The sequence below is a fragment of the Podarcis liolepis genome, assembly GCF_965112155.1.
Source record: "Podarcis liolepis genome assembly, chromosome: 7".
NCBI lineage: Eukaryota > Metazoa > Chordata > Lepidosauria > Squamata > Lacertidae > Podarcis > Podarcis liolepis.
In genome coordinates, this window is record NC_139561.1 from 58,309,347 (window position 1) to 58,415,936 (window position 106,590).

A 106,590-nucleotide genomic window follows, 5' to 3' on the forward strand; every position below is an offset into this window, starting at 1 on the left:
GAGTGAAATGTCAGCTGCCACCCAGGCACCCTCCTCTCCTCAAGAAAGTACTTGTCAAATTGTGATTGTGTAGAGTATGGGGGAGCACAAATGTGTGTGTATTGGGTGTGTGTGATTATGCACTCCCAACTTAACAACTTTTAACCATCAGCTACAGGAAAATTAATCTAGATTCATGCTTGCTATCCTAAATGCAACTAGCCCACAACTCTTCTCTGACACTTTGCTGGGCCCATGGAGCAAAGGTGGGGAGCTAGCAGCCCAAGTGTGGCTTGTGGGATCTCCTCCCCCCAGCACTACATTTAATTGATGGATCGATTAAGACATGTATAGATCCCCCTTTCTCAGAAGGCTACTGGGCACTTTACATTGCAACATAATAGCCGTGCAACATGAGCATTTACATGCAATAATTCATATATGTATATGTATATGTATATGCGTATATATATATGTGTGTGTGTGTGTGTGTGTCAAACTGTCCACAGATCACTACACTTGCCTTTCCCCTCACCTCAAAGCTCCCAAATGCCTTCATTTGGAGGTACCAAGCCCCTAACCCCAATGGCTTGCTCTCTCTGCAGTGATTGTAGACAGATGCAGGAGAGGGTGGGGGAGAAGGAGGCTTCTCTTGCTTGGGCTTCTGCCTTCTTTAAGGTAAGGAAGAGCAGGGCAGGTTCGCATCTGGCTGACTTCTGGGAACCTGACCTCCTCAACAACTTGGAAATTCTGCAACTTTTGTTTGGTGAAAGTAGGAAAAATAAAGTGGCTTATGTGAATTAGAGCTTTGGAATCACACAGAAAACTTTGTCAGACTGGTTAGGGTTTCTTTTCATTTTGTTTAAAGTGAAGGAATGGGAGGAAGACCTTGGAGGAGCCTACGACTCCAGGAAATTATTATTTATTCATTTGTTGCATTTACACCCTCCTCTCCCACCCTCAAGAAGCTCAAGCTGGTGTATGTGGATCTCTGTCTCCCCATTTAATCCCTACAACAACCCTGTGAAGTAGGTTAGGGCAAAAGGCAGAGACTGGCCCAAGGTTACCCAGTGAGCTTCATGGCTGAGTGGAATTTTCAACCCTGGTCTCCCAGGTCCTAGTCTGACACTCTAACCACTGCACCACACTGCCCACCCCCCCAAATGCCTCCACTCCTTTGCCATCTTTCATTCTCTGCAGGCTGGACTGCCCCACCTGATAGGGATGGAATAAAAGGCTGTGGGCAAGCAAAGTGGGCTGTGTGGATCGCTTGTTGTGCTTCCAGGGACTGCTGGTGTCTGTGGGGTCCAGATTCTGTAAGCAAGCAGCTGGGTGCAGCTCAAGGAAGGAGGAGTAATCCTGGGAATCACTTTGCTTTGATCCCATGCAATGGCAGGGATGGAGTGCCTTGAGGCTGGAGGCAGAGGCGGCTCTGCTCCCTTTGGAAATGACTCCTCTTAACTAAGCTGGCTGCTCAGCCATCCCGCTGTCAGCATCAATCTGAGGTTAATTGTCAGGAGGCACCTCCAAGGTGGCCTTTGCTAGTTAGTGCAGGACAGGAAAGGAGATCACATTGATGGTCGCTGGAGAGAAACCAGCACTTCCCTGCTCATTTTCTCTTTTCTGTGGAGGGAAAGAGAAGCCAAGGCAACTTAGCAGCATTTACATTTTAATGGGAAATGTCTTGCCTGCCTGCTTCTCGAGGGCTCACAAATTGCTTTCCAATCCTGGGCAGCTGCCTCATATGACATCAAAGAGCCCCCCCCCCCATTGTAGCTCAGCTACAGTAGGGGGGGGACATTTTCCCACTTATGGTGGGAGTGCCGCCTGGCATCCAAATTTTGGACTGATGTTTTTGAAGCGCTCTTTAAATGCTCCATCCAAGCCTGCCCCACAACTTGCCCTTCTGAACTTCAATTCCAGTCTCAACCCTTGATCAGCATATAGACAAAATCCTGAAAGGTTCGGTACAATAAAACCACGCAATCAAAACCTGCATTTAACAATTGAAATACTGTTGTACTGTATATAACATTCACAAATCCTCATTGTGTGTTGTAGAAACCTAGCTACTATCCTCATCTTATCCCCATCCTGGTTAAACATTAGAAAGGCCACCTTACATTCACCTGACTGTCACTCCCTGCTAACAATGAACCGATCAATGAGCTTAATCGAATTGTCTGATACAAGGGGCAGTGCAAAAGAACCTGCTAGAGTCAGACTGATTCTATATGGCTCTCTCCACAGGGGCATAGTCTCTCTGCGAATGGAATCTTCCCTGTAGTATCGCCAATGGTAGCTTGCTAAGAAGAATCCACACTAAAATGCTGAATAATTTTCATGAGGATCTTTTTTTAAACTGCAAATACTTGCTGAATTTAAGAGATCCGCAAATGACAGATCCTTACCTCCCTAGTGTGGACCTCTGTCTCTAGTCTAAAGGTAAAGGTACCCCTGACCGTTAGGTCCAGTCGCAGACGACTCTGGGGTTGCGCGCTCATCTTGCTCTATAGGCCGAGGGAGCCGTAGTTTGTCCGCAGACAGCTTCCGAGTCATGTGGCCAGCATGACTAAGCCACTTCTGGTGAACCAGAGCAGTGCACGGAAACGCCGTTTACCTTCCCACTGGAGCGGTACCTATTTATCTACTTGCACTTTGACGTGCTTTCAAACTGCTAGGTTGGCAGGAGCAGGGACTGAACAATGGGAGCTTACCCCATCGCGGGGATTCGAACCACCAACCTTCTGACCGGCAAGCCCTAGGCTGTGTGGTTTAGATCACAGTGCCACCCACATCCCTGCCTCTCTAGTCTAGAGGGCTCCTAAGAGGGAAGGGACCAGCCACCCAGCTGGGGCTGCTCCTGCATTGAACAGTGAGCTGCATTGCTCTCTATCTGGCCTACAAGGTACCCTCTAGCTCTGTGTGGGACTGATCCAGGAGTGATGTTGTGGCAAAGGCCACATCACCAGAGGAGGAGGGTATGGAATATCTTTTTCTCTGTGTGCTGCTTCCCCCTCCCTGAATTTGGCCAGGCTGCTTCCCCCTCCTCTCTCTGCTCAGTGGCTCAAACAAGCTCTCTAAGGATGCTCACTTCCAACATGGGGATCAAAGCTATTAGCCAAGTGATAAGAATGAGCACAGGCACAATGGAAGTGTAATTACACTGAAGTTAATTGAGTTTCATTTGTCAGATGTTCTTCTAAAGGCACATCAGAGATGAATGAAGCTTTCCGCTGTGATCTATATTAAGAACATAAGAAACAGGCCAAAGGGGCCCATCTAGTCCAGCCTCCTGGTCTCACAGTGGCCAGACAGATGCACCAAAGGGAAGCCTGTGAGCAGGACGTCAGTGCATCTCTTAGAGCTCCCAGCAACTGAAATTTAATAAATAACTGATATTCAGAGGCACCATGACAATGGAGGAAGAATGTAGCCATCCTGGCTAGTGGCCTTCACGAATTTGTCTAATCCTCTTTTAAAGCCACCCAAGTTGGTGGCCATCACTGCCTCGTGTGGGAGAGAGTTCCAGTGTTGTGTGAATAAGTTCTTTCTTGTGTCCTACATCTGCCAACATACAGCTTCATTGCATGGTCCCAAGTTCCAGCATTATGAAAAGACTAGGGAAAACTTTTCTCGGTCCAGTGTCTTCACATAATCTATATTTTAATATGCCTCCATCATGTTCTCTAACTTCTCATTCCCTTTTCCCCGCTAAACTAAAAACTCCCCCAAATGTTGTTCCTCTCCTTTTAAGGGGACTTGCACCAACTACCTGATCATTTTAGTTGCTGAACCTTTTCCAGCTCTTTCAGAGGCAACCAGAACCATACACAATATTCCATGTGTGGTCACACCACAGATTTCTATAATGCCATTAGATGTTGTTGTTTAGTCGTTTAGTTGTGTCAGACTCTTTGTGACCCCATGGATCAGAGCATGCCAGGCACTCCTGTCTTCCACTGCCTCCTGCAGTTTGGTCAAACTCATGCTGGTAGCTTCGAGAACACTATCCAACCATCTCGTTCTCTGTCGTCCCCTTCTCCTTGTGCCCTCCATCTTTCCCAACATCAGGGTCTTTTCCAGGGAGTCTTCTCTTCTCATGAGGTGCCCTCTCTTCTCATGAGGTGCCCTCATGAGAATGAAAGTATTGGAGTCTCAGCTTCAGGATCTGTCCTTCCAGTGACTACTCAGGGCTGATTTCCTTCATAATGGATAGGTTTGATCTTCTTGCAGTCCATGGGATTCTCAAGAGTCTCCTCCAGCACCATAATTCAAAAGCATCAATTTTTCGGCGATCAGCCTTCTTTATGGTCCAGCTTTCACTTCCATACATCACCACTGGGAAAACCATAGCTTTTACTATAGGGACCTTAGCTTTACTATATGGCATTAGATACCAGCAGTTTAATTTTCAACCCCTTTCCTAATGATCCCTAGCATGGAATCTGCCTTTGCCAGAGCTGCTGCACACTGGCTCAACATCTTTTATCAAGCTACCCGCTACAGCCCCAATGCCTTGTTTCTGATCTACCACCACCAGTTCAGATTTCATGAGGGTATATGGGAAATTATTATTATTATTATTATTATTATTATTATTATTATTATTATTATTACTTGCCCCAACATGCATCACCTTCACACTTGTTTCTGTTGAGGCTCATTTGCCATTTTACCACCCATTCACTCAGTTCAGAGAGGCCACAGCCAAAGGCCTTATGAAAACCCCTTCCTGGGTTCCTGGGCCCACATTTTGGCATGTTGCATGGTTGGAAGCATCACTTCCCATGCAGCGGAGGCCTCTGTCTTCATCTACCTATCACAGCCTGTAACTAATTGACTGTTGACCACGTGAGGCCCTTGTGAGCTCCAGGCTAAGTTGCCGCAGGAACTTTCTTCCAAAAGAAACTTGGAGAAATTGCTTGATTAGCAATTAGTAGTGCAAAACCAGCAGGTTGGGACTTTCTCCAAAGGTGGACAAGCATCAAAACGGGCTCGTGGCCTCGGCTGCTGCTGATTGTGCCTGGCAGGTCTGTCATCTAATTTTTAGAAGCTGGTGGGGGGTAGGCGCACCTAATCTAATTGTGTTGGTCATATTTTGCATCTTTTAATTACTTGCCCTAGAATTAATTAATGTTTATACGCCTGGTTCAACAGAGGACAGTTCTGGAAATCTCAGTTTGGAGATGCTAGGAACAGGCATTTTTGCCCAGGTGGCTCTTCAGAGCCGTGCAAGGTTTGCACTCCCAGGTAAAGGAAAATGGGGTTTCTTTTTCACAGCACCTAGAGCTCACATCTGAAGGAGGCCTGCTCTGGGGCCAAGGTGAGGGCTGCTTCATGGCTTCTAGTCCCCACATCTGTTCATGCAGGTTAGGGCTCTCAACAGCCATGACCCATAAGGACCGCATGGGACCCCTTGTTCAGAGGCACTTCTGATTTTGCATCTCTGGAGGCAAGCACCAGAGAATGGCTCTGCTCTTCTTGGAGACTCCACAGGAGCACCTGGCAGCCCATTACAGTGGTACCTTGGTTCTCAAACTTAATCCATTCCTGAAGTCCGTTCCCAAACCAAAGTGTTCCCAATCCAAGGCTTGCTTTCCCATAGAAAGTAATGCAAAAGCTAACCTGTTCCGAAACACCCACCCACCTCACTCACACACGAAAACAAAGATCACCACAGCCAATCACAAGCAAACAATCACACCCTAGGCCAACCCCAACCTCTCTCACCACCAATGGAACACAAGTGAACAACACAAGCAATGCCGACACCAAACTCTACATACATTAAGCATAATAGAAACACCGCCACCCGACCCCACCCCTATCCATCTTCCCTCTCTCCCCCCTTTTCTTTTTTCTTTTTTCTTTTCTTCTCCCCCTAATGCCTCAACAAATGAAATGGATTTGTAAAAATGTTACATAAAAAAAAATACGAGGCACTACACTTCTGTAAAACAAGAAAATCCTTAATAAAATATATATTAAAAAAACACACACAAAAAGAAAGTAACGCAAAATGGATTAATCCGTTCCAAACTTTTAAAAACAACCCCTAAAACAGCAATTTAACATGAATTTTAGTAACGAGACCAATGATCCATAAAATCAAAGCAATAAACAATGTACTGCAGTCATACAATCAAGCAATCAGTAGCTGAACTGGGTTCCACACAATGACAAAAACAAAACAAGCCGCAAAAACAAAAACGCAAGATAAATAGCAAAAATAGACAGACCTCAGTGTAACACTCAAAATGGAGCATGTTCAGTTTCTCAAAAAAGTTCGCAAACTGGAACACTTACTTCCAGGTTTGCAGCGTTTGGGTTTGAGTACCAAGACGTTTGAGAATCAAGGTACCAATGTACTGACAAAGGACTCAGTTTAATGCAGCATGAAGGCATAATTTATGCCCTCACTATAACCCTGGAGTTCCAGATACAGTTGGACAGTAGGCCAGAGGGCTGTTAAGCTCTACTCCCAAGCCTTGGACACCTCTAAAAGCAACCTGGAGATGGAGAATCAGTATTGGGCTTTTCAGCTTGTTCATAAACCATTTGGAGTAAGGAATGAGCAATGAGGCAGCCAAGTTTGCTGGTGGTAGTAAATTGCCCAGCCTGGCAGCTGTTGTGTCCTTTTGAGGTGGCAGGTAGTGGGGTCTGCTGGTGCTGGGAGGTGGGCTGCGAGCCCACCATTTGTCTCTGTGCTCTGCACTGTGCCTAGTTTCCTCAGCCTCCATATGAATCCAGAAGTCTGCTGCAATCCTCTGAGGGCTGTTGATCATTCTTAAAAGTCTGTCAGCATCGCAGAGATGTGATTTATACTTGGCAATTTAGATCATGAATTGCTTCTGAAACATCAAGCTGTTCTTATCCCAAGCCCGTTGCACAGTTTTCAAGGTATTAGGAATTAACGATTCATATAATACTCCCAACCAGTCAGGAGAGATGATGAGTCTAAAGGAGGGTAAGGGGGCTTCTCCTTCTCCCTTATGGAGCCCCTGAAAACTGAAGGCTCTTGTCCCACGTATGGGAGTGAGTGATTGCATGCTTGCCCCATGTTTTCTAGGCATGGATCTGAGCAGTTTTGCCTTGGCTCTCAATGCTTTCCTCTGGAAAAGCCATTATTTAGTAATAAATAGGAGCAAACATAAATCCAGAGAAAACCCAACTGATGTTTGCTCTGATTCAGTGAAAAACAGTGTGTTTTCTTGGGTGAAAGTGATGGGGCAACACAGGAGGCCGTGCTCACCAGTTCTCAGGCTGTGCATGGTTAAACTATGGAACTTGTTCCCAGAGGAGGCCATGATGGCCACCAACCTGGGTGGCTTGCAATGACAAATTCATGGAGAAGAGGGCTGTCGATGGCTGCTAGCCATTATGGTGGTGCTCTGCCTCCACAGTTACAAGCAGCAATGCTTCTGAATACCAGCTGATGGAAATTCTGCTGGTGGACATCCCTTTGGGGCAGGATGCTGGTCTAGATGGGTCATTGGCCTGTCCCAGCAGACTCTTCCTCTGTTCTTATGTAATGCACTGTATAGGTTGCGACTGTGTCTCTTACGTCTGGGTGGTGAAGACATAGGGCAGGCATTGTGCTGGCAAGTGGATTAGTCAGACTTCCAGAGGAGACATGCAGCAAAACGGCAACAGCTGCCGAACGGACAAAGCAGGTTTTGCATAGCTTCATGAATGAATCATGAAGTCCTCAGCGAAGATCTTCAAAGGTCTACATCCGACTGACCCAGTTGTCCAAATTGCCTGCTCAGCACATTTCCAGGGCTTCCTGTTGCTATCAGAATTATCGCATGAGTGTGTGCGAGCAATAGCACTTTTTGCAGAAGCACAGAGCAACCACATCACCTGTATAAGCCTGCCCAAGTGCTAAGATAAGCCACAGAAGTTCTACTTGAATGACCACCAGGTGGGATTATTATACATCAACTATAAGTAAAGAAGTTACATAGTTTGAAGAGTTCCTTTTGGAGTTCCTCACAATCTCCTTTTGTGTTTACCACTCTGAATATATCCCAAATATTAGCTAGATTATGACATTCATTAATTTATTGGGTTCAAAACAGTAAGATCTTTGTGGTGCAGCAATAAAACTGCTAGCGCATTTAAACTAGCTAGGGTTTCAAATTGAGTGGGGAAGGTTGGACTTGGGGTCCCTTCCAACTCTGTGATTCTAAGGAAGAGATGGCTCTTCCAATTGGCTGCAGCATTTCTGTTTAAATGTAACAGAAAAGCAGAATGTACTGTGCGGCATTATTGTCTCTGGGAAGCAATTATATCCCCTAATGGAAATTAATTGAAATCTAAAGCGATCAGCTGAGCAGTTAATTGTAGCTCTCTTTAATAAAAGTGGAACAAGTGTGTGTGTGTGTGTGTGTGTGTGTGTGAGAGAGAGAGAGAGAGAGAGAGAGAGAGAGAGAGAGAGAGAGTGTCATCATGGAGGCATTCCAGATCCAGTTTGGCATATCAGGTGGGATATTGTCAGTCAATACCCCATTAAAATTCCTGCTCCCCGAAGCCCCTTTTGGAGCTGTTCTTGCACAACAATAATTCTTGCCAGCCTCACTTTTAGCTGTTGCCTGTTAATGGATTATTGCAGAAGGGAAGTCAATTCATTAGTAACACAAGGCAGGCATTAGAGGGGTGAAGGAAGAGGATGTGTGAAGCACCAAGGGACCAATCCTGCTGAGCCTTCATGCCTTTGGGCAGAGGGTGTTTGAGCTCTGAACTGTCATGATCTGGAGCACAGGAATCAGGATCAGGGCCTTGAATGCTGGGCCTAGCACCTCCTGAGATCAGGTTGGCTTCTTCCCATGCATTGCCAAAAAAAGAGGACATAAATTTACATAACATTTGCATATGCTGAATAAAATAGTATAGCTGCAGATTTAGGCAGAAATGCCAGGGAGACAAGGAACATCTCCAAATGCTACGGTCTGGAACTGACGCTACAGGTAGGACTGGAACCACTGTAAAACAGGACCCGACATCTGAAAATGAGCCATTCCTGGAGGACTCCCTGACCATGGAGAGATCAAGCAGAAGCAGCAAAGTCACCCCTCCTCCTGCCCCTCTCCCAATAAAGATCCCCCAAAGGCTGATTTAGTCCACAAACTACATCTGAACCCAAACTGAAATGGGTCTATGTAATGTTTTATTAGGCTGAGTTGTTTTCTATAATGACTAGATGTTGTTGTTGCTGCAGGTGTGTGTGAGTATGTGTGTTTTAATGGTAACCTGTCAGAATAGTCCTCTGGGTTGAAAACGCAGTGTGAAAAAATAATTTAAAGAAAATCTGAGTGATGATAATAAAAAGAGAAGCAGGAATTCCACAGTGGCTGTTTCCTCCTCTTTCTGCATCTCATAAAATCATAGAATTGTATAGTTGGAAAGGACCTTCAAGATTCATCTAGCCCAATTCCTTGCAGTACAGGAATTGCAGCTGAAGAATCCCTGGCCAATAGCCATTCAAACACTGCTTAAAAACCTCCATTCTCGCAATGAGGGAACTGCCAGAAGGCCCTCAGCGCTGGATCTCAGTGTCCAGTATGACAATGGCTCTCATATCATATTGGCATGTGTGGAAAAGCTTTCCTCACTGGATTTGGCTATATTCTGCTTCTGATGATGCCCCCCTCCCGGGTCCCCTGCAAAAGCTGGCTATGAAGGGCCTTCCCTCTCTCCCTCTCTCTCTTCCTCTCCCTTTTGCTTCAGCTCCCCTATCTGGCAGCTGCTCTGAAGTGGGGATCACGAGGCAGAGGCTGCCTGATGTCTCCTTCAGCAGAAGGGAAAGGACCGGCGGACTCTCCCTGTCCGGGCTGGTGCTGGTGCTGCTGGGTTTGCCAGCTTCAGTCTGGAAGGATATCCAAAGGGCCTGGTGAGCCATTGCATCTAATCCCCTCCAAGTGGCAGGAGATTCAAAGGGCAAAGCAACCAGTGCTGGCTTAGTCAGGGGGATCCCAAGAGGGGAGTGACTTTCCATCATCTTGGCATCTTGAGCAGCTATCAGAGGTAGCAGAGCCAGGGAGGGGATTAAGAGCTTAGCAAAGGAAAGGGAGCAGAGCAAAATGGATTAACATGCCCCCACCCCATGCCACAACCTGGTCCTATTGCCCTGTGCCAAGAAGAAGAGCCCCCTGGGTCACGGCTGTTTCTCCAAGCCTTCAATGAGCAGAGAAGGGCCGCAGGACAAATTAGTTAAACCCACATTTTGGCATGAATTTGGGGTGTTCTGGCACCCCAAAGGCTGCCTGGAATAAAGCCATTCCTTCTTATTTGCTTTCTCATTTGGGGGAGGAGAATGATGATGCTCTTTTTTTGGCACCACAAAATAATGTTCCGTGTTATGGTGAGAGAAAGAGACAGAGAAGGATCTAAGTGCAAGGCTTTCAGTTTTGTCTTTCCCCTGGCAGCCCCTCTTTTCCTTTGCATATGTTTTTTCCTCTGTTGCTACTGAGAGGGAGGAACTTTGTCTGCCATAAGTGAAATATGGGCTAGGTGTGGGAATGTTAAGGAAGGTAGGAGAGGATATATTGTTTTGATATTATCCCTCCTCACTCATGCCAGTGAGTAAACAGCAGAGCACATTCCCTTTGCAACTTATTGGAAGCAAGTTGATGATTTGTAATTAAAGCAATCCAGTCTGGCTTGTCCAGTCTGGCTTGTTCCTGGTAAGTTTCCCCTTTATTTCCCTCTGAAAATAATACAGTGGTACCTCGGGTTAAGTACTTGATTCGTTCCAAGGGTCCATTCTTAACCTGAAACTGTTCTTAACCTGAAGCACCACTTTAGCTAATGGGGCTTCCAGCTGCCGCCCTGCCGCCGGAGCAGGATTTCTGTTCTCATCCTGAAGCAAAGTTCCTAACCCGAGGTACTATTTCTGGGTTAGCGGAGTCTGTAACCTGAAGTGTCTGTAACCTGAAGCATATGTAACCCGAGGTACCACTGTAACAGCACAACACAGTCTTCTTTAAAAGTAAGAATAAAGTTATAAAATTTTTACTCGCATTCAATTCACAGCAGTAATCTGAAGGCCGGCTTTATCTTGTGGTTACAGTGAAAAGAAGTCTGAGCTACATCTCAGACTTTCTGCTTGTGGGCTACATCCTATGTGAAGGTTGAGCCATGCACTGGCTAAGAGCCAGGAGAGCAAGAGTCCAAGACCAAGAGAGAGATGGTTGCATGGCTAGTCCTTTTATTTGGTCAGCTATTGTCATGCCCATCTACCTGGTCCCAAAAAGGGGAGGAAGCTCCAGAGCAGGTATGACAGGAAGTTCTCCCTGTCTGGAGCCACATACCCCTGTGTGTCCATTCTAGGCAACAGGAAAATTATGTACTTGACTGCTCTAGTAATAATACATCCTCCAGTAGGAACAGATGCCAAACCCATGGGGTTGTTTAATCTCTTTCAATTCACACAATCCTTTTTGTTGTTACCTGGGTATTTGGTTAAATTGGAAATATTATTTTTTGCTGCAGTAGTTTTGCTTGCTTAGCATATGATAGAATCATTTTGCTGTTTCTTAATCCTGTTTATACAATTTTGTAATTTTTGTACATTCTCTGTTTGTTTGTTTATCTTTTTATTTTCCTCCCCACCCTGGGATTGAAAACATACAATTAAGAGTGGGCCATAAATACTGTTACTAACTAACTAACTAAATAAATGTTACAGGACCTCTTTTTATAGTAAAAATAAATAACTCAGGCATTGCTTTCCAATTCACTGCTGTAAACAACTACCGTATTTTTTGCACCATAACACTCACTTTTTTCCTCCTAGAAAGTAAGGGGAAATGTCTGTGCGTGTTATGGAGCGAATGCCTGTGGCTGGCGGGGGGGATCTGCTGCAGTCGTGTGCAGAGGATCCATGGTTCCCCTTCCTTCCCTCCTCCATGGTTACAAAGCATGGATCCACATGGATCCTCAGGATTTTTGCATTGGGCTACTCCAAACTCACTGTCAGATCACATGTCTGTGGCCACAGCATGAACCACAAAAATCATATATCCACTATTTCGTTTAGAATATTTTTTTTCTTGTTTTCCGCCTCTAAAAACTACGTGCGTGTTATGGTCTGGTGCGTGTTATAGAGCGAAAAATACGGTAAGTTTCTCAGAACTGAGTGGATTCCTGAAAAGGAAGCTGAAAGGCCAAGTCAAGAGGGTCAAATCACTCAAAAGCGCTTGGGAGTTGGTTTTTTAAAAATACACACACACACACACACACACACACACACAATATTACAATCTCAGCTGGAATGTAAATCTCAGATCAGGAAGCGGACAACCAAAGCCATGAGGATACCAGTCAAAGAAGTCATTAGAGGCAAGAAGGCTTCCTTCCAAAAACAAATAGGAGTCTGGCCCAAACAGGAAAACAAAAAGGCACACAAACAGGCAACCCCCCTCATAAAACCCCCACATGCAAACAAATAGTAAGGAATGCTTTTTTTAAAAAATGAGAAGCATGTTGCTAGAAAGATAAAGTGATTGTTTTAAGGTATGCAGCTAGTCACCTTGGGTTCCTTGAGGAAAGATAGGGCAATGAATGTTTAAATAAAGAAATCAGCTCCCAGACTTGTGGCTCCACAGCAACATTGCTCAACTCCGGAGTGTGCACAGATCAGCAAAACTTTCTCTGGATTTAATCCATTAATGTGGAGCATCTCCCTTGGCTTGGCTTTCAGATGTTGAAAGTCAAACTCAGCCTCTCATCTCTGAAGGAGAGAGCTGAGCAAATGGTTCCTCTTGGGGAGGAAGAGCTCAGCTCCCTGGCCCCGCTCCTGACCTTTGCCTTCCTGCGGAGAACATCACCGATACGCCCGCTTTTCCTCCAGCCTCCTTGACATCCTTTGCAAGTGAAGAAAGAGACTTGTTAATTACTATCTCTTTTGCAGGCTTAAAAAACTGGATCATCTCCCAGTTGGCAAAGCAGGAAGAAAGAAAAAAGCTCAGCTCTTAGATCATGTCACTTTTGCAGGAAGAGAGCTGCCTAAGCGCCTCACCGGATTTTGCCCTCCTGAGGGTTTCATCGGCCTAAAGGTGGCTGTGGGTGAGAAGAAAGGAGGAGGCAGCAGCAGCAGCTGTTCTCCGGTGAAAGTCAGGAGCTGGGGATGAAGGAGCTGGAGAGCTTCGGGTCATTGTGAGTAGTTCAGTGACGATGTCAACGCAGTGTGCAGTGGATGTGAAAAAAGCAAATTCCATGCTAGGTATCATTAGGGAAGGAATTGGAAATAAAACTGCCAATGCCATAATGCCATTCTACAAATCTATGGGGTGTGACTGTATTTGGAATAGTGTGTACAGTTCTGGTCCCCTCACCTCAAGAAGGATATTGTAGAGTTGGAGAAGATTCAGAAAGGGGCGACCAAAACGATTAAGGGGGTGGAACCACTCCCCTATGAAGAAAGGTTGCAGCATGGGAGACATTTAGAGAAAAGGTGACTAAGAAGCAGCATGATAGACGTTTATACAATTAGTCATGACATGGAGAAAGCGGAAAGAGAAAAGTCGTCCCCCCCCCCCTTTCTCATAACACTAGAACTCATGAACATCCAGTGAATTGGATGTTGGAAGATTCAGGACACATAAAAGAAAGGACTTCTTCATGCAACAGAGAGTGTGGAACTTGCTCCCGCAGGAGGCAATGACAGCCCTAAGCTCAGATGGCTTTAAAAGAGGATTTGATGAATTCATGGAGGAGAGGGATATTGATGGCTGCTAGCCATGATGGCTATTCTTTGTCTCCACAGCTGGAAGCAGCAGTGCTTCTGAATGCCAGTTGCTGGAAACTACAGGAGGGGAGAGTTGCTCTTATGTTCAGATCCCACTAGTGGGTTTTCCATAATGGGCATCTGGTTGGCCAATGTGAGGAGAGAATGCTGGACTAGATGGGTCATTGGCCTGATCCAGCAAGCTCTCCTTGCGTTCTTATGAAGGTTTCAGAGAGAGAGAGGGAGCTGCCTGTTTGCTTGGGTGCCCCGTGCCCTGTTGTCACTCCAGGCAGATGCTCCATGCTTCAGCTGCAGGTGGATGTGGTCCAGGCCTATAGGTGGTGGAGGAAAACTGTATCTCCCTAAAGTCACCCTTCTACTGTTTCTGGTGGAATTGTAGCCATAGCAAAGAAGCAAGTCCTTGCCCAGGAACAGGCTCACTTGCTGACCTGCCAAGGTCCCTCTGCTGATTCCTGGAGAGATACCTGGATGAGGACATGAGGAATCAGAGCCCTCCCCTCATTCTAGGTCTGCTGTTGTCATTTGCCTTCACCTTGGGATAAATTCTGGCATTACTGCTCTTGCCGTGATGCCTTTGATTCTTTATGTGTTTTATATGCACATATCAAATGCCCCCCTGGCCCACCCCCCTAGGCTGCTCCCATTCATTTGCCCCAACACTGACTTTTATTTCAGCCTGGGCTGTGCTCTGTCGGATACTATCAAAGCCAATGGTGCTCAGCACCCCTCTCCTGGGTCTTTTTTTGCCAATAAACACCATTCAGGCTCCAAGTGTTTACAGCTTCAGCAAGAGAGTCCTGTAGAAGGGAGCTCAGCTGGGCACAGAAGTACTGCTGCGCACTGCACTTCTCATTGCAAAATCTAGCAATTAGCATTATATTTGCAAAACCACCATTAGAACCTGCCACAGGCTTCCTAACTCACAGACATACAGGAAGGAAGATTCAAAGGAATGCAAAGGCAATGTAAATACAGCCTCTTGGAAGGGAAGGGAGGAAGGGCCATCAGACCTAGGAAGTGCGGGTGCTAATTATTTCTCTTCATTAGGCAGCCACTGGGGCTGTCTGCTGCTTAGGGACCCCCTCCCATCCCTCTAGGTTGCAATGCCTGCGCAGGCTGACTTTTCAGATGCTGAGAAAGCTTAAATGGGGAAGGGCTGTCGTATCTCACCTGTTCTGTATGCAGAAGGTCCCTCGTTTAATCCCTGGCACCCCCAGGTAGGACTGGGAATGGCTTCATCTGAAATCCTGAAGATCTGCTGCCAGTGAGAATAGATATTACTGCACTGGATGGACTAATGGCCTGGTTCAGTTTAAGGCACTGTCTGCACCCCCAGTGTTCAGTGGGGAATGCCCATCACTATCCCTTGACATATTACATCAACAGGTTAGGTTCACCTGAACTTTGGAAAGATAAATTTTTTTTGGGGGGGGAGAGAGAATCCTTACAACCATCAACTGGTAACTCCAGAAAGCAGTTGCAATTGTGCTTCGTGATCTCCCTGCCCCTTAAAATTGTTATGCCAATAAGATGTAGAACTGTAATACTGTAAGTTGCTCCTGGGGGGCCCTTAAGGTCACTAGCTGTAGGGACATGGGGCAGATTCCTCTTAAGCTATGGTCCCCACAGGTGTCTTGTATAGGCTGGCAGAGAGAGAGAGACAGACAGAGAAAGAGACAGAGAATGAGAGAGTTCAGTAGCCCAGAACCCCAGTTCCTGTCTAAATTGTGTTAGTCCTAAGAACACAAGACCAGCCTGTAGGTTCAAGCCTATGGTCCATCTAGTCCAGCACCCTCTTCTCACAGTGGCCAATCCGATGCCCTAATGGGAAACCCACAAGCAGCACCCACGCACAAGAGCCCTCTCCCCTCCTGTGCTTTCCAGCAACTGGTATTCAGAAACATTGCTGCCTCCCACTGTGGAGCCATTGATAGCCCTCCATTGATAGCCCTCTCTTCCATGAATTTGTCTAATTCTCTTTTCAAGCCATCTTGGTTGGTGCCCACCACTACCTCCTGTGGGAGGGAGTTCCATAGTTTAACTACACACACACCATGAAGAAGGACTTTATTTTGTCTGTCCTGATTATAGTCCCAAATGGCAGCAGTCAGGGTACCAGTTTCTGACAGATTACTCCCTCCTCTTGCCTTCTGCAATAGTGGGTGGGCAGGAGCTGTGTCAGGTAAGGATGGAATTCTCTCTTTGATCCATGACACAGATAATTTTGATTCCATTGTGTGTCAGCACCTAAACCCGCTTATCAGATAATTGATTCCCTTTGTTTACCCCTAATCCCTGTCAATGGTCTCTCAGATACCAATTACCTGTCTGGGGATTGCATTGTCTCATGTCTCTTAGAACAAAGAGCTCCCTAGAGAGGTTCATTCTCTTCATTTCCATCGGAGCTGATTCAACAGAAGCAGCACCAGTCAGTCATTTGCCCAGGGAGAAAAAAGTCTGAGTCTTATTTTGGGATGGATGCAGCTACAACAGGTAGAGAACAGGAGGCAACTCCCTAGCAAGTGAAAATGGGGCACAAACACCACAAATACCTAGAAAAATCTGGATCTCTCTGGAAGCTTAATCCAGACTCCATATTCACCTTGCATCTGTAGCACTGAGAGGCCTCGCAATATGTTTTGGATGCTCTCTGCCTTGTCCCAATTTAATTCATTATTCTGGTCTGAATTTGTTCTGTCAGATCTGAGGCTCTGTTTCGCCCCTGTTTATTGTAACAGGGGATCTAAAAATGCCTGCATCCTTTTTTCTTTTCAGATATGCGGGTGAAATTTGCAGGCAAGGAACCCCCAGAGTGGATTAAGCCTGTCAAATCCTGCCTCCTGGGATTGATGGGGGGGGGGATCTCTCTGAGCCTTAGAAATGGGGCTTCCCTGCCCTGCTTCAACTCTTGGTCTTATACCTAAAGGAGCGTCTCTACCCCCATCATTCAGCACGGATATTGAGGTCCAGCTCCGAGGGCCTTCTGGCGGTTCCCTCACTGCAAGAAGTGAAGTTACAGGGAACCAGGCAGAGGGCCTTCTCGGTTGTGAAGACCGCCCTGTGGAATGCCCTCCCATCAGATGTCAAGGAAAGAAACAACTATCTGACTTTTAGAAGACATCTGAAGGCAGCTCTGTTTAGGGAAGTTTTTAATGTCTGGTGTTTTATTGTATTTTTAATATTTTGTCGGAATCCGCCCACAGTGGCTGGGGAAACCCAGCCAGATGGGTGGGGTATTATTATTATTATTATTATTATTATTATTATTATTATTATTAATGCATTACTCCCTAGGGAAAGGCAGGTGCTCACCTGCCTCTATGATGATGTAGCCTAGAGGAGATTTGGGGGGGTGTCAGGCTGTCTGAGCCCCATTTTCTGCTCCTCCACAGCCCCACCATCACCAAGCTCACTTTGTACCCTTCCTCGCTTCAAGACGGGCCACTACAGCTGCTTTACCTGGCTGGCTCATTTTGCAGCTCTTACACTTGTTAGGGGAAAACTCATCTGTCAGCAAAACTAGTCAGTTTAGTTCTGTACTCCCGTGGCTTCAATTTCCCCCTTCTCCCATGGAGGCTTTCAGCTCCTGTCTGTGGAATTTATGTCCTCAAAGTCTCCTAGGGGTTGGTATTGATTTCTGAGTGTTATTTTCACAGTTGTTTCAAACACTCTTTCAGAAGCAACTCAGAAAATCTGTGCCTATGGTGGGGGTGGGGAGCAAAGGAGCTGCTCTTGGTCTCTTGGGTCTCCCTGCCACCCTCTTAAGAACACAGGAACATTACGAAGAATGTGCTGGATCCAGCCCATGACCCATCCTAGTCCAGCATCCTCTTCTCATCATGGCCGACCAGATGCCTGTGGAAAACCCTCAAGGAGGATTCAAGTACAAGAGCCCTCTCCACTCTTGTGATTTCCCAGAAGCTGGTATTCAGAAACACTGCTGCCTCCATCTTATAAGGCTATAACTATTGACAGCTTCTTATCGTGATTGATACATACATACATCATTTTATCTGTATGCCACCTTTCCATATTAAAAACCCTGCTCAAGGCACATTACAACATGAAAAAACCAACATAATTACAAACATAACCAAAGTAATCATAAACAATATATGATGGCTATGCTCCCCCTCCATGTTCAGAGGCAGCAATGCTTCTGAACAGCAGTTGCTGGAAATTACAGTAGGAGATAGTGCTCATGTGCTTGGGTCCTGCTCTCTGATTTCCCACAGGCATCTGGTCGGCTACCATAAGAACAGGATGCTGGACTAGATGGGACTTATCCCAGCAGGCCCCTTTTGTTCTCATGCAAAGAACTGACCTTAGAGAATATCAGAGCAACTGAGAGATACAAAAATCCATCCCTGCCATGCGGTTGCTGTGTTAACCCAAGGGCATCTTTTTTGCCCATCCAAAAATGAGGTTTCTGTCCAAACCACAGCATGGCGCAGACATCTGCATGGGTTTCTAGGCAGGTATCCCTCAGGTACTCAATGTTTAATCAAATGGGGCCCCAATGAAAGGAGGCATGTGAGTCATTTAATCTGGAAGTGGCAGTTCATCACAGCAGGAGGACTACATTTTTGATCCTGAAGTGAGAGTAGCAGCACCAGGGTTGCTTATTTTATAGAAATATAATCATTATTCCTGCCTCCTCAAAAAAGAAGTTGCTCAAAGAGACAAAGGAAGCCTAAAAACAAACACCATGCTCTCATAATTTAATGAAGTTAGACAAAAACCCCCCACAAGACTAAAACAGCATCAATAAAACAAAGCTCTCCAGAGAGGCAGAACGAACCACAAATAGATTCAAATGAAATTAAGATGCAGCAGAATCAAATGTTTGTTTTAAAAGATATGCTTTCAAAGGCCAGCAGAGAACAGATGGAGAGGAAGGCTTGGACCCTCATGATCTCCCAGTGCTCGCCTCCACACCGACCCCTCCCACCCCAGCTTCAGCCCCTGGAGGCAGATGGGCTGCTTTCCTTCTTTCCCCTCCCTGCTGATCTGGGAGTCCTTCCACGAAATCCCCTGGATGTGTGGAAAGTGTTTTAACTCACTCAGATGGAAATGCACTCTGTACTTGCACACACGATTATGCAGATGGTGGATGTGAAGACCAGATCCCCAAAGAGCAGGTCATGTGAGTTTACTGCAGTGGAAAAAGACGGATCAATTTGTATGTGATGACTTCAAGGGTGGATGGATTAAACGGCAACTTTTCCAAAGCTTCATCCTATTTGTGATGTTATCTCAGTACAGCTTCAGCCTGCAAAACCCACTGAACGATTCACCTCTCTTGTCACTCTGACCACATAAGCTTAATGCATCCTGCCACTGGTTTCCTGCTCACTCCTGGATCCAGCACAGTTCAAAACCCTCCTTGGCAGGGTCTCTTTATTAAGAGATTTGTTAATCCTCCTCATCAAATAATCATTGTGTGGTTTGTTTTTTTTTAAAAATATATGGATGAGTTTATTCAATTGACAGTATCTGAGTACCAAGACCAATGTTTCTCAACTAGGGGAGTGTATGTATGAAGATCGGCAGGGGAGGATGAGTGCTTCCAAAAAATATGTACAATATAAGTAAAAAAAAAAAAAACCCCATCCAAATTAAAATATGAAAGTGTGAAGTGGCATGTGAAGATCACGTGCCGCTTATTACGTGATCAGCATACCATCGTGGGTGCACAGGAGTTCAGCATTACCTCTTGGTTGGTGTGATGTACAATATATACGGCACAGTAGCGCATCACGCAGGCTGCAGTGAATTGTGAGAATTTCGCACATTCTATATATGCCATTGCTATTACCTATAAAATTATCTTTGATTTAAGGGAGATATTTTTAGTGTGTGGTTGAAACAACAATTGTGCAGCTGGAAAAGTGGGGAGGAAATTACACACACCAGGTGGATGTAGTTAGGAAGCACTTCAATGACTGGCAACAGCTGTGATTCTGGCATTTCAGGGGTTGGACTAGACGATCCTTTGGGCAACTTCCAACTCCATGATTCTATGGTTCTATAGATCAGGCACGTCCAGCTCCCAAGAGACTGTGATCTACTCCCAGTATAGAAAAACTGGCAGTGAGCTTTTTTGGGGGACCAATAACGATCACCTAGGAGATCACTAGTATAAGTTGTACCGTGATCGACCACAAACATACCCGCAATCAACTGGTAGATCGCGATTGACCTGTTGGACATGCCTGCTATAGATGATTAAATCAACTTAGTTTCCGCTGAGTTAAACTGCTGAAGCCATGCTAATATGCGTCCTTTTTCTTTGGGGCCAGAAAAACAGCCTCTGCTTCACTTACACCTTAAGGCAGGCATTTCCCCCTCATATCCTTCTCAATACTTTTCAAGTCCTCCTGTTTTTGCACTGTTGCCCTGTCTAGCACACCATGTTCCTTCTTCTGCAGACAATGCAAAACAGAGCTGGTCTACTCTAGGGTTCTTCTCAGCCAATGGTGGCCTATTATTATAGATGTAGAGTTAATAGGTTTTCTGTTTCTACAGGTAGCTGGGCCCTGAACTAAACAATTTTTTGTTTTTGTTTTCTTAGTAGAGTACTACACTCACAATTCCCTCCCCTGCCACTTCAGCTGGGCATGAGAGACAGAGAAGCTCCATTAGCAAGCCAATCCAGGAAACTCATACTAATTTATCAATCCCTTTTGGCTTCGCTCACCAAATGCCTCCATCTCCTAGTCAGGCCTCTCAGGGTCACCAGACCTGGACTGAATCTGAGTGAGACCATCTAGAAACCCTCGGGGAAAGCAGCCTAGGTTGGCAACTTGATTCTGCACACAATGGATAGCTCAGTTGGTTAGAGTGTGGCGCTAACAACACCAAGGTTGCAGGTTTGATCCCCATACGGGACAGCTGCCTATTCCTGCATTGCAGGGGGTTGGACTAGATGACCCCCTAGGTCCCTTCCAGCTGTATGGTTCTGGTAGAGGGAACTGAGCAGATCATCCTGCCAATTGCACAGCACCCTGTGAGGAAGCCTTTCATCACTACCCTTCAGTCCTTGCTAGAGCATCTCCAAGAGGAGTTTTGGGGAATCAAGTGTGATTCAGCTGTCAAAGACGTTTTGATCCAAATGTCTTTGTGAAGCTGTTCTTCCTGCTCTTATGGCTATTAAAACAAAGGCATTTGACAAGCGTGCAACATCTGTGCACAGATTGATAATAATTAAAACAGACTCTGAAAATTAAAAGTTCATGTGAAGTTTTTGATTTTTAAAAAAATTGTAAGCACTTTGACTCATTGTTATTTTTAAAACCCCAAAACATTGGAAGGCGGCGGATTCTCCTCTCTTGGAGGTTTTTCAACAGAGGCTGGATGACCCTCTGTCACGGATTCTTTCGTTACGATTCCTGCATTGCAGGTGGCGCGGCTGGGCTAGATGACCCGGGGGCGGGTCCCTTCCAACTGTGCAATTCTATTATTTGTGATTAAAACTCCCGGTATTGCAGTCATTTAACATAAGGGGAGCCAGGTTTCGAGGTGGGGCGAAGGCATGGGATTTTTATGCTAGCTAAAAGGGGGAAACACTGACGTAGACCAACTACTGACCACGCCCCCGGGCAACCCCGCCCGCCCGTCCCGCCTCTCTCCTTCGCCCGCCGACCCCTATTGGCCGGTGGGCGTGGCGGCGCGCGGAGGCAGTTGCCTGGCAGCAGCGGGCGGCTGGAGCGCGCGGCAGCATGAGGAGCCTGGCCGGCGCGCGGGGCCATGGCACTGCCGCGCCTCGTCCTCCTCGGGCTGGTCGTGCGCGCTGCCTCCGCGGAGCAAGGTAGGGGGGAGGACTACGCTTAGCCAGGGAGGCTCCACCGAGGGGGTGCCGCCCTCCGCCAGGGCCAGGCAGTCCCACTGGAGGAGAGCCACCTCTCGGAGGTAGAGTGCCCACGAGCATGGATGCTCTGCTGGGTCATCAGCCCCCTTTTCCACCAATGGAGGGGTAGGGTGCAGTGGCGTAGCGTGGGTTGTCAGCACCCGGGGCAAGGCAAGTAATTTGCGCCCTCTAATCCGTGGATTTGCGCCCCCTAACCCCCAGATGTTGCGCCCGGTGCGGCCGGCCCCCCTTGCACCCCCCACGCTACGCCACTGGTAGGGTGGGCGGGCGAGGCTTTCCAAAAGCGCACCCCCCGCCAGGGTACCCCAGGGGGCTGAGCAACCAAGAAAAACCTCATCCTCTTCCTTTCCTCTCCTCCCGCAACCCTTTCTTGGTGTTTTCGTGGGCCGGCCGAGTGCTTGCAGGGAGCGAGCCCGGACGGAACGGAGGGGTAGACTGCGGCGGCACATGGAGGCTCCCTTTGTGCTCCGAGCGCTACGCCGCCGGAAAGCCCGTCTCCTTTGGGGAACGTTGCCTCCAGCGCCTCTGAAGGGAGTTTGGGGGGCGGTGGGGGGAGTTTGAGAACGGGGAGCCCGTCGGGAGACCCACCGATCGTCGGGGGTCCTTAAGGTCGCTCGCTTGCTTCGGGAACCCTCTTCCGAGCCCTGGCAGGAAAGTGGTCGCGGAGGAGCGCCATCTCTCCTCAGTGGGCTCGGCGCGCCCCTTCTCGCCCAGTGGCCCTGGCAGGGACGCCGCTGCCCAACGTCACTCGGCGGCGGGGGTGGGGGGCACGCGACCGTGCGGCGTCAACGGGGCTCGACCTCGACGGCTTTCTGATGGACTGATTGTCGGTGGGCTAGGCTTGTCACTCCCGCAGGTGTTTAGAAAGCTTCCCTCCCGACAGCTCCCGGGCTCAGGCAGGCAGCTCTCGCTTGCTCCTTGTTCCTTCTGCCTCCGACACCCCCCTCTCCCCAATCCCAGTCTTTGCCGGCGGGCAGGGACAGTCCTGGATGCTGCATAGACCTGAACCTCCCATGCCCAAGAGAGGCCGCTTCCAGAGATGCCGGCCCTCAACTCAGGGCGGTTTCAGTGGCAGCTCCTAGCAAGAGGGTCCAGTAAGGTTTCCTTCAAGAAGTGAGAGGATGGAGCCTCCCTTGAGTCCTGCTGGGGAGGAGGAGGTTCCTCCTGCCAGGTAAACCCTTTCCTCCTTTGTTGCCTGCTGTCAGCTGTGGGTTTTGCTGCTGCCTCCAGATGAGCTTTTGACTGCAAATATGCTGCCTGCTATGGCTATCATCTGTTCCGTTTGGCTCTAGAACTGCTTTTGATAAAATGGGCTGGTGTTTTGTTTCCTTTTGTTTTTTGCCCTGAGAATTTTATTTATCAAATTTATACCCCACCCTTCCGTCACAAGATCACAGGGCGGTTTGCAGAGTAAAACACAAGATAAAAACACAAGTAAATAATTAAAACTAAAACAATAACCTCTCCCCCCCCCCCTTTCCACAGACAAATTTAAAAGACTGTGGAATATTAACCAGCCAAAGGCCTGGTTGAAATGGTTTATTATTATTATTATTTAAAGAAAGAAGTGTGTTACAAATAGGGAATGAAATAACCAGAGCACGCTGCTTCTGTTCCTGCACTAGCTGCCGTCTGGCTTGCAAAGAGCAGTGTCCCTGGCAGACGAAAGCATTCACTGCTTGAACATTGCACTGCTTTGGTCTTGTGGGAACGAACTGGCTTGGATTGGCAGGAGCGTCCTACGAAATCTTTATTATAGTCACTGTGGCAGCAGCTGCTGCTTTGCTTGTCAAGGGGAGGATGTGCCCTGAATCTCTTGGTCAAACAGCTTCTTCTGTGAGATGCCTGGGCAGGATAATGAAGCTGTCGTTGGATCGAGATGACTCTTCTCCTCTCTCCACCAGTCTCTGCCCTGCAAAACTGCCCCCGGGGGACGGAGGGAATTGAGAAAAGGAGCCTTGGTTCAAAGTGGGAGCGTCCATGTTCCGGGTCACAGAGCAGAAGCAGTTAAATCACATGACTGGCACCTCTGGGCATGTAAGGCCGTCAGGGCTTCAGGGCAATGAGCAATTGGCAGAAAGGCAGACTTAAGCCGTTTGGGGCTTCACCACAGAACCAACTCTGGGCGGCCTAGTCCTTCCAAGTTCTGGGCCTTCCCTCAAGTACTTCCCAGCTCTGAGGGGACCTTTCAGATATTAGGAACAGGCCTACTGGGAGCCAGCAGTTTTCAAAAGCTCCGGCAGGAAGCAGCTGAGCCCTCAAGCCCAGCTCTGGTAGGCAGCAGTCAGGCCATAGATTTGCTAGTTTCCTTTTGGATTCCTTCCCTAAAGATCAACCAGAGTGAACCAAGGGTGCCTGTAAGGGAGAGTTCAGGGACAGGCTCCCCTGCATAGTCTCCTTCTAACGTTTCTCTCTTTCTCTTTCAGTCATTTTGTTGGATTCTCAGGAATCGCAAGCTGAACTGGGCTGGACGTCACACCCTTCCAATGGGGTGAGTGGCTGTTCTGGTGCATTTGTGGTTCTGCAACACACTTGCTGAGCCTGGCCTGGTAGGCTGGCTTGGGAGTGGTGGTGGTGCTGCCACCAGCAAAGCCACTGAGGACACCCAGGCCCAATCTCTTCTCTTTGGCCAGCTGGTGATCTTTCCCCCCAGGTTAGTTTTGTTTACTGATTAAGAGAATGGCTGCTTTGCGTCTCCCTCAGCAAGGACCCTGCCTGCTGCCTGAAGTCACTTTGGTGGCAGAGAGAAGGGCACTCCTGGTCTCCCAGGGTAGGCAAGCTGTTTCGCTCTACTAATGGCCAGGCAGTTGCAAGAGGATGGCTCCCCATTGGCTTTAACTGTTGAAATCTGGTTTGAGAAACCCCAGGTGGCCTCAGAAGCCTGCTAGGCTTTTTCTTTTTAATTTTTAATCTTTTAAAGTTTGTTATTAGTAAGTAAAATAAACCAAAGAAAAATTGTGTGAAGAAGTACTCGTAATGTTACAGCAGGGTGAAAGCATAGAATCATTATAGTTAAATTTATTGCTCCAAAACATTACATAATATACTCTTTTCTCCCCCATAAATCTGTTAGGCTGGTTTATATGTATTCTTTTGTAATAAGTTAGCTTTAGTTACTATAGCCCAAATTTTAGCAATCCATTTGGATGTAGCAGGAAATATGTCCACCCCCACCCCCATTTTTAGCTACCATATTCCTAACAGCAGTTATAAGATTAAACACAATTCCTCAATCATTTTGTGGAATAACATCTTATAGATAACCAAGTAGAAATCTTTGAGGTTCTAAGGGTATACTAGCATATCAAGGATATTGGCCTAAATAGATTTCTAGAATATTGGTATTTGAGAACAGCTCCAAAAGATGTGTATATAATCCGCTTCATTTAATCACATATCTTCCTTTTTTCTGCCAATTCTCATGGACTATGAAACACCAGGGCACCAGTCCTATTTTTCTAGAAAAAGGAGGTGCTGGAATTCACCATGAACACCTCCCTTGTTCTCTTATATGGCAATGGAGCCTACCTGAGAGGTACCAGAACTGAGTTCCTGCAGAAAGAAAAGCCCTGATTGGCACCAATGACAGACGGGCTGCTTTGCAGGGAGGACCCCAAGCATTGCGAAGTAGCCATTTCCACGGAATAACAGGTGTGTCTCCTTTCATATCCTCTGCAGTGGGAAGAGATCAGTGGGGTGGACGAAAAGGACCGGCCAATCCGCACATACCAGATCTGTAACGTCATGGAGCCGAACCAGAACAACTGGCTGCAGACCAGGTGGATTTCTCGGCAGGGTGGCCAGAGGATCTTTGTGGAGGTGAAATTCACCCTCAGGGACTGCAACAGCATCCCAGGGGTGGGGGGCACCTGCAAGGAGACCTTCAACCTCTACTACGCAGAGTCCGACTCCAGCCTGGGTCCCAACGTCAGCGAGCAGAAGTACGCCAAGATAGACACCATCGCTGCTGACGAGAGCTTCACCCAGGGGGATCTGGGCGAGCGGAAGATGAAGCTCAACGTGGAGCTGAGGGAGATCGGGCACCTCAGCAAGAGGGGCTTCCACCTGGGCTTCCAGGATGTGGGCGCCTGCGTGGCACTGGTGTCCGTGCGGGTCTATTACAAAAAGTGCCTCTCCACGGTGCAGAACTTGGCCACCTTCCCCAACACGGTGGCGGAAGCTGCCTTTGCCACCCTGGTGGAAGTGAAGGGGGCCTGCGTCAACCACTCCGAGGTGGAGGCAGACGGCCCTCCCAGGATGCACTGCAGCGCAGAGGGGGAGTGGCTGGTCCCCATTGGGAAGTGCACCTGCAGGGCTGGCTTTGAAGAAAAGGGCAGCAGGTGTCAAGGTAAAAGGAACGGCTGTCTGTACCCTTTCCCTGACGCCTGTGTCGTCCACCCACCCCATCACCTGGTTCTAACGGGCAAATCATGTGTCTTGTAGAACTCGCCATTTGCTGTAACAAGCCCTTACTGCATATGTGCACCCAGGGCCTTTGGGCTAAGAGATGATGGCGTCCAAAGGCACCTGAGATTGTGGAGCCTCTCCCCTCCTCTCCAACAGCAATACTCCCATTGTTGGATTTTTCTCTCTTGAGTTGTGGAATCCCTGAATCATTTAACAGCCATCCTTAAAAATATTACGAGACTGGACATGATCTCATGCGCTGCAGTCTTAATGAGCCTGCAGATGTAATCATTTTCAGGATCAGCAAAAGCAGGAGAGTCTTGTCAAGGGGCTTGGTTAAATTAAAATTACAACAATTTAGAAACACTTTTTTTGAGAGAGAGGGAGGAAGTGGAAGTGGATTTCTTCCAGTCTTTGCTCTCTTTGTTGATTTACCCACACGCTCTGAGGGCAACTGCCCTAGGTCCACCATGCGAGGGCTGACACATCGTCCATCAGCTGCCCAGCTCCTCCTGTCAGGGTGACCAGAAACCTGAAGGGTTTGCAAGGTGGTTTTTACCCCTGCCTGGTGTCCTTGCTTCTCGCAGTTGATCTCAGTGCTCCAGGCTTGTAGGCTGCTTTGCTTTGCTTCTGCCTTGATGCTCTCCTTGCTTTTCTTCATTTGGAAGTGGGTCCAGAACCTAGGCAGGAAGACAACTCTGCCCTTCCAGGTGTGGTTGGTTGGACTCAGATTTCTGCTGAGCTCCATTCAGCCCCAGCCAGTGATCGGCAATGATGGGAGTTGTAGTCCAGCAACATTTGGCCTGGAATGAAGGTGGAGGCATGGAATGCAGGGCAGTTTAGGAGACTTGCAGCATTTGCTAAGGGGGGTAGAGTCGGAAAGGGGCAAACGGGGTGTTGTCCCTCAAAGTTATTCTAATTGGTTGAGAGTTTCCACAAGGCTTATCACTGGTCAACTGTAGATGAGGCATTAACTCCAATGAGATCTTTGGAGAAGCTTAAATTATCCCAGGGCAAAGTGGTGATTCTGGCCTCAGGGCCCCCCAAGTCCTTGGCAGGTGCTGGGCAACAGCCAGTTCTAACACACAACTTTGACACAACACTTACGGGTTGCCAGGAAGGCTTGAGAAAAGCACACAGTCTTCCCAGCCCCTCAAACTGGCAGCAATCCTTTTTTTCCCAATGGAATGTGACTTTTGTGCATTTTAATTAAAAATGGCTTGTCCAGCCCACCCCACTCCCCTCATTTCTTTCCATGACTGGCCTGGATTTGTCTGCAGAAAAAGTGTTTAATAAGCATTTTTCAGTTTTGCATATTTGGCTACTTGGGGGGAAGACACTCCTCATTTAGTTTTCTTCTCTCTTTCTTTTTATTTTGACTTCTTCCAGTTTGGGAGCCTGCTTGCAAAACCCAAAGCACCGGCAGTATTGACCATCTCCTGGTGGGTTTTCATGCCCTGCTTTGACCTTGTGGAGATGATAGGTGTCTCCCCCCCACTCGCCTCCCCTGCTCCATGCAGCAGTTCCCCCCTAATGACATGATCAAACACCCCTGACACATGTATGCTAACTAGGGCAATTTCCTGATTAAAGAAAGTTGATTAACTGATTAAAACTGCATATATTTGAATATGAATGAATGAAAATAGCCCTGAAAGAGAGGCCCATTATTCCTTCCACTTTTTTTGGAGGCTATATCTAGGAGGTTTGAAGTGGGATTGGAAGAAGGGAGGGAGGTGTCCAGTTCTGCATATTGACAAGCTAGAATGTATGCAGAAGAGGGTGGCCAAGCCGATCAAGGGTCTGAAAATCAAGCCTTGTGAGGAACAGTTGAGGCATATTTAGCCCAGAGAAGAAAAGACTTGAGAGGGGATACACTTGACATCTTCAAATATCCGAAGGGCTGTCCCATAGAAGATGAAGCAGCTTTTTTTCAGCTGCTACAGAGGGTAGGACTTAAACCAATAGAATCAAATGACAAGAAATGAGATTCCAACTAAGCATCAGGAAGAAGTTTCTGATGGCATGAACTATATGATGAGAAGTGGGTTCCCTTGGAAGGTAGTGGACTCTCCATTGGAGGTTTAAAGCAGAATTTAGATGGCCATCTGTCAGGGCTTCTTTAGCTATGATACTTGCTTTACAGGGGGCTGGACTAAATAATTATTGTGATCCCTTCCAAATGTACAATTCTGTGATTCTGTTCCCATGATCATGAAGTGAAGTCCATATCCTGAGGACACTGGCAAAGCAGGCATTAGGTGCCCTGATGGTGACAGCTCTCCACTAGCTCAGCAGATCAAAATAATTCCTGCAGTCCATCTATTTTCACAGTTCTCTATAAACAATGGCATATGGAACCTTTTGTGGAAATGTTTGCATGATATTGGTTCAGCTGTTTACTGTTTTAAAACTTGTCTCTGTTGGCCAAAGCAGCCACCTTAGGGATGTGGCAAGCTTATCTCCCACTCCCCCCCCCCAAAAAAAAAAGTTAAGAGAAACTCTGTGACTGTGTGTTTGCAGTCAAACGCTCCTCTTGGAATGCAGGGGGCGATGAGCCTGCCCAGTTTTGTGGCTGCTCATCTGCTTGTCTCTCTCTCTCTGCTGAAGTCACTGGCTGTGTTTGGATGTTACTCCAGTGAGTGGAGCTTTGTGATGAAGTACAGTGGTACCTCGGGTTACAGATGCTTCAGGTTACAGACTGCGCTAACCCAGAAATAGTACCTGCGGTTCAGTACTTTGCTTCAGGATGAGAACAGAAATCATGCTCCAGCAGCGTGGCAGCAGCGGGAGGCCCTGTTAGCTAAAGTGGTACCTCAGGTTAAGAACAGTTTCATGTTAAGAACGGACCTCCAGAACAAATTAAGTTCTTAACCCGAGGTACCACTGTAGATGAAGGAGAAGCCTCTCCTCCCTTTTGAGTTCTGAACTCCCCTCTGACTCTGATGCAGTCACAAGGAAGCTGAAAGATTCAATTTCGCTTATTGATTACCCATGGTTTAGCATGTCATCTGAAGTTGATAAACTGTGGTTAATCTTAATTATAGTTTTAACAATGGCTAGTGCAAAGGAGCCAAGATCATATCATACATGGTTTACACTAGCCATGGTTAAGACTAACCATGGCCCTGGATGATTTGTTAAGCTGCAGTTCATATAAAACAGAAGCAAAGTCTTCTGGTCTTGTTGCAGCTGTGCTGGAGGGGAGACACACAAGCCCCAGAATAGGATAGGGTCATTCTCATGCTAAACTATGGTTAGCAAGCTAGCCCACTGGGCCTTCCATCATTGGCTATAGAAAGCAGGCGAGAAATGTTTTCGCATCCTGCTGGGCACGTACTTTTGTGAATCTGGAGCCCTCCAGCACAAGAAGCAGCTGACAACTCCTGCAAACGCTGCCCATCTTTCTCACACCCTTCGCTCAGCAGCAGCAAGGAGACTTCCAGCGAAGTCCAAGGTTAATATTTATCAGCTGGGTTTCTTGCAAATGAGACAACTTCAACCAGCCATCAAATTAATATGATGGAGATCCAGTTCCAAAAATAACTGTCAGCCACTTCTCCTTGACAGAGGCATAAATTGGTGCTGCAGGAGAATTTCTATTACAGCATGTTCCTCTCTGGCTTTGACAGCAGTGGTGGGAGGCTGTGCTGTGTTAATATTCTGCTGGCTTTGTGGCAGGCAGGCGTGGCTGAGGAAAGTGGCCGCTTTGCAGGGAGCCTCTGTTGCAGAGGCAATTGCCAGCCCTGTGCCAAGAAATGAAGAGATAATTTGTTGGCAGTGCCTCAGGCCTCTGAAAATCTTCTGAGCAAAGGTAGTGGAAGAGCCTGAACTCATTTCAGGGTGGACTTGGAAAGAGGCTCAGAAATTAATTTCTTTCCTTTGGGTTAGGGAAAGGAGTTCTGCCTATCAAGTCCACCTTTTCTGTGAGAAGCGCTTGCAGGATTTGCCCCTCCTGTGACGTTACAGACAGAAGTTGACTTGCTCCTCACAAAGGAAGGACTTCCTCTTGTTCTGCCTGCTGTTAAATTTGGCACTAGACAGTTGAAAGAGGGGGGAGAAGGAGGAGAAAGGATCCTGCCTCTTAATGGCTCCTGTGTCCATTAAACCAGGGGACAACTTTAATTGGCTGATGGATTCTACAGAAGTGTCCAGGAACATAATTAAGCTGCATGGTGTAATTGGGGTTAATAATAATTAGGCAAGATGGAGTGAATGGCTGTCTGGACCCTTCTGTTTCTCTCTCAAACTTGACCTTCAGTAACTGATAGCAGTCTGGAATCTGCATAATCCTCTCTTGCAGAGGCCAGTGTAGCTGAAAGGCCCTGCTGGGGCAAACCAGGCTTCGTCTGCTCTAGAAGTTTGCCTGGTATCAGTATTGAACTCTCTGGTCTGTAGTTTCTGCACTTTTCTCTTTTTTGCAGTTAGGGAGTAGAGGACATTCACCCATCTCCACTTCTCAGGCAATTCTCAAAGGCTACAGTCAGTGGTTCTGAAATACCGTAATAGCCACAATCTGCTTTCGCAACTGAGGGTGCAATTCATCTGGCCATGTAGACTTAAAAATCATTTGTTAAAATTATCAGTATACTACCTTGTCTTTCAAAGGACTATCAAGGCAGTTTGCAGGGGGGAAAAAAGCAGAGCATAGTATAACAACAAAAACCATGTAATTTATAGTAGTCTGGTTTCTCTAACAATCTCCCTATTTATTCTGGGCTACGAGACCCTCATTGTGTCATTCCTTCCACTTTCAAGCTCAAGGCAGAATCTGGAGCTAATCCGTGGTGATTTGTCTATCATTCCATTTCCTGCCCATCTCCTCTCTTTCTCTCAGCTCTCCTGGTCAGATTTCCTGGTCAGGTTCATGAAGCTTGTCTTCTAGGAGAAAAAGCCATTCAACGGCACCTGCTTCCTCTTCACAATTGTGCATGTGTGCAAATTAGACAGTGGAAGAAGAGCTGTCTGCTTTTTCTGTGTCTGCCAGATGGTTGCAAGAAAGGCACCCCTGTGACTGTGGAGCTTTCCCGTTTTCCCTCCTGGACTTGGCAATGCATGAATTGGCCCAGCCAGTTTGTGTGAACCACAACTCTGCTTGTAACCATAGCTGCTCTGATCCTGCAAAAGTCCAGTGGCCTGTCCCTTATGGAGGAGTTTCTGGCATGTCCAGACAATGCCAAGTCTAGCCTGATGTATCAACTGTGTCGTTCACTGGAAGATCAACAGGAGCTGCAGCTCAGGCCTCATGCAGCTAGACTGTGGACTCAGAGCAGCTGAAAGAGCCACTTCTCATCTCAGAATTGCATGTGTGACGTCTGCCACCCGAGAACTCTGTAATACCAGAACAGAGGAATCGGGGACCTGCTGCTCACTTTTGCAGCATCTCACTGATCCTGCCACTTTCTCCCTCTTTGTCTCCTTGGCACATCCTCCCTCGCATAGAGTCCCTCAAGCCTCCTGCTTCATTATTGTGCTGAGCCACATATTACATTGCCTGTCTGAAATAATTACGGGTATGGAAATCACAGCAGAGGCTCACACAATTTCTCCCCTGACACTTAATTTTCAAGGAGACAACTCTGAAAATTACAAGCATTTCTACTTGTTTTGTGCAATCCTTGTCAAGCGAATGGAATCTTTGGCTGCCCTGGGGGGTACCCATTTGTTACACAAGCGCAGGGAGTAAATGTAGTGGGTACCAAGTGAGAACAAAATTGTTAGGTGATTTTCTTTGGGGGATTAGACCTATCCACGCCAAGAGCTTGCTATTTTCTCTGCCATGCTACATATTGCATGCAATGACTTGAAGAGGCAGAAGGAGAAGTTGGGTTTTGTGTGTGATCTTCCTCTCCTGACATTTTGCTGAGAACTCTGTGGAGAGTGATGTGTCTATGTTAGGGTTGCCTGATTTCTCCCATAACCTACTGCTCCATGGGGTTCAGTCTTCATGCAGGGCTGGAAAAGTCTTCTGCCTGGAACCCACGAGAGCTGCTGCCAGCCGGGGTAGGCAGTCCTGAGCGAGATGAACCGATGAGCTTCATGTATTCCTCTGGGTGCAGCAAGACTTTCCCCAATACACCTTTTAAATATATCCCCCTCTTTGCAACTCGTTGCCCCAGTTTTGTGTTGGGTCCTCCCCTAGAAATGGTTTTGCCCTTGCCCTTGCCCTCAGCTCTCTTGCCTCTTGCTGTCTCCTTTCAGCCTGCTCCCCTGGATATTACAAGAGGTCTGCTCGGATTCTGCGCTGCTCTCCCTGCCCTCCACACAGCTTCACACAGCAGGAAGGTTCCACCTTTTGCTTCTGCCAGGCGACCTACACCCGGGCCCCTTCAGACTTGCCGTCTGCACCCTGCACCCGTAAGGCATCCTTTTCTTTCTGGTAGTAGAGATTGCAAGGTTGGCTCATCCATCAGTGAGGGGTGCTAAGAGGCATCCTCAATCACACAAGCACCTTTGCAAGCAGGTGTGTGTGTGTGTGTGTGGGCGTGACCAATGGGGGTGTGGCTTTTCTGAATCTTGGGCCTGGAGTTGCAGCATGCCATGATGACATTGCATTGCATGACAGCTCCAGAGGCGGAATAGCAAGAAAACCAGTGGCAGAATGGCCACCTGTTTTGCTTATTTAAAAACAGGGCTCTACCATTTTAAATGCCCTTTGAAGTTAAGCTGCCATGCAACATCCCCACCCCTTGCCGCTGATATACCTAACCACCGTCTTGTTTGCAGGACCCCCATCGGCACCTGTGAACCTCGTCTACCGCTTGAAGCAGTCCACCCTAGTCCTTGAGTGGAGTCCCCCGGTGGACTTGGGAGGGCGCAGCGACATCTCCTATAACCTCCTGTGCCTTCACTGCTCCCCGTCTTCTCAGTGCACACCCTGCGGCCATGGGGTGAGCTTCGTGCCCCAGCAGAGGGGCTTGGTGGGCAGGACAGCCACCCTCATGAACTTGCTGCCCCAGGCAAACTACACCATCCGCGTGGAGGCTGTCAATGGCGTCTCAGGCTTGGGTAGCTCATCTGAGCAGCCATACGCAGAAATGACCATCTTTACCGGGGTGACAGGTAGGAAAGCAGGTGGGGTGTTTTGTGGGGGGAGCCTGCCTTTCAGCCTACTGCTTACGAAAGATTTTATGGTCTATTTATTTAATGCATTTATATATTTCCTTTGAGAAGTCTAAGAGGACACACGTGGTTCTTCCCCTTTCCTCATTATTCCCCACAACAGCCTTGTGATGTAGGTGAGGCTGAGAAGCAGTGCCTGGCCCCCAAGGTCTCCCAGTGAGCTTCATGGCTGAGTGATGATTCGAACCCTGGTCTCTCCCAGGTCCTCGTTCGACCCTTGAAACACTGCGCCACACTGGCTTTCAAGACGGCTTGTGGGTGGAGGGGAGAGAGATGGCCTCAGAAGTAGCTGCAAGTTATCTTGAGAAACTAAATACTGATCTTGTGGGGGGTGGGGGAGGGAAATCAGAGGTTGAACCTGGATTTACCTACCTGGCCTCTGCAGGGCCCTCACCACTTTTACCCTACACTCAGTACCTATTTGCAGGGCCACAACAGGGCAGCAAAGAGAGAGGGAGAAAGAAACTGTTCAGAGTTGCCTTGAGTTCCTCTCTGCCAGGAAAACAAGGTCATAATAGATTATTAATAGACCAAGTTGGGCATTATGGGGGAGAGCTCATTGCTCTCTTTTCAGCTTAGTGGGGCCCATCCCTGAGGCTCACCCCACTGCTGAGCCAGAATCCTCCTATGGCCTGTGTGAAACCAGTTCACAGGCAGGGTCAAACTCCTTATGAAACATTTCTTCAGGTCTCTGCAGAGCAAGAGATCAGAGTCTTCATTGGAAAGTGGATGAGAAAGCAGCGGGGAGCTGTTCAAGATCAGAGTTGAAAGAGCCTATGGCATAACCTCTGCTTTCTCAGCCTGTTAGATAGCAGTGGGGGTGGCGAGGGGAGAGATTTGGTTTGCACTTCCTGGAACAATATGTGAACTGAAATGCAGCTCCTTTTCAAAATTTGCTATGCCGATCTTCAACAGAAAGGCTGGACTCGCTTCCTGCGAAGCATCTCAAACTGATTTCACAACACAATAAAAACATATATTTAAAAATGGCATAGCTACAAAACCTATTTCAAGTCCAATATTAGTGAAAGCATTATGCAAATACACATTGGAAGAGATTCCTTTCACTAATGTGCCTCTGCTTGGGGAAATGAAATGCTGACAAACGCTCAGGCTTGACATTAATAAACTGCAAACTGATGTAGACATGTGGAGAAAGAAGGAGAAGCTGAAATAGGCTGTTCTTTGCCCACCCTGAAGGCTGCAGCTGCCCAAGCTGCCCAGAGTGGCTGTGGCAACCCAGTCAGATGGGCAGGGTACAAAAAATAAATTTTATCATCATTTTCCTCTGCCACCCCTCAAAGCTAGGCTCACTTGCTCAGTTTGTTTCCTTTCCCATCCATGCTCCTGTGCTGTCCTTTTCCTCCCTCTTGGTTGGCTTCTTAATTAAGGAGAGCATTGGTGTCCCAGGGAGCCGAAGTGATCAAATCAAGCCATGGGGTAGTGAATAATTTAATGTTTGCTTTTCCGGGATATGGGCAATGTGGTGGGGGGGGAGGGGGAGGTGTGTGTGTCTGAAATATGAATGAGCACAGAGTGTATTTACAGCAGTAGTTCACAGCATGAAAGCTTGTGTGGTGGTTTTAGCCTCTTTAAAAGAGCTTGCATGCTTTCTGCTTTCCAGCTTGTTGGTGTACGTTTGTCTCAAGAGATATTGGAGCGCACCTCTGTGGGTGAAGTCAAACCCGATGCGTTAGCAGCCCCAAAGTGACCTCTCTGGGGCGCAAGCCTGGGCAGTGTGTATGGAGGCTCTGGGCTGCCCAGACGACAAGACTCCCCACTTGGCCATGCTGATGTGGTTCAAAGGAAAGCAGAGCAATACGTTTGGCACCAGCTTGGCTGCAGGAGCTGTCAGAAAGAGGCATACGAAGCATCATCCAACTGTCTTAGGGGCTCCACTATAAATTTGTGTAGGGTTTACTGCAGGGGTCAGCAAACTTTTTCAGCAGGTCCACTATCCCTCAGACCTTGTGGGGGGCTGGACTATATTTTGGGGGTGGAAATGAAAGAATTCCTATGCCCCACAAATAACCCGGAGATGCATTTTAAATAAAAGTACACATTCTACTCATGTAAAAACACGCTGATTCCTGGACTGTCCACGGGCTGGATTTAGAAGGCGATTAGGCCAGATCCAGCCCCCAGGCCTTAGTTTGCCTACCCATGGTTTACTATTTAGCCTTTTCTTGACCCAAAGGTGTCCCACAAGACAGTGGAGGTTTAGGATCAGAGCTTATCTCTTGGAAGGGCTACCTTCCCAGGTTGCTGGGCTCCCTCACCCCCTCACTTCCTTCTACAGCATGTGCAGAAACAGCCTTCTTGACTATTGGGCTACTATTGGTCTTGTTTCCTCAATCCTTCACAGCTTGTCCTCACATGCAGGGGAAGTCCCTAACTTACTGAGGGTTTGAAACCCGTCATCTACCCTCACCTGGTTTAGCCGGCCAGCCAAAACCATTCCTTGGGTTTGGCCACTGTCACATACTGACAACTTCCAGGAGCCACAGGTGGGAGCTGAGTGCAGAGTGGGGACCAAAGGAGGACAAACTACCCCAAAAGGAGCACAATGTGTCCCCCACCAGAGATACTACCCCTCCCCTAATACCCCCCACCCCACCCCAAGCTTTCTAGATTCTCTTCAGAAAATTCTGTTCCTTTTCAGACTGGACTTTTGGAGCCTTCCAGCACTTTGCTCCCAATCCTGGCCCAAATAACTTTGACTGGCACTAAACTTGATTTATTTATAGGAATAGCAAACTGGACTAGGCTTGTGGGTTGTGCAAATTGCCATTCTGAATAATGGTTTTTATGGGGTTGAATAGGGGGAGGAGTTTATGGATCTAAGGGTGCAGTGAAAAAGTTTGGGAACAACTGTCCTACAGCTTCTCTTCATGGGAAAAATAAGGAGCCCTACAGGGGCTGCCTAAGATCTTGTGGGCCAGTCATGCCCAGGCAAAGCTGCTGGCGACCCACCTGCCTTTCTTCTCTTTGGCTTTCTTAGCCCAGAGGCTCGTCACTGACATCCGCGCTGAGAGAATTGAGCAGAAGAGCATCTCCTTGTCCTGGCAAGAGGCCAGCGCCCTGAGCGCCAATGACACAGAATATGACATTAGCTTCTATGAAAAGGTAACTGTTTCAGGAGGGGTGCTGTTGTCTTCGACTCTGAAAGGCAGATCCCCTCATTTTCTGCACTGGAGCTGCTCTTTGGGGCATAGTCCCTGCACCCCCACCCCACCACCCAGCACTTCCACCATTGCTGCTTATAAGAGTTCAGGGATGGTGAGAAAGAATATGGAATCCACACACCAGCAGGGTGGAGAGAGACAGCACCTCCATCTCTGCTTGACTTAAGCTAGTTCCTGGTTTGTTTCTTGCTTATTTACAGCATTCCTGTACCGGCTCTTCACCAAATTCTTGAGGCTGTGTACATATTAAAAGACACAGCAATATACACAGTAAATATGTTATTTTTTTAAAAAGGAAAATATAGCTGTGCGCCACCCCAATTTCCAAGCAGAGACAGACCCTGGGGGTTCCAGGCTCTTACCCAGGTTCAATTTTCTTGGAATGAAGGTTGGCAGAGACAATGTCTTTAGGATATGTGGTTTTATTTACACATATATACAACCTGAGCATAAGATGGAGGGGCTTTCAGCATCAACACCCCAACAGATCTTGCTTCTCCATTAGTCATAGCTTTGGATCCAGCACAGAGCAAATATTTCACTGTGTCTCCAGATTCCACCTTGCTTCCGGCTCAGCTCATACACAACCTCTGGCTATTGTTTCCCTACCTAGCAGCTGGATTGGGGTGGGTGGGTGGAGAAAAGGCTCACCCGTTAGCCTGGAGGGCACCATCACTTAGTTGTAGCTCTCACAACCTAGCTGATTCTTTCAGGATGTTGATGAGGACACTTGTGGCCAAAGAGACTTTTCTGACCAGTTCAGCTATAGAATCTTCTATTAGATTTTAACCCTCATTTGATACAGGACTCCAAGAACTGGAAGGGACTCAGGGCATCATTCAGACTGACCCCCCAAACTCACAACTATATATAGAATAAAATGCAGCTGTAGGAGGGCAGAACACAGAGCCCTTTCATTTTGTGGCCTGCCTTGGCTGGGGCCTCCACATACAGCCTCTTGGCTGAGAGTGTTAGACCTTAATTTAGCAAAGCCAGACATCTGTGTCTTTTCCTTGCTGATTTGATTTACATTTGGCTTCTAGCAAAGCCCGTCCCAAGTGCCTTCTCCCTTCTTAACAACCCAGAGTGGAGCAATATACCAATCCTAGAAGAATGAACTAGTCTCTTCTCAGATCTGGGGAGCAGCGTCTCACCCCTAATCTGAAACTCTGGTGTCCCACAGGGTCAGAAAGAGCAGAGCTACTCATCCCTGAAGACCACCTTCCCAGCCGTGACAGTGGACAACCTGAAACCCAGCACACTCTATGTGTTCCAAGTCCAGAAGACGTCTTCCACTTTCCAGGACCACGGGAACTGCAGCCACAGCATTGAGGTGGAAACGCTGGGGGAGAGTGAGTGTGCAAGTGTCTCTGGAGAGGCTGCAACAAAACCACTTGGGAGGCTTGCACCCTCTGTGACTCCAACTGGCTTACCCTTTACAGCTCTTACCTGGCCTAGCAGCCCCTCAGTCCCCCAGTGAACAGGGAGGGGGGTGCCGAGAAGGCCAGGTTTCAGCTTAATAACTCTGCCTAGCTGGAAATGAAAGCACTGGGGTGATGCACCCAGTAGGAATTCTACAGGCTGTGTTTAATGGGGCTTTAAATTGCATCCATTTGCCACACAAGATGCTTTTGGAACAAACTGAATTGAATAAAAAATTTCTCATAGAACGTAGCCATTTGCAGAAGCCAGAAAGCCAAGTCTTAAAGTGTTGAAGGAAAACCACTTTGTAAGCCATACATTTTAATGCCTCTCTTCTAAAGAATATTTCGTTAATGCTGCCTAATAGACCATGAGGCAGGGGGTGGGAGGATGAAAACAAGCTCCTGGCTGCTCGCCCACAGTGCTTTCGCACTGCCCTTTGACCCATTCATGAAGTCACTTACTCTTGAAATTAAATGAAAATAGCAGAGGAAGCAATAAGTACCGTAACTAGTTTATGCCAAAGAGAGTTTCCAGAGGTAGAGGGAAATAACTCTGCCTGGATCAAAAAGAAGCGGGTAGGAGAATTAAATCCAAAAGTCCTAAAAGGCTCTGACTTGGATTTCTTGATGTATCCAGTGACTTTTGCCCACTGTGAGTTTGCCCAGAAGTCAGTCCTTGGTGGCAACTGGATTCCTTTCCCACTCCTTTAAATGCCATAAAAGCCCCTTGCTAAGAAACTTCTGTTTCTTGGACCACCAACTACAGCAAAGTGGTCTTGGTTTCCAGGGAACATGCCTGATCTTTATTTATAAAAAATATTTGTGCCATAAAAATATATACCAAAGCTGTTCACAGCAACAAAACCATACAATAAAAACTATTAAAAGTTATAAGCAGACATCAACTAACCATTATGAAGGGATGTATTCTTAACTGCCTGCATAGGCTTGGCAGAATAGGAAAGTTCTCAGAAGGAGAGACATACAAAGATGTCTCCTCTCCCAAGGTAAGCAAGAAGAAGGCAATGAGGAAAGAAAGTATGAGAGTATCAGTCTAGCACCCAGGGGAAGGTCAGCACAGGTTAAAGGGCAGTCTGGGAAGTCTGGAGGTTCCTCTTATTCTCTGATTTCTCCCATGTATTCCAACACTTCCAACAGTCACAGCTTGCAACAAGGAGTGGGAGCTGAAAGCTCAGCACCGTTTCTACATCTCCATCCTCTTGGGACTTAGGACCAGGCTAGATATGGCTTCTGTTGCAGGACTAGCAGTAGCATTGGGAGATTTAAAAAATTATGTTAAGGCTGCAGCATGCAGGGAGGGGTGTTTTATCACCTCCAGCCCCAGCTGTGATCCTGACAAAAATGGCCTCTTTGACAATGGGAACTTTTCACCATAAAGCTAACTAGGGCATGGGGTATTTCCATCAGGATTACAAGTGGAGAGAGACAGAAAAGCAGAACTGTGGCCCTAGGCCTAGAATTGTACAGTTGTACCTTGGTTCTTGAATGCCTTGCGACTCAAACGTTTTGGCTCCCGAACACTGCAATCCTGGAAGTGAGTGTTCCAGTTTGCGAACATTTTTTGGAACCTGAACGTCCAACACTGCTTCTGTGGCTTCCGATTGAGTGCAGGAAGCTCTTGCAGCCAATCGGAAGCCGTGCCTTTGTTTTCAAACATTTTCGAAAGTCGAACGGACTTTTGGAACGGATTAAGTTTGAGAACCAAGGTACGACTGTATTGTTAAAGTATCCCAGCTTTGCTGCTTGCCAGTCAACCACACAATTAAAGCAAATGTCCTAGTGCGGTTGTCTTTGGCCCTTGAACAGGCAGTTGCTCAAGATGAGCCAGGCCCTGCTGCTCTTGGCTTCTGTGGGTCTAACTCCCATTTCCTTCTATTTCTCCACCCCAACTTCTTCCTGCAGCCACTGCTGTCGCTTTCCATGAGCAGAGCCCCATAGTCCTTGTGGTCATTGTGGCGATTGCTGGGCTGATTGTGTTGGTCTCTGTGATCCTGGGCATCCTGACCTGGAGGAGGTGAGCACATGATCATCCCATGTTGCCCACTCCCTCCCACTCCTCTGCTAAGAGGTTTCTGAGTAGGGCAGCTGGAGCATGATCATACTAGCTTAAAAAAAGACAAGTGAGTCGGGCTGAGGACACAGCTCTTTTTGGGACTCGACGCCTTTCTTCACAGCTTATATTGGGGCTTTGCTTGAGGCCACTTCTGAGGCAGGTCCTGGCTGAGAAGGTATAATGTGGCTTTTGCTTCTCCCCCTTGCAGGCAGTGTGACTACAGCAAGGCCTACCGGGATGGAGAAGAGGAGCTGTACTTCCACTGTGAGTTGAAGGCAGAGGGAGGAGAAAGGGCAGGAGGTTTCCTGATACTAATGATGTAGGGGTGGCAAGAGGCTCTCCTGGAGTCCAGCTTCAGAGATGAACTACAGTGGTGCCGTTTTAGACTCCAAACATGACTGCCATCCTGGGCTTCCCTCCTCTCCTCTCTAGACTGACTCTGAAGTGTGCATTTGCAGGGGCCCCTCTTCATTCTGCCCAGGCAGATGCCCCAAGGAACTGCTCCTGCAAGGAAGCCTCCAGGGCCTTATGAGGCCCTCGTGAGGCTCTCGTTTTCATGTACTCGCAGATGGCTGCAGGTCCCCAAGTGGGCACATCCTGCTCTGGGTTAGGCTTCAGCAACTGCTCTGAGCTCCACAAACACTGGCACTGGAGTGGTAGAAGGAAGGCACCAGAAATGCACGCTGGATTCAATACTAAAGCTCAGGGCAGATAAAATAAGGCACTTCTTCATGCAGCACATAGTTAAGCTAGAGAACTCCCCCAGGAGGCAGTAATGGATGCCTTTAACAGAAGATTGGACAGATTCATGGAGGAGAGAGCTATTGATGGCTACTAATCATCGTGGCTATGCTCTGTCTCCATGGCTGAAGGCAGTAAATGCTTCTGAATGCCAATTTTTGGAAACCACAGGAGAAGAAAGGGCTCTTGGGTGCAGGTCCTGCTTGCATGTTTCCCATAGGGGCCATGATGGACTAGAGGGGCCATTGGCATGATCCAGCACACTCTTCTTATGGTCTGATGTTAAGCTACAGCTTGGTCCTGCAGAGGACTCCAAGGCAGATTGAACAGAGGCCATCAACAGTTGAGTAGCAAAAGCATCTGATTTCTTGGCTGTATAGAAAAGCAAGAGACCAAACAGTGGGGCTCATGAATTTTAGACCCCCTCAGAGGGTCAAGGCCAAAGGCAACCAAGGCCAGTGGGTGAGACTAATGGTACCTTTTCTCACCAGTTCCAAACCTTCCTTCAAAGTGTGTCCAGTGCAAGTTAAATATTTAAGTTCACCAAGGCATCAAATATAAACTGATTTCCTTCATGAACTTGCAAGTTTTAATACAGTCACTTACAGGATACTTTCGGTAAGTGTTGAACTACAGCATTGCTCACACACATATCTACCTGGTCTGTGCAGAGATGTCTGTGTTCCAACCAGGAAGGAACTGTTGCTATATATTAACTCCCTAGAAAGATGTTAAATGAGACTGGTTTTCCCTTTTCTCTCCAGTAAGGAGAGAGATCCTGGCTTCTTGTCTAAACTGCCACATTAGTGGGTTTCTTTGAGGTCCAGCCTCAAAAGTAGCTTTATTCTGGATGAGTGACAAAAAGGGCTGGACATGGAAGGCAGGTTTCCACGAGGGAGAAGACATAGGAAGGGGGCAGATGGCAGGAGCAGGGGAAAATATTTGTTTCTTGGCTCAATTCTGCCGGGTTGGGGAAATTTGCAGCACCTCAATGTTGGCAAAAGGCCTTAACACCATCTCTGCTGCCCCATTGTAGTCAAGATACCAACCCGGAGGATGTATGTTGACCCCAAGACCTGTGAAGACCCCCTACAGGCTGTCTCTCTCTTTGCCAAGGAACTCGATAGCTCCAGCATCAAAATGGAAAAGCTGCTTGGGACAGGTGAGTGTTGTGGATCCAGGCCCTTTGCTTTTCAGTGGGCCTGTGGGGCAAGCTGCCCGACGGTCCCTTCCTTCCATGCTTCATTGTGCTGGGGAGGCAGCTGTGCACCTATGTGGGAGCCCCTTGACCTGGAGAGGCCACAGCCCTGCTGCTGTCTTCTCCATATGTTGCATGCCCCCTCCTCTTCTTAAAGAACCTAGGAAGCTACCTTGTACTGAGTTAGGTCATCAGTCCTAGCTCAGTACTGTCTACAATGATAATTGTGAGCACTGAGAAAAAGGATGTTGTGATTGCGTAAGACCCAGCATGGGTTTCTCAAAAATAAGTCAGGTCAGACAAATCTCGTTTCTTTTTTTTCTCTTTTTATGGAGTTACAAGCTTGGTGGATCAGGGGAGTGTTGTGGACACAGTGTATCTTGATTTCAGTAAGGCTTTTGACAAAGTCCCTCACAATATTCTTGCGAGGAAGCTGGTAAAATGTGGGTTGAACAAGGTACCGTATTTTTCGGTCTATAAGACGCACCAGACCACAAGACGTACCTAGTTTTTGGAGGAGGAAAACAAGAAGAAGAAAATTCTGAATCTCAGAAACCAGAACAGCAAGAGGGATCGCTGTGCAGTGAAAGCAGCAATCCCTCTTGCTGTTCTGGCTTCTGGGATAGCTGCGCAGCCTGCATTCGCTCCATAAGACGCACACACACTTCCCCTTACTTTTTAGGAGGGAAAAAGTGAGTCTTATAGAGCAAAAAATACGGTAACTGTTCAAGCAGGGGAAGCCTCCAGGGAACCTGAGGATAAACTGTAGGAACTGATTGCATATGCTTAGGAATTAAAACAATGATTCCCAAATAGGGGCAGTGGGATTACCTTGGGCAGGGGGTAGAACTAGGAGACAAGGTGGCAGCAGGGGAGCACTGGAGTGTGAATTTGACTTTGAAAAGCTCATATCACTGAATCAAGTTAAATTAGACTTTGAAAAGCTGGTATCACTGGATCAAGTTAATCAGGTTTGTTGAATTAATTAAACAGTGTTAATTAGATTTTGAGTAAATGTGAAATTAATTGTTAGTGTTTTCAATCTTATTGTGTTATTTATTATCTTCCTTAGTGGGTCATGCAAACTGCTACTCCGAATAACACTTTTTACAGGGAAGGGGGCACTGGGGATGAATTTATGGAACCAAGGGGGCAGTGGCCCCCAAAAGTTCAGGAACCACTGTGTTAGAACAATTATGGGTCCCGAATCATAAAAGGTGATAGATAATCCAAAACAGCACAATAGCACAAACTAGATGAAATTTAAGAGAAACAACAATGGCATTGGGTCTTCTCCCAGAGCTGCAGCGTCACCCCACCCCCACCCCTTTTCTCCCTTTCTCAACTGGCACATGCCAGCTTTTGTCTTTCTCTGCCATTCCTCTCTGCTAGACCTTTTCCAATAAAAAACCCTCTGTAGGAAGCCATGAGGGACTGAGGGGGCCTCATATTTTGGCAGTGGCTCCCTTTCCACTTTCAGAGTCTGGAGGGAGGGTGCTGTTGCCTGTGGATTTCTTGCTTATGCAGAGAGGGAGTTTGGTTATAACTCCGGGTCCTTCTTCTGGGCAGGAGAATTTGGAGACATCTGCCAGGGGTGCCTGAAGCTCCCCAGTAAGCGGGAACTGCCTGTGGCCATCCGGACCCTGCAAGCCAGCTGCTCCGAAAAGCAGGTCCACACCTTCCTCACTGAGGCCAGCATCATGGGCCAGTTTGACCACTCCAACATTGTCCGCTTGGAGGGAGTTGTTACCAGAGGTAAGAAGCACTTATGGATTCTGCCCATTTGCACACCAGAAGATGGTGCTTCCTTCAGAGCGCCAGGCAGTCATTCCTTGCATAGCCCCTTGAAGCGCCTGTGTTGCACACCTTCAAGGGAGGTCCAAGACTGTGCATCAGGCCCTGACCTCTGCTGCCTTGCCAAGCGTATGTTGAGAAGATGCCCAAGTTTGATTTCACCTCTGTGTTTGTATTCTGGAACCTCAGGCTGATTTAGGATTCTTTCCAGGAAGTGCCCCTAACTGTTCCTGCTTGAGGGCACTGGGAATCTCCTTGCTGTGGTGATGCTTCTTCCTTGCTAAAATGGAGGTGTGGTGTGTTTGTGTAAAAAAAGTTTGCCTTTTGTGTGGATAGAATGTATCCTACTGCCATGGGCGTAGCCAGGATTTTTTTTGGGGGGGGCAGGCCTTTTGTTTTGGGGGGCAGAACCTTTTAGCTATGTAATTGATTAAGGGGAGCAGCTGCCCCTCCCTGCCACCCCTTGACTACGCCCACACCCACGCCTACTGCACAAGGATAAGGGTCACATTCATTGCCGTACCCATTGCTAGTGTGCAGCCCCAAGACTTAGGAGGGAATGCAGCCCTACAAGTGAGAGAGCCTGCTGTCTTTTTTCTCCTGTGCCCCCCACCCATGGGGAGCGAAGAACACATTTTTCTCTCTTCCATATCACTAGAACTCATGGACATTCAATGAAACTGAAGGAATATTGAAGCCTACTAGATGGACCATTGGTCTGATCTAGCAGGCTCTACTTATGTTCTTAGAAAAGATGGCTTTGCATTGAGGCAGCGGTTGCTGATCCTCCTGCACATGGCGCTCCTTCTAGGAACATGGTGTCCTATGCATGAGAAGCAGCAGGAGCCACCAGGTTTGGTGTTTAAGGGCATGCTGGCTTCACACTGTGAGGCAGTTCAGGTGGTTCTGTGAACAGTTTACACCAGGGAAAAGTGTGATCAGGCAGGCAAATGCCCCAATGCCCTTCCTCTCCTTAACAGTCATTAAGGGACTGGAATAATTACGCACTTACTTGTGGCCAGCAAAAATGAAAGCAGCCGCTGCCTGGCTTGGGGTTTTTTTTTTTTGTGTGTAGTTGCAGTTCTGCCTAATTGCCTGGGTGATTTAAAAGCCATCTCAGGAAAGTGACTGTCCTGTGTGAAGGCAGGGAGAGAATACTGATGGTTTTCTTAATTGCTTGCAGTGGAGTCTGTGGTGGTTAATGTGGTTTAGAAGGATGATTATCCAGAAATGCTGGGACTACACACTCTGGAGGCCAAAGGTTCATTTATGTGTCAGTTCCAGCCCACAACATTAAGATGCTTAGGGATTCTGTAGCTAATTTAATAAGCTGGGAAGCCAATCTCACTGCAAAGGGTTCATTGAGCAGCTGGTCTTCATTCATCAGGCTATTCCTGAGAGAGGAGAGTTTTAGGGCAACAGCATAAGCAGGTGGGCAATTGCTCCTTGCGTGGCATCACTCCATGGAACTGCCTTACTGGGACAAGCAATTGCTTCCTCCCACAAGGGCGCTTCAAAGGTAATCTACTCCAATTTGTTACTAGCGCAGGAAGTACAGCACTACAACACTGCCTCTGTGTGAACATGCATGTGATGTTGCTACCGGTGCATGATTAACATCTTTCTGACCTAATGTCACAGATAGAGCCCTCTGTCTCATCTAGCTGGTTTTCAGACAGACAGACACAGAGACTAGATTCTTGTTTCTCTGTGTAGGGAACCCGATGATGACTGTGATGGAGTACATGGAGAATGGGGTGCTGGACTCCTTTCTGCGGGTGAGTGAGACCATTCCCCGATAGTGGAATGAGCTATATGCCAGCCACCTGCCTGGCAGAGTCCTCTGCTGATGCGCCAGCAGCCAGCCTCACGGGTCTTTCTTCTCCCACCCATAGCGGCATGAAGGGCAGCTCATGGCTTCCCAGCTGATTGGCATGCTGCAGGGGATTGCCTCTGGGATGAAATACCTGACCGAGATGGGCTACGTCCACAAGAAACTGGCAGCACATAACGTCCTAGTGAATGGGGAGCTGGTCTGCAAAATATCTGGCTTCAGGGTAGGCCAGGAGGAGAAGATGGAGACGGTTTTCAGCACACTGGTATGTATTTGGGAGGGGGCAGGAAGAATAATAGATCCTTGGAAGGGACACCAAGGATCATTTAGTCCAACTCCTTGCAATGCAGGAAGCACAGCTGAAGAATCCCTGACAGATGGCAATCCAATCTCTGTTTAAAAACCTGCAAGGAAGGGAGAGTCTTGGAAGACCGCCTTCTGAAGTAGTCTGTTCCACTGCCAATGGTGGTGGTTTTCCACCTGTCAGGGAAGCTTCAGCTGTGATTCCTGCATTGCAGGGAGTTGGACTGTATGACCTTTGGGGTTCCTTCCAACTTTATGATTCTGTGAACATTTTAAGTATCAAAATACACACCAAAGCCTTTGAATGACACCTTCCAGATGCCACCAGGATGAGCATTTTTGGAGCATTTTGATGAAAGCAGAAGAGAAGGCAGGCAGCGGATATACAGTATGCTGTATGTGCAGAGGCATAAGGGGAGCACTGCAAGGGGCATTGGAATCACCCCTTGGTGCTTCCTGTGCTTTGAATGGGGAAGCCCTCCTGGCTTCCTTGTTCTTTCTCTTCCTGCTGCTGCTGTGATCTTCCTTGATGAAAGACATTAAATGGGTTGTGCTGGGCAAGTGACAAGCTGCCTCATGAAATATTAATTGTAAACCATCTAGCAGGAGAACTTAACTATTGCCTGAATATTTCAGGACTTCCCTTCCTTTCCCTACACACACACACACACACACACACACACACCTTGCTTTGAGCGTTAACTAGCTCATTTTAAATGAATTTGGGACAGAGTTTCCCCTGAGCAATCCAGCTGTGCTGCATGTGCAGTATAAAGGCCAGCCTTCCGGTAGCAGGTGGGGAAGAGAGAGAATGGAATGGGGAACTGGCAGCAAGAAAGACCTGAACTTCATTTCTCATTTTGTATTTTTATGCTGTGAACAACCCTGTGATCTTTGGATGAAGGACAGTATACAGATTTAATACATAATAATCATAACGAGGCAGGTGTGTGTGTGTGGTGTTTTCTGTAGAACAACAAAATTGTAGAGTTGGAAGGGATTCCAAGGGTCATCTAGCTCAACCCTCCGCAAAGCAGGAAACAGAGCTAAAGAATCCCTGACAGGTGGCCATCCAACCTCTGCTAAAAAACCTCCAGAGAAGGAGAGTTCAAAACCTTCCAAAGTAGTCTGTTCCACTGTCAAACAGCTCTTATCATCAGAAAGTTCTTCCTAATGTTTAGTTGGAATCACCTTTCTTCTCATTTGAATCTCTTGGTTCAGGCCCTCCCGTCTGGAGCAGCAGAAAACAAGCCTGCTCCATCTTCCTTGAAACCACCTTTTAGATATTTGAAGATAACTAGTTATCATAACACTTCTCAGTCTTCTCTTCTCCAGGCTAAACACACCCAACTCTTGAACTGTCCCTCGTAGGGCTTGGTTTCCAGAAACTTGATCTTCTTGGTCACCTTTCTCTGCACATTCTTCAGCTTGTCAATACACGTCTTAAATTATGACGCCCAGAACTGGACACAGAACTCCAGGTGGGGTCTGACCAAAACAAAATAGAGTAGTACTAAAACATCCCTTGATCTGGACACTATAAATCTGTTGATGCAGCCTAGGATTGCATTAGCTTTTTTTGCTACATCATCACACAGTTGACTCATGTGACTCATGTTAAGGTTGTGGCTTACTAAGACCCAGATCCTTTTCACATGTACTGTACTGCTGGCAACTCAGGTGTCTCCCAGCTTATATTTGTGTATCTGGTTATTCCTGCCTAAGTGTAGAACCTTACATTTGTCCCTTTTGCAATTAATTTTGTTTCTATTGTTACTTATTTTCTGATCTTTCTTCAATGCCTTTTCTTTATGCGTGCCCAGGGTGGGAAAAGCTTGGTGCTATGGTTGGCCCCCGAAGCATCCCAATACCACCGTTTCAGTTCAGCCAGTGACATGTGGAGCTTTGGCATTGTCATGTGGGAGGTGATGTCCTATGGAGAGAGGCCTTACTGGGACATGTCGAACCAGGACGTAAGTGGCTCCCCAGTGTGCTGGAGGTGGTGGTGTGGACAAGGAGCAGAAAATGGGCAGGCTAAGACTCCCTGGGCCTCTGCCTCTCCACCACTCTGTTGTGCTTGGCAGTGGGAGGGAATGTGGTGGGTGTGGTTGTGCTTTTGGTAAAGGTTGCAAGCGAGAGCATCCTTCCCACTCCTGCTGGGTGTGGCTTCCATCTCCAACAATTGCTTCCAGGTGATAACAGCCATTGAAGATGGCTTCCGGCTTCCTGCTCCTGCAAACTGCCCACCGGCTCTGCACCAGCTGATGCTAGATTGCTGGCAGAAGGACTGTACTGAGAGACCAAAATTCTCCCAAGTCCATAGCACACTTGGCAACATGCTTCAGGCCCCAGAGCTCTCGAGAAACAGCATCTTCACCTATGCCAGGTGACTGCATTATCCCTGACCCTCCCACCTTGAAGACCATGTAGAAAACAGCAGTGACGGAGGCTGTATTTACACACATCTGCACTTAGGGGGAGGTGGAAGGTGCTGGAGCATGAGACCTTCCTTCCTGTGATGTCCCCACATAGCTCCTCTCTCTTTCTTTCCAGGACTGCCAGCTGCTCCCTCCCTCCCTCCGACTGCCCTTTTTCTTCCTTCCCGTACTTCAGCTCTGTTGGGGAGTGGCTGGAAGCCATTGAGATGAGCAGGTATAAGGACAGCTTTGTGGCTGCTGGCTATTGCTACCTGGATTCAGTGGCCAGGATGACAGTACAGTAAGTGAACCTCCCCTCCTCTAGAAGGATGCTGCCAGCCACACATAGGCTTGGCTACACCCAACTATGGCCCCTTGTAAGAGGGAAGGGCCCAGAGAGCAGGGCGGCAACCTGGCTTTGTGGGTGGCTTCAGGCTAACCTGAGAACGCTGCTGCTGCTGATCCTTGGGTGGCTTTCTCTTTTGAGTGGTGGCAGCTGGGAGTCTGACGCACACTTCCTGGGCCTCCTGAACAACTGACTTGGCTTATGGCCTCTCAAAACTCAGGGGTGTTCTGCTGTGCTTTGCACCCAGTTCCCACTTGCTGGTTCTGGTACTGCTGAGGCACTCCTCACCATCCATCAGCCTCTATCTGACTGCCCCATTTCCCAGTCTTAGTCGCTTGATGGGACCAGGTGAGCTGCTGTGATCAGACTGATTCTGGTATGGAGTGGGCTTCTCACTTTTTTTTTTATTCCAGAGATGTTCTGAGCTTGGGGATCACCTCTGTGGCACACCAAAAGACCCTCCTAAGTGGGATCCAAGCGCTCCGGGCTCAAGTGATCCAGATGCATGGCCACGGAGTGCAGGTGTGAAAGCAGGGCAGCGGTGTGTGTCTGCAGAACCAACCTGAGCTGCCCACTGGCCCTGGTGAGGCCACGTCTCTGAGACTTTACCTGAGAGCAGATGATGTTGGCAGCTATGTCCCGGAGATGCACGAAGGTGGTGGGAACCAAATGCCCCCTTCCATGGGAGGCCCAGAGCGACCTCTCTGCAGCAGCTGAAGAGCTGGTCTCTTTCTTCCCCATCTACCCCAATGGCACCTTGGAGAGGAGACTGAGAAAGAGGGTCTGCTGGTGACCCTTAAGCCCCCTGAGAGTCTGAACTCAGAGCAATGCATCTTCTGAGAAGCTGCCAATTATTGAAATTTCCTCAATGGGCAGTAGAGTGACTGTTTCTCCAGTGAGCCTCCTTTCCCAGCCTCCTTCCATCATTTCTTGGGCAGATGAGAAGACTGCACACTCCACCTCTACCTGGAATGAAGGCTACATGGGCAAGAGCAGGAAGATGCACAACTGGGAACAGGTTTACTGCAAGACTATGGGCTACTTTGATGCTACTGTGTTGATGCCAACCTTGTCCAATATGGCGTCTTATCTGTGCACAGCCAGAAAGAAAATCGGTTAAAGGGTGGAAGGATGATGGCTCCTGCCCTGGAAATCCCATCTCAGTGGGCACTGGAATCCTGCCTCACATGCTGTTGAGCTCCAGCCCGCTCAGCTCTTGAGTGCCAAATGCTTGCAGCAGTCAATTCTGATGGCATCTCTTCCAGAAGTCATTAGCCACAGACAGCTCTCTCTCAGACTCCCATTGTTCCTGACTCCTCAAAGCAGAACAGCCTTCGTAGGATGCAGAGAAAGTATCACAAGCTTCAGCTGACTTAGCTGGTCTCTGCAGGACAAGCAGAATTAAGGAGTCCCTCCCTCGTTCCTGATCTCAGTCAACAGCAAAGCTGCAGGTTAGCATACCTACTTGCGCTCTTGGAGGCCTGGACCGTAACAGCTCCTAACACTTTATTGCCTTGGGAGCTTGCATTGGGTGATGGGGGAGTCTCCCCAAACTCTGGACCAAATGAACAAAGCTGATGGGAGGTGGAAGCAGAGGCAGGCTTCTAGGCTGTCCTAGATCAGGGACCTTTCCTTGCTGGACATTGGGTTCTTTCCCAGTTCATGAGTTGGAGACAATATACGTTGTGGGTAGCAGGATAAGAAGCATCTGTGTGTGCTGTCCAGCAGGTGGTGGTGTGAGCCATGATGGAACCCCCTGGCTAGTCTTCAGAGACCACACTGGGCACCCAGGCAGGTATCCTGATGCAATTTTGAAGGCCATGGCAGGGACTCCTGGGTGAGCCAGGCTCTTCTTCCTTCTCCCATACTGGTGGGTTTTTCCCTTCACTGCCCACTCCTCTTTGTCTCAGTGTGGCATTTGCCAAATAGACTTTTGCTTTTAGATAGACTAACTTAAGTGGGCTTCTGCAATCCTCCTTTGTTTTTTACAACTCCATAATCACTGGAGACAGACAGATTTGAAAGGTAAAGGAGTCCAAAGGGGAGGGCTCTCTTGCTCCACCCATCAGTGTTCCCAGCTCTGGACCACAGACAGTGGGCATCCTGCTCTGAATGGCACCACCACACCTCACGTGGGCTGCAGCTGACATTTCTTTGTGGTGGGGATTGTGGAGATCCATGTCCTTCCATGCCAGCGGTGCTTTGGAGAAGAGGCCTCCTTCCCTCAGGATGCCCACCTCTTCAGCCCAATACACACAAGCTATAGAGGCTTCAGACTCAAGGGAAGCTGCAGGTGAGAACTCTGAGCAATGCAGAAACTCACAGCTGTCCCTTGTTCTAGAAGAATACAGGAAGAACTGATGAACGTTGGGAAGGAGAAGACCTGCTCTTTTGGGCAAGCCAACCAAGTTAATGCCCTAATCATTGGCTCCACTCTTGGCTACTGAAAATATTAGTGCCTGCTGGACTTGAAAGACAAGTGGGTGGTTCTCACTTGCCTTGCCAGCCAGTTGGTCCAGATCCTCTGTGGAACGACTACCTTCCCTTTATGAGGCACCATCTCTCTGAGACTGCAACTTGAATTTTTTTGTTTGATCTAGAGAATAATATATTTTAGAGCAAGAAATTAAATCACTTGATTCCTGTTCACCTCACCAGATGGGGAGTTTGGGTGACCTTGGGCCAGTCACTGTCTCTCAACCTAACCTACCTCACAGGGTTGTTGTGAGGATAATATGGGACGGAGAACTCTGCACACCACCTTGAGCTCCTTGGAAGAAATGTGGGATATAAATGCAATAATAAAATAAAATAAAATACAGTATGCTTGAATTAGCTGAAAGACACATGCATGGCGATGTTTCCCAAGAGCAAGAATCCTTCACCATTTTATGTCTTCCCTAGCAAGCACCTTGTCTCCATAGTTTATTTTTTACCTGTAAAGGTGAGCTAGGAAGGATCTAACTACACAGAGCAACTCAAGTTGCAAGTTTCCGTAGGAAACTCTCTATTGCCATGGAGAGAGGAGTAACTCCCATCTTCTAGTCAGCTTGTTTGGGACCTCCCGAGATCACAAATGCACAACTTCCTCCAGTTCTAATCAAATCTTCACCCACTGATTGGTCACTGGGAATGCTGAGAAGGGTGATATGCAACAAGTCCTAGAAAACCCCCACTGTAGCCTAAACCCTTTTTTTCTTTTATTAAACAGAGGCCTCTCCTTTGGGGCATATCTCAAAATTGCTTTCCCAGGACACCTCCCTTTGTGCAATAAGCCTCCCCCACCCTCCAAGTCTAATATGCCTTCGCATGCTAGAATCCCTGAGTCTGTCCATGCCCTAAAAACAGTTCTGTCTCTCCGCCATTTCCCCCCTGGGCTTCAACTCCCGTCCCCAGTTTCTCCCATCTTTTCTCTCCCTAGAATTCTTGAACTCCCAGGTGGTGTCCATCCTTGCGCTCTCTTGAATCACCACCTCCTCTGCTGCGCCTGACACAGAGTGGAAGGATGTATGAGAGAAGGAGTAATTCTCCCTTCTTTCTCATTGAACCTCTCTCCTTACCTTTCTAAGGCTGTGTACACACTCCTGCTTACTCTGCATCCAGTGCATTCCCACTGTTGGTTTGGGAAGTGGGGTACACACTTTAGTCACAATCCATAGCTATCCTGTATCTTAGAAAATACTGTGTTTTGATGCAATCAGCTTAGATTCAAATTGAGAAAAAGAACAAGCCTGCTGAGTTTTAAGCTGGTAATATTTATGCTACAGTGAAGTCATCCTGGGCAACTCTGCCATGGACTCACTCTCAAGTCCTCTTTCTCTCTCCCTGGGAAGCCTTCCCTGGCTTACTGTTAATTGCTACTTTGTGGTATTTTTCTCGATAAAAATAATTCATGGAAAGTTTCTGCTATCATATCCTTTGCTTCCTTGAATACTAAATGATCTGAATGTTAACCCACCTTGGGTGTCTTATATTTTGGCTAGAAAGTGCCAGCTCTGGACTAGCTTTAATCAGACTGACAGCAGCCTGTTCTTTGCAATGAAGCCCAGATCACATTGGAAAACAGCCTCCTGGCACAAGATCATGAACTGTGTTTGTTAGCTTTTCCAAAGGCCCCTCAACAGGTCAGAGGGAAGAAGCTCTGAGCACTTCACAAGAAACAGCTGCTTGGGAGTGTGCTAATGGCACAAGCTCCAGGAGGCTGCTTGCTCCGCCCCAACAGTTGCTTGCAATGATAAATGCTCACTTTGTGCCATATCCGAAATAGCTCTGCAGCCAATGTACACATCCATCATGGTGCTCTGCAGAGAGGCAACAATTGAAGTCATTATCTTACCGAAGGTGGCTGTTTGGTGCTCAGTGTCAGCCACAGCTCCTTATCTTTCTCATTATGTTTGGAAGATTAAGTGTTTCAGTTCCCATCATGAATTCCGGAGCAACAAAAAGACATATGGCAAAGTGCATGCATTGCTTATACATTGGAATGGCAAGGAAACAGTCTAGATTGGGTTTAGCTGGATGCATTTTCCTCCATTAATAACATTATCATATTCCTGTTGTCTAGATACAGTCACACTTCCTCAGTTTGCTCACCCACATGCTTGTTTATTTTGCAGCAGGAATTAGGCTTCCAGGTTCTTGCTGTTCCTGCTATCAACATGCAAGTATTATGGAAATGGAGAGGGAGGCGAACTCTGGAGCCAAAGGAAGGCTTTTGGCTTCTCTTCATGCAGAAGGTTCTAGACTCAATCCTTAATGTTTCCTGACAGAGCTCGTCAAAACTGCTGCCATGTAGTGTAGACAAGACTGAACTAGGTGGGCCAGTTGGTTCACAGCTATATTTGCACCACGAACCAACATCTAGAACAACAGATTCAGCTCTTTGGACTCCCAAAGACTAACTGTTATCAAGACTGCAAGGTAGGGGGATCAGGCTAATTCTAGATGTGCCTGAGACAATTCATCTGGGTAGAAAGATGTGAACTCTGAATCTATGAGATTTCATCCTTCCCCACTCTGTGGAACGAAGGGAGGGAGGAGGGTAACTTTGGCTTTACTGACAAGAATGCAGATCTGTGATATTAGGAGGATGTGAGCAAAGGCATGCTCATGATGGTATCTGACAGCTATACAGAATCCCGCTTTCAAAACTGCACCTGCAGACCTTTCAGGGTGAACGCACTGCTTCGTTCCCAGTCAGTGCGGGTCCTGTAATCTCTTGCTGAAATCCTACTACTTTTTATACTATGAATGCTCCACTTTTGTTGGGTGATAGTGCAAGAGTCCCAGTTCTGAGGGCAATAATGTGGCAACATTTGGGGACGCATTGCAAAACACAGAATACCATAGAATGGCATGTGGATGGTCCAGTATAAAGATGCCGCTAATGCTCTGTTGTTGCATCAGTCTCGAGAAACATGGAGAATGTTCACAACGAGGGGCAGGAGTTCCCTAGTGATGCCCAGATCTGTTTCTCTGTAGCATCTGTGTGTCAGGAGTGGCCCAGAAAAACCTGGCCCAGAGCCTGGGCTTTATAGTGGGTTGAATGCGGCCCAATAGGTAGATTTTGAATCCTGGCAACGGGTGGAGGTGCTGTGGGCGGATCTCCAAGTCTGGGCCGCCTGCTTTGGGGATCCCATTGCAGAAGCAGGAATCATAGCCTGGGATGCTGCTGCTGCTGGATCCATTTATTCACTTCGAGCAATTTACAAACCTGGCCTTGAAAGAGGGAGGAAAGGAGCGCTCTACACATGCTCCAAGGAAGTGTGGTCTGCGTCGCCAGGCAATATTCACCGCGGCTGCCGTGTCGCCATGGCAACCGAGAAAGAAAGCGGCGCGCGAAAAGCCCGTTCAGCCCAGCACCTTCCCATCAGCTTCGGAGCAACCAGCCAATCAGAGGCGCGGGAGAGTGAGTTGGACCAATGGAAACTCGGCGGGAGGAGGCAAAGCGCGCAAGCGCAGATTGAAAGAGAGAAGGGACTACATTTCCCAGCACACCCCACTCCCCACCCAGCGGAGTCCAAGGCCCGAGCGACACTCGCGTAGCGCCGGCGAGGAAGGGCTGAGGTAGGTCCTTGCCTGGCAGCAATAGGCTTTTGTGCCGGAGAGAAGCAGGGTCAGGAAAGCTGCATTGTCCCTGTTCACCACCACCACCTCCGTCCAAGGAAGGCAAAGCGCTTCCTGTGCCATCTTGGGGCGGAGGGAGCCGTGTCAGCTTCACCTACAAAATGCCGAATATTTTCGGTATTTAAATCCTCCTATCAGCCTCGTAAGAATTTCTAGGCAGGTGCTGGTGAGGAATAACATGCCCAGAAGTCTTGAAAATTATAAATTATATGATTTTTTTAAAAAAAAATCATAAAATTTAATACACCACTTGAACGCTGAGAAAACTAAACTCTCAAGGCAGTTTAGGGTGCAGGAGAAAACACGTGGCAGTTTGCTGCCGACTTGGTGGATAAAGGAGAGCAAACCGGTTAAAATAGAAAAGCAGCGCTTCATGAATTTGCACCAGGGATTCAAAATAAATAAAACAAGAGCAACATTAAGGATGCAATTCTCTGGACACTTGCTGGGCGGTGCCTGACATCTCTGCTGCTCCCCCAAATGCCTGATGGGGATCAGAGGGGGTTTTGCCAGCCTGTGGAAGGAGGAGGACCTTCTGTGTGTGGACCTTCCGGGGCAGAGTGTTTCAAGCCTTGGCAGCCACTGTGGAAAAAGTCCTCCTGTTTCTGCTGGATAGCATAAAGGGAAATCATTCGCTTTAATTTGGGAGTGTGCTGCATTGGGCACCATGGGGTTATGACACTTGCAGCATCCAAGGCTACAAAGCTGATCAACTTTATTCTTAATGCTCTAGAGGCCCACCCAACACTTCTGGTATGATCAGCGGCCTGACACCTAAAGTGACTGCTGGATGGCTCTTCAGTGGAGGTGGCAAAGTTGTCATTCTTTCCTGCCTTCAGCACTTCTTGGTAGCCAGAATTATGTAAACTACCAAGCACTCGGTCAGCTTTAGTACAAGTTTCCTGCCACCTGCACTCTGGTCATCTACCAGCCGCTGCAGCTCAGTAAACAAGATGCAGAGCAGACTCTGCAACATCAGAGGGGACTCCTGGGAGCAATCGTGTCAATATCCCATCTCACTGCACCACCCCAAAGTGAGACCCAGGCTTTGACTGTATCACCAACTCCATCCACTGGAAACCCGCACCGTCCCAGCCTGCCGAGCATTCAGGAATCTACTAGGTTCCATTAATCTCTGGGGGGCAGACCATAGAATTGCTCTGCAACCCCTGCAGAGTGGGTCTGCTGCCCAAAGTTCATATGTTCTGGCCATGACAACAAGGTTACCATCATCCTTCCTATATCCTCACCATCCCTCTCCCTGCTAAGAGTAAACACTAAATCAAGAGTATGTTGGGATGGGCAGATGGCAATGTGAGGCTTTCCATGGAGGCCATGAAATCCAGAGCTGGCCCTGAAAAGTACCCATAAGGATAACTTGGTGATGGAGCATTATCTGCTTGTAGCAGTTAGGCTGTGCTAGCATTGCTTCAGAAAACAGTATTAAAATGCACTGTAAATGACTGGCATGATAGACTGTGGCTGAGAAGTTCACCTAGGAAATCCAGTCGGCTATAGGACTTGAGAAGGAAATTTTAAAAAATGAAAAATCAGAATCTGTTTGTTAACTTGGTTAATAGCATGAGGAAATCCCAGCTAGCAACCTTCAGCCCTTTTAGAAAAAGGCAGGGAAGATGTGTTTGTTCTCCTCAAAGCTTTACCTAAACTCTGAGGGATGAGGGACATAGTTGGCACCCTCCTGGTATTAAACTAGGATTTCATTTTAAACCAGGTATTCTTTTTAAAAAATGATGCACAGTAGTGTGTGTGTTTGCATGTGTATGGTTTTGAATCAGTTTTGATTCAGCCTACTGCTATGACTTAACTAACTTCTTTTGAGTCCTGCAAACATGTTTGGTGCTCTGCAAAAGGAAATGTCTGCTTTGTTTTTGATGCAGATGTGTGACAAGCCAAGTGAGGGGAAGGGCAGGTTGAGCCAAGCCTGGTGTTGCGGGAGTCTTGTTACCTGGGCTGCTTCTTGACCTGACTTCTGTGTTTTGTTTCCAGGATGGCTTCTGGGGACTCCAGTTCCCTGCACACCATTCACGGTGCCCTGCAGGAGTGTTTCCGTGCTCTCCAGGAGCAACACGAGGCTTGGAAGAGAGTGCTAGCTGCCTGCACACCTCTTCTCAGTTCCTTGGCCAACCTGGCTGAGCAGATGCAGGCCTCCCAGAAGGTCTCCTTTGCCAACACCCCCCTGCGAGACTTCCCAGATCTGCCAGAGAGGCTGAGGCACAAGCAGCAATGTGCCATGGAGGCTTTGCTGGAGGTGCTGCAGCAGGACCACCTGTAAGGTCATCTGCTTTGCATTGTGGGTAGGGCAGAAGGGAGGGGGAATTGCAGCTCTCTGGGTCATTCACAGTGTGAAAAAAGTTCCCGTCAAAATTATTTGGCAGCTGACAGTTTTTTGCAGGCATGAACAATTCTATATTATTACTCTATAACTTACAACTATGGCATCTTAAAAGTACATCTAAATTTATTTGGGTTGGAGCCAGATCTTAAGTTAATTGAACTTAATTCCCATTGAAATCAAGTAAGTTCAGCTGACTTTGTCTGGTTCCAGTCAGTTATTTATGTAGCACTTTCCCAGTTAAAAAAAGGAGTTTCATGCTTTTACTTATTTTCATAATAGCAGCCCACATGGGGTAGCTCAGTCTGGCTTCCCTTGGCTCTACCCAGTGAGCTTTGTGGCAGTTCCTAGTGAGCTGCCCAAGCTCAGCTCACCGTTCCCATTGCAACAGGTTGAATTTAGGTAAGACCTTTGTTCAAATTAGCAACGTTTGTCTTTTGCTTAAATTGTCTACACAGGCATGGGCAAACTCGGCCTTCCAGATGTTTTGAGACTACAATTCCCATCATCCCTGAGCACTGGTCCTGTTAGCTAGGGATGATGGGAGTTGTAGTCCCAAAACATCTGAAGGGCCAAGTTTGCCTATGCCTGTTTTAGAGAATCAGCCAAAAATTTCTCACCTCCAACCTGAGCTTGGGCAGCAGAGATGTGCAAGCCAGATTCTCACCCCGTCTTAAACTTGTGCAAGGCCCTTCAGACAATATGGCGGAAGTGCAAATAAGAGAGAATGTAACAATGTATGATGAAAGCCAGTATTAGCACACTTAAAATGAACCAGTAGTTTCTCTGGGTGATTGATCTCTATGGAAACCACCCCAGAGTGTGACATGAGTGGTCTTTGTTTTGTGTAGAATGGAGCTCCAGAAAGTGAGGGATACTGTTGGGGTCCGTGTGGACAGCGTTTTCCGGCTCTGTGAGCAGCCAAGAGATGGCCTAAGCCTGGAGACAACCTTCCAGCGCACTGCATCGTGCCCCTCATTGGCAGACATGCTGGAGTGGCTTCTGGATGTTGAAGAATTTTACCACCGTGTGTATCCTTTGAAAGAGTTATGCATCTGCAAGGTCCTCCTGTTCTCCAGAAACAGACCTTTATTAAAATACTTATCTAGGCAGCCTTTATGTCTGTCTTGAAAAAGACCCCCAAGATAGCTAACAGCTCAGTTTAGCAATAAACACTGAAACACAAGCCAGTAAAAGAAAACAACATTAGCACACCAGAATCCTTGTTGCCTCCAGCTCTGGATAAGATGCCTCACTGTTGATTCAGTTGTCACTTGTGAGAGTTGCAGGGCCCCAGCCCCAAGGCCATTCTCCCACAACTTTTCAAGCTGTGCAAGTGTGGAGGAGGCAGGTTTCAAGCCCTCTGCCCCCAGAAACACTCTCCTTTCCTTCCATGGAGTTCAGCTCTTCTCATCGCCCCTGAAAAGCTCCTGTTGAGAGCATCTGGCAAGATGTAAATTTACCAAATAATCCTGTGCTGGGCTGCTCTCATTTGCCCCTCTGATTTGTGTAGCTTGAAATTATTGTGCCACCTCCTTTGACTGAGGCCCTTTGGGCTTTCCCCATTTTCATGGAACAGGGTGAGTGGAAATGAGTCTCTGTCATTCCACTTTGAGCTGGCTGCTTATCTGTCCTTAACACCTGAAAAGATACTTGGGGCTCAAGTTTCTCCTCCTTCAGGTCAGCTACACGAATCTGATGGAGATGCAAGCTCTTCCAAAGGCCTGGGAGCAGGTGCTACAGCAGGGCCTCCAAAACACAGCAGAAGGTAATGACACCAATGTGGAACATGTCTTTGGCGATGAGGTGGGGTCAGTAGCAAACACAAACCCTCAGCTTCTAGTAGCTGGATAGAGGTATAGTACCATGAATATGGAGGCTTCATGTTTGGGTATCTTAAATGTTAATACTGGGAGAGTGTTCAGTGCACCTTCACGTACACTGCCTTGTTGTGATCCTTACACCATTCCTGCAACATAAGGCAGTGCGCTAGTGCTGATGCAGGGCAAGGTTTCATGGCAGAGGTAAGATTTTGATGGGAGAGTCTTAGTCACTGGCAAATAGCCACCAACAGGCCCATCATTTGTGAACAGGTGCACAACTGAACCAATATTGGCCTATAGAAAACGACAGTGCTTTGCACCTGCAGTATCCCTGCTTTGAAGTTTTACCCATGACCTGTTCCTCACAAAGAGTCCTCTTCTGATCTGTCTCTCAGAAGTGTTGCTGAAGGTCTCCTTCTTTCTGGAAGCTGTGTGAGGACATGGAACTTGCTCATCTTCCCAAGAGAGGCCAGCTTTCCCGGGACAGCTCACCACCATGTGAAGAGGCCCAGACCTTAAACAGGGCTGCTTTTTGTTTTCGGATGGAGCTCCCCAGCCCCGCAGTCAGAAGATGCACAATTCTGGATCCTGGGCTGGTGCTGGCTCTCAGATTTGAAATGAAGAGTATGTGAACCAGTAGCTGGGGATCGTTCCTTATTGAGCCACATGCCACCATTTCTGGTAGGCGTCTCTTTGTAAATTAAACTTGATGTTGCACACTTGGAGTGCAAAATGTCCCTTTTCCTGTTGTGCCTGTAGCTGTCCAGAGTGGAACAGCTGCAAGAAGCATAGCCTGGGTGAGGGTCTGTGGGGTAGTTTCTCCAGAAGATCAACCAGGTGTCCCTTTTTCCAGGAATAGATGCACGTAGCCTGGCTGAATTTGTATTTAGCCACAACAAAGAGGCAACATTTCTACATACTCTAATGACAGTTGGTCATGGCACCAAACAGAGGAGAAGTAATGTGCATCATTTAAGTGGCACTCAGAAACGAGTGTAAAATATAAGTGTTGGTGAACTGATTTGGAACAGTGACCACAGTGCTATCAAATTCAACAGATGGGAAAGAATGTCTAAGATAGAAGAAGGTCAATATAGCAATGCTGTTATAAAAATCTATGGTGCAGTTGCACCATATGCATAAATGGAAAAGGTTCAGAAAAAGGCTACCATAATGATCAAGGGGATGTAACAGCTGCCCTATGAGGAACAGTTACAATATTTGGGGCATTTTAGTTTGGAAAAAAGGCACGTAAGGGGTCTGGGGGAACTTGGGACCATCCAACAAAGCTGAATGTTGGAAGATTCAGGATGGAAAAAGAAAGTACTTCACACAGCATATAGTTAAGCTATGGAATTCATTGCCATAAGATGTAGTAACGGCCACCAAATTGGATAGCTTTAAAAGAGAATTAGACAATCCGTGTCTCCTAGCCATGATGGTTATGTTTCACCTCTACTGTCAGACGCACTATTGCTCTGAATACCAGTTGCTAGAATCACAAGTGGGAAGGGTGCTATTGCATGCAGGTCCTGCTTTGGCGCTTCCTGTGGGCATCTGGTTGGTCACTGTGAGAACAAGATGCTGGACTGAATGAACTCCCTTTGACCTCTTAGAGTTTTAGGAATTGCCTTGCAGGAGTTGTTAGGAACAAAGATGAAAAGGGTTGTGCCTTATCCCTCCCACAGCTTTCCCCCACTTTTGGTGGAAGTGCCGTTCCCCTTGAGAAGCAGGCTTGAGCAGTCAGCTACTGTAAATCAGTTTTGTATGTATTACTTCAGTAATACTGTTAAATTGCAAAGTGTTCTGTCCCAACAGCCCTGTGAAGAAGGTTGGTAATATTTCTGTTTCTATACTGTGGCATCACTGTATCCATGGAAGTAAACTATTAAGCTTTTAAAGTGTTTGTGACTGTATAACAAAATGTGATTGAGTTCTTACTGCTTCCCTGCATGCTGTGTGTCCACTTGAGGGCGCTTGCAGACCTTCCTACAGAGGGAGCGAATGGGGCGAAGCAAAACCCTTTGCCTTTCTTACTTGGCATATTAGGTCAGTGGTTGTTCCTCATTTCATACTCTGGTATTTTAAACAGCCCTGCTGCACACCTGCTAGAGGAAGATACCACCTCTGCGCAACGGGAAAAATTGCCTGCCTTCAAATATAATTGGTTTATTTTATTATTTATAACACTTTATTGTGAGATGTCTTGAAAGCTGGGATGAAAGTCATTACAATAGCATTTTAAACTCACCCTGGTTTTATTCTACCTCCTCTGTGCTTGTTTCTCTTTTTGCATTTCTTAAAAGGTTCCTAAAAACTTCTTAAAATTAAATAGCTTTTAGCTCCTGGTCCTCCTTTACTACATTTTCCATCTCTTTTCTTTTTACCAAATGCATTTTTATCGTCACATATGATAATACTTAAAATACACTAAGCAGCTTGGAGTGGGTGATGGCAGCAGAAGGTTTACCATCTTGCACAAACACACCCTTTCTGCCTCCAGGAGTGAGCAGTGCAGGGCTCCAGCAGGACACGTGACCAGCAGGTGCCTTTGATCCCTCCCATCTGGGCAATCTGCGTCAAAGCTGTGCATTCCTACGGTCATCTGGTGCTTGTGCTTGTTACCCACAAAACACCTGTCACTGTTAACATTGCACGGCTCTACTAATGTAGTGTTTCTGGCTGGAAAAGGTGATGTATGGGTTTGAGGCAACACACAGGAAGGCAGCCCAAGAGCATCTTGCACAGCTGCTGCAAGGAGTTGTAGAGGAGTTTCCCTGCATTTGGTGTTGCGGCTGTTGAAGCGACAAGCTGTGCTTCTGCCTCTTGTGCTCAGAGCATCAGATCTCCCACCGGCTGAGTCTACACTTGGCTGCACTTTCTCTTTTCCATGTGGCCTCCAAATAAATCAGCCAGAAGAGCAGCCTGTTGCAGCAAAGACAACAAGAAGCTGAAGAGTGCAAGAAGTGGCTGTTGAAGTTGGAGGGTCTGCAGACTCTGAAGCTAGAGCAGAGTTTCCCAAACTTGGGTCTCCAGCTGTTTTTGGACTACAACTCCCATCATTCCTAGCTAGCAGGACCAATGGTCACGGATGATGGGAACTGTAGTCCAAAAACAGCTGGAGACCCAAGTTTGGGAAACGGGGCTTCTCTTTCTATCTGCCCCAAATGCTTTCTGTCCATCTTCACGCATCCTGCAGAAATATGTCCTTCAGGCCAGTTGTGAACATGGCTGTGTCATAGTCGCAAACATGCTTAGCTTGGGTTCTCATTTGCTTTGGTGGATCTGGCAGGGTTTATCACATCTTGCCAGCAGTGCATGGAAATGGCAGCCTTGTCACATTTCTGGGGCCAAGCCCACAGCTGACATTTCTGGATCGTACCCCACCCCCACCCCACAAAATCGCTCTGGGGCGATGTCACCGAAGGAATCATTTGTGATTTCTGCTGGAGGGCCTTTTGGGGAGTGGAGGTTGCCTGAGAGGTGCCACTCACCCCAGCAGAGCAAAAGCCAAGCCCGTCTCAGACTGCACCCAGCTGCGGACCTGAAACCAATTACGCAGGGCGGTGTGCCTTTCCGAGGCAGTAACCCAAAACCGTCACACACATTAGGCTGAGATGGACGTTGAGAAGCGGTTGGAATTCGTTACAGAGCAAAACACACAACTTGTGGCGCTGAAATAGAACCATCAGGTTCTGCTCGTACGACCCCTTCACATCAGAGAACGTAATAGAATTATCCCATCAGGGGACATATGTTGAAGGTCAAATTATTAAAGACAAATGGAATCTTATAAAAACAACAGAGTCTTGTGGCACCTTAGAGACTCGCTAATTAATTATGGTGTAAGCCTCTATATGCCGTAAGAAGGCACTTTGTTGCTTTTTGTGGCAGTGGGCTGATGCAACTATTCTGTCCTTCTGAAAATGCCAAAATGTGGTTGGGAAGGGCCAGCTGGGAAGATGGGATTTTAAATGGACCCCTCAGAACAGCCATCCCTAACCTTCAACCCGCCAGATGTTTTAGACTACAATTCCCATCATCCCTGACCACTGGTCCTGTTAGCTAGGGATTGTGGGAGTTGTGAGCCAAAACATCTGGAGGGCCGCAGGTTGGGGATGCCTGCCTCAGAATAAAGGAACCCCAAAGAGCCACTCTAAGCCACCTTCTTGGATAAATGAGAAGATTAAACTGCCTTACTGTGAATAAGACCATCTAGGTTAGTTTTCTTTACTCTGGTGGCGGCAGCAGCAGACCCTCAAGGACTTGGGCAGAGGGAGGCCTTTTCCAGCACCTGCTATTGATTCTCTTTAAGTGCAGTTGCTGGTTCTAGACTGGGAAGGTCCTTTGCATTCTTGGTGTGCAAGAGGAGAATGTTGCCATTTTGACCAGGGACATCTGTGTGGTGAGCTGAGCTTCCTTTCTGTTCTGCCCATCTCTCCCCCTTCCTCCTTGGCAGGAGCGCCCAACCCACCAGAGTACTGAAATAGGTTATGCTCCTTGTTTGACTGAGTCCCACCAGAAGGCCATTGGGGGAGACGGAGAAGGAAGCCTTGGTTTGTGCAGGATTTCTGATGCTGTGCATCCCCACAAGGTGCTTTCTCACAGCCTGCCACAAGGTGGAGACATCCTGGCTGTTCCTTCCTTCGCAGTCTTGCTCCTTGCCCAAAGGCAGCTGCATGTGGGCTGGCTGAAGGCCCAACAGCGGAGAAGGGAGAGGAATTAGATCTCATTTAAGCCCACTTTGGTTGTAAATAAACTATAATCACTTCAAATGTTTTGCTTAATAAGGAAAGGATGTTAACCATTAGGCAAACACTCAGCGAGCCCGTTACTGCCAGACTGGAGATACCAAAGGGGAAGGCGATTCAACCCAAGCTGTTAAAACAAACCATTTGTGGGTCTGCAAAAGGCGGGTTTGTATTTCTTTAGATCTGGCCCCTTTCCGGGTCCAAATAATCAAAATTCGCATTGGGGATGGAGGGGAGAGGAGAGTTAGTATCACTTCTGTAATGCCCCAGGGGAGAAGAGCTGCACAAACCAGGATCTGCTCATAAAGAACTGCTGATTCCCCCTTTCCCCACTTCTGTTGCAATTCCGTACCTCTCCCATCCCAAAAGCCTTTCACTAAGAACTTTAGTCCGGCTCACAAATGGGGGCAGATGACTTGCAAGGGTGAATGATGCCATTTCATTAGGTTGTGACAGAGGGAGAGAACGGAAGGAGGGCTGCTTCTCCACTGACTCTGCTGAGAGACTAGGTCTCTGGCTCTTCCTCAGCCATTACCCAATAGCATCCACTCTGTCAGGTTGCAGCAGTGTGAGAGATGGGAAGCAGGGCTACTTTGCTGGCTCTGCTGAGAGAACAGCTGCCTTTGGCTCTCCCTCATCGCCTAGTGGCAGCCATTCTGCCAGGCTGCAGAAGAAAGGGAATGAAGGGAAGTAAGGCCACTTCACTGGTTCTACTTAGAGATTTGGCTACTTTTCTGTGTCTGAACTGACCTATCCCAGCTGGTCCATGTCTACTTCGTAACTGAGAACTGGTGCTTGACTTTGCTTTTCTCCCTCTCTCCCTCCGCCTTTGCTTATGTTGTGTCCTTAAGGACAGGAACTGGTGTTTGTTTGTTGATCTGTAAGCCACTCTGGGAGACCTTTTTGGCCGAAGAGTGAGATTTTAAAAATCTTTAAATAAAATAATCAACTATACAGTATTTCTCACATACATGTGTGCTGCATGTGTGCACTTGAAAGCATGCAAAGGGGAGCTGTCTGCAACCAGGGAATGAGAATTTCAGTGGCTGCTGGGAAGATCACCTCCAGGACTCGTCTACTGCCACACTGAGCAATGACCCTTCCAGAGTTGTCTTCTTCCTCCATCCCCTCCTCCTCCTCCTCCATCTCTGCTGGTCTTTTTCCATCTGGCCACCAAGAGGACTGGCTGACTCACAGCTGCTTCAGCAGAAAGTACCCAAGAGACCCTTGACCTGTGGGTGCTGCAAGACATCCTGCTCGGGACGCCTGGAGACAATTGTGGGGGGTGGTAGTGGTGGTAATGTTTTATGGGCTTCTGTTAGGCCCAAGATTTAATGTTGGTTGTATGTTATTTTTTTCCTGCTTTTGTGATTCTGTTTTTGTATTTTGTTGTAAGACATTATTCATTATAAGGGGTTTATTTAATTTTATTGAATATTTTTTGAGATGCTTTCATTAACACATAAATTTTGTTACATTTCATAACTTAGTGAATTATGTAGTTTTTTCCTTGCAAACTGCCTTGGCCATAGTTTACTATGGAAAAGTGGCGTACAGATAAGTTACGATGTTGATGATGGAACATTTGGCACTTCCAGGCAAAATTGTTTCTTTTTGCACATCAAAGGGAAACATTTTTCCTTCCTTCCAGTGTTGCCCGTGGATTGCCACTACTTTGTTCTTCCCTGACCTTCTACCCACCAGCATGAAGGGGCAATTGGCTTTCCCCAATAAGAGTCCAGGCACTATAACTGTCTCATCCATAGGTGTGTGAGTGATCAGGGATCTCATAGTTGCCATGGTCTGACTTTAATGGGATGCGTTGCTCATTCCCCAGAACAGATTACAGGCAAGGACAGAAAGATGCTGTGAGGACCTCTGCCAACTCTCTTGACTCGGGTGAAATAAGCCAGTTGCACAAGTAGAGAAGATCAATAACAGCTGTAGAAAAAGCCAAGAACAGCAGCAAATAGATATGGTTCTCAACATTTTTTGAGGAAACCATTCAAGCAGCATGTTTTGTTGAGCTGGAGTAGAAAAAAATTCCCCAAGCAGTTTTTATCAAGAAGCATCCAGCATTTCCCCTAACAAAAGAGCGTTCTCGAAACGCTTTGAGGACCATGTCCATTGGGCAGCTGCCTCTTCTGTTGCTGTTTTTCTGGGCTGATGAAGCAACGAACATGTGGTAGCGATTGGCGCCTGCTACTTTCTCTGACATCATGACTGAGGGTTAGAGTTGAGCCAGAAGCCTGGGAGAAAGAAGGGGGCATTTTGGAGTTGGGGGGGGGGGTTGGAATCCTGGACTCTGATTACAAAATGTTATTTATGAAGTGGTGAGCTCATGAGCAGCCCAGGTACTGCCAAATTTAAAGGTTTTTTCATCTAACAGAATGAACATAATTTTAACATGAATATCCAAGCAAAGACCCATGGATTCTGGACAGCTTTATGGACACAAGCAATAAATTCTGTGCTCAAGAGCCTCTGCAAGTTGAGTGAATTGGTGGTAAAATGACAAATGCAGTTCAATGTAAAGAAGTGCAAAGTGATGTGTGTTGGGGCAAAAAAATGTTAATTTCATATATGCAGTTCTAGGATCTGAACTGGACGTGACTTACCAGGAGTCATAGTGGATAGCTCCATGAAGATGTTGGCCCAGTGTGTAGCAGTTGTGGAAAAGGCAAATTCTGTGCTAGAGATAATTAGGAAAGGAATTTAATATAAAACTGCCTTTAATGCTGTTACGCAACACTATGGTGCAGCCACTTTTGGAATGCTATGTATGTATGTGGTGGCCTCATCTCAAAAAGGATATTGTAGAGTTGGGAAAGGTTCAGAAAAGGGGACAAAAATGATCAAAGAGATGGAGCAACATCCTTGTGAGGAAAGGTTGCAGTATCTGCCACCAGGAACTTTAGAGAAAAGGTGACTAGGACATGACGTGATGAAAGTTTATATAATTATGCATGGCATGGATGAAACAGGTAGAGAGAAGCCCCCCCCCCCATAACAGTAGAACTTGTGGACATCTAGTGATGTTGAATATTGGAAATTCAAGACAGATAAAAGAAAGTACTTCACGTAGCTCATGGAATCCACTTCCACGGGAGGCAGTGATGGGTACCAACCTGTATGGCTTTACAAGAAGATTAAGGAAATTCAGGAAGAAGAGGGCTATCAGTGGCTGCTAGCCATGATGATTATGCTCTGCTTCCACAGTTGGAAACAGCAATGCTTCCGACACTGGTGGAGGAACAGGAGTGCGGGGGAAGCGCATCGCCCCGGCGGCATGATCCCGGTGGGGTGCCATCCCGGCTCCCCCCCCCCCGCTGGGCACCATGTCCCTGCAGGCGGTGCGCCACACCCCCCAGGACATGTGCCATACCCTTGTGGGCGGTGCGCCATGCCCTCAGGGTGCATGCCAGCCACACCCCTGCCTGCTCTCCGCCCCCCCCGCCAGAGCTTGAAGCTCTGCCACTGGCTTCCGATCACCTGTTGCTGGAAACCACAGTTGGGGAGAGTGCTCTTATGGCGGAATCCTGCTTGTGGGTTTTCTGAAAGAGGCCTCTGGTTGGCTACTTTGAGAACAGGCTGCTGGACTAGATGGGCCATTTGCCTGGTCCAGCAGGCTCTTCTGTTATTTGATGTCACTGGGCACACTGACCAGATGCTTGTGCAGCCCACCACTACAGATGCTGCTGTCCAAACACCAACAAGTGCAGAAGCCAGCAGGGGGAATATTGTTTGAATGCAATGACACCTGAAGAAATGTGAGGACACCTAAGTCCCTCAATCGCTAAGGAAAGACACTGCATTTATTGCACAGTAAAGCAATTTGTCTTTGTGGAGGTTCTGCCATGTCAGTTCTCACAAGGCCTGAGTGTAAGCAAGAGACTGGTTTCTGTGATGCTCTTTTGTACATCCCTGCAGAGGAGTCTCACAGAAGGGAGGGGAAACTCATCTTGTACCGATTCACCCCCCCCCCCTTTGCTTTCCTTTTTTAAAAACGTGGCTTGCATTAAACTTACAATGTTTTCTTTGAAAAAAAATTATGTGTGTGTATTTCCACATTCCAAATTTGGAAGATTTAAAATGTATAAATAATCCAATAATTTGGGGGCACTGCAATAAGATTTCATGTGAGGAGATAAATCAACCTCTCATTTACATGCTTAATTCATTCCACATTTCATTCACCAGCCTTCTTGGAAAAGGCTCAAAGGTATTTCTCCGAAGGATCTGTCTTTTGCAACTTCTCCCGCTGCTGCTCAGCCTGGAGGCAGAAATGGAGCTCCACCCTAGGGCCAAATGTTGCACCCAGATGTCACAGAGTCAACCTTCTTTCAAGAATGCAACAGCTTCTCTGGGTCTGCTGTCATCCCTACCAGGCTGGGCAAGGAGGAGGATGGGTGTGCCTTTTTTGGAACTCTTCTGCCAGCCAGAAGGGGTGATTGGGACCAAATCCCCACCCAACCATGACTGACCTAGGGCAAGTCATTATCTCTCAAGCAAACTACACCGCACGTTTGTTGGGAGGAGAAAATGTGATGACCCTGTGTGAGTGACTGCACTGAGCTCTGTGGAAGACAGAGACTGCCATGGAGGAAGGAAGAACCTTGGACTGTGACATGGCCTTTGCCTGTGATGACAGCCGGCGTTCCTGGAGGCTCCCCCCCCTGGTTCTGCCCCGTCTCTCAAATCTCTCCCAAAGTCTGCTAGGTGGAGCTTGGCTTCCTCTCTCCTTCCCTGAGGTTTGTGATCTTCGTGCCTAGCACAGGAAGATGTGCTCAATGACGCCATCCAAGAAGCTTGCCCACCCTTCTTCCTCAGGGCCTGTTCTGCTTTGTGTCCAGGAGAAACAAATCCTGTTTTGTCTGCTCCAAAGGCTGAAGAACAGGTGCGGAGACACCTGCGTCTGTTGAGATGTTGCAGAACTTGGCAGCTTGGGCTTCTTTCTCTCTTTTTATAGGCTCAAAGCATTTTTCCAGAGTGATAAATTACCCGCCCAGTTGTCAGCAGATGAAGATGGCAGGTTTTATGGACTCACCAGCACTTTAGAGAGGGGGTGGGGGCTGTGGGGGCAACAGGTGCAGGAGGCCAAGGAAAGAACCCTACTTCCAGGCATGACAAGAAATGTCTGGGGCATGTCAGCGTCTCCCCACAGTTGTGAGTGATGGCCTGACAAATGGGGATGGACTCTTGATTCTTGGGAATATGGCAGCATGGCAGGAGTGGAGATCGAAAAGCCCAGGCCAAAATTTTATTTATTGAATTTATATCTCACCTTCTTCCCCAAGGAGCTTAAGGTGGCATATATGGTTTCCCCCCACCCCAGTTATTCCCCACAACAACCCCGTGAGGGAGGTTAGGTTGAGAGACTGTGACTGGCCCCAAGGTCACCCAGTGAGCTTCATGGCTGAGTGGAGGTCTGAGGCCTGGCCTCCCAGGTCTTAGTCCAACATGGTTTGTTGAGGCTGACAGTGAAGTTGAATTCTCTTGCTGCTACCAGACCCTTACTGACACTCAAGTCACAGCAGAGAGCCAGGAAGCAACAGGGAGGCATCAGTGGGAAAGAGCAAGTGAGCATGAGCCCGGCTGGGATGTCAGTTTCTACCAGCCAGTGGCCACTGACTTGGGAGTGGGCAAAACTCCCCCTCAGTTCTTTGGCTTGTTGCTATTCCAGGCTGCCTCCTTCCTTTCCCCAATGCAGCCCAGCCCAGATTCTGGGGCCATCAGCTTTGATTGATTGGTTGGTTGATATGCTGCCTTTGTACACTACTCAGTAGCCATAAAATCTCGGAACGGCATAAAAGCTGTTCATCAGAGGAGAAAAGAAATGTAACAAACACAGCAGGGCCGCAGTACTCACAGGTCTTAAAACTTCCAGAACCCCATAGAGTCATAAAAGACGTCAATGTTAAAAAGATTAAAAGGCCCTGAGGAAATATAAATATAAAAAGGTCTTCAGCTGGCACAAAAAAGCCACAGCAGAGATGTCAGGTGAGCCTTTCTGAAGGATGGAGATGCTTCAGGTGGCTCCCATTTTTGCTAGCTACCTGTTGCCAAACCTCCTTTGTTGGAGGCAGCCAGGCAAGGGCCTGAGAAGGTGACTTGAATGTCTGTGTGGGCTTCCTTGGGGGGAGGCATCTACTCCAAGCCCAGCCATATGCAGGAGGCAAGAAGGGAGGAGGGGGCACCTCGTCACCCCCTCTTTCCTGCTTCACTCAGTGTCAGGCTCCCATGAGAGATGTAAAGCTGCTGCTGGTCTTAGCAGAAGTGACACACCAATAGCTTTCTTTAGCTGTGGGTCCTGCATTTCAGGGGGTTGGACTGAATGATGCCCTGGGTCCCATCCAACTCTACAGTTCTAGGATTCTAGGCTTCCCTGATTCTGCGTGTTGGTGGAAGCACACCTGACCACCCCTCCCTTTCAGTTTGCCTGGCAGGAACGGAAAAGGGCCAACCACCATTGGCGCCTTAGAGACCCCTTCTGATGAGACATTTTCAGCAGCTGCTCTACTGAGTTTTGAGTTCTGAGAAGCTCAGCCTGAGCTGGCCCTCCCCATACCCTTCATGGCCAACAGGAACACCAGAGTTGGGGGAAAGGTGCCAGCGGGGGTGGGTCGTCGGTGTGCCCACAGTTCACTGTGGCTGACTCTTCTTGACAGCTGTCTCCACCATGTCTCACTTGTGGGGAGCCACATCCCTTGAACCAGCTCTTCACTCTCTCTCCAAACCACTGTCTGGCTGAGGAGTGAGAAGTTCTGCCTTCCCCGCAGGGTGTCAAGCTGTGGAAAGGAAGGAGGAGCCAGTTGGCAGGCAGGCCGGCCCCACAGTGGAGCCAGGGGAAGGGGGACACTGTGGCAGATGGGGATAGGGGGGCAGCAGTGCTTTCAGTTCCTCATCTTCCTCCTCCTGGCACTGCAGGGTTCCAGGGGTTGGAGCTCCACACCATATTCCAGGCAATGGAACAAGCAGGCACTCAGGGTGGTGGGTCAGTCACTTCCTAGACAGAGACTTCTTTGCTTTGAAGCTGCACAGGCGGTGATTCTCAGGCTCTGGTTGCATCCAGTGCATCCCCAACGCAGGTTTGGGAAGTAGTGTGTGCATGGTGTTGGCTGCACTCCATATCTAGCCTATGATTTCTTGTGAAAGGCTGTGTTTTGATGAGTTCTCCCTGCCCCCAAACCAGCTTTGGTGTGAATTGAGAAAAATTGCAGCCTTGCTATATCTGAAACCAGTAATGTGTGCCCCAGCCACAGGTTGAACATAAGAAGAGCCTGCTGCTTCAGGCTAATGGTCCACCTAGTCTAGTATCCTGGTCTCACAGTGGCCAACCAGATGCCCCCATGGGAAACCTGCAAGCCGAACCCAAGCACAAGAAGACCCTCCTGAATTTTCCAACAACTGGCATTCAGAAGCATTGCTACTCCGACTGTGGAGGGAACACACAGCCGTTGTGGCTAGCACCCCTCTCTGTGGATTTGTCTTATCCTCTTTTAAAGCTGTCTAGGTTGGTGGCTATCACTGCTTCCTGTGGGAGTGAGTTCCATACTTCAGCTCTGCACTGCCTGAAGAAGTCCTAATCAGAAGGCCTGATTGGACTTGTCAGCTTTCCATAGAGAGGCATGAGCTTGAGGCAAGGGAGCTCGCCCAGCTCTGCTCCCAGCCAGGGCCTGTGGCTTGAGGGCTGAACCTGCCTCTTGTTGCAGCTGATGGTACTCTCTCCCAGGGCTTTCAGTCCAGTGGCTGGCAGCAGCACCCACCACTGGAATAACCCAAGACCAAAAGGAGGTCCCCAGATAAGCCTTGAATTTGGCGGTGGGCAATCTTTAGAGGTGAAGGCAGCTCCCAGCCACACAAAGGGCATCTTTCCACGGAGCTGCTCCTGCCCTTGTGAGGAGGACAGGCAGCCTGGGAGAAGACACTGTTACATCAGCAGCACCATGAGCATGCATTGCAGGGCATCTAAATCAATCCCAGGTCTTGCCCAAAGTCCAATTTTACTAGCCACAAGAGTCAGTCTAGATGAGGGGAGAATAATTTGCAGGCATTTCCCACCCCCCTGCTGGATGGCAAAATAGCAAAGTGGTGTGTGTGTGTGTGTGTGTGTGTTTCACACTTGGGACCTTCTCTAAGCCCCAGCTGACATTCTGAGGAGACCTCAAAAATCCTGAATGAAAACAAATGTAAAAATTATAGGTACATTTGTAACCTATTACCACTCAGCCTTTATGAAACCCTACACGTGCTGGCAAGGGGGAGAAAGAGTGGTGCCGTCCAAAGTATTTCCTTTTAAATGAGAAAGTTGCTCCAGACCCCATCTGGGCTCAGGCAGCTGCCTCTGGAAGGGGCCAGGCTCTGTTCTTGAAACAGAAAACACTGGAGGCAGGGGGAAGATGCTGTGATGCAAATGATCCCAGTGCTGTCTCACAGAATGGCAGGGCAGAGGCACAGGGTTTAGTCTCACCTCTCCAAAGGTGGGAAAGAGCTGGGCATCTTTGCTGTATGGCTGGGCCTACGCCATGGATACAGGCTGCACTCTCCCCACCTCGGGACTTCCTGGAGAAAGGGCTTTGAGAAAAAGAAAAGTGGGGATGGGCTAAAAACAGGGCATCCAAAGTGGACAGGGGAATAGGAACACCTCCCTGCATTGGCCTTCCATTAAAATGCCCAGTCGTTGGTTTAGAGAAAAGGCACATAAGAGGCGGAACATGGAACTAAAACTTATGAACAGCCAATGAAGCTGATTGCAGGAAGCTTCAGAACAGATCAAAGAAAGGACTTCTTAACACGGCGCATCGTTAAACTATGGAGCTCCTCCAGGAGGCAGTGATGACCATCAATTTGAATGGCTTTAGAAGAGTGTCAAAATCATGGTTGAAAGGGCTATTGATGGGTACTAGCCATGATGGCTATGCTCTGCCTCCACAGTTGGAGACAGCAATGGTTCTCAATGCCAGCTGCTGGAAACAACGGGAGGGGAGTGCTCTTGTGCTCAGGTCCTGCTTGCCTGTTTCCCTTTGGGGCATATGGTTGTTCACCATGAGGACAGGGTGCTGGATTAGATGAGCCAGAATTTTATTTTTACATTCTTATGTCCTTATGCAAGTAGTGTCAGTGTAAACCAGTGTTTTTCAACCTTTTTTGGGCAAAGGCACACATGTTTCATGGAAAAAATCACAAGGCACACCACCATTAGAAAATGTTAAAAAATTTTAACTCTGTGCCTATATTGACTATATATAAAGTAATTATCTTGAATAGGAATCAAATAAACACAAAGAAGCATGGTTTAACATTCAAGCATGGTTTAATATTTTTTTCTTTAATGGCAAACAAAAACATTGCGGACCGTTCTCTGCTCAGCGGGGATTGATCCGCTGATCCCCGCTGAGCTGGCGGATGACAGCTCCGTCTCTGCACTGTGTACGGAGAGGGAGATGTCAGAGCCCCGCTGCTCTCTATAGGGAATCAGATGAGAGCGGACCGCCTGTCCGCTCTCATCCGAACCCATCCGATCTGATCCCCACCCAGGACGGATGGAAAATAGGGTGGACACAGTCCGGCGCCCGCCTAGTGGGCGAAAATTTGACTTTTTTTTTTTAAAAAAAAAAATCTTTTGAATTTTTCAATTTTTCCCACGGCACACCAGGCAACATCTCGCGGCACACTAGTGTGCCGCAGAACAGTGGTTGAAAAACACTGGTGTAAACCACTTGCAGGTGAACTTCAAGCTGGTGGAAGCCATGCCTTTAATTTCCTTGCATCTGAATTCAAGTGGTATTGGAGTAGGGCAGGTGGGTACGATTTCGGGGAAATGGCTGTTACCCTTTTCACCCCTGTAAACCTCCCTTAAATGAGGGACCCAGGGAAATGTTGTTGCTGGCAGAGTCCCTGATTAGTGGGCTGCGGCAGTGTTTCTAGAGACCCTGGTGCCATGACAGTCATCTTCACGCCATCTATTGATTTTCTCTACTGCGTGTATCCCCCCGAGTAGCAATGCACCCCACACCCTTGCCAGCATCATTCAAGGCCTTTCAAAGGAGGGAAGTAGGAAGACAAGTATGTTTCTGAAAAAACGGTCCAGCAACATTTAATAGGGTACCTTTTTTGTTTTAAAAAAGGTTGATGCAGTAGTTGACTCTTGGCCAAGTCGACAGCTACAGAAGCAGTTAGACCAATGTCCCAGATCACTTCTCTGACAGTACAATACTATGCATGTTTACTCAAACATTTGTCCCACTGTGCTGATTGGGGCTTGCTCTCCAATATGCACACTGCCTCCTAGAGCGGTTTGGCGCCATGTTTCCCTCTTGCTGGAGCTCAGTAGCAGCTGCCAGAGGGAATGCAGATCAAGAAGCCTCAGAGAGCAGTGACCACATGAAAGAGCCCCCTGTCCTGCCCTTCCTCCTCCAGAGGCTTTTGTGGGATTAGCAACTCACCAGAAGGATTAGGGAGAGCAGGGAAAATACTCCAGAAGCAACATCTTCCCTCCAGCTTTGGAGGTCTGATTCCAGACCAGGCAGGAGCTGCACTGGGGGGAAAGCAACACCAGGAAGGCTCTGTGAAGATGATCTCTACAAAGGCAGCTGAGCAAGCAGAGAGGAACCAATGAGACTGCATAGGCAAGGAGGTGAAAGCTGGAGTTTGGCTGGTGCAATGAGAGAGATGCAGCTGCAGTGAGGCCATGGGGCCTCCCCACACCCAGCCCTCTGCACAGTGCAGTGTGATAAGCATGTGAGCAGCTGGTGGCCCTTTGGGGTCCCCAGGATCCCCATATGTCTCCCTCTTTCTGTTTTTGTGAGACAGAGCTTCCGTGAGACTCTCTGTCTTCCATCTGGGCTCAGATCAGCTGCATCCTGCCTGCTGAGTCCCAGGGCTAGAACAGCAGCAGTTTTGCAGGTTTGGGCTGTGGGCCAGGCATGGAGTCACCTCCTCTTCTCATGTAAGCCCACCTAGTACAGCAGGTACTCTTCTCACCAGCCAAGCTTTTGAGGATCCCTCATCTAGGGAACCAATCTTGCCCACAGCCACTCCCCATGGCAGTTTTGAAAGATTAGATAAATTGATGTGTTTGAAGGTGTTAGCAGTGATAGCTCAATGGAGCCTTCATGTTCAGAGGCAGTCTGAATGCAGGTGCTGGGGCAGGTGCTGGGGATACACAATGGCAGATAGTTCTCTATCCCCCAGCTGTCTACATTGGTTTGCGAGCGTTCTAGAGGCATCTGGGAGCTCTGTAGTTCAGTGGAGGTACACCTCCTTTCCATGCAGAAGGTCCCAGGTTCAGGAGGGCTAAGAAAGACTACTCCCTGAGACCCAGGAGAGTCAATGGGGAGGTAGTTCTGAGCTATAAGGGCCAACAGTCGCACTCAGGAACATAGGAAGCTTCCTGGTGCTTCCTGTCCAGTCACTGTTGGTTGAACTAAAAGGATCCACCTTGGTCTCATCTAACATGTCGCTATGGATATTCCTATTTCCTTCCACTCCTCCCTAGCTTCCTGGTATCACTAACAGTGGGGCTCTAGACACACTGCCACCTACTCTGGCTCTGGTGCACTCCCACTGCTGGTGTTGGAAGGTGTGCACATGTGACATTAGCCACAATCTGTATCCACCCTGCAGTTCCTTGAGAAATACTTCTATTCAATGTCTTTCCCCTCAAACCAGCTTCCATTCCACTGGGAAAAGTAGGCTGTGGTTAAGCTGAAGTACATACAGTTCAAATAGCCATCATGCTAGTGCAGAGAACAGCTACATGAATAGGAGTTGGTGGGTTCAGGGGCAGGGAAACTAAACAAGTCATGTGATTCAAGTGAAGACATCTCCTTCCCCACCCCTGTCTCTGGTGTGTACACCCCATGTGCAAATGTGACCTGAAACATAGTGGGAGGAGAAGAGCTCACTGTGTTTTCAGCAGCTAATGGGTCCATAGCCTCAGTGCCAGAGGGTGACCAAGATGACCAAGGGTCTGTAAACTAAGCCTTATGAGGAACGGTTGAGGGAGTTGGCTATGTTTAGCTTGGAGAAGAGGAGACTTAGAGGTGATAGGATAGCCATCTTCAAATAGCTGAATGGCTGTCCCATGTTTTCTGCTGCTCATGAGAGTAGGACCCAAACCAACAGAGTCAAATGATAAGAAAGGAGATTCCTACTAAACATTAGGAAGAACTTTCTGATGGTAAGAGCTGTTTGACAGTGGAATGGACTCCCTCGGAAGGTGGTGCATTCTATTTCATTGTAGGTATTTAAGCAGAGGTCCAATTTCCATCTCTCAGAGATTCCTTAGCTGTGATTCCTGCATTGCTGGTGGTTGGAGTAGATGACCCTTGGGACCCCTTACAGTTATACAATTTTGTGATTCAATGGAAAGAAGAGGGTGGGGAGTGAGAGGCCTGTCAAAAGCAGGAGACCCTGCCCAAGCTCTTACAGCCTTGTACCGAAACCAGGGTTGGGAGATGGCTTTGCCAATTGACCTCCTTCACTCCTGGACTCTGTCTTGGTCCCCCAGGGGCCCTGCTCCAGGGCACCCAGCTTAAGTATCTTGCAAGGACTGTGATGAAAGGTATATTTATTGTACTTCATTGAGGCAAGTTGTTTCAGATGTTTCCAATTCATTGGCTGGTTCAGACATCTGTTCTTGGTTGGATCAAAAAAAAAAAAAGAAAGAAAAGAAAAGAAAAAGGGCTTAACTTGCAAGAAAAAATGTGTTTATCTTGGAGACTTATGACATTCTCTCTAATCCCAGTAAGTTGTCTATTATTGCTAATGGACAGGTGAGCTACAGCAAGGGCCAGGCATCTTACATCCAGGGTTAGTTCAAAGGAGCCATGGAGAGGCCAAGCAGGTCAGCACCAAGCAGCCCTCCCTTCCAGCTGAAAGGTTGGCCGGTCATATGTTTCCCTCCCATAGCACCAGAATTTCAACTGGGCTTGTACTCCCATTGTGCTCAGAGGGACCCAGAAATAGACTCTAGCACCGAGAAGCAGGGATGCTTTTGGACTTGGGTATTTGGGATATTTGCCTCAAGTATGCTTAATGGGAGCTTATGAAGAAGGGCAATGGCTTAGTGGTGGAGCATCCGCTTGGCCTGCAGAAGGCCCTGGGTTCAGTCTCAGATTGCATCTCCAGGTAGGGGTGGGGAAGACTCGTTGCCTGAAACCCTGGAGAGCTATTGCTACCAGTTTGTGTTGAGAATACTGAGCTAGATGGACCAATAAGGACATGAGAAGAGACAGCTGGATCAGGCCAATGGCCCATCTGGTCCAGCACCCTCTTCTCACAGTGGCCAACCAGATGCCTGTGGGAAACCCATGAGACGAACCGAACCTTCTCCCCTCCTGTGGTTTCCCACAACTGGTATTAAGAAGCATTGCTGCCTCCAACTGTGGAGGCAGAGAATGACTAGTAGCCATCAATAGCCCTCTCCTCCACAAATTTTCTGACCCCCCCCCCTTTGTAAAGCAGTTTCCTACCCCCATAGGATTAGCCAGAGGGTGGGATCTGCCACTTCCGGTTGAAGGAGGGAACTTAGTCCATGGGTTTTCTCATCCAGTTCCAGAACCATCTCAAAGTAAAAATGGGGTGCAGAGAAGAGAATCCCAGGTGGGACTCATGGCAGGAACATTAGGGAGTCCAAAGGCCAACACTAGTGTTGGGTTTGCAGTGCAGAAATGGCTGGGCTCTCCTGATACACTCAGCCAGAATTCCCCCAGCTAAAGGACTTGACATCCTTTGTGGGCTCAGCCCCACCATTCTCCCTGCGTTGCACCTGCAGGTGGAGAGGGCACCGCTTGGACACCGTCATCCTCACGGCATCTTTGCGGTTGCCCTTCCTGCCCCCCTCCTGAGCCAGCCCAGCACTTGTTGCAGCTGCTGCTTTGCTTCCAATTAGCTCACATCTGTTACAGCTCCAGTGCCGCCCCCAGCACCCCTCCAGCAGAGCGCTGAGCCGCCTGCAAGTGATTTCATGTGGCAATAACGGGAATCACGAAACCTGAAAAGAATCTAAACAAGAGAAGCCACTCCAATTAACCTTAACCCTTGAGAGGCTGGGTGACACCCACCACTGAAGGGGGCTTCATGGTGTCCTTCAGAGATCCGATATTAGCTGTGACTTAGGGGACCTGAAGAACTTCAGGGACACAGGCGTCTGTATGTGTGTCTAAGACAATGTTTGGAGTCAGGTTGCTGAAAGGGTCTGGCTCAAGGAGGCTGCTCAAACCCTCACCCCTTAAAACCAGAGAAGGCTCGGAAGAAACCAAAATGGTTGCAGCACCAACATGTTTAAATGCATTGAGCACAAACAGCCTCATGCTGCTTCTCCCAACCCCACATTCCAGATGTGCCTCCGGTTGCCAGAACCAGACCAGATCCTTGAAGGATGTTGTGACACTCTGGTTTGTGTTAGGCGATGAAATAGTGACCTTTTAAGTTTCCCAAAATTCCTTGGGGTTTTTTTTTGGGGGGGGGGTTGAACTGCTAATCACATCTCTCATGAAAGTAATACCAAAAAGACCACAAAAGTGTTGTTGCTTTTAAAAAAAATTAAAATCAATTCAGAACTTTCCTTAAAAATGTTAAGCAGAACCAGAAATTTCCGTTTAATGTTTTGAATCTGCAGAACTGCTAATTTCAGAAATAGTAAGTTTCAATTCTGCTCCAAGCCTATCCAGATGTCAAAGAGCATTTGCTGCTGCTTGCCAGGGCTCCCCCCCCCCCGAACAATTCCCCGCTCAGCCTGGATAGCAGCTGAACCTGAGATGTGCCTCCATGTCAGGGAGCTCAGCAGGGGCCTGTGTACCTTTGCAGGCTCACGTGCCTGGATGGTGCTCTCATGAAGCACATGCCTGCTGTTAGTGCTGCCTTTGGCACTTGAGCTGAGACCCACCTGGGCTCTCCAGCAGTCAGGGAAGAGGAAGCCACCCTCTTGCATCGTCTGGATAATTGGAGGCAAAGAACCAGAATTGGGATCCACCATGATCCAACTGGGGGAAATGTTTGTGGGTTCTCATGAAGTGGCCCCATTAGCCATAGATGATGACTGATGCTTGCAGTTGCCATACCCCTCCATCTTTGTTGGGAAAGCAGGGAGGCCATGTGGAGCAGGCCATGCAAAACTGCCTCCATTGCTACCCAGTTGCTGCAGAGTACACTTTGCAGAGGGCGGAACATGTGTTTGGATTAGTTATTTCTTTTATGGCATTTCTATCCCACCTTCCTTTCATCCTGAAACTTAAGGTGGCCTACACGTTCTCTGGAGGCCCTTCCCCATCCAGGTCCAGAGGCACTTACTGTATTTTTCCGTGTATAAGACTATGCTTTTTGCTAAAAAGAAAATAGGCAAAAATTGGGTGTCATCTTATACACGGATAGTGAATGCAGAGGGGGGACGTGTGATTAATGGCAGCGGCAATTGGGTGGGTGATTGGTGGCTGCAACAAGGCCTGCTGGTGATTGGTTGGGGCTGCGGCAATCGGCTGTTGGCAAGCAATCTGCAGTGGTGAGCAGGCAGGTGAGCGATTGGCAGAAGTGACCTCCCCCACCCCCAAAAGCTAAACAACTTAATTTCTTAATTTTGGTTTTAAAAAATAGGGGGCATCTTATACACAGAAAAATACGGTAGCTTCAGCAAGGTGGTGGCCTCAGGCACCTGCATCATCCAGAGAAGGAGCTCAGGGGGCAGAACTGGGTCTTCTTGAGAACTCCCAATGCCAGCAAGGGCAGGCAGGGTTGGGCCAGGGAGTTCCACTGTCTCTTGCACCTTATCGGATTGTGTTTGGCAATGGGTGGATGTGTGACAGTAGGTCTTCCAAATTTCCAAACACTTCTTTGTTTTTAATGTTCTAGATATAACTAATGCTGCATTATTAGTGTGCTTTGGCCTCTATTGTAGAAGCAGCACAGTAATGCCACAAGCCACTCAGTGATACTGAGGTGTCCTCTGACAGGTGGCCTTCCAGCCTAGCCACCTTCTCAGGCTGTGTTAGGGTCTGCCCTGGTTGACCATCCTCTTTGAAAACTGATACCAAAGAAACTAAATTAGCCCCTCAAGGTGCTGTGGTCAATTTTCCAGTTATTTTTCCAAGGGACACATACGCAAATATTTAGTTTTGTAGTTCCAGTTTTGTACTTCCCTTTTCCTGTCGTTAATTAAAAATAGCATTTGGGTTTGGGTTGATCCCATGATATGACAATAAAAAAGGCTAATTGAATGGTGTAGGGAGTGATGGGGGGGGTTGTGTGCAGAGAGCCCCAGAAAGCCACATATGGTGTAATAAAAACAAATGAAGAGACTCAAATGTGTTTTGTGTCAGGCACGAGACTCATCAACATTAAATATCACTAACATGGAGAATGCATATTAACTTGTAACATATCACAAGACCTTGTTGGCTGATGAATTCAAAGGAGAACATCTTGGCTTTGCAATGGAGTCTTCTGAATGGAACGTGACCTCATAAGTGAAGTTGATTCCTGGGGGGGGGGGGAATTGTGGCCCCCGCAGATTCCCGAGGCAAGGGTGCATTCGCCCTTTGAACTTCCAGACTGTTACCGTGGAATGTTTTACAACCATTCCTCGGTCTTCCATGCACCACTTTAAAGCCTTCAAAGTGTCTGTGTCTTCTTGTTCTCTTGGAATTTGCTGCATATGGCTGAGGACTATCCAGAGTATTTGAGCAATTGCAAGAAGTCAGGCCACGGGGTTGGCTTATTTACTGGGAAAGGTCTGTGCTCAAGCTAGCAGTACAGCTACCAGAACAAAGCGATTCTAAACCCCAGATATGTTGGTTTGGAGGGGCTGGACTGGCAGATCAACATCCACCTGTGGATGGAGACTGCTGCAGATTGAAGTCCAGCCAAGTGGAAGCAGCGGAGGCAGAAAGGGCCAGAATGGGTGTGTCAAGGGCAGGGTGAGAGGCATGGTTTTGCAGCGTCCAAACCCCTGCCATCCTCTGTGCATGCCCAAAAAAACACAGCCCAGCTTATACAGGGGCGCGAACTTATAAAAAATATTTGGGGGGGCCCGGGAAAGCTCATGAATAATAAATAAGCTCATGAATATGCAGATAAAGTGGCGCCGCCTCCTCGTGAGCGAATAGGGGAGAGCGTGCTGCGCCTATTAATCAGCTCCGAAGGAAATTGGGTGGAGCTTTTGCTCGGGAGGGAGGGCAGGAGGCATGCAGCCCGACCCTGTGCATTTTGGGCTGGGGGAGGGGTGGCGGTGGCGCTCTGCTGGAGGGGCGCCCGAGATTATTGGGGGGGCAGAGCCCCCCCAAACAAATTTTTGAGGGGGCTCGGGCCCCCTCAGGCCCCATGGAGTCGGCGCCTATGAGCTTATACCACCGAAAGGGCAAGTCTAAGAAATTGCAAGCCCCTAGGTAGAAATGGACAGGCCCCAAGAGGTTCATATTGGCATAGGAGTGCTCAGGATCCAGTACAACCCACCAGCCAATCACCTGGCACCACCAGACATCTTTATCATAGAATCATAGCATTGTAGAGTTGGAAGGTGCATCCCCTGCAATGCAGGAACCATACTTGTGGAAGGCCCCTGAATTGGTATGTATTCTGGATCCAGGTCAGGTTTGCCCCTGGTCAGATCGGTGCTACTCTAAAATAAGGTAAAGGTAAAGGGACCCCTGACCGTTAAGTCCAGTCGAGGATGACTCTGGGGTTATGGCACTCATCTCGCTTTATTGGCCGAGGGAGCTGGCGTACAGCTTCTGGGTCATGTGGCCAGCATAACTAAGCCACTTCTGGCGAACCAGAGCAGTGCACGGAAAAGCCGTTTATCTTCCCGCCTACTTATCTACTTGTGCTGGTGTGCTTTTGAACTGCTAGGTTGGCAGGAGCAGGGACCGAGCAACGGGAGCTCATCCCATCGCAGGGATTCAAACCGCCAACCTTCTGATCAGCAAGTCCTAGGCTCTGTGGTTTAGACCAAAATAACCTGAGCCCTAATACAAATACTTGAAGTAAATACTCCTCAATCTGTCCGGCTGTCTTTAAGGTGTATTTGGAAGCTGCAAATGCAGCAGCCGGGTTGCTCACTGGGGCATGTTCTGGTGATAGGTGGCACCTACTTCATAGGGTCCCCCCCATCTAAGAATCCATTATCTCTTGCCAATCCCAAGCCAAGACTCTGTGGTTGGAATGGGATTCCTTCAAAGCCTCAAGTTGCGCCAAGGATGATGTGCTCAGAAACTCTGTTAACACAAACATTCACAAACACAAACTTGTTTTTTGAGTAACCACCGCAGGGGTTGTGACTTCTGCAGAGAGAGCCACTAAGAGGCTCATTTACACAAGTGACATAATTTCAAACATGTCAGAATATGGATTACAGAGGCTGGGGTGGTGAGGAATGCTCTTGGAACAGAACAAGAGCAGAAGGAAACTATTCATGAATGGTGGATTCTTCGTGCCTCTCAGTCAGTAGTTCCCAAATCTTTTGGGGGCCACTGCCCCCTTGTTTTCATGAACTTAACCCCAGTACCCCCAACCTTACCCTATAAAAAGCATTATTCAGAGCAGGGGTTTGCATGACCCACTAAGGATGATAATAACACAATAGAATTTGAAGCAGTAAGTTAATTGCACATTTATTCAAAATCTAATTAAAACTGTTTGGTTTAATTAAGTCAACAAAACTGGTGAACTTGATCCAGTGATACCAGCTTTTCAAAGTCTGATAACCATTTACACCTCCAGCACTCCCTGCCACTCCCATGTGTTTTGTGTGCCTCCTAGGTTATCCCACTGCCCCCAGGGGGCACCCACTGTGGGAACCCCTGCTCTAAGCCACTGGTCTATAACTGGTGGGTTAGGACCCACTACTGGGACGCAGCCTAAACAGGTGCAACAGGCAAACAGCACAATTCTACCAAACTAAGACCTTGATCACCTAACATGGCATTTGTTCCATTTACTGTATTTTTCAAATACAAGAAGGAAGAGGTGTGGGTGTGTGTCTGGATAAGAGGAGGGCCACTTGAGCTGGGATCCTTTAGGCAGAAGAAGCCAAGCCCACCACCCCAATGCCCCTTGGCATTTGCTTTACTCATGCTAGCCTTGTTGGAATTGCAGCTTAAAAGAGAGGAGGTAAATGGAGCTGGAGCTGCTAATTGTTCTCTCTGTTTAGAAGCCTCCGGCTGCCGGCCAGGCCTGCAGAATCCAGAGCTTCTCAGCTGTGGAACTTGGCACTGCTTGGGTGAGACGGGGCTTCGGTCTTTGGCCCCCTGCCCTCGGCAAAGCACCTGAAGTCAATTAAGTTGCCATTCTGTTCTTTTTAACTTTGTCAGTCGATGGGGGGACGGCACGCAGAGGGAGGGAGGCCTCAAGCGGTGTAAGCTTTGCCCCGTCACTGTCTCAGCAGGCAATGCGGATATGGAGGGGCGCTTTGCCAGATCAAGAACATCCCATCCAGGACTTGGAGGAAGGCATCAGCACTGCCCTGCTTACCTCTGGACTTTGTTCTGTCTTGAGCTGGGCTTCCAGGCTTATACTGATCCTTCCTGAGTCTCTGAAGTGCGACTTTGATCATGATGGCCAGGAGTTGTGCTGAAAGACCCACAACTTGCAATCAATGGAGTGGAGATGCATTTTTTAATAAAAAATGTGGGCAATATTTTGCAGTTTAAGAGCAGCTGTGAGCTTGTACCTGCTCCATCCCACAAAGAGCCTCTTCCAAACAATCATTTTCTCTGTCTTTCTCTCTCTTTCACTGACTACCAAAGCAGACCTGGGGAGTGTTTATGGAATCTGCCTAAGAAAAATCTATCCCTTTGTTCTTAGCCCTGTTCAAAATGTAGAACCGACAATATACATTTAAGCTGCCCCAAATCTTGGGAATAATAAATAAATAAATGCAATCCGAAAATATTTCTTACCCTTGTTATATTTTTCACTTATCCCCATCCCTAGTGATGGGAATCAATACTTTTGAAACCAAACCAAAGGCAGGCCATGAAATACAATATGAAGTATGTAAGACTGCCTCTTCCATAACATTAATGACTCCCTGGCACTGAAGGAAAATCCAGCCCCCATGTTTGCAGGAAGTGCCTAGGTTAGATTCCGGTGGTAAGGCCATAACAGGAAGGGTTGTATAGGCACCAAGGGACATTTGGGGCCAAGCCAGACCTGTAGAAGAGGGACGGGATCCCTAAGAAGTGAGCAATAGGGAATACTTCTGATCCCCAAATGGCAATGGGGTAGAAGAGCGAGGGGATGAAAGTGCACCAGGACCTTATGGTAGATCAAAGAGGGAAAAGGCCCTAACGGAAAAGTTGCTTTCCTAAATGGATTTTGTAAATTGTCTTTCTAGACATTGAATAGGAACAGAAAGGAGGGATGGAGGTGTTTGCCTGAACCCACCAATAGGGTCTGTACCAGCTCCAACCGCCAGGAGCCATCGGCAATGTCTGAGGGATTCCCAGAGGCATGGAGTGCCTGCCCAGTTTGTGGTGTGATCTGGCCCCTTCAGCTGGTCTCTGGGAAGCTGGATTGAACCAGGAAGCCTGGCTCCAGGGATAAGAACAGAGCATCTCAGGGAAAATGCTTTCCATTTGCTGCCTGCCGCTCAGGATAGCAGCAAGGGACTTGGTGGGTGCAGGAGGCCACTTGGCAAGGTCACACTACAGCTCTAATGCCTTTCCCCCCAAGCTTCCTCTCTGTGGCTTTGAAGGAGAAACCAAAAGGACTCACCCTGTCCAGCCCACTTTCCTTACAACTATCTGGGAAAGGCTTTTCAGAACAAGTGGCATGAATTTAGTTGCTGGACTGGCAGGCGGGACGCTTGGTGTCATGGGCTGGATGAGTCCAGCCCTCCCTTGGGTCCTCATCATCCCAACTCATCCAGTCTATGACACTTGGCCTGATTCAGCACACTTCCCACATTCTTCTTAAGCAAGGAGGCATTCTCTAGGTCATCTCACACAGATCACTGACACAGCCGCTCAAGAGATCCTAAATATGTACTCCTGCTGGTATATTTAAATTCCATTCTTGTAAGTAGACCACGCAAGACCACAACAGCCCTTTCTTTTGAACTGACATTTCCTGCAAAGCCCTGAAGTTTATAGTAGCTGATGAGATAGTATTGATTTCATAGGAAGCCTTGGACCATAAGCCTTTGTTTGAAATCACCGGGAACCATGAAATGTAATGTAATAGCAATCAAGACCTGAAAACTAAGTGTTCATATGACCTGACAACAAAAGCATAGCACCTGGCACTTTAAATCCTTGCATCCAAAGTTGAAAAAGAGGTGTTGTCATACCTGGGCATCCTTTTTAATTATTTAAATTTGTATGCCACCCTTTATCTGAAGATCACTGGGTGGTTCACAACAAAAAAATACAAAATGAGAAAACAAAATACGTAATAAAACAAGAACAAAGACAAACCAATAACCCCCATCCCACAATCACATTTAATTTTTTTTAAAAAATATATTTATTAACTTTTCAAAGGGTATACAAAAAAAATAAAAAAAAATATAAACACATATAATTTCATTCACTTATTTTCTTTTAACTTATTTCTTGGACCTCCTCATACCTCCCCTTTTTGTATTCCAATTCAAATTATTCATTCAGCAAATCCTCACCCTTAATTTTCACTTAATTTTACACCTTTCTTTCTCCCCCCCCCCCAATTATCTTAATCATTATAGCTGGTAACCACTTAACTTCTTTATATCCAACATCATTCTAACATTCACTGATTTTATAATATTTCCCAAGATAGTCCTTGAATTTCTTCCAATCTTCTTCCGCTGTCTCTCTTCCCTTGTCTCGGATTCTGCCAGTCATTTCTGCCAGTCCCATGTAGTCTATCACCTTCATCTGCCATTCTTCCAAGGTGGGTAGATCTTGTGTCTTCCAGTACTTTCCCACAATCACATTTAAAAGGCCATAGACTGTGAAACAGGCAAAGTCCTGGTTATAAAGCTATGTAATAAAGGCACCAGGCGAGCCTCCCAGGGGAGAACACCCCACAAATCATTTATTAGGGATGGAGGGGTGTTCAGTAATGCAAAAAGTTGTATTAGCTTCTCCCTCTTCTGCAGGTCCTAAATAGATGGTGCTTTGAGGCTGCAGTTGCCTATGAAGATACTTCAGGTTTTTCCTCAGAGATCCTTTCCTGTAAAGCCCTTCCCCCTGTTGAACGCAGTGATTTTTACTGGGTTCCTCCACCCTGGCTACTAAATGCATTTGCAATAATTTTTAAGCTGCTGATAATCCAGCTGTATTCAAAGTTCTTAAACACACCATAATTCTTTAAACACACCATTAGTGCACCTACCTGTCATATTTCCCCCAAGTAGCCAGAAAGCCCATGGGAGGTGGGGATGAAGGAGGTCTTCAACTGATGCTGGAATATTGACCAACTGGGCACCATCCAGACTTGGGTGGGGAACTTGCCCCACAACTTGGGTTGGTCATGGTTATTGATGACTCATAGATCTCCTGACCTAGCATTGGCCACTACCAGAATGGCCTCCCTAACAGACCTCAAATTCCAGGTAGGACAATATGGGGAAATATACTCTTTCAGATAGTGAGCTAATGGATTTTAATGAGCTTTACCATATTGGATATAACTCTGGTAGCAATCACATCTACTGAGATAGGATTTTATTGTTTTTGAAAGCCACCTTGAACTGTAGAAGAAAAAGGCAGGCTATAAATCTTTTAAATATATAGGTAAAGGGACCCCTGACCATTAGGTCCAGTCATGACCGACTCTGGGGTTGCAGTGCTCATCTCGCTTTATTGGCTGAGGGAGCTGGCGTACAGCTTCCGGGTCATGTGGCCAGCATGACTAAGCTGCTTCTGGCGAACCAGAGCAGCGCATGGAAACGCCGTTTACCTTCCTGCTGGAGCGGTACCTATTTATCTACTTGCACTTTGACATGCTTTCAAACTGCTAGGTTGGCAGGAACTGGCACTGAGCAATGGGAGCTCACCCCGTCATGGGGATTCGAACTGCCAACCTTCTGATCGGCAAGTCCTAGGCTCTGTGGTTTAACTGAGAGCGCCACCCACGTCCCTTTTAAATGTATGGGCGCAAGTAAATAAGACCTGGAAGTGAATCCCTTTTGAGTTCAGCCAGCTGCTCTATTACTGTGACCCAAGATAGGCAGCTAGGGGGGTCCATGCACAGACACCATGACCTGAACATCTCCCAGCTCAGTCTCTCATCACCTGCAGTGCTCTCACACTGACTTGGCCCCTGCGCTAGCCCCACCTTTAGACCATCTCCCTCACTCTATCACTGCAGGGGGTTGGACTAGATGACACTTTGGGTCCCTTCCAACTCTCCAAGTCTATGATTCTATTATTCTCTCCCTCTCGCGTGGCTGGTGCCTCCTTGGCCTCCTTGCCCATACAGGCCAGCAGCAGGAGCAGCAGCAGCAGCAGCTGGAAAATGTGGCAGCCACATGTTGGCAGAGGCTGAGTCCTGGGCACATTTTTTCTCCGCGCAGCCTTTAAGCGGTGGGAAGCATTTCAAAGGAAACCATTCCCCCCATAACATGCTTGTGATCTGAAGATGACTATTTAGAAGGCAGCCCGGCATTAATTTAGCAATTCACTACAGAGTTTGGCGTGAGGTTGAAAGCACTAAAATAAATTGTGGTGAAGTCGTTTCCCTCAAACCAGATTGTGTGGTTTACATTATTTGTCAAAGTTAAGTACAACTGGCAGGTTTGTATCATTCATGCGCAGCTCAGCAGGGAGAGGAGCCTGAGGACAGGCACTCTGCGGGGCTTTGGGGTTGTCGATGTTCCCCCTAAGATGCTGTTTGATGGGATACTGCACAAAGCTGGGTCAACTGGAGGCCAGTTCCCTGTGTCTTTAGCACCATGGCGTCATCACCTCTTCTTCTTCCTTTCATGTTCCCTATAAGTTGATTGGTTTATTTCCCCATGATCTCACATGGAGGAGGGCACAAGGGACAAAGCTCTCTCTCATACCTGCTCCCTAGCCACTGACACAGAGAGGCATGCTCAGTAGCTATGAACCCTTGTGGCTGTATCCTACCTCCACTGTCTGCAGTACAGTGGTGCCTCACAAGACAAAATTAATTCGTTCCGCAAGTTTTTTCTTCTTGCGAGTTTTTCGTCTTGCGAAGCACGGTTTCCCATAGGAATGCACTGAAAATCAATCAATGCGTTCCTATGGAAACCGCCTTCAGATCAGGTCCGGGGACAGTCTGTCCCCCGACCTCTTCTGAAGGCTGGGGGGGGGGGACAAGGGCTTTTCTTCCCACTGCCAGCCTTCAGAAGGCTGTTCTGAAGGCTGGCGGTGGGAAGAAAAGCCCTTCTCCCCACCTCCCGCCCCGCAAGCTCCGGGGACAGGAGGGCTTTGCTGCCAACCGCCAGCATTTTAAAAGCCCCCGCTGTCCCGGGGCGATTTTAAAATGCTGGCGGGCGGCAGCGAAGCCTCCGCTGTCCCGGGGCGATTTTAAAATGCTGGCGGGCGGCAGCAAAGCCTCCGCTGTCCCGGGGCGATTTTAAAATGCTGGGGGTTGGCAGCGAAGGCTTCGCTGCCACCCGCCAGCATTTTAAGATCGCCCGGGACAGCGGAGAAGTCTCCGCTGCCCCGGGGGCTTTTAAAATGCTGGGGGTCGGCAGCGAAGGCTTCACTGCCGCCCACCAGCATTTTAAGATCGCCCGGGACAGCGGAGAAGTCTCCGCTGTCCCGGGAAGGCAGGCAGGGGGGGGGAGCAAAGACTTTTGCCCCCCGCCGGCCTTCAGAAGAGGTCCAGGACCTCTTCTGAAGGCCGGCGGTGGGCAAAAGTCTTTGCTCCCGACCGCCAGCATTTTAAAAGAGGTCTCCAGAGATTTCCCTATGGGCTTTCTTCTTGCGAAGCAAGCCCATAGGGAAATTCGTCTTGCGGAACGACTCAAAAACGGAAAACTCTTTCGTCTTGTGAGTTTTTCGTTTTGTGAGGCGTTCGTCTTGCGAGGCACCACTGTACGATGCTTCTGAAAATCAGTTGCTGGAATCCTCAGGAGGGCTTGGCAGCCAGGCAGACTTGGTCCAGGTGATACAGGCTTTACTCTGGCATGGTGCTCAACAATCCTGTGTTAGTTTTTTACCTGGATACTGCTGGGGAATAGGGCTGTTCCTGCTGTTACCCAGGTCTCAAGGTGTGACCATTCTGGGTTTTAACTTCCTTCTCACCAGAGTCTCCAAGGGAGTGAGTAGAAAAGTCAGGATGACTGGGCGGAATCAGAGACAGGGGAGTTGACTTTGTGTCCTATGAGGTTCCACCACAGTCCCAGGAGTGCGTGAATCCGCACCTTGCTGCTGTGCATCTAAACCAGGTTTCCTCAAACTCGGCCCTCCAGATGTTTTGAGACCACAATTCCCATCATCCCTGACCCCTGGTTCTGCTAGCTAGGGATCATGGGAGTTGTAGGCCAAAAACATCTGGAGGGCTGAGTTTGAGGAAGCCTGATCTAGACCAAATCCCTCTCCAATTTGTCCTGTTTCATATGCAAAAATAGGATTTTGCCAGTCCTTCCCCTTCACAGTGAATTATATGTTTTTGAACTATTCACCAAGCTTGCATTTAGAAGTCTTCACTACACTTTCATTGCATAAGAAATCATGTATAAGCAGTGCCCACTCTAATCTTAATCAAACAAGGTTCTTATGCTGAGTAGGTAACCTGGCACATTCCCTCTCCCTGACCCTATCCAGCCTTGTGATTTCATACCCTGTTATTGTTTGAGACTTCACCATCAACTTTGTTGGAATGGTCATGTTGTTTGGATGCCTGGTTATTGTCTTCCAAAGCAACTACTATATTCCAAACTTAAAAATGGAAAGCGTAATTCTGGTGATCAACAAAAGAAGTTTAAAGATTCTCTCAAGGCAAATCTAAAAAAAATGTAGTCTAAACATCGACAATGGGGAAACACTGGTCTGTGAGCACTCCAATTTGAGAACAGCCTTTACCAAAGGTGTCATAGACTTTGAAGATGTTTGGCCTCAGGACAAAAGGGAGAAATGAGCTAAGAGGAAGGCACGTTTGGCAAACCCTCACCATGATCAACTCCTGCCCGGAAACCTATGTCCCCACTGTGGAAGGATGTGTGAATCCAGAATTGGCCTCCACAGTCACTTATGGACTCAGTGTTAAGATTGTGTTCATGGATGACAACCTTACTCGACTACGAGTGATCGCCAAAGAAGAAAAATAATTGTTTGAGTTCTTAAAACGTCCCTATTTTGAAGTTATTGAGTCTTAATCTGAGATACGTGCCGACTTCAAGGCAAAGTGAGGAAATGAGAGCATATTACATTCTCTTCAAAGGCAAATGTGATTTTAAGTTTAATTTTATGTAAGACAATATAATGGTGATGTTATAAGTGAGATGAAATGAGCCTTGTTAGACAGCCTTGTTCCAGGCAACCATCACCCCTCCTCCCAACCGTATTGCAGTTTCTTCTTTCAAACTGCTAGAAAGCATCCACCTGCTGAGCCAGAGGTTATGGCCAGCCCCCATGGTTATGCCACCTTAAAGACCCCTCAGAGAGAGGCTGTCGCATATTGCCCATCTTAAGAGGATATTTCCTGTGAACATTTATTAAACACAATCCCACTTATCGCAAATGCTTTGGGATGAAATAGCTGAGGACTGGGTTTGTTTCCTTCTGCACAGATTACCATTTGTGCTATGGTTGCAGAGCCTGCATTGAGCTTCTAACACCACTAGGAAGGCCACACAATTGCTGTGGGATTAGCATGTCTGGGCAGCAGCCGGATCCCCTATTATATTATTCCAACGATGTGCGGAATCAGCTGACGAGCCTCCTGCAGGGGGGAAGCCAGGATCGGAAGTTCTGTCATGCAGCTTTGGAAGGGAATGTGAGCAGGGAGCATTTGCGGCAGCTGTGAGACACCCTGGGAGCAGCAGGAGAAGGTTGGAAGGACCAGGTGGGGCTGTCTGGTGACAGCAGGGTGCCAGAAGCACCAGCCAGTATCCACAGAAGCCATAGAGGGCTTATGGCCAAAGGGGCTGGCCAAAGGGGAATACTTCCTTGTGGGCTGATGGGCACTTTTCATTCTCCCATTCTTGAGGCAAGTGCCTTGAAAATGTTGTGTTTGTCCTGCAAAAGACTGCATGACTCTTTCTGGGTAGCATTTATGGTAAGATGCTGGAACAAAGCAGTGAAGTCTCTACCTGATGGAAAGAAGCAGGACTAACTTTGCTGCTGGCAAAACCCTGCCTGTTGATGAGAGCAGGGCTGGATTAACTATTAAGGAAAATAAGCATGTGTTTAGGGCATCAAGGGAAGGAGGGCACCTAGAAACTTTCCATTCCCGGATTTACCATGGACCATATGGTGTAGCTCCTGCCAACCTAGCAGTTCGAAAGCACATCAAAGTGCAAGTAGATAAATAGGTACTGCTCCGGCGGGAAGGTAGATGGCGTTTCCATGCACTGCTCTGGTTCGCCAGAAGCGGCTTAGTCATGCTAGCCACATGACCCGGAAGCTATATGCCGGCTCCCTCGGCCAATAAAGCGAGATGAGCGCCGCAACCCAAGAGTCGGTCATGACTGGACCTAATGGTCAGGGGTCCCTTTACCTTTACCTTTTTATATGGTGTAGCTGAACCAGGTTCTGCAAAAAACCCACAATAAATGAATAAACCCAAAACCACATACGTGTATAGATACAATAATACAAATAGTAATATTAATGATATATTGTTTTTTATTTTTTATATTTTGAATTAGATATATGGGGGGATGGACCAAAATCTTTTAAGTGCTTAGGGCCTCTAAAGGTCTTAATCTGGCCCCAGGTAAGGTCATCAATTTATCCATACATGTACCTTATGGAGTTTCACAGAGGCAATTCTGACAGGGCCCTGCCCACAAAGAGCTTACCATCTAAATCAAGCTGTGCAGAAGCAATTTGAGGGTCTGGGGGGCAGGGAAGTAAGTGAAAGAAAAAAGGGGAAAGGGAGGATGGTGAGCAAATACAGGAGCTACCATTGTGGAGTAAGAAGCAAGCCATTTGCTAGAAGCAAGAAACGCATGAGGGAGTGCAAGAATGTAGGAAAAGGGGGGGGGGCAAGGGAAATTGCTTAGACTTTTAAACTGGCATAACCAGATTGGAGGGGGGAGGGGAATGAACTAATGGTGCACTTGAGGCCAAGAAGACTGAGAGGTGATATGAGAGCCATCTTCAAAGATCTGAAGGGCTGTCACATGGAAGATGGAGCAAGCCTGTTCCTGCTGCTCCAGAGGGGAGGACCTGAGCCAGTGAATTCAAGTGACGAAAAAAGGGAGATTCTGACTAAACCTTAGGAAGAACTTTCTGACAGAGCTGTTCAACAGTAGAATGGACTCCCTCAGAAGGTGGTGGGCTCTCCTCCATTGGAGGTTTCTAGGCAGATATTGAATGGCCGTGCATCAGGGATTATTCAGCTGTGATTCCTGCCTTGCAGGGGGGTTGGACTAGATGACCCTTGGGGCACTTTCCAACTCTACAACTATATGGTTATATGAAATGTCAGAGGGGCATCAGCTAATAAGGAGCTGTGACATCCAGTCACTTTGTATCCATAGCAAAGCATTGGAAAGGAAGATTCCTTTTGTTTGCCTATCCATCACAATTTAAGGGTTTGGCCTTTGGAAACAGTGTCTGGGCGGAAATCACTGAAGTGTCTGGGGAAATCTGAATTTCCCTAAAAATAGCTCAAAAACATTTTTTGGGGAAAAAGTTCAACAACTTTTATTGTCCCACCTAATTCAGAAGTGTGTGTGTTCAGCTAAGCCTCAGTAGCTAGGGAAACCCAGCCAGATGGGTGGGGTATAAGTAATAAATTAATTATTATTATTATTATTATTATTATTATTATTATTATTATTATTATTAGCACTGAATAGGTGGCCTGGGTGATGCTGGGCCACCAATCCTTTCTACTGCCACAGAAGCTGAGCCGATGAATTCTGTAGCATTTGTGAAGGTAAGAAGAGTGAAGCCACCCTCGCTTTGCCACCCACAGAAAGAGAGGCCCCCTCTCTCCCTGCCCCACCAAGCACCCCTCACTTCTGGTGATGGGAGAGGAAGAGACCACACATTCCGTTCCTTGCCTTTACATTCCCTCCTTCTCCTCCTTAAGTTAACCCCAGGAACCTTCCATATCCATCTCACATTATCTCTCTTTGCAGACGGCAAATATTCGAGGTCTTTATCAGGGGTCTTGCCCACAAGAATGTTCTTCCCTAAACAAGATAACAAGTGGGGAGGGGGCTACCTGGTCCTGAGTCTAGCAAGGAGTTGGCTTCCAGGACCGTGCAAGGATTTGGGATCACAGGCTGCAGCTAGGCAGGTTGGGAGCTACCAGAGGGGAGCTGAGACCAGAATCTGGACCAGAAATTTCAAGAGCTCTTTGCTGACACATAGGCCTAGTCAGGAAGAAGCAGATGTCCTTTTGAAAATATATCTATTAAAAAAATACATACACTTATTTTCTGCTCCAGATTCAGTTGATGCATCTGCGAATCAGGCCCAAATGAAACAAAGGTACCACCACGTAAATAGTAAAATCATAGAATTGTAGAGTTGGGAGGGACCCCAAGAGCCATCTAGTCCAACCTCCTGACAGATGGCCATCCAACCTCTGTTTAAATACTTCCACTGAAGAAGAGTCCACCACCTTCCGAGGGAGCCCGTTTCACTGCTAAGCAGCTCAGAAAGTTCTTTCTAACGTTTTGTGAGAATCTCCGTCTTTGTCATTTGAATCCATTGGTTCAAGTCCTGCCTTCTGGAGCTGCAGCAAAGAAGGAAGTAGCAGTCTTTCAGGCATTTGAAGTTGGCTATTGTATCTGTCCAAAGCCAAGCACAGATAGTTGTTGTTTAGTCGTTTAGTCGTGTCCAATTCTTCTTGACCCCTTGGACCAGAGCACGCCAGGCACTCCTGTCTTCCACTGCCTCCTGCAATTTGGTCAGACTCATGCTGGTAGCTTCGAGAACACTGTCCAACCATCTTGTCCTCTGTCGTCCCCTTCTCTTTGTGCCCTCCATCTTTCCCAACATCAGGGTCTTTTCCAGGGAGTTTTCTCTTCTCATGAGGTGCCCAAAGTATTGGAGCCTCAGCTTCACGATCTGTCCTTCCAGTGAGCACTCAGGGCTGATTTCCTTAAGAATGGATACGTTTGATCTTCTTGCAGTCCATGGGACTCTCAAGAGTCTCCTCCAACACCATAATTCAAAAGCATCAATTCTTCGGCAATCATCAATTCTTCGGTGATCAGGACAGATAGTAGTGAGGCCCATTGTTCAGCACCAGAGAAAGAGAAAATGTGGCTGCCCCAAGGGGCGTAGGAAGGGGGGGTGCAGGGGGTGCGATCTGCCCCAGGTGTCATCCCTGAGGGGGTGGCAAAATGGCACACTGCGTGGGGTGGCACTTACTGTGGGGCCTGGCCTACAGGGCACCCGAGCCATGCGTCTCTCCTGGGAGTGACGTCGTGGCTTGGGGTCCCACGCTGCCTGAAATGGCAGTGTGGGGCTTGCATCCGCCAGAGCTGCCTACTCTGTGGGCAGCTCGCTGCGCCATCCCTGTGCACGGATCACCCCACCCCCATGCGTGGATTGCTGCCATGCCCCCGTGGTTGGCTCGCCCCGTCCTGCCGCTCTGGGTGCCAAAGCAGCTAGCTATGCCCCTGGCTGCCCCCTACCCCACCCCATGAAGGAAAAAGGAGCTTTCTACACAGGGATAACTAACTTCTGATGTCTAACCTCTAGGTTAGATTACTGCAATGTGTTATATGTGGGGCTGTCTCTGAAGATGGTTTGGAAACTTCCGCTGGTACAGACTCTGGCAACCAGGGCAGGACGGTTTGAGCATATAACACCAATCCTAGCCCAACTTCACTGACTGCCAATTAGTTTCTGCACCCAATTCAAAATACTGTACTGGTTTTGTCCTATGAAGCCTTAAATGACTCAGGACTGCAATACCTCAAGGACTGCTTCTCTGCATATGAATTGATGCAGACCCTGTGATCAACATCTGAGGCTCTTCTTTGTATGCCCTGCTCACAGCAGGTCCAGAGAGTGGCAACACAAAAACCGGCGTTTTCTGCAGTGTTTCCCCATTTGTGGAATGTTCTCCCCAGGGAGCCTCGCCTGGCACCTACATTATATATTTTTAGGTACTAGGCAAAAACATTTGTCTTCAACCAGGTCTTTGGATGATTAATCTATGACCTTTTAAATGTGCTTGTTTTTTTAAAAAAATGCTTTTGTAGTTTTTGTTACATATTTTGTGGTTTTTATTTTATGTTTTACATTGTAACCCTGCTGTGATCTTTGGATGAAGAGCGGTATCTAAATTGAAGAAGAAGAAGAAGAAGAAGAAGAGGAGGAGGAGGAGGAGGAGGAGGAGGAGGAAGAAGAAATCTCCAGATTTTAATAGGGATGATGGCAGAATGAGTAAGGAAAATCGTGAGGAATTAAACTTGATACTTTGCATTCTTGTCAGCTTCCTTTCAAAAAGCATTTCCCTTTGGGATATTTGCATTTCCCATGACTGGGAGAAAACACCTGAGGCATAAGGGGGCCTCCTTCCCACCCACCCACCCACCCAAGCTTTGTCTGAGGCTCACAGTGGCCAGTCAAAGCCAATGAGCTGTCACTGCCAAATTATCCCAGGTCTCCCAACTTCTCACCCTTCCTCACCCCTCTGAGTATTTTCACCGTATGGGGTAAAAGATAAACATGACTGACATTTGGAGTGAGGCAAAACCATCCTTTATCTGCAGCATCTTATTCCCCCCCTGAAATTCATTTCACAACTTGCCTGATGCATGGCTTGAGTTAAGGAACTAGCAGGCAGCTCTTACCGAGAGGGACATTGTGGGGAAAGAAGATGGAGGAGGAGAAGTGGTCAGATGATGCCAGGATCCGGCCTGCTCCTCTCCCTAACAGCATGCAAAGGTTCACAACCTGAGACAAGCAAAAATCCTCAAGCAAAAGGGCAGAGAGCTGTATGCGGGTATGTGTTTTCTGTTAAGACTACGGCCACTGTGTCTCCATCTGAAGTTTGAAGGCCACAGGGAGGGCAGCAGTAGAGCCATAATTGAAAACTAGACAGCCCCGATGCTGAGAGACGCCCCAAAATGCCTTCATGCCTGTGGTGGCTGTTAGTCAAGCTGATATTCTAACCCCTGGAACACTCAGCCTTTCCCTCACAAACCACCAGCTGACCCAAAGGAGTAAAATATCTAATGTGTGTTCGTCAGGAACAAAAATTGGAAGCTGTCTACAACAAATGAGGTTTGTTTGGTGTAACCTAAGCTCTTCCATGGGGAGTGGAAGACAGAAAGCAGCAATCTTGGGCCCTGGGAAATAAAACCCTTTCCTTCCCAACCTCCGTTCCGTCTTGCCACATTTCACAAATCAAACTTCTCAGGCAAGGAAAGCGGGGTTGCTCCTCAAGAAACAGACACAGAAAGGTTTGAAATTTTGTAGTTAAAAATGATGGCTTTGATGTGAAAACTTGAAGCTTTCACATCAAAACCCAACATCCTTGAGGGGAAAACGATCAAGAGAGGAAAAAACCCTCACTTAAAGACTACAACAAAGTGCTGCAATTTTTGCAGACTCTTTAGATGGGCAAAACTGTACCTCAGAGTGCAGCAGAGTCCCCTTTTAGGGTTGGCGTGTGTCCTGCCCAACCCTTAAAAGAGATGGGGGAAGGTCTGCCCCATAATTCATTACAAGCTTTTAGGTTTAGCAGGGGGTGGTTCTTCCTCTCTGCTTCACAATCAGAGAGGCCTCAACCCAGGTGGACTTGCCTGCCCTGCAGCATGGCAGAATAAGGGGAGAAGAAGTCCAGAGTAAAGGACCATCTTTCTGTCCCAGCCCCAGCTCCCCAAAATCAAGTTTATGTCGAGACATCTTCTGTCTTGCTGCCAGAGTGCATACTCAAAAACTGTCTGTTCGTCATTTATCCAATCGTTGTTAGTAATTAATTTTATTCCCACACACTTGGTGATTTCTCTGCTTCCTCCTAATTTTAGATTGTTTATAAACAACTTAAAAAGCACAAGTCCCAATATCGATCCTTGGGGGAATTCCATTTTCTATTTCTCTCCACTTGGAGAACAAGCACTCTCCTCTTATTCCTTGACTGCTCAGCTTAGTGAGGTACTTGTTGAAATTTTTTTTGAAAGTCCCAGTACACCATGTCAACTAGATCTCTTCTATCTGTATGTTTGTTGACACTCTTAAAGAACCCAAGCAGGTGGTTGAGATAAGAAGTTTGCCTTGCAGAAGCGATTCTTTTTGTGAACCATTTTGAGGTTTGTTTGTTTGTTTGTTTATTTGACAATCAAGCAGTATATACATTTTAATAAATGAATAATAAAATGACGTGATCAGGAAATATGGCACTGTAGCTGGACTGTAAATAAATTTCTGCAAATCCAAAATACTACTCATGACTATCATGCCAAAGGTACAGTGTAAAATGCAAAACTTTGACTCACTGCCTTAGAATATTTAGGGGTAATGATTCCCAAGAATTTGGCCCATGCTGAAAAATTCCAGTTTACACAACTTCTTAAAGGTATTAAAAAGACCCTTTATTTATGGAATATGATCAAGCTCCCATGGATGAGAAGGATGGTGACAATAAAGATGGTAATTGTACCCAGGGTCTTCGTTTTTATTTCACATGACACCATTAGCTATTTCATCATGAAGGCTCTTCTTTGTGAGATGGTTTCTGGTAGTTGTGCAGTCTGCTGTAGAGGCCATTTACAAGGTCATCCAAGCCAGCCAGCCCCCCACCCTACATGTCTCAAGCCCCTTTTGAATTAGGTGATGGCCCCTTCAGAACATGAGATCTACATTTGGCATCAAGTCTGATCTTTTTAAAATTCAGTTTTAGTATCCATGTCTTCTTATCTTGCCCTTTTATTTCAAACTATTCTCTACACCAACAAGTCCTGGAAAGAAAATATTTGCTTCCTTGATTCAAGCTGACTGATTTGTGATTTGAAACAGGTGTGGGCAGCCTTCAGGCTCCACTCTTTGTGTTGTGCTAGAACCCCAAGGCCTACTAACCAGAGCCAGGTGGGGAGAGGGGAGCTGGTGGGCAGTGTCATCAATTACTAACTGCACCCCATGAGCCACACTCTGGCGTGGCCTGCAGAGGCAAGGACAAATTTGCTCCGGAGCTACTACAGGCAAGGGATTCAAACAGCTCAATTTAGAAGAGAGGGAGAGAAAAAGGCTTTATTGTTCTCGTTAAAGCACTTTGGAGTCAGGAAACCTTGCCAATGCACTGCAAATCGCCTAGTGATCTATCAGTAGATCCTACCCCTGATGGAGGCAAACACCCCCCCTGCCTTCAAAACTGTGTAAGAAACTAGACCTAAGTAGCTAGAATTCAGGTGGCAGAGCTCAAGAGACTGGCAGCTCAGCCTCACCTCCTAGTTCACTGAAGAGTGAGGCAAGAAAAGGCAGAGGCCAACATCTGAGGAGGGTTCAGTCCATGGTGTTAATGCAGGGGAGCCCTGGTTTGTTGGGTGGTCTAATCTGGAAGGGTTCAGAAGGGCTCCGAGATCTGGAACCAATGAGTGATGTGATTCCTGCATTGCAGGGGTTGGATTAGATGACACTCTGGGTCCCTTCCAGTTCTATGATTCTATGATTCTATGGTCATCTGACCATCTCTGGCTCTGGGATGTGGTTGTACCTAGCAGAAGAAAGGAACATAATAAATATACTTTGCAATACAGAGCTGTGAACAACAAGTCTTCCATTCAACACAATTCAGGGCAGGGTGTGTGTGTGTGTGTGTGTGTGTGTGTGTGTGTGTGTAAAGGTGAAGGATATAGAAAGTTGGCTTATACCAGGTAAGACCATTGATCCCTCTAGCCATGGGCATGGCAAAGGGGGAGCAGGGAGAGGCAGCTGCCCCCCCATCAATAAAACTAAATAAAAATGCATAGCAAACTAAGGTTCTGCCCCCCCTAACAAAAGGCCTCCCCCCCCCAACAAAACCCCTGGTCACGCCCATGCCTCTAGCTCAGTATTTTTCACATGGACTGGCAGAAGCTCTCTAGAATTTCTGACAGAGGACAATCCCACCTCTTACTGGAGATGTCGGGGATTGAATCTGGAACCTTCTACCTGAAAGATAAGTGCTCTACCACTGAATTATGACCTTTCTCCACGAAGCATGTCTCTTTCCAGATCAGTTATCAAAGCAGATTGCAGTAGGAGAGAGGTTAGGAAAGGATTTCCCTCTTGTGGCAAACTCCCCACTCACTGCTGATGTCAGTGGGATCAATCTTACCCAAGCAATGTGGGTATTTTGCTCTGCAATCCTTTGTGATGCCAAAACGAAGTATCCTTGCTTGGGGCCTGATGAAGGAGACCCCAAGCCTACTCAGAGAATCAATTGTTGTTAAAAAAGAAAGAAAGGAGGGAACCTGACACCTTAGTTCTTGGAAGGCCCTCAGATGTTGGTCAGCTACTATCAGCCAACATGGCCAATGGCCAGGGATGATGGTGGGTTGTAGGTCAACCACATCAGGTATTGGGATGGGACGAGGCTACAGGTTCCTCATACCTGCATTCGTGGATCCACATTTGGCTCATTCCAGCCTCAGCACCAAATACCTTCTGCTGTGCTCCTGAGCTGCAGCCCTCCCCGTAAGGAAGCAGCTGGAAACGAGAGAGCTTGACATTTTGACGCAAGTGTGATGACCGAACAGGCCGAGTTGTTTTCAGACAAAGGGTTTTTAAATATTTATAGTCTGGGAAAGTTATTTATTTTAGCATTCTAGCCAATGCGTCTCATCACAACCCCTTCATAAATGGTAACAAAATGGTGAGAATGTTTAGCAGACGAGCAACCAACATTCCATCCCCTGTGAGCATTCCGCTCTCGGCAGGGGGGGTGTCTGTATGACCCACTGATTGGCTGGCACCAAGAAGCAAGCCCACAAAAGCTTCAGAACACAAGAGGGGGCTGCTACATCAGGCCAACGACCCATCTAGTCCAGCATCCCGTTCTCACAGTGGCCAGCCGGATGCCTGGGGAAAACCCACAAGCAGGATTCAAGCACAAGAGCACTTTCCCTGCGGCTTTCAGCAACTGGTTTTTGGAAGCATTGCTGCCTCTGACTGTGTAGACAGAACATAGCCAAAAAATTGCTCCAAAGGTTCCAGAATGTTTTTATCCTGCTGCACATGGCCTTCTCCTGGCTTTTTATTTTTAAAGATACTACTACTATGACTTTCATGTTTTTGATTCTGCTTGTGACTTTTCCAGCTTTAGTTTAGTAGCTAAGGCCATTCATCGACAGGGACAGCCTGACCAGTGTAGTTCATTCATTGATGAGCTTAAGGCTGGATTATCACAGGGTTCTCCACATGGGGCTGCCCTTTGGTCTGGTCCCAAGCTCCAGCTGGTGTAGAATGCAGCAGCCAGATTGCTGGTGGGGCGGGGAGGGCATGACCGACAAAATGTGATACCATTGTTAAAATACCTGCACTGGCTGCCCATCTACTGCTGAGCCACACTCAAGGTATTTGAATTAATTTACAAAGCCCTGGACAATTTGTCTCCAGGATACCTTAGGAACCACCCAAAGCCTTATATCCTGGCTCTGTCCCTGAGATCCTCTGCAGGCCTGGTGTTGGTTGTCCCTTGAATTGGCAAAGCTCATTTGCCATCAACATGAAATACAGCCCTTAGTGTCTTTGGTCCAATCTTGCGGAATGCTCTGCTGATAGAGATTAAGCAGGCACCTTCTGTTTAAGTCTTTAAAAGCCTGCTGAATATGTTTCTATGCTGCCAAGCTTATGCAGGCAATTAAGAATGCATTTATGCCCATTAGTTAGTTGATGTTCTCTGGGTTTTTAAAATTTTTATATATAGATATTATTGGAAACCACTTCAGTTTTTAAAAATGATACTTATACATATTTTAAGTTAATTAATTTATCAATATTAATAAAAAATAACACCACTGATTAATATACTGGGGGATCCTGCAATTCTATTTCCCTCTAAGGAATTTAGTTCTGCTATTTTCCTAGTTAGTATTCAGTATACCCTGTTGCTCCCAGCCCTTTTATATCTTAGTTCTAAATTCTTAATTTCTTGTACTAAAAGCTCTTTCTGTTCTTGTCCTGTCTTCTTAATTCAACTCCATTCTTGTATAAAGGTACCTTTCAAAACTGCCCTCAGTGTATGCCATAGCAGATCAGTGGAATAAGCCTCCAGCTGATGAATTACCAAAAAAACCTCAACCCCTGTTTTATGTCATCTATTGGGTTTTTGTTGTTGTTGCAAGCCTGCTTTGTAGAAGTGAAGGGTTTAATTGCCAGGATTGGGTTTGTTTTGTGTGAAATGCATATGCTAATTCACTTTTGACCAGAACATGGTTAGAAATGGTTGTTAAAGCCCATGTCTGTTTCTTGGATATTAAGAGTTTGAGGCAGGGCTTTTATCAGCCAGAGCTCACACAGGAGCTCAGCTCTGGCATCTCTCAGGTGGGCGCCATTGCCATTCTAAGAGAACAAGGGTGAGCTCCAGCCCCTATTTTTCTAGAAAAATAGCACTGGTTTGAAGTTATTATGTAGTCAACTTGCGTATATGGTGTATTTACTCCTGAGTAATTCTGGTCAGTTTTGCCTAGCTGAGGAGGGAACTCTCAACCATATCAAGAGCAATGACATAGGCATTGACCTTGCCCATATTATAGTATTATTTTGCTATATATTTTTAAGAAATTGCAACAAACAACCCCCCTCCACTCCACATTTAGAGTAAATGCCTGCTGAAAACTTTTCTGTTCTGCCAGGCCTTTGCTGGCAATTAAGAATGCATCCTTCCAAAATGGTTAATTGATGTCTGCTTTTAACTTTTTTATGGCCTTTATTGTACTGTTTTATCCTTTATTGCTGTAGATCGCTGTGATACATTTTCATGACAGAGCAGTATATAAAAAATTTTTTATAAGTAAATAAAAGGGCCTAGAGAGACACCAGCTATTCATCTTTAATATTTGGGTTACCAAGACTTTCATGGCATAAAGTTATGGTATTTTTTTTAATACGTTTTGCATTACTTACCATGCATGTTGCGTATCTGTAGACTTGTGATTTGGGGGAGGGGGGGAACCACATACCTGGTGCAGAAGCACCCTTAGCTGCTGAAGCCAAGGAGCTATTGGCTAACCAAAGCAAATAGTGGTCAAAGGTAATGAAATAAAAACACCAGAAAATCCCTGCTTCTAGTTCGAGATAAAGGGGAGCCAATGTAGTCCAGCATTCTGCTCTCACAGTGGCTAACCAGATGTCCTGCCCACAAGCAGGATTCAAGCGCAAGAGCCTTTCCCCCTCTTGTGGTTTCCAGCGACTGGTATCTAGAAGCATTTATTGCCTTCAGCTGTGGAGACAGAGCATACAGTAGCCTACTAGCCACAACGGCTACTGTATGCTCTGCCTCCACAGCTGAAGGCAATAAACTCCTTTTTAAAAACATCTATTGCCAGGGCTTTTTTTTCCAGCTGGAACTTACCAGCACCTCTAAGGTGGGCACCATTGCCATTATAAGAGAACAAGAGAGACATTCATGGTGAGTTCTCGTACCTCTTTTACTAGAAAAATAGCACTGTCATTTATTTATTTATTTATCTATCTATCTATCTATCTATCTATCTATCTATCTATCTATCCATCCATCCATCCTGCCTTGCTTCCTAAAGGAGCCCATCACTATATCTTGTGGGAGTGAATTCCATTGTTTAAATAAGTGTTGTGTGAAAAAGTAAATGTTGGCTGCAGTGAAGTGACATTTGTCTTTGTGTAATGGATTCAAAGGAAGGATTCTGAGGCTGTGATGAAACCTTATATTCCGACATAGCTCAGCACTGCCACCTAGAGCATGTGGAATTTTGAACTCCTGCCATGAAGCATAAATAAACATACATCCTGTGCTTTGTCTCTGAATAAAGATCTAGGAGTTAAGCTCTTTTTCACAATGCTGCATCCAGTTAGAACTGGCTAGCTCTTCCACTATGCAGGCACAGAGTACCACCTGAGTACATTTCTGTTTTGCCACGAAGACAACTGACATCAGAAATGGAGTTAATCTCTCTGCTTGGCTTAATAACAAACCATCTTAGGAAGAAGGCCATCATTTACTGGTTACAGATTCCCATAAATATGTGAGGCTTTAACCCCACTCATTGTCATTATGGAAACATCTACTCAAGAGAAAAATTATATAAAATCCAAGACTCTGTCCTCCTTTTATATTTGAACATTTGGAATTTGGAAGGATATTTTCATCAGAATCTTCACTCCACCTGGTGGCAAACTATCACAATTCTTTTCGGGGGGGGGAGGAGCAACACAGAAGGGTGGAGTCTGTCAGTAAAGAAAATTCCCCCTCCCCTGTTCTGTCAAACAGGCACATTGGCAACAGAGGAAAAAACAAGGAAAAAATGTCTGTAAACTCAACACAGTGATACAGACATAATATGCGTGATAAATGTATATGTGCTGGTTTGTCACCTTCTAGGGCAGTGTTTCGGGTGCTGTTGGGGGACACTGAATAAAAATAAGGGGGAAGTAGAAGCATAAAGAAAGAAGAGAAGAGAAGAAAAAAATAAAAATGATTCGTACATGTTTCATCTGTTGTGAAATGGCGCTTACCGCCAGGTCAGGCACTATTGTGGATAGGTGATCACGCAACCCCTGGAGGCGAGGGGTTTTCTCAGGCTTGGGTGAACCCTTTTCACCTTCACCTGGCCCAGAAAGTGGATCGCAGCACCCTGACAGCTATGACCCCACAGCCTCAAGCCTGAGCCCTGGTCATTAGGTGGGTTGGAGCAAGCAACTGAATGGAAATTGCCAACGTCCTCCTCACTTCATGCCACAGTGAGTGTAATTCTCCTTTGATATGTACTCAGCTTCTCTTGTTTTCCAACCTCATTCCATCTCCCTGAGAGAGCGATTTTTGGGTGGGAGGGGGATGAGTCACCAGGCTTGGCCTAAGCAATATGTCACCAGCCCCCAATACGTCCTTCAGCGAGGCAGAAATGGACTGTGGCTCATTAAAGAAGAATTATAGCTTCTGCTTAAGTAGATCTTCCACCTAAAATAAATTCCAAAAAGCGTTCAGGCGACTTCAAATGTCAATGTGAGAAGAGTGAAGCCATCTGGAGCAGATCACGAGAACAACAGTAGTCAATGGAAGGGAAAAGAGGCTCCAGCTGGAAAATAGGCTTCCTTAGGGGCCATTCTGGTTCTCCAAATGTATCCATTTGGGACCCACAAAACATGGGAAGGGTTTAGAGCAGGGCATGGAGAAAGTGGATGTAGAAAAGTTCTCCTCCCTCTCTCATAACACTAGAACTCATGGACAGCCAATGAAGCTGAATGCTGGAAGATTCAGGACTGATAAAAGAAAGTCCTACTAGATGCAGTGCATAGTTAAACTGTGGAACTTTTCCCCGCAGGACGCAATGATGACCACTAACGTGGATAGCTTTAAAAGAAGATTGGACAAATTCATGGAGGAGAAGGCTATCAACAACTACTATCCATGATGACTGTGTTCTGCTGCCACAGCCGGAGGCAGGAATACTTAGAATACCAGTTGCTGGGAACTGCAGGAGGGGAGAGTGCTTTCCTCTAAGTCAGCTTTCCTCAACCCGGCACTCTCCAGGTGTTGATGGAGCCAGGTAGCCCCAGCAGTCAGAAATGGCCAACTGTCAAGGATTAGGGAAGGTTGTACTCTTGTGCTCAAATCCTGCTTGTGAGTTTCCCTTTGGAGCATCTGGTTGGCTGCTGTGAGAACAGGATGCTGACTAGATGGGCCATTGGCCATGATCCAGCAGACTGTTCTTATTTTCTGGTATTCTTGTGTTCAAAGCATATGGAAGGCACCACATTGGTGAAGGCTCTCCTAAGCCACCGTAGGAAGTTCCTCCTTTTCTACAGCTGTGGGGTGGTGCTTACAGACACTGGATCCCATGCCAGCCTCCTACCAGCCCCACTGTGGTTCTGTATTCCTGACTCACTTTCCCGCTCTGTGCATTTTGTGTAGCATACCAGGAGCCTGCTCTCTCCAGCCCTAGCTTTCATGCATTGATTCCCCACCCCACCCCCGGCAAGATGTTGTTGGAGCCACCTGATCAGTCTCGACTCCTGGCCCTTCTACCATTTTGTTCTCCTGCTCTCTCTTCACAGGCAGAAAGGATAAAGCGTAGTAGGCAAATGCTGAACTGCATATTTGGCACTGTCTTGGGAGGGAGCCAGGCAGAGGAAGAAGAATCAAGACATCCTGGCAATCAGCCTCCAACAAGGGTGGCATCAATTAAATACCACAGAGATAACACCGCATGACGCCTTCAGAAAGGCCTCCTGGGCTTTCCCTCATAAATAATATGATACCACAACATCCCTGCAGCAACATCCAGACAGAAACATGTCTGTTGGCCAAACACTGGCAAGGAATCCCAACACAAAAACTGCCTTGTTATTCTCAGAACAAGCAACCTGCGATGCACCTCCAAATCCCTATCAGTTTAGATGGCACAAACTCAGATGTTGTGGTACGTGGTCAAATCCTCATTCCTATTCAAACTAGATGTTTGGCTTGTTTTTGACAATCTGTTTTGGAGCTAGTTGGATGCCAAGGAATGACGGATAATATATGGAGGAGTCATAGATTATAGAGACAGAGTTTGCTTGGCGGGTGGGGTATTATTTATGTATTAGCTGCTCTTTAGCCTACCTTTTGGGGTACCTACCCTCCTTAGGTAGTTTATAACCTCAAACGTCATCATTATACGATAAATATTAAAATGACAAGAAAATAACAAAAGAGAGAGCGCAACTATAGAGATTTGCTAGTTTAGTAGTTTCATAGTACTACTCTCTAGTAGATTGGGAGCCAGTGTGGTGTGGTGGTTAGAATGGCAGATTAGGACCTGAGAGACCAGGGTTCAAATCTCTTCTCAGCAATGAAGCCCACTAGGCGACCTTGGGCCAGTCTCTGCCTCTCCACCTAACCTCCCTCACAGGGTTGATGTGGGGATTAAATGGGGGGGGGGAGAACCATGTATGACATTTGCTAAAGCAGAACACCATAAACATGGTGAACTAACTGCAGCCTGGAATGAAGAACATATTTACAGTTCTTCTAAAGACCAACCAAGAAGGAGGCCTGTTTACCTGGGAAGAGTGTCCCAGAGAAGCCACCACAGAAAAGCCTTTGTCACTAACCAAAAAAGGATTCACCCCCCCCCATTTTTGTTTTGTGTAAATTCTTGTTGCTTAGGGTGTGAACACAGATACACACTGGGATGAGGATCACAATGAGCTGCACATACTAGCTACATGTCAGTGAACCAAGCACTGGCCTATGCTACGTTCTGAGGCTTCCTCTCATTGGAGAACAAGGCCCATTGCAATTGGTTGCCTGAGGTGGGCTGCTTCCACCTTGGGCACGTCTTGGGTCCAGGGAGCACTTGCTTTCCTAGAAACAGGAGGTGCTGGTGCTGGAAGTGAGGGAGCAGGTCGGAGGAAGAGGACCAGGCCTGCCAAGAAGCAAGGGTGGGGGTTACTTATGTACCAGGCACTGCAGCCAGCAGGGACCCCAAACTCTGAGATTTCATTTGACAATAAGTATCTAGCCTTCCTGGAAAGAATGTTACCAAGCAAAGCTTCTAATTGACTTCTGTGAGATAAGCCAGCCTGGCCCCTCTCAGCCTTATTTGTGGTTTTAGCCAATGAGTGATGTCAAAGCCCTAACAGATAAGTGAGTTGATTGGACACCAGGCAATAGGAATCTCTGGGGTCCTACAGAGCTGCTGTTTCCCTTCCCCTTTAGTGCAATTTTCTTTCTTGCTTCTGCCTCATTTGCTAGTCCTTGAAAACTCCATCATTTGCCCTTCCTTTTTTCCTAGCAACAAAGTTGCATCTTTCCTGTGGTGGGTTCAACTGAGATCTGGTATAAGCTATTTTCTGCAAACACTCCTACACAATCAGTGTGCGTGGATGTTAAAAAGCCCTTC

At 47.4% G+C, this 106,590-nt stretch overlaps 2 protein-coding genes across 6 annotated transcripts; both read left to right on the forward strand.

Annotated features, from left to right (window-relative positions):
• The first annotated feature begins 12,926 nt into the window (after positions 1-12,926).
• EPHA10 (EPH receptor A10) lies at positions 12,927-51,264 on the forward strand. Of its 3 annotated transcripts, none has more exons than XM_083511451.1 (17): positions 12,927-13,050; positions 24,029-24,093; positions 25,281-25,950; positions 32,211-32,366; positions 32,736-33,071; positions 36,133-36,257; positions 37,500-37,668; positions 39,664-39,775; positions 40,023-40,078; positions 41,592-41,717; positions 43,323-43,508; positions 45,264-45,325; positions 45,443-45,646; positions 47,508-47,657; positions 47,877-48,070; positions 48,238-48,402; positions 48,861-50,425. In XM_083511451.1, exons 3-17 carry the CDS (start codon positions 25,347-25,349, stop codon positions 48,973-48,975), a joined length of 2,760 nt encoding a protein of 919 aa, XP_083367577.1. In that variant the 5' UTR covers positions 12,927-13,050; positions 24,029-24,093; positions 25,281-25,346; the 3' UTR covers positions 48,976-50,425. The 3 variants fall into 3 exon arrangements, with proteins under 3 accessions (XP_083367577.1, XP_083367575.1, XP_083367576.1); XM_083511449.1 differs by lacking the exon at positions 12,927-13,050 and adding an exon at positions 21,431-21,542 and having other exon boundaries at positions 48,861-51,264; XM_083511450.1 differs by lacking the exon at positions 12,927-13,050 and adding an exon at positions 22,469-22,773.
• A 588-nt stretch (positions 51,265-51,852) lies between these two features.
• AIRIM (AFG2 interacting ribosome maturation factor) lies at positions 51,853-67,549 on the forward strand. Of its 3 annotated transcripts, XR_014528136.1 has the most exons (6): positions 51,853-54,513; positions 56,581-56,862; positions 57,778-57,957; positions 58,576-58,694; positions 59,145-61,777; positions 61,857-67,549. XR_014528136.1 is itself a non-coding variant. In XM_083511507.1 (5 exons), the coding sequence occupies exons 1-5, from the start codon at positions 54,113-54,115 to the stop codon at positions 59,183-59,185; spliced, it is 1,023 nt and encodes a 340-aa protein (XP_083367633.1). In that variant the 5' UTR covers positions 51,853-54,112; the 3' UTR covers positions 59,186-67,549. The 3 variants fall into 3 exon arrangements, 1 of the variants encoding a protein (XP_083367633.1); XR_014528135.1 differs by having other exon boundaries at positions 57,778-58,451; positions 58,522-58,694; positions 59,145-67,549; XM_083511507.1 differs by having other exon boundaries at positions 59,145-67,549.
• The last annotated feature ends 39,041 nt before the right edge of the window (positions 67,550-106,590 follow it).

Excerpts from the sequence above, each read along its gene's own strand:
- EPHA10 (XM_083511449.1), top strand. The coding sequence starts at position 21,482 with ATGGCACTGCCGCGCCTCGTCCTCCTCGGGCTGGTCGTGCGCGCTGCC. Across the intron at positions 32,367-32,735 it reads GCCGTCTGCACCCTGCACCC|GACCCCCATCGGCACCTGTG; the intron begins GTAAGGCATCCT and ends TCTTGTTTGCAG. Across the intron at positions 36,258-37,499 it reads ACATTAGCTTCTATGAAAAG|GGTCAGAAAGAGCAGAGCTA; the intron begins GTAACTGTTTCA and ends GGTGTCCCACAG.
- AIRIM (XM_083511507.1), top strand. The coding sequence starts at position 54,113 with ATGCTGCTGCTGCTGGATCCATTTATTCACTTCGAGCAATTTACAAAC. Across the intron at positions 57,958-58,575 it reads GAAGAATTTTACCACCGTGT|ATACTTGGGGCTCAAGTTTC; the intron begins GTATCCTTTGAA and ends ACACCTGAAAAG. Across the intron at positions 58,695-59,144 it reads CCTCCAAAACACAGCAGAAG|AAGTGTTGCTGAAGGTCTCC; the intron begins GTAATGACACCA and ends TCTGTCTCTCAG.